The sequence below is a fragment of the Lithobates pipiens genome, unplaced genomic scaffold (genome assembly GCF_037356315.1).
Source record: "Lithobates pipiens isolate NorthernLeopardFrog02 unplaced genomic scaffold, aLitPip1_a1.2 Scaffold_16, whole genome shotgun sequence".
Classification (NCBI taxonomy): Eukaryota; Metazoa; Chordata; class Amphibia; order Anura; family Ranidae; genus Lithobates; species Lithobates pipiens.
This window is the reverse complement of record NW_027507748.1, coordinates 264,989,345-265,102,130: the sequence shown is the minus strand read 5'-3', so window position 1 is coordinate 265,102,130 and position 112,786 is coordinate 264,989,345. Positions and strand designations below refer to the sequence as shown.

At 43.8% G+C, this 112,786-nt stretch overlaps 2 protein-coding genes across 2 annotated transcripts; one reads left to right on the top strand and one right to left on the bottom strand.

The window, feature by feature from the left end:
• Positions 1 to 13,476: 13,476 nt before the first annotated feature.
• On the bottom strand, positions 13,477 to 34,434 carry BYSL (bystin like). The gene is made up of 7 exons (XM_077481385.1): positions 34,131 to 34,434; positions 30,234 to 30,396; positions 28,206 to 28,344; positions 26,199 to 26,332; positions 25,933 to 26,093; positions 25,315 to 25,417; positions 13,477 to 14,363 (listed from the first exon to the last, which is right to left on the bottom strand). Exons 1-7 carry the CDS (start codon positions 34,387 to 34,389, stop codon positions 14,015 to 14,017), a joined length of 1,308 nt encoding a protein of 435 aa, XP_077337511.1. The 5' UTR covers positions 34,390 to 34,434; the 3' UTR covers positions 13,477 to 14,014.
• Positions 34,435 to 34,618: 184 nt separating this feature from the next.
• On the top strand, positions 34,619 to 94,818 carry MED20 (mediator complex subunit 20). Its single transcript, XM_077481386.1, has 4 exons — positions 34,619 to 34,707; positions 48,634 to 48,788; positions 88,449 to 88,702; positions 93,583 to 94,818. The coding sequence occupies exons 1-4, from the start codon at positions 34,694 to 34,696 to the stop codon at positions 93,799 to 93,801; spliced, it is 642 nt and encodes a 213-aa protein (XP_077337512.1). The 5' UTR covers positions 34,619 to 34,693; the 3' UTR covers positions 93,802 to 94,818.
• Positions 94,819 to 112,786: the final 17,968 nt, after the last annotated feature.

The following is a 112,786-nucleotide window of genomic DNA, read 5'->3' as shown; positions in this document are numbered from 1 at the left end:
CTTTGCAGTTCATGGTATGCTCTATATTGAGATTTTGAGGGCATCCTCCCTATCAAAAAATATATAGAAATACTAAATGGCCTTACAACATAAAAATATCGTTTACAGATAGAACATTACATCATGCACCATCATCCCAATTGAATGTGAGATAAATCTGGTCCCCAACCAGAACTCTCAAAGAAAGGAGGGAGAGCAAGGGGACTATTGCAGTGCATATCACAGCATATAAAGACAATAGAAAGACAATTATATAAAATAATTATTCATTTAATTATTTAGATATCCATTGGGCCTAGTCTGTCAGAAAGTCCGGGCATGTGTACAAGGCATTAGGCTTTTTTTTCCCCCTAATTCTACAAGAATGGGTCTCATGGCGCCCGCAATGACATCGCTCCAGTCCTCCAAAGCCATAGAGGCCAGATGATCTAGTCTCTTGTTTCCTCTGTGACCAGCCTGCCGCACCATCGGATCGTTTTTTGGCAAGCCAGTGGAATCAGTAAGCCTGAGAAACACCGGCAAGCCACAGGAGGGAAAGACCCCACCCGCCTCTTTGGAAAGCGATCCAGTGGCTAATGAGCCGCTGGGATCAGTTTTAGGAGAAAACAGCCGCAAAATGATACCGGGGTTATGGCTGATAGTTTCAGCCATAATCCTGGTAAACCACTTGCAAACTGATATATATATATATATATATTATATATATATATATATATATATATACACCTTTTTCATGTGACAACACTGAATAATTGCACTTTGCTACAATGAAAAGTAGTGAGTGTACAGCTTGTATAACAGTGTAAATTTTCTGTCCCCTCAAAAATAACACAACACACAGCCATTAATGTCTAAACGGCTGGTAACAAAAGTGAGTACACCCCTAAGTGAAAATATCCAAATTGTGCCCAATTAGCTATTTTTCCTCCCCAGTGGCATGTGACTCGTTAGTGTTACAAGGTCTCAGGTGTGTTAAATTTGTTGCTATCGCTCTCTCATACTGGTCACTGGTCACTGGTTCAACATGACAAAGAGCTCTCTGAGGACCTGAAAAAAAGAAATGTTGTTCTACAGAAAGATGGCCTAGGCTATAAGAAGATTGCCAAGACCCTGAAACAGCTGCAGCATGGTGGCCAAGACCATACAGTGGTTTAATAGGACAGGTTCCACTCAGAACAGGCCTCGCCATGGCTGACCAAAGAAGTTGAGTGCACGTGCTCAGCGTCATATCCAGAGGTTGTCTTTGGGAAATAGATGTATGAGTGCTGCCGCCATTGCTGCAGAGGGCGAGGGGGGGGTCAGACCATATGCCACACAATGCATCAAATTGGTCTGCAAGGCTGTCCTTCCAGAATCGAGCCTCTTCTAAAGATGATGCACAAGAAGCCCATAAACAGTTTGCTGAAGACAAGCAGACTAAGGACATAGATTACAGAAACCATGTCCTGTGGTCTGATGAGAACAAGATAAACTTATTTGATTCAGATGGTGTCAAGCGTGTGTGCCGGCAACCAGGTGAGGCGTACAAAGACAGGTGTGCCTTACCTACAGTCAAGCATGGTGGTGGGAGTGTCATGGTCTGGGGCTGCATGTGTGCTGCTGCCACTGGGGAGCTACAGTTCATTGAGGGAACTATGAATGTACTGTGACATACTGAAGCAGAGCATGATCTCCTCCCTTCAGAGATAGAGCCGCAGGGCAGTATTCCAACATGATAACATGACCCCAAACACACCTCCAAGACAACCACTGCCTTGCTAAAGAAGCTGAGGGTAAAGGTGAGTGACTGGCTAAGCATGTCTCCAGACCTAAACCCTATTGAACATCTGTGGGGCATCCTCAAACGGAAAGTGGGGAGCACAATGTCTCTAACCAGCTCTGTGATGTCGTCATGGAGGAGTGAAAGAGGACTCCAGTGGCAACCTATGAAGTTCTTGTGAACTCCATGCCCAAGAGGGTTAAGGCAGTGCTGGAAAATAATGGTGGCCATACAAAATATTGACACTTTGGGCCTAATTTGTACATTTTCACTTAGGGTTGTAGTCACTTTTGTTGCCAGCAGTTTAGACATTTAATGGCTGTGTGTTGAGTTATTTTGAGAGGACAGCAAATTTACACTGTTATGCAAGCTGTACACTCACTACTTTACATTGTAAAGTGTCAATTCTTCAGTGTTGTCACATGCAGCGGTCAGTGTAAAAAATAAATAAATACAGTGCCCATCTGTCCCCACTGCCACCTGTCATCAGTGCCACCTGTCCTCAGTGCCACCTATCCGTGCCATCTTTCATCAGTGCCACCTGTCATCAGTGCCGTGTCACGTGTCATCAGTGCCACCTGTCAGTGTCACGTGTCATCAATGCCAGGTATCAGTGCCATCTGTCATCAGTGTCAATTGTCATCAGTGCCATGTGTTATCAGTGCCACCTGTCATCAGTGCCACATATTAGTGCCATCTATTATCAGTGCCATGTGTCATCAGTGCCGTGTCAATGTCCTGGTGCCTGGTAGTCAACAAGTTAGGTGTGTAATTTATGCTCCTAGAACACGTGATGGTGTTCCCTGCATGTTGAGCCTCTCTATGTAGCCAGGCTGTGGAAAAGTCCCACACATGTGGTATCGTAATAGGAGTAGCATAATTTATTTTGGGGCATTTGTGGTATACACATGCCACGTGAGAGAAATAACCTATTACAATGACAATTTTGTGGAAAAAATTAAAATAAAAAATCTTCATTTTGCAAAGAATTGTGGGAAAAAAATGACAACATCAAAAAGCTCACTATGCCTCTTACTAAATACCTTGGAATGTCTACTTTCAAAAAAAGGGGTCATTTGGGGGGTATTTGTACTTTCCTGGATTGTTCGGGTCACAAGAAATGAGATAGGCCACCAGTACATCAGATGTGATCAATTTTGTGTGATTCGCACCACAGCTTATAGACTCTCTAACTTTCACAAAGACCAAATAATATCCACTAATTTGGGTTATTTTTTATCAAAGATATGTAGCAGTATAAATTGTGGCCAAAATTTCTGAAGAAAAATTAATAATTTGCAAAATTTTATCACAGAAACAGGAAAAATTTGTTTTTTTTCAAAATTTTCGTTATTTTTTCATTTATAACGCAAAAAATAAAAAACCCAGAGGTGATCAAATACCACCAAAAGAAAGCTCTATTTGTGGGAAAAAAAGGACAAAAAATGAATTTGGGTACAGTGTTGCATGACTGAGTAATTGTCATTCAAAGTGTGTTAAATAAAAACATCCCAAGCTTTGAACATCTCATGGGGTACTGTTCAATCCATTATCTGAAAATGGAAGGAGTATGGCACAACTGCAAACCTACCAAGACATGGCCATCCACCTAAACTGACATGTTGGACAAGGAGAGCATTAGGCCCCTTTCACACTACCGCAACTTCAAAATCGTGATTTTTGCTGCAATTTCAGGTAATGCCTGTGTAACTCACATCAAAGTTGGACCAAAGTAATGCAGGGACTGCTTTGTAGTCAGCATGACTTGAAGTCATACTAATATGAATGGTAGTCATTGGAAATCATGGGGAATGACTTGTCATACAACTTTGCAGTCCCAAGTTGTAGGAAAAGTCGTACAACTGTGAAAGGGGCCTTCATCAGAGAAGTAGCCAAATGGCCCATGGTAACTCTGGAGGAGCTGCAGAGATCCAAAGCTCAGGTGGGAGAATCTGTCCACAGGACAACTATCAGTCGTGCACTCAACAAATCTGGCCTTTATTGAAGACTGGCAAGAAGAAAGCCACCATTGAAAGAAAGCCATAAGAAGTCCTGTTTGCAGTTTGTGAGACACAGTAAACATGTGAAAGAAGGTGCTCTGGTCAAATGAGACCAAAATTGAACTTCTTGGCCTAAAAGAAAAACAGTATGTGGTGGAAAACTAACACTGTACGTCACCCCGAATACACCATCCCCACCAGGAAACATGGCGGCATCATATCGTGGGGATGCTTTTCTTCAGCAGGGACAGGGAAGCTGCTCAGAGTTGATGGAGCCAAATACAGGGCAATCTTAGAAGAAAACCTGTTAGAGCCTGCAAAACACTTGAGACTGGGGCGGAAGTTTACCTTCCAGCAGGACAACAACCATAAATACAGCCAGAGCTACAATGGAATGGTTTAGATCAAAGCATATTGATGTGTTATAATGGCCCAGTCAAAGTCTAGAGCTAAATCCAATTGAGAATCTGTGGCAAGACTTGAAAATTGCTGTTCACAGAGGCTCTCCATCAAATCTGACAGAACTTGAGCTATTTTGCAAAGAATGGGCAAAAATGTCAGTATATCGAGATGTGCAAAGCTGGTAGAGACATCCCCAAAAGACTTGCAGCGAAAGGCGGTTTTACAAAGTATTGACTTAGACCCCTTTCACACTCAGGCGCTATAGTTCTAAAAATAGCACCTGCAAAGTGCCTCTCCTGTAACTCTAATGTGAAAGCCCAAGGGCTTTCACACTGGAGCGGTGCGCTGGCTGGATGCTCAAAAAAAGTCCTGCAAGCAGCATCTTTGAGGCGTTGTAGGAGCAGTGTGTACACTTCTCCTAAAGCACACCCGCCCATTGAAATCAGTGCAGAGCGGGGGTTAAAAGTGCCCCGCTAGTGCCAGATAAAACAACTGTAAATCGCACCAGTAAAGAGATAGCTGCGCTTTACCACCGATGTGTGCAAGTGCCCTTGGGGGGCTGAATACAAATGCATGCCGCACTTTTCACATATTTAGTTTATAAATGGTTTTCAAAATGTTTTACATTTTCTTTCCACTTCACAATTATGTGCCACTTTGTAGATATGTGTAACAATCAGCGCTACCAATTTCTATAAATAATGTGCTAATAAATAAATATTCTATTGCAAAATTATATGATTAACTAATTATCCACAGCTGCTGTAACTTCTCAGTGAATCACAACACCAAACAATTATTCTAATAATGCAGTGCTGCTTCAAAAAAACATATCACTTGTGTAATTATCTATATTATTAACCAGTCTTATGTGAACTAATAAATATGTGCTCTAACGAATTTCCAACGTATATAGTGCATATATGTATATTTTAAATCTTGATTGTTGTGAATTTCAGTCCTCATATACAAAAGTACCACTGTGCTCCTCTACTCTCCAATAGGGATGGGCAAGCGGTTTGGCCCGAGGATAAGTTTGGGCGAACTTTCACTGTTTGGACGTTCAAATAGCCAAACAAAAGGGTCGTTCAACTGTTTGTTCGCCCCCCCAACTAACCACAATGCATTGCGGCACTGAACAGTGCATTGCAAGCCCTGATTGGCTGAAGCAGTGAAAGCTTCAGCCAATCAGGGCACAGAGCACTGTCAGAGTCAAGATTGGACACTCATCATGCCTTTATCCAATCATGGCTCATTCCTGCCCCACAGTATAAAAGTATTCTTTCAATGGCAGGCATTTTCAGTGTGATTTCGGCATGGAGAGAGATAGAACAGTCTGTTCAGTACTATTAGTTAGTGTGCTATTTTGCTTCAGTTGTCAGTGTAGAATATTAGTTTTGTGTCGGTCTAGGGCAGGCATGTCCAAAGTCCGGCCCGCGGGCCAATCGCGGCCCGCATTCCGGTTTCGGGCGGCCCGTCTGGTCATGTTCCCATATATATCTTTTGTGGCCCCCAACGAGTCCCCGATCGCCGGGGGCCACAAAAGATAGATGTGCTGGCTGCCATGGAGGGGGCGGAACGAGTGCCTTGGATACAGGACAGCGTCCTGTGTAAAAGGAAGTCCCGTCCTGCGCTGCCATTGGACAACCGTTTTGTCCATCACAGGAGGCGGGACTTTCAATTAAAGAGGCCGTCGATAGAAACAGGAGTTTCTCCTGTATGTCTGTCGGCGCTCATCCTGCCCCCCTCCCTGTCTCCTCCAAGGCTGCAGAGGACATGAATCAGGCTGCACTGATGGTAATGGTGAGTCTGCATTCATGAAAATGTGTGGGCTGCATTCATGGCAATATGGGGGCTGCATTCATGGCAATAGGGGGGCTGCATTCATGGCAATGTGTGGCAATATGGGGGCTGCATTCATGGCAATATGGGGGCTGCATTCATGGCAATGTGGGGACTGGCAATGTGGGGGCTGCATTCCTGGCAATGTGGGGGTTGCATTCCTGGCAATGTGGGGGCTGCATTCCTGGCAATGTGGGGGCTGCATTCATGGCAATGTGGGGGCTGCATTCCTGGCAATGTGGGGGCTGCATTCCTGGCAATGTGGGGGCTGCATTCATGGCAATGTGGGGGCTGCATTCCTGGCAATGTGGGGGCTGCATTCCTGGCAATGTGGGGGCTGCATTCGTGGCAATACGCTGAGGGCTGCATTCGTGGCAATACGCTGGGGGCTGCATTCGTGGCAATACGCTGGGGGCTGCATTCGTGGCAATACGCTGGGGGCTGCATTCGTGGCAATACGCTGGGGGCTGCAGATGGGCACTGACCCTTATTTTGCTTCACATGTCTTTAAAATGTAAGATTTTTTTATTTTTATTTTTTTCCTGAGACTTCCTTTTTAAAGTTAAGGTGCGTGGTATAAGCCGATTAAATACAGTATATCCAAATAACACACCCGAGCTCATCTGTTCACCACACACAGCACAAAGGCAAGATAATTCTTGTTGGGCCGTGTATTAGTGCTCGGATGAACACACTTAGATCGAATTTTAATGGTTTAAAGAATGTCAGACAAAATGGTCGGCCCTCAAGCATGTTCACTTCATCAAATCTGGCCCTCTTTGAAAAAAGTTTGGACACCCCTGGTCTAGGGATAGTGCGAGTGTAGCGAGGAGGACCATCATTCAGCTTTGCATAGCGTGCAGCTAGAGTAGAGACAGCTAACATAGTTTCACTGTAGTGTAGCGAGACCATGTTATTCATACATACATTAGTATAGAGTAGGGGTGCAACGGATCAAAAAACTCACGGATCGGATCGTTCCTCGGATCAGAGTCATGGATCGGATCATCAAATAATAATTGAATTTGCAAAAACCTTTAAAAATTCCACCACCATATAGTCCCCATTGTAATATTCACAATCTCCCCCACTGTAATATTGGCTGAGCATGGATGAGTATGGCTGGGTATTACCGAGTTTGGCAGGGTATGGCAGAGTATTGAGGGATGGCTGTGACTGCACTTGTCACAGAGCAGCGCAGGGGGCTCTACAGATGTAGCACACAGCGCTGCTGCCATCCGATTTCCCCCCTTCACTGTACAGAGAGGGGAGAGAGGAACCAGCATCATCATAACGCCGTTTGTTTACAGGTGATCTCTCCGAAATGACAGAGCAATCACATTGTAAATGCCGATGGGTGCACCAAGATGGCCACCACTCCGAAACTAGGTTGAAGCTGCGGCCTTTCCTAAGGCCGAGACCGCGGATCGTGGCGTGTGCCTATCCGAGCAGTGTGACCCGTTCGGATCACAGATTGGTACCGATCCGTTGCACCCCTAGTATAGGGTAGGGACAGCTTAGATAGTTTCAGTGTAGTGTAGTGAGACCGTGTCAGTAATCTTTACATTAGTGTATAGCTAGAGTAGAGACAGTTCAGATAGCATCAGTGTATTGACGGTTGAACACTGTATTTGCTTGCGTTACTGCTAGTTTAATGCCATATAGTTCTGTGTGCGTTACTGCCAGTTTAACTCCATAAGGTTTTGTGCATTACTGCCAGTTTAGCACCATAACGTTTTTTGCATTACTGCCAGATTAACTCCATATATTTTTGTGCGTTACTGCCAGTTTAACACCATTTACTTTTGTTTACGTTACTGCCAGTTTAAAGCCATATAGTTCATGTTCCCCCAAGCCACAGAGCGTATTGCCAAGTTGCCTCCAATGGTAATGATGAAGATGAGGTTACTGATGCGACTTGGGTGCTAGATAGAGCAGAGAAGGAAACTGAAGGTGAGGCGGCACAACCCCAAGGAGGCCAACATCAAGAAAGAGTAGAGATTAGCCACCTTGTTCCATTATATCTTGCAGCTGTTATCTCCCAGCCCACTCCCCAAAGCTCAACTGTCTGGGCCATTTTAAGCACTGCTGCAGCAGATCACACTGTTACTATCTGCAAACTGTGTCTCAGGCACACCAAACATGGCAAAAACACCAACCATATGCATATCATTGCAATTTTTTTGGTCTTCATCAAGAGCAACTCTATAGGGTTACAGTGGGAACTGGGAAGGCACCCCCCAACACCCAAAGAGTAATTTTTCTGCACCTATTTGAGAGGTGCATATCATTGCAATTTTTTTACAGCAAGGCCAATTCTTGCTTTCATCAAGAGTACCTCTATAGGGTTACGGTGGGAAGGCGCCACCGACACCCAAAGATCAATTTTTACACACCCCCTTACTTCTATCCAAAGTGACACCATCAAGTATTCAAAAAATCTCTAATATTGTTCCCAGTGCTCTACATTGTGGTCTTATCATATACACTGGCTCTCCAGCTTTTGCTGAGCAAAATAAAGGCAGCTTGCAGGGACAATGTAATTTTTTTTGGCTTTATAAATGCAATTATTGCTGCAGCAGATTCTAGACATGGTACAGATGTGCCACTTTACATGTAGACTAAGGGAACCCCTAAGCACTATATTGGAAGGAATTTTTCATTTTTATGCCATCACATATATATATATATATATATATATATATATATATATATACACATATACACCGTATTTGCCGGCGTATAAGGCGACTGGGCGTATAAGATGACCCCCTATTTTTCAAGTGAAAACATAAGTTTTGGGCAATACTCGCGGTATAAGACTACCCCCCTTCTGAGGCAACACCATTTAAAAAAAAACAGTAGAACCATTAAAAAACACAAAGCAAGAATGCCAACTACTCATCCGCCATGCTGTGATATGTCATAAAGTAAATCAAACAATAATAAACACAGAGATCTATTGAATGCCTCAACTATGGAAAGTAGAATTTTTCACTAACCAAACCTATACCACTTTTGGGTTACATTCTATGGGAATTGTCCACCAAAATGCATTTAATAACCCCCCCTGTCATATGTCCCAGATTTACCTGTCCCTCCTGGGTGCCTGGGACCTCAAATGCAAACAGCAGGATGTATAGTAGTAGATCAGTGAATGGATTTACCCAGGGAAGTATGGTGAGCGGTGTATTATTTTAATGAATACAACACCTGCTTGGATTGGCAGAGGCTGTAGCATCATCAGCCCTTGTCTCTCTCTCTCTCTCTGCCAATCCGAGAAGGCTACTCTATGTAGCCTGCTCGGATTGGCAGAGGTTGTTACTCCAATCCAAGCAGGCTCTGTATTCATTAATAGAATACATCGGTCGCCGGGATTGGCTCAACGGCGTATACTGTTTGTAGCTGAAGCCACATACATACATATATATATATATATATATATATATATATATATATATATATATATATATATATATATATATATATATATATATCTCACTGCTCATTTAAAAATGACATTTTTCACAAACTTTTTTTTTGATACATGTCCCCCAGGGTAGGACCCCTATAAACATTGCATGCCCAATTACTTGCATATAAGCCTTCAAAATGGGCACTTTTGATTTTTGACGTTAGAGCTGCATTGACTTGAATAGGGTTTGTTATTCGGGTCCAAACTTTTGCAGTGTTTGGAAGTTCTGGTGCAAACCGAACAGGGGTCCGTTAAGCCCATCCCTACTCTCCAACAGATCACCCTTAATTGTGCACACCATCACTAGCTGAAATGCCTGCTCACCTCAAAATTGAGTTAATTTAGCTCGAAATGGTCTTTCTTTCAACTCCTCTGTGGTGTCTCTCTCCTCCACACCAGAACCACTGCTCTCTTGATTCAACAACCTCACAGGTGATTTCATATGGACAGTGGCGTAACTTGAACCTTCAGAGCTCCAATGCAAGAAACCACGAAGTGCCCCCCTGACCAGGCCCTTTCCTACGAGCCTGGTGATGGAACAACAGGGCCCAGTCGCAAGTGGGTGGCTGCATATAGAGGAACTGATCTCTCCATTTCCCCCCTGCTTCTCCTCCTCTCCCTCCCACAGCCATTTAGCAGCTGCAGGAGGAAATGGAGAGATTGGAAAAAGATTGAGAAACATAGAGGAATCAGTCAGGGCACCCTTGAAGTATACCCCTAGGTGAATGGGGCTCCACTGCAACCACTCTGCAACTGTGTGCACTGCATGCAGTTGCAGCCTAGTGATGATGCATTTAAGGGGGTTAAACCAGGCGGTCAGGAGGCAACATATTGCCTCTTTACTGGCTGTCAAATGACTCTGAACAGTGAACTGAGCATGCATCGCTTTTCAGAGGAAAGGCATTTTTTTGCAGGCACTATGAACAAGCAAGGAAAAATCAATTCTGATTTTACACATATAGGGGGTCAGGATTAAACAGCTATTGTGCCTGAAAAAAAAACTCCTCAGTGTGAAAGGGGTCTTAAGGTTTCAGTCATTGAGCTTTCTGCACTACTGCGATTAGACCTAGTACCATGTGATTGGTATGACCAATCACAGAGCTCACACAGTAGTAAACAATGACATAAGAGATTACTGCTGTCCATATGCTATGTTACATCTGTACCAGGGTCAATCCCACTGGCACCTTTACTGTAGTGGAAGAAATGGAACTTCCTCCCATCACCCCTCCCCCCCCTACTGTGACTTCAGAACCCACAAGCGATGACACGTTTTTGGCTTGTTTATTAACAAAACGTTAACGGTTTGTACAGCATTTGACCAAACTGATCAGATACATCGGAGGGCAGAGGAGAGATATGGAGTCTAATAGACCCTGATTTCTGCAAAAAGAGGACATGTCACTGTTCATGCTATTAAAAAAAAATAATAATAATATAAATTATATTATTTTTATTTTATTTTTTTAATAGCATGAACAGTGACATGTCCTCTTTTTCCCAGAACTCCCTTTTGGGTATCTTTTGTGACTCGTGATCCCTCATGCCAAAAGACTGCTTTGCATCCTATACTTCTGTGAGAAAGCCCCTTCTCCTATCCTGGAAAGGACCGAGGTCACCAACACGATCCCAGTAGCTGAAACTGGTTAATGACCCTCTTTCCCTAGTACAGACTAACCTTTAAATTCTGAAAAAAGTTAAGACAGTTAATAAAATCTGGGGCAAGTGGATAGCGAGTCCCTTGACCCTGACTCCTGTGTCATTATACTGAACTATAACCGTCTGTATGGTCATCTGTTATCTACTACCCTTTGGCGGTTATTAAATGGATCTTCTGGTATTATATGCAGTGTTGGTCATCTTATTTTAAAAAAGTAATTAGTTAAGTTACTTCTCCCAAAAAGTAATTGGGTTAGTAACTCAGTTACTACATTGGAAAAGTAATTAGTTACTCAGCAAAGTAACTGACTTTTTTTTTTATATTCTAAGGGGCGGGTCTAGTATTACTGTAAGCAAGGGGCGCTTTCCCCCTGCACGTCTGTTCCCCCTGCCCCCACTACACATCTATCATTCCCCCCACAAACATATCTGTTTCCCCTCTGTACATCTGTCCCCCCCCAAACTCACAGATTGGATCATTTTTCGGATCAGCAGATAATTGAATTTGCAAAAACCTGTGAAAATTCCACCACCATATAGTCCCCACTCTAATATCCACAATCTCCCCACTGTAATATTAGCCGAGTATGGCTGGGTATTACCGGGTATGGCAGAGCATTGGCTGGGTATGGAGGCCATCTGATTTCTCCCCTCCACTGTTAAGATCTGTACACAGAGGGGAGAGAGAGGAACCGGCTTCATCATGACGCCGGTTTGTTTACAAGTGATCGCTCAGTCATTTGATAGAGCAATCACATTGTAAACGGCCGACGGGTGCACCAAGATGTCCGCCGCTCCGGAGCTAGGCCGAAGCCTTTCCCAAGGCCGCGGAGTGCTCTGTATCGCGGCGCTTGACGATCCTTTGCACCATAGTGGCAGTAGATGTAATTACGGCAATTACATCTACAGCCCCCCGTGGCGGTGGATGCAATTGCGGCAACGCCGCCCAATTAATGGAAACGGCGTTACCATGAGGGGGAGAAGAGTAATCAGTTAGATTACTCGTTAGCCCCTAAAGTAACGTCATTAATTAATGCCGTTTACTTTAACTCCGTTACTTACAGCACTGATTATATGTGAAACTGCATATTCCTCACAATAAAATAAAAATAAAGTAAAAATACTAAGACATGTGAAATAGGGGAATGTAAACGGTTTGATTTTGTACTTTTTTTGGAGCGGGCATTGTGTTGCCATTGTGGCTCTAATGTTTTTTTTTGTGTTTGTACCGTATATACTCGAGTATAGGCCGACCCGAATATAAGCAGAGGCCCCCAATTTACCCCCAAAAAAACTGGCAAACTTATTGACTCGTGTATAAGCCGAGGGTGAGACATGCCTGTCCATCCCTGTGTGTGTGTCCGTCCATCCCTGTGTGTCCGTCCATCCCTGTGTGTCCGTCCATCCCTGTGTGTCCGTCCATCCATCCCTGTGTGTGTGTGTGTGTGTCCATCCATCCATCCATCCCTGTGTGTGTGTGTGTCTCCATCCATCCATCCATCCATCCCTGTGTGTGTGTGTCTCCATCCATCCCTGTGTGTGTGTGTCTCCATCCATCCATCCATCCATCCCTGTGTGTGTGTGTCTCCATCCATCCATCCATCCATCCCTGTGTGTGTCTCCATCCATCCGTGTGTGTGTGTGTGTGTGTGTGTGTGTGTGTGTGTGTGTGTGTCCAGCCTACCTTTGTCCCGAGCCTCCGTCCCGTGCCTTGCCTCCTTGCCTCCGTCCCGTGCCGTGCCTTGCCTTGCATCCGTCCCGTGTCGTGCCTTGCCCCCGTCCCGTCCCGTGCCGTGCCTTGCCTCCGTCCCGTGCCCTCTTCGTCGGCGGCCATTGTAAAATTCAAAAGCTGCGCCGCCGCCTTCGCCTGTGATAGGCGGAACACTGAATTTCCCAGCAGCCTGTGTTCCGCCTATCACAGACGTCGTATCATCCTCGTCCGTAGTACGAGGATGATACGATGTCCGTGATAGGCGGAACACAGGCTGCTGGGAAATTCAGTGTTTCGCCTATCACAGGCGAAGGCGGAGCCGGAGGCACGGCTTTTGAATAGAATGGCCGCTGTCTGTCTGCTCGACACGCTGATCGAGCGGGCAGACAGCGATGACTCGAGTATAAGCCGAGGGGGGCACTTTCAGCCTCAAAAAAGAGGCTGAAAATCTCGGCTTATACTCGAGTATATACGGTATGTCTTTAAAACTAAATAAATATCTTTAAAAAAAAAAAAAAAAAAAAAAAAAAAAAGAAGATGATCTTACAATTTTAGCCACAGCTAATCATTTTAAAAATGTGTATCAAGCATATTAAAATAGGTGAACAGAAAAAAAAAAAAAAAACACTTTTAGCTTATTGCCATGATCTTTAATCTGAACTGCAGACCTGTACAATACTACTGTTCTCTATAATGAATTTACAACACAGGCTTGCATGCCTACAGATGGTTCTAAAAAGCAAAAAACTGCCAAAAAAATAAAAAACGCACAACATATTTTGCCATTTTTATCCTTTACTCAGTCACGAATAAGTATTAATACTTCCAAAGTAATTTCTGCAGCTTCATTTGGTTTGCAATCCAACTTTCTAATTGCTTGGTCTCTTCACAAAACTAGAGGATTAAAAATAAAATGAATGCCGTTTTCTCATCTGCTTCCTACTATCTTAACTATGAAGGACAGAAGCCAGCAGAAACAGAACTTCAAAGTTTTGGATTTCTAAAGCAGGAAAGTAGTAAAACAAAAAGGAAAACGTGGTGCTAACCAGTTACATGGTTAACAGGCAAAACGTAGGAAGATTAAATGCATGTCAAAGACTGAAATAAAAGACTTGTGAGCATATACTCTAACAGCTCATACAGGCACACTTGCTCCACACTGAGGTTCAGTCCATACCCATAGGTGTTGTAACCTCTACATCTCTGGATTTAGAGTTCATCAGCTCACGACGAATCTCATTACATATTTGAGGGTGGTTGTGGATTCTCAATAGTTCATGTAAAGCCTCCTTTTGTTCTGATGACATATCTTCCTTGTACCTCTGACAAAGTGTGAGTAGACTTTGATGCCACAAGACAGGGAGCTCTCTCCGGTCTGAGCGGAAAGCCAGGAAGTGGAAGACAAGTGCATCCAGCACTCGAAAGGGAAGAGCATACTTTTTATCAATCAACAGTCTCAGGAAAATACTATTAGCTCCATTATATTCCATCTCTGCTATCTTCAGCATTGCAGCACTAGAAAGTAGAGGTAAAAGAATTTGAAATTAAACTTTGCAAACTGATTAAACAGAGTATAATACAATGACATTTTGTAAAAAAGATTGAATAGATGCAGAAGAATCTGTCACGCTTATTTGATAAATCTATGTGGGAAAATTCTTTCAATGCTCAGGAGCCCCACAAATATATCAGCTGCCATACGGATCAAATTAAAATTATAGACAATTCCATTGCAAACAAAAAGAAACAACTCCTCCAAAATGTCACCTATGGACAATGTTGGCCATTGTAGTTTTTCAGTTTCATGGGCATGTGCAAATTTTGAGGCATATACTACTAGGCACAACATAATCTACATTTTGGCCCTTGAGACCTAGGGCTCCTCCTACCAGGACAGGAAACGCATTAACCCCCACCGGACAAAAGTGCGGTCCTCCAGGCCCCATGTCAGTATTTCTAAGAACCGTAGGATGTACCTACAAAACATCCAAAAAGTCCAAAAATTTGGTTAAAAAAAATGAATTTTTCTTCGTTTCGGTTACCGTATATACTCGAGTATAGGCCGACCCGAATATAAGCCGAGGCCCCCAATTTACCCCCAAAAAAACTGGCAAACTTATTGACTCGTGTATAAGCCGAGGGTGAGACATGCCTGTCCATCCCTGTGTGTGTGTCCGTCCATCCCTGTGTGTCCGTCCATCCCTGTGTGTCCATCCATCCATCCATCCCTGTGTGTGTGTGTGTCTCCATCCATCCATCCCTGTGTGTGTGTGTCTCCATCCATCCATCCCTGTGTGTGTCTCCATCCATCCATCCATCCCTGTGTGTGTGTGTATCCATCCATCCCTGTGTGTGTGTGTGTGTGTGTGTGTGTGTGTGTGTGTGTGTGTGTGTGTGTGTGTGTGTGTGTGTGTGTGTGTGTGTGTGTGTGTGTGTGTCCAGCCTACCTGTGTCCCGAGCCTTTGTCCCGAGCCTCCGTCCCGTGCCTTGCCTCCGTGCCTTGCCTCCGTCCCGTCCCGTGCCGTGCCTTGCCTTGCCTTGCCTCCGTCCCGTGCCCTCTTCGTCGGCGCCTCGGCGGCCATTGTAAAATTCAAAAGCTGCGCCGCCGCCTTCGCCTGTGATAGGCGGAACACTGAATTTCCCAGCAGCCTGTGTTCCGCCTATCACGGACATCGTATCATCCTCGTCCGTAGTACGAGGATGATACGATGTCCGTGATAGGCGGAACACAGGCTGCTGGGAAATTCAGTGTTCCGCCTATCACAGGCGAAGGCGGAGCCGGAGGCGCGGCTTTTGAATTATAGAATGGCCGCTGTCTGTCTGCTCGACACGCTGATCGAGCGGGCAGACAGCGATGACTCGAGTATAAGCCGAGGGGGGCACTTTCAGCCTCAAAAAAGAGGCTGAAAATCTCGGCTTATACTCGAGTATATACGGTATAAAATTTAGCAGATTAGTAATTTTTTCTTCATAAATTTTGGCCAAAATGTATACTACTACATATCTTTGGTAAAAATAAGTACAAATTGGTGGATATTATTTGGTCTTTGTGAAAGTTATAGAGTCCACAAGCTATAGTGCCAATATCTGAAAATTGATCACACACGAAGTACTGACGGCCTATTTCAATTCTTGAGACCCCAACATGCCAGAAAAGTACAAATACCCCCCAAATGACCCCTTTTTGGAAAGAAGACATTCCAAGGTATTTAGTAAGAGGCATGATGAGTTTTTTAAAGTTGTAATTTTTTCCCACAATTCTTTGCAAAATCAAGATTTTTTTTTACTTTTTCTTTTTTTTTTTTTTTAACAAAATTGCCATATTATCAGTTTATTTCTCACACAGCATATGCATACCACAAATTACACCCCAAAACACATTCTGCTATTACTCCCGAGTACGGCGATACCACATGTGAGACTTTTACACAGTGTGGCCACATACAGAGGCCCAACATACAGGGAGCGCCATCAGGCGTTCTGGAGCACCCAGGAAAATTCTGACATTTCTCTCCTACATGTAAAAATAATCATTTATTTGCTAGAAAATTACATAGAACCCCAAAACATTATATATATGTTTTTTTACCAAACACCCTGGAGAATACAAAGGTGGTTGTTGCAACTTTTTATCTCGCACGGTATTTGCGCAGCAATTTTGGAAATGCTTTTTTTTGGAAAAAAAAAAAAAAAAAAAAACCCCAGTAAAGTTAGCCCAATTTTTGCATAATGTGAAAGATGAAGTTACGCTGAGTAAATAGATGCCCAACATGTCACTCTTCAAAATTGCACACGCTCGTGGAATGGCGCCAAACGTCGCTACTTAAAAATCCCCATAGGCGACGCTTTAATTTTTTTTTTACTGGTTATATGTTTTAAATTACAGAGGGAGGTCTAGGGCTATAATTATTGCTCTCGCTCCAACATTCGCAGCGATACCTCACATGTATGGTTTGAACACCGTTTTCATATGTGGGTGGGACTTACGTATGCGTTCGCTTCTGCATGCGAGCACATGGGGACAGGGGCGCTTTAAAAAAAAAAAAAAATGTTATTGTTCATTTTACTTTATTTTAGTTTGACTAAGGGGGAAGAGAGATCGGTGTCAGCAGCGATGTGGGCTGCATCTGCAGTGCCCACATCGCTGCTCACCGAAAATTAACCCCTCAATTCCCTGCCAATACCGTGCAACACCCGCCAATACCGTGCAACACCCGCCAATATCCTGCAACGCCATACTCTGAGATACCCAGCCATAGTCGGTGATACCCTGCAATACCCAGCTATAGACACCCCCCCCCCCCTCCCGCCGCCCTCCGGTGCTTCTACCGACTCGCCAATATGATCAAATCCAGAATCTTTTTTTTTTTACAGGCTTCCCAGCTTAGAGATGAGATGCGGGGTCTTATTGACCCCATATCTCACTGTAAAGAGGACCCGTCATGCCATATTCCTATTACAAGGAATGTTTACATTCCTTGTAATAGGAATAAAAGTGATCAAAAAATTTATTTTTGGGGAAAAAAATGTCAAACTAAAATAAAGTAAAATGAACAATAACATAACTTTTTTTTTTTTTTTTAAAGCGCCCCTGTCCCCATGTGCTCGCATGCAGAAGCGAACGCATACGTAAGTCCCGCCCACATATGAAAACGGTGTTCAAACCACACATGTGAGGTATCGCTGCGAACGTTAGAGCGAGAGCAATAATTCTACCCCTAGACCTCCTCTGTAACTCAAAACATATAACCAGTAAAAAAAATAAAAATATTTAATCGTCGCCTATGGGGATTTTTAAGTAGCGACGTTTGGCGCCATTCCACGAGCCTGTGCAATTTTGAAGAGTAACATGTTAGGTATCAATTTACGCGGTGTAACTTCATCTTTCACATTATGCAAAAATTGGGCTAACTTTATTGTGGTTTTTTTTTTTTTTTTTTTTTTTTTAAGCACAAAACTTTTTTTTCCAAAAAAAAAAAAAAGCATTCGAAAAATTGCTGCGCAAATACAGTGCGAGATAAAAAGTTGCAACGACCACCATTGTATTCTCCAGGGTGTTTGCTAAAAAAAACATATATAATGTTTTGGGATTCAATGTAATTTTCTAGCAAATAAATGGTGATTTTTACATGTAGGAGAGAAATGTCAGAATTGTCCTGGGTGCTCCAGAACGCCTGATGGCGCTCCCTGCATGTTGGGCCTCTCTATGTGGCCACACTATGTAAAAGTCTCACACATGTGGTATCGCCGTACTCGGGAGTAATAGCAGAATGTGTTTTGGGGTGTAATTTGTGGTATGCATATGCTGTGTGAGAAATAAACTGATATGACAATTTTGTGAAAAAAAATAAAAAAAAAATCTTGATTTTGCAAAGAATTGTGGGAAAAAAAATGACAACTTCAAAAAATTCATCATGCCTCTTACTAAATACATTGGCATGTCTTCTTTCCAAAAAGGGGTCATTTGGGGGGTATTTGTACTTTTCTGGCATGTTAGGGTCTCAAGAATTGAAATAGGCCGTCAGTACTTCAGGTGTGATCAATTTTCAGATATTGGCACCATAGCTTGTGGACTCTATAACTTTCACAAAGACCAAATAATATCCACCAATTTGTACTTATTTTTACCAAAGATATGTAGTAGTATAAATTTTGGCCAAAATTTATGAAAAAAAAAAAATTACTAATCTGCTAAATTTTATAACAGAAACGAAGAAAAATTCATTTTTTTTTTTACAGAATTTTCTGTATTTTTTCTCTTTTATAGCACAAAAAATAAAAAACCCAGCGGTGATTAAATACCACCAAAAGCAAGCTCTATTTGTGTGAAAAAAAGGACAAAAATTTCATATAGGTCCAGTGTTGCATGACTGAGTAATTGTCATTCAAAATGTGAGAGCACCGAAAGCTGAAAATTGGTCTGGTTATTAAGGGTGTTTAAGTGCCCAGTGGTCAAGTGGTTAAAAAGTGGATGTAAACATTTTTTAACCACTTGAGACCCGCGCTATAGCCGAATGACGGCTACAGCGCGGACCTCCTTTGCCGGGACTACGTCTATTGACGTCGTCCCGTGCACGAGCAGCCTTCGCTCCCCCTGAGGGGCGCGCGCGGCGCACTCTGATCGGCAAGTCTATGAGACTCGCCTGATCACCGATCCGAGCAAGGGGTCGATCCCGACCCCTTATCACGTGATCAGCTGTCAGCCAATGACAGCTGATCATGTGATACAACGGAGCCGGTAATCGGCTATTATTCCTATAAAAGAGAAAATAAAAGAGCCAATCACTGGCGGTCGTGATCGGGACATCAGTCCCGATCACGGCCAGCCCTGCCAGTGCCCACCTGCCCCCTGCCAGTGCCACCTCAAAAAATAAGTGCCCCCGTCAGTGCCCACAGTGCCACCCAGCAGTGCCAACAATCTGCCTCAACAAAGGTGCTACACCCCAGTGCCACATATCCGTGCCCATCAGTGTCATCTACCAGTGCCCATCAGAGCCACCTATCAGTGGTACCTATCAGTGCCCCTTAGTGCCACCCATCCGTGCCATCTTATCTGTGCCCATCTTTGCCCACCAGTGCAGCCTATCAGTGCACTTCAATGAAGGAGACAAATGACCTGTTTGCAAAATTTTATAACAAACTATTACACATGATTTTTTATTTTTTTTGCATCTTTTGTTTGTTTAGCAAAAAATAAAACTCCCAGCTGTAATTAAATACCACCAAAAGAAAGCTCCATTTGTGGGGGAAAAAAAAAAAATGATAAAAATTTCATTTGGGTACAGTGTTGTATGCCCGCGCAATTGTCATTCAAAGTGCATCAGCGCTGAAAGCTGAAAATTGGTCTGGGCATGAGGGGGGTTTAAGTGCCCAGTAAGCAAGTGGTTAATTTAGGCTTGAAACTTGTACAGTATGGGATTTCATATCATCTGTGCCCAGTCTTGCCATGAAGAGTTAATCCAACTCTGAGCAATCCTCTTATTCTTTTTTCAGTGAGATCAAAAGAAACAAATACCAGTCAGTTTGCCCCCCCCTGTTGTGAGTGACAGGCGAAAGAAAGGATGAGAGTGGGTTTACATCCACTTTAAGCTAAGGAATTTAATTGAAAATATCCTCCAGGGGCTCAAAAGGGAATTCTACCAGATTTTGAAGCACCAAGGACAGGTCTCAGGTTGGACAACTTCTAACTACCACCAGCCTGGACCTAGATATTGATTTAAAGAATCTAGCTATAGTGGGATTTTCCAAGAGAGCAAAACGGGAGAAAGACACTGACAGCTGCCGCCTCTACTTTTTAAGTACTAACTGAAATACCCTTGTCGACCTCCTCCTGAAAAAATTCAAAATTGATGGATCATGAGTTAATCTTTTCAGATAACGAGTTAAATTTCTTCCAGACTTTGGAATATATAGCTCTATTAACCAGCTTTTCACAATTTACCAGGGTCTTGACAACCTTGTCTGAAGAAAAGATACTAAGCCCCCAGGGGTTTTCAGATTTCAAGACGTCAAGCTCAAGGAACCCACCTGTGGATGCGAGTTGAGGCTCTGAGACTAGAGTGTGCAACAGGGAAAACCGTGGCCCCTTGGGCCAAAAAGGGGCTATTAGAATGAGATCTGTCTCTTCTAAAAGAAAGTTTTGTGCTCATCCCCTTCAGTCCCCCATTCCCCCCTGCTACACCCCAACCTTCCAATTCCTTCCCCACTCTCTTTCTTCTTCCCCAGATTCTACCTTACAATGACAAAGATCTGGAGGTTCTCATCCTCATTCATAAGATGATTTGTAATACACGGCAGGCTAAGCCGACACCTACTAGCAAAAGGCTGCACCTGTATATTTTACTGGTTTATCACCAAGCATACACCAAATATGAAGCCTGTATTGTATTACTCCCTACACCAAACATCCAGTAATAAATGTATATTATGTTGTTTCACTCTGCTAAACACAATAAAATATATATTTGACTCCAAGACCCTTTTCACACTGCCAGAGTTTTTCAGGCGATACAGCGCCTGAAAAAAGCAGCTCCATTCAGTCCAGTGTGAAAAGCCAGCGGTGCGCTGCCAGGGAGACACAAAAAGTCCTGCCAGCAGCTTCTTTGGAGCAGTGAACTCACCGCTCCTCCGCCATTCAATGGGCCAGCGATGCAATACTGGTCGCGTTTTGCGGGCGGATTCAACCCCTTTTGGGTCGCTAGCGGGGGGGGGGGGGGGGGTTTAAAACCTCCCCGCTAGCGGCCGAATAGCGCCGCTAAAACGTCAGTAAGGCGGCGCTAAAAATTGTGCAGTTTCAGCGCCGACGCCACCCGCAACTTAGTGTGAAAGCCGTCTAAGAGAAACTTTTAGAGGACTTCCAGAATTAGCCTGATCGGCATAACAGAGGCTGAATCTTCACGGATTTGATAGAGCATCGAACCCCAATGATTGATCTGCTGGATTAAGGGAAAAGAACTTCTCTGTCTTGCAACTGCTCTGATTTGCAAAAAGATCCGCGTCGAGACATCCCATAGAGTTCCAGACGAAGGGACCAATTACATAGTTGGTGAGCTGAAAAGAGAGACACAAGTCCATCGAGTCCAACCTGTAAAATTTGCCCCCACATAACAGGTAGCGTCCGAGATAATCTGCCAGACCTTTCAGGTGCACTGCTGTGATCGAGGCTAGATTTGCTTCTGCCCGTGATAAGATTTCCTGGGCGATAGATTGAAGTATCCGACTCCTTGTTCCTCGTTTGTTGAGGTATGCAACAGTAGCAATCTGGAGAGTGTGACCCCTGATTTCCATATGAAATGCCTGCAAGGCTCTCTGAATCGAAGAAGTTCCTGCTTCCCTGGGGGGACTGCACAAAGCAAGAGGTCATCAGACCTACTGCTCCTGAGATTACTCTCAGCAAGACCAGTTGATTGGTCTGTAAGGCTGACATTGCCTGAAACATTTTTAAGACTTTCTCCTGTGGGAGGAAAATTTTATGGTTTACTGAACAAGATTTGTATCTCAGATATGTCACCCTCTGGGACGGGGTCAAGGAAGACTTGTCTTTATCAACTAGCCCAGTGACTGTAGGAAGTAGTGTATGGTCTAGAGATCTGCTAACAATTTTTGGTATGAATTTGCCACTAAGAGGTCGTCCAGATAAGGGACAACAGTTATGGCCTTCAATCTAAATGGAGCCAGCGCCTCTCCCAACACCTTTGTACAAAAGGCTTGGGGCTGAGGACAGCCCAAAGGGGAGGGCTTGAAATTGAAAGTGTCGGATCTCTGTCCCCGTCTTGACGGCTAATCCCAAGAACCTTTGGAAAGCTGGATATATAGGGATGTGCAGACAGGCATGCCTCAAATCATCGTTTCCATATAAAAAGGCTTGTACCTGATCAAGCTGTTTAGAGACCGGAGGTTCAGGATAAGCTGATATATTTTCCCAGACAGCTTTCTGATGACAAAAATATGGGAATAAAATCCCTTGCCATGCTCCGACCGGAGAACTGGGATAAGGACACTTTGATCAAGCAAGTCTCCAATCTGGAGACCCAGGGACTTCGCTTTTACCCGATCTTGGGGAAGGAAAGTGACCGATAATCTCTGTGGTGGCTGGGAAGAGAATTCTAGCCTGCACCCATTGGTCACTAGGTCCAGGATAAATGGTCTTGAGGTGACTGCTCCCCACTGTGGGAGAAAAGCCCTCAATCTTCCACCCACTGGGAGACACGAGTCACTGTGGCTTGGCAGGCTGTTGAGGGTTAAACAAACCCCCCCTTTGCCTCTGCCATTGAGCCCTGTCCAGTGTTTTTTTTGGGCCCATTGTCATTTTCTCTTGGACCCTGCCTACTTTGGCCACTAAATGTTTTCTGGCTGTCGGCTTTTTCTTATTCTCACGGAAGGCCTTTTTTCTGTCGGCCGTGCACTCCAGTTCCTCTTGCAGACCGGGGCCAAAAAAGATGATCGCCTGTTAAGGGAAGACCACATAGGCAACATGTAGAAGCAGTGTTGCCTGACCAGGTTTTAAGCATAGGCGTCTTCTGACTGAATTCACCAAGGCTGAGATCCTAGCTGTCATTCTAACCCACCAGTGTCCGAAAAAGGAGAGGGAAGGACTTCAGAATCTGCTCCCTAGAGGTTCCTGCCAACAGATGAGTTTGTATTTTTGTCAACCAAACTTCTAGGTTTCTGGCTACATAAGTGGATGCTAGGGCCGAATTAAGATTAAAAATGAGTCCCACACCCTGCATAGAAGCATATCTCCTCTTTTATCCATCAGATCCCTAAGCGTACCCAGATCGTCAAAAGCTAGGTCTGTTTTTTGAAACTTTCGAAAGAGGTGCGTCTAACCTGGGACTTTTGTTCCATGGCTGCGCTGTGTCCTCCTCAAATGGAAACCTTTTTTTATGTTACCGGGAAAAAATGTTTTTCTGTCTGAAATTCCCCACTCCAGCTTGATCGTATCAAGCAGGCAATGATGCACAGGGAAAAACTCTAGCCTTTTTCTTATGCAAACCTTTGTACATAAGATCATATTTACACAATTGTACCTTCTCTTTTTCAAGTGTCGTATAGATGGCCTTCAATAAGTCACCAACGTCTTCCAATGTCAACTTCTAACTCAATCCCTTTAGGTATTCTCTACCCCTGGGCTCTGTATCTGACCCCGATTCTTCCTGAGAAGAATGGGTAGATCTGGCTTCTTTCTCAGTCTTCACTCTGCTGTGTAGCGCTAGGACAGGCTGGAGTCCTGGAGTTGGACCCTGTGAGGGGACCTAGATTTTAGCAACCAGTGTTTTGAATGAGCTGATGTTGACATTCATCTCTAACATCAGCATTTTCTGACAGGAAACTACTGGGTTATCCTTGACTAGACTGTCTGTACAAGTGCAGCAAACTGATTTGCTCAATGGAGGAGCTCAATTTGTTTCCGCAGACCACACATTTCCTTTTAAAGGTGACTGCACTTGGGTCTTGTCCTGAGTCTTGGTCTGTAACAAACAAAATCTTTTGAGTCTCTTAACTGTTCAGGTGGAGCTTATGTTTTTACCTCTGTGCCATGTTGCTATTTTCTCATGGTAATAAATATTACTCATGTTACCCTGATATGCATTTATTATTGTTTTCTGCTGCCTAAAAACCACGATTGTGGGGGAACTTGTTCCATTTTTTTCTGTAACATACAAAATGACCCATAGTGTAATTTAAGCCACCAACACTCCATAACAACTCATGCAGGAGGGAGGAAAACGTGTCCCCTTCACAAAGTCCCCTCACTGGATATGCAAGGAGGAGGTGTAAACACTCCTCCAAGCTTACTTGTGAGGTGTTGGTGCTTCAGAGGACTCCATCCTGCCCCTCTGGTGGTCCGCAGCCTCTGCTGTGTCTTCGCCTTTTCAAAACACCAGCCTCCCAGGGTCCCTGTTTGTGCCATTCTAAGACAGGAACCAGCATCTCTGGCAACCGATGATGACTTCTGCCGCCCTGGAGGCATTTCCTGTGGGCCAGCTTGGAAAGCATAACTCTGTTTCAGCCCCCCCCAAGCATCTGCAGCTTCCTCTTTCCTCTGCAAATACAGCCAGGCTGTCAGTAGTGAGAAGCAAGGACAGCAGCCACCAACCTACTCCCTCGGTGGAGGTGCCGCTCTAGGTAGAAAAGGTAAGAATACTCCCCAACAGCCACATGAGCCATTAAGGAAACATGTTACACCACCACCCCCGTAGTCTTACAGACTCTGCAAATGATGTAACTACATTCACAGCTCTGATGGTGGATGGGAGGGAACATATTTCAATTAGTATTGGATCCCCCCCAGTCATACCTACAGTGCCACCCCTCTGATCCTGCCCTCCCAGAGCCCTGCTCTTTGTGAAGTGATTAATTTACATATGAATGAAATGCCTTCATAAAAACCTCCTGTAGCCCTGCCTCTGTAGTTATGCAGTAAGCCTTTATTCTTTGGCATGCTGCAAGACAGGAATGACACATTTACACCTGCTTTGCAGACTGAAGAGCGATTTGCATTTGACAGGCAGGTGAGGAGTTGTATCACCTCCTCATCAATCAAATATTTTGACGAGAGATCGAGGGCAGGGCCAAGTCACCCAGTTTGTGTCAATAGGGGGAAACCGTCGAAGAGGGGCCTGGAGCGCCGGTGGGTACCAGAAAAGGAGGATCAGGCTACTCTGTACAAAACCATTATACAGAGCAGGCAAGTATAACATTTTATTTTGTTTAAATAATAATCAAAGGTTTAAAATCGCTTTAACAAATGCTTTGCTAAAGCTCTCTCTACATTGTAGTTCTATTCAAGCTCAAGTCCATATGAACAATGCCTAAAAAAACATCTTTGACTACTTACATTGTGCGTTTGGTATTGAAAATGGTAACTATGCACATACTATTACATTTTTAGGTAGGATAAGTACTGATTTATTTTTTACTTTATTCTGTCTCTAGTAATCAGTATATGAATTCAGGCAGGTACCTGGAGTGAAGTACAGGGATGGAGCATTTTGTTAGAATACTTCCAATAATCACAGCTTCTCTCAAGGTGCATGATCCAGACTCACAAAGTGGTATGAGGATTCCTAGAAAAAAAAAAAGGGAATAGCTTATTTGGTCATTTTCTCACATGGTATGATACACAAGCAACCTATTGAAAAAAAATGGATTTTGCAGAATGTACATAAATATGATAGAGATCGGATCAAAGTCCATGACATCTAGGTCACATGACTGCAGACATTTTTTAGACACTCCTTATAAAAGACCAGAGTACAGAAAAGACCAGAAACATACCTGGTATATGCTTTTAGAGAATGGTCAGCAAAGAGCACAGCATCAGCATTTACTCCCTTTAGTTTTTATAAAAAAATAAAAATTAAATAAAAAAGGAAAAACACCACACACACAGAAGCCCATCACTTAGTTACTAAGCATTTTGGTACAGATGTATGCAAAAAGTGCCAAAAACCCCATCTTAAAGCAACCAATCAGGTTTGAAAATGAAAGATTAATTCTGATTAGCTGCTATAGAAAATGTGAAATATTTCTACTACTAAAAAAAAAAAACTTTCATACATAAGCTTCTTTGTGAACATACCTTTAAACCAGGCACCAGGCTTGAATAATGCTTTTTTCAGAGCCATGTAAAGATGGAAATTAAGGCGCTTGTATTCAGCAATGTCATCACGTACACGTGGAAGCAGAACAAGGTTGTAGAAGCGTTGTGCCATACGTTCTGTCAAGTTAGATGAGAAGATGCTGGTAGGATCATAAGGAAAAGTACATTAGATCAAAACATAACAATACAAAAAAAAAAAAAATATATATAAAATCTGGTTTAAATGTTTATACAAAAACACATACCGCGTGGCCTGATACATGGCTGCAGCAGTCCAGGTCTCTGGCTCTGTAATGTACAGGATCTGTTCCCAATTTGCTAGGGCTGGAACTATTTTGAAGGCTTTGGGGAGCTTGCCACTACGATAGGTTGAAAGAACCTAAAAATAGACAATGTTAATGACATGAATGCAAATCTTTAATTTTTTTTTTTTTTTTTTTTTTAAAGTGCGTTTTTCCTATAAAACTTGTGCCATTTTCATTAACCTCTTCCAACTCGCCCCTGGGTCCATTTAACTCTTTCGCTACCTGGTCCTGACAGTGGGGGAGGTTTCACACACAATCCGGTGGCTGCAGCCACTGAGAGGGTGTGTACAACTGACAGGCAGACTCCAGACGGTCAGGTGAAAGCATTTGTGCTGCCGCCCACAACCCCCCCCCCCCCCCCCCCCGTCAACTGGCTGAACCATTTTTTCCTGGCTCCGCTTGCTCATCTGCAGGGAGGGAGGAGGAGAGAATACACATGTCTGCTCTCTCCTCCGCCTCATGATGTGATCTTGAAAGCGGCATCTATGATGCCACTTCTGGGTCAGCCTGTGTCCCAGGCAAGCTTAGCTGGAAAGCAATGTTTGTTTGTTTTTTGGAAAAAAAAATTAAAAAAAAAAGTTACACCCAAGCACATAAAATCCCAAACAAAAATATTCAGCCCCCCCAAATGGGGGCGCCTACTCATGAAAACATTGATTGTGGTACACATTGCATATCACCGCGCACGCCAGAGTGAGAGCAATAAGTCTACCTCCTCCGTAACACTAAACTGATGACCTACAGGGGCCTTTAAAGCATCCTCTACAGAAAATATAGGGTACAGAAGTTTGTCACCATTTTACAGGCGCACACAAATTTAAGGTTTGACAAGTTAAGGTTGGATATTTACAATCTCATCTTTTATATTTTACCAAGAATTTGCCTTAAAAATTCACTTTAGTGTGTTTTGTACTGATATTTTGTATTTCCTAGACTTTTGTGGTAACAACGGGTGACAAAAAATTGGAACTACCACAATTTTATTCTCTAGGATGTCTGCTTTCAGAAAATATCAGTTTGGGGTGTAATCGTCAGGCCTAAAAATGTTTATTTATTTTTTTTAAATGTGTGAAGGAAAAAAAACAAAAAGGTAAAAATGGCACTGGCAGCAAAAGGGTTAAAAAGGTTCTGAACGCCAATGGGGCGGGAAGGATCGGCTGTCACAGTGATGCATATGTGTAGCGTGTGGGCATGTTACACAGGTTAAAGTGTTACTAAATCCACAACAGTAAAATCAGCCTGTATATGCAGCATAGCATGCTTGTTACACTCACTGTGGAACTTAAGGGGTTAATACTCTGCATTGTGTAAAAAGGCAGTTTTTTTATTCTGTATGCACAGATCCTCCCCCTCCTGCACTGTATCTGGGGAAGGCCAGCTAACACAGGCAGGATAGGCGACCTGCACATGTGCAGTTGTGTCTTTTATGCTCGAGAGAACATTTACTTGTTCTCAGAGATAGCCACATGTGTATACAGGCTGTAGTGGAAATCTTCTACCCCTTAACTCTCAGCACTGGAGAAACTGTGCAGTTTATCATGTAACATTCAAAAAGGTATATAGTGGTAGTACTTTGAAAAGAAAATGTATAATCTGTGGGGGGGGGTGTGGCGGGCTGATTAACTATTTTCATATTACGGGTTTTAATAACACTTTAAAATGCAACTTTTCCCTGAATAGAAAAATGTCAAGCAGGAAGGATTATTGCCTTGCACCTTGTGAAGTGCATTAGACTGTACACTGAGTGTACGTTCTCTGCATATATCAGTGCTGGTATGGATGAACTCCTGTGCAAGTTATATCATCCTCATCCTGGCCCAGCCAATTAAAATGAGCAAAGACAGAGAGAAGATGTCAGTGCCTGTGAGAAAGCTCATGGGCATTACATTATTGGAGGGGAGCATTAGCAGGTTTGGTTTTGCTTTAAACATTTTTTAGAATTCCCACCTCCTTTACTCCCTTATACACTTCTAACACTCGAGGGTCCAACTGTGGCATTGGTCTTCCAGAAACCTCCGACATCACCGTTTCCACTTCTGTTTGCTTCTCTGTTATTTTATCCATGATTATGTCAGCAAGAGTCCGTCTACAAAACAGCAAAAGAGAATACCCATTATGAGATCATATGCTACAAAAACGTTAATAGACTGTCATTAAAATGCTTTGTTGTTGCCATTATGGCAATACTGAAACACTTAAGTGTAGCTGCAGCTGTATGCCACAGCCACAAAACTACATCAAAGAAATGGGGCTTGGTGCAAGCTGAACTAGAAAACAATTGTGAATGTCAGGCAATGTTGCATTCGTGTTTTGAAGTCTGTGCCATTGTCTGTAATGCTGATCCAGTAGTTTCAAGGCTTTCTAAAATGCGCACCTTCAACACCCAGAAGTACTGATAAATGTACCTGTTCTGCAATAATGTCTCAAAGTCTCCAAAAACAAGTGAGCAACGGTAGATTATAGCATTGCTTTAACTGAGTAATGTCTCACAAAGATTAGGTGCTATGAGCTAGTTCAAACCAAGTGCGGTCCAGTGCATTTTTAACCACTTAAGGACTGAGCCTCTTTTGGACACTTGTTGTTTACAAGTTAAAATATGTATTTATTTATTTATTGCTAGAAAATCACTTAGAACCCCCAAAGAGAATAAAATGGCGGTCACTGCAATACTTTGTCACACTGTATTTGTGCAGCGCTCTTACAAGCGCAAATTTTTTTCCGTAAAAAACTTGGACTTAAAAAATAAGACATGAGTAAAGTTAGCCCAATTTTTTTTTATATTGTGAAAGATAATGTTACGCCGAGTAAATTGATACCCAACATGTCATGCTTCAAAAATTGCGCCCACTTGTGGAATGGTGACAAACTTTGACCCTTAAACATCTCCATATGCTGTTTGAAAATCTCTACAGGTTACCAGTTTTATGGTAGAGGAAGTAAAGAATTATTGCTTTCGCTGCAACGATCGTGGCAAAACCTGACGTGTGATTTGAACAGTTTTCCTATGTGGGCGCGACTTACATATGCGTTCGCTTCTTCACGTGAGCTCGGCAGAACGGGGCACTTTAACTTAAATTAGTTTATTTTATTTCTTAATTTTTACACTGTCCTTTTTAAAAAAAAAAAGTCACTTTTATTCCTATTACAAGGAATGTAAACAGTAAAAAGAATGACAGGACCACTTAAATGTGAGATCTGGGGTCAAAAAGATCTCACATTACACTTAAACGCAATAAAAATAATAAAAATTCCTCTTTAAGACCATTGGGTCTGTCATACAGTGTTATGGAGCCGAGTGGGGGCCATCTTTCCCTCACTCGGCTCCAAGCCTGTCAGGGGAGAGGACGCGATTCTCTTCATCACAACCAACGGCTCCGGTAAGCGGTGGAGATGGCGGGAGGGAGGGCCCTCTCCCACCCCCGTTAATAGCGATCTCGCAGTGAATCCACTGCAGAGACCACTTTTATCGTAAAGAGGACCACCCACCATTTCTAAAAATACCAGGGTTATGGCAGCTAGCTGCTGCATAACATCGGTATTTAGTGCCAATGTACCGACGTACAGCTACGGTGGTTTGAAGCAATTGGTTAATCTGCATCAAAAAAGCATGCACAGGGTTTTTCATGTATTCCAGTGCAGTGTGTTCCAGTACAGTCAATAGTAGAACATGCTGCATTTTTTCCCCTCTATGGAATGTAGCAAAAAACAAAAATTGGAAAAAACACAGCAAAAACTAATTGGAACGCATTAAAAACATGCATGTAGAACTGAAGGAATTGTGGTGTGAACCACCCTTGGGTTTCTGAGAGACATGTCCTCATATGGTTAAAATATACAAATGAAAGGAATGCTGACCAAATGTCTCCAGTTTGGCATAAATGTGATCAAACAGGTGAATATAAATCTTATCCAGGATGATCAACAGTATATATAATTGAACAACTGGCAGATTTTTTTTTTTTTAATGGTTCTCACCTCACTGGAGGGTTTTTATTCATGAACATTGCAATTGCCTTCTCATCTTCAGGGTTCACCTCCACATGTTCACTATAAGCTGCTGCATCCATAGACGCGGCCTTCTCTAAGGTGGGCCATTCCTCATCCTCCGAGTCAGAGTTTTCAGCTTTACTCTTATAATCTACATGCAAGGAAAAACAAGTTCAAATCATAGAGAGCAAATTTTTTTTTTTCCACAAAAATAGAGTAATGGCTTTAAAATACCAACAAATGCATAACTTAAAAAGAGGCAAAACTTTTTTTTTTCCTTTTCGCCATCTGTGTCCTATTGGGGAGATTTATGTTCACTTCCTGTCTCAGTCAAAACAAGAAGTGAGGAAATTCCTGCAAATTGGGGGAATCACCAGAACTAGTATCCCATTGGGGGACAAGCCAAAATGTGGGATTTTCTTTTACTTTCAATGAGAATAGTAAACAGGACAAATAGAGCGGGTGAATCTTCCTAATGGGAGCACAGGCATCAAAAACCTAATAGGTGTTCTAATACTTCTCTACCCTATCCTAAAAATAATAAAATAAAATAAATGTTGTTTAGTTTAACTCAAACTCCTTTCCCTGAAGGAGTCTCAACTATTCTCCATTTTATCTAAAACAATTGTATTCTATGTATATGTCGACATGGGTCCCCCCTGCTGCCACTCCTGGCCCCTCAAACCTCCCACCACAGCAAGCACTTTTCTATGGAATAACTTGTGTGGGCTCACTCCTGAGCTAGCTCTGTGTCCATTGACACACAGAATGCAGCTTGACCCTGTCCCCTCCTTACTGGCTGACAGTGCATCTGAGCCTACGAGGAGGGAGAGAGCCGCTGCTCTCGTGCACATCACTATATCGAGACCTGGCTCAGGTAAGTAGGGCTAAAATTGACAAACATGGTTATAATAATAGCTGTCCTGCATACAGAATGCATTATTTGTTTACATATCAGGAAATACAGTGCAGCAGGCATACAGCCCAGTACACCCTCCATGCATGTCAGTAAGTGCCTGAGAACTTGTGAATGTGTGAGGAGTAATGCCTCATGGGACATGTAGTCCTGGGCAGGAGGATAACTTTTTTTTTTTTACCTTAATGCATTAAGGTAGAAAACTTCCTGTGACCAACTCTCCACCTAGCCCCTCCTGTATACTTTACTAATCATGATCTGGCACTGTACCTGCTGACAGCAGCAGCACATAACGAAAATTCCCAAAATGACAAACTCCAAAAACGTTCTCGTATGGGAACAGAAAGAGCGATTTCCGTTAATTAATGTTTATCGATTTTGTACGTTCTTCGTCAAGAAAAATCAGAAAAGAAAGACTGCGCATAATCATAAAAAAAATGTTCATCGGTTTCGATTCGCTGTGAAACAGTGAGAAAAATAAATTAAAAAATTGGATGAACGTTGGCCTGATTTTCTTATAGTGTGTACCCCACTTTAGAGTTGTGGAGACTTCCGTGGGGGGGCGGGGGTGTCAGCACAAGTCTTGGCCATTGGAGGAAAGACAGACTGTGTTCCCAGCAGACCAGAAAACTGATCACACTGGGAAGGATGTGCTCTCATGCCTAGTGTGGTCAGTTTTTAATAGGAAAGCAGAGGGACTGGCAGGAACACCAGGGATCTCACACAAAGGAAACAGTGCAAGGAGAACAAGAGACTTGTTCATACAAGTACATGGTTCAAAAGACACATATCAGGAAGATGAAATGTTGGTGGTAACACATTAAACTCTAATGTGGCTTGTCTATTAGTTGCATATGCTACATTATTTTTTCGCTATTTTTTTCCTTCATCAAAAGTGGTGCTCACCTTTAACTTTTCCAGAGTGAGCGGCCACCCCTATCACCTCACACATTTCACTCAACAGGTATTTCCTTTAATCAAGGGTTAGTTCACCGTTCCACATAAAATGAAAAGCTGAACTCACCACTCCCCTGAATCCCTGCTGTACTTACCTCCTTCAATGATTGTCTGCTACCCATGGCAGCTGATGTAGCGGTTTGGGCATTAGATAAATGCCATAATGCTGGCCCCCTAAGGCTTGCAATAGGCAAGCACTTGCCAGCACTAGAAGGTCACTGCACTGACCAATGGGAAAGTCCCTGAGGTCTCGCTTTAGGGCTGGTTTACACCAAAAAAAATGCAGTCCGGCTGCGTTTCTACATGCACTTTTTTTCTCCTCTTTTTTTCATATTAAATAGGCACATGTATATTCCGGTCTATTTTTTATGCATTTTCCCATGTTCCAGTACAGTTCTACTATTCCATTTTCTGCACTTGACTGCACTGGTGTGTGAACTATGCCATTGGAACCCATATAACCTAAAAAAGCTGTACTGGACTGCTTCTGGTGTAAACGGGCATTGGGATAGCATCCCAAAAGAAAGGAGGACACGGTTTTCAGATGCATAGACCACTGCATCAGCTAGTGTGGGCTGTGAAAGCCCACGCTAGCTGATGCAGTGGTCTAGGCATCAGCTAGCTGATGTGGGTAAGGGCTTTGTGGGTTAGTTTTCCTTTTCATATTTTGACATAAGGTGAAATTACCCTTTAAAACGCATCTATAGCCAAAGTATTCAAGAACGCAAAAACACAGTTTGAACTTGTTAAAGTGGAGTTCCACCCACCAAAAAAATTCTAAGTCAGTCGCTACAAAGACCGTAGCTGCTGACTTTACATATTAGGACACTTACCTGTCCAGGGATCCTTGGCTGTCGGCACCGCAGATGATTTTTCAATCGGCTCTCAGGTGCTGCCACTGCCATTCTCTATAAGGGAAAGCAAGCAGTGCTTCCCCTTTTGGGTGGAGCTCCGCTTTCAAGGGGTTGTAAAGGATCGCGTTTTTTCACCTTAATGCATCCTATGTATTAAGGTGAAAAAACATCCGATAATACTGCCCCCCCCCCCAGTTTTACTTACCTGAGCCGGTTCACCTGCTCCGCTCGCCCCCGATGCCCTCTTCGCCGCTCAGCCTGGCGGTTGATTGGCTAGAGTGGATGGATTGGAAGCAGTGCAGCCATTGGCGCTGCTGTCAATCACAACCAATGACGCGGTGCATCTGGGGGCGGGCCGAGTAATACAGTGAGGGGCTATAGCCGGCGGCCCTATCACGGAAGCGCGCCCGCAAGAACCACCATGCGAGAGAGCTTGCATGAAGGTGGTTAGTTCTTGCGGGGAGGAGCTGAGACAGCCGCCAAGGGACCCCAGAAGACCAGGTTCAGGGCCACTCTGTGCAAAACTAGTTGCACAGTGGAGGTAAGTATAACATGTTTGTTATTCAAAAACAAATTGTCTTTACAACCCCTTTAAAGAGAAAGTAAACTCATCAGGGTTTACTTCCTCTTTGATTCCCTGCAAAGGTAAAGCATAATGGACTACTATGCATCGCATAGTAGTTCATTATGTGTCACTTACCTGACACAGGAGCCAACGAAGTCACCGCTGCCCCCTGTAGTCCAGGGCATCCATCTTCTCGGTGGGTCCCGGTGCTCCGCCGCTGTCCTTCGGCGAAGCCATCACTCCCGCGCATGCACACAGGAGCTGCCACTCGTGGCATATCGCTGTTGACAGTGCCGCGCTCAGAGCCTGTATTTCAGCAAATATCTCCTAAACTGTGTAGGTTCAGGAGATATTTCTTGGACCTACAGGTAAGCCTTAATCTAGGCTTACATGTAGGTCAAAGTGGTTTGTAAGGGTTTACAACCACTTTAAGTCTCTGACAAGTAATGGTGGCAAGTCTCTGGAGAGTACAGACACTTTAAACTTCTAGCCACCCCCTACTCCAAAATTAGAACTAAAAGTATTTTTCTGAATAGATGGGTGTGATGGGGGAATAACTAGAGGCGATCAGTAGCACATAGACTAGGCCATACCGAGGACTGTTGTCTTCTGCTTAGCGACTTGTCTCCCCGGTCCATGCTCGGCCTCCAGTTCTTCCTGCTGTAGCCGGGCCTGCTCCAGGATCTTACGTGACAGCTTCTCATCCACATAGCTCTCGTCCTGTGAGTCCTCGTCCCCCTGCCCTCTTTTCTTGCTTCTATTCGTGGCTCTGACCGCCCCATCTTGTATGATCTGGTCAGCCAGCGCCACATGACGGGGAGCCGAACCCCGCGAGCTGCGCTGCTTGGGCATAGCTCCACACGTGCTGACAAGCTGTTAGTGCGCATGCGCCGTGTCTCTCGTCAGTTCCAACGAAGTTGGTGGAACGCAAATACTGACGATGGATGTGTCAAAGCGGAAGCGTCTCTGTTTGCCGCCATGTTGGGATAGACAACGGTGGGTATTCCTAATTGTATAAGACTTCAAAAAAATGGCCATCTCACCAACATTAACATCAAGCTGCAAAGACAATTTTTCTAGTGGTTCTTGTTTATGTTCATTACGTTAGTGCATATGCGACGTACGACGTTGCTAGGCGCCTGCTAGAGAGATTAACATGGGGGTAACATGGTGAGTGAATTATAAGGTATTTGTGCTTCGGGTTATCTGCTATGGATGCTTCTTCATTTACATAATCTACTTGTAATCAATGATAACTGGAACGCTTTTGTTGACCATAAAATCTCATTTGACTCTGTAGTGCAATTGGAGAGACACTGATTCAATTGTATAGGCGTGTTTTTAGATAATTTTTGTCAGATGTTATGGTATACTGAAATATAATTACAAGCATTTCAGAAGTGTCAAAGGCTTTTTTTCACAATAACATTAAAGCGGAGGTCCACCCTAAAGTGGACCTTCCGCTCATTGGAATCCTCCCCCCCTCCGGCGCCACAATTGGCACCTTTCAGGGGGGAGGGGGGTGCAGGTACCTGTACAGTACAGGTATCTGCACCCACTTCCGGCGTAGATTCTGCAGAAGGTACGGCCCTTTCCACAGAATCTACGCCCCTTTCCGAAAGTCCCCCGCTGCCTGCTGGGAAACACACGGATCCCAGAGGCAGTGGGGACCATCCTTATTGCGCAGCACGACTCACGCATGCGCAGTAGGGAACCGGGAAATGAAGCCGAAAGGCTCCACTTCCTGATTCCCATACCCAAGATGGTGGCGGCAGCACCCGAGAGACGATCGAGAGATCGGCTTCGGGTGCCGACATCGCTGGCGCGCTGGGCGGGTAAGTGTCACTATTTTAAAAGTCAGCAGCTGCAGTATTTGTAGCTGCTGGCTTTAAAAAAAAAAAAAAACGGCGGACTCCCACTTTAAGTTTATGCAAAGAGTCAATATTTGCAGCGTTAGCCCTTCTTTTTCAAGACCTCTGCAATTCACCCTGGCATGCTGTCAACTTCTGGGCCACATCCTGACTGCAGCCCATTCTTGCTTAATCAATGCTTGGAGTTCATCAGAATTTGTGGGGTTTTCTTTCACCCGCCTCTTGATTGACCACAAGTTCTCAATGGGATTAAGGTCTGGGAAGTTTCCTGGCCATGGCCCCAAAATTTCGATGTTTTGTTCCCCAAGCCACTTATCACTTTTGCCTTATGACAAGGTGCTCCATCATGCTGGAAAAGGCATCGTTCATCACTAAACTGTTCTTGGATGGTTGGGAGAAGTTGCTCTCAGAGGATGTTTTTGTACCATTCTTTATTCATGGCTGTGTTCTTAAAAATTGTGAATGAGCCCACTCCCTTGGCTGAGAAGCAACCCCAAATAATGTTGGCATGGCACAGGACTGATGGTAGTGCTCACCTTTTCTTCTCTGAACAAGGTTTTTTTCTGGATACCCCAAACAATCGGAAAGGGAATTCATCAGCGAAAATGACTTTACCCCAGTCCTCAGCAGTCCAATCCCTGTACCTTTTACAGAATATCAGTTTGTCCTTGATGTTTTTTTCTGGGGAGAAGTGGCTTCTTTGCTGCCCTTCTTGACACCAGGCCGGCCTCCAAAAGGTTTTCACCTCACTGTGCATGCAGATACCCTCACACTTGCTTACTGCCATTCCTGAGCAAGCTCTGCACTGGTGGTGCCTCCATCCCGCATCTGAATCAACTGTAGGAGATGGTCCTGGCGCTAACTGGACATTCTTGGGCACCCTGAAGCCTTCTTCACAACAATTAAACCTCTCTCCTTGAATTTCTTGATGATCCGAAAAATGGTTGATTTAGGTGCAATCTTAGTAGCAGCAATATCCTTGCCTGCGAATCCCTTTTTGTGCAAAGCAACAATGACTGCATGTGTTTCCTTGCAGGTTACCATGGTTACATGATTTTAAGCAACACCTTCCTTTTTAATGCTTCCAGTCTGTTATTCTAACTTAATCACCATTTACAGAGTGATTTCCAGCCTTGTCCTTGTGAACACTGACACCAGTGTTAACGAGAGAATCACTGACATGATGTCAGCTGGTCCTCTTTTGTGGCAGGGCTGAAATGCAGTGGAAATTTTTTTGGGATTAAGTTCATTTTCTTGGCAAAGAGGGACTTTGCAATTCATCTAATCACTTTTCATAACATTCTGGAGTATATGCAAATTGGCATCATAAAAACGGAGGCAGCAGACTTTGTGAAAATTAATATTTGTGTCATTCTCAAAACTTTTGGCCACTTGGATTTCCCGACCCATTCAAATATGACAAAGCCTCACATTTAGCAAGAGTAGTCGACTGGTGTGTGCTCCAAAACAAGAAGCCATGGGTCCACACAGAGAAGGTGGCGTTTGCCCTGCCCTTGAAATGACTTCCATGGCTATCAGATGCGGATATACGTCAAATTGCACCCAACTGTTGGCACGCCACTTTACGAATACTGAAAACAGTATTCAAAACCACCACTATCTCGCTCCACCCGAGTCCTTTAGCCCCAGTCTTGGGAACACCAGCTTTTCAGCCGGATGTCACGGATCCTCACTTTGATGCCTTGATACAGCAGGGCTGTCTCAGGCTCTTGCATATTTTGATTGATAACCATTTGATGATCAGAGAGATCGAAAGCAATTTCTCGCCAGACTTTGACTTTTTTAGCAGTGCACAGGTTTATGCATATCTTTGGCGGCGGCTTATGCGGTAATACGCTCACTATCTTCGTTTAAACATATCTGCTTAACAGACGAACCACTGCGACACTCTTTATCACAATTTTATACTTCACTTATTAGGCTCCATGCACACTGAAGCTCAAAAAAGCTTTTTCTGGACGCCAGATTGCTGACAGAAAACACTGGTTGAAAAACCTGCTTTTAACAGCGTTTTGTACTAGCGTTTATGAGCGTTAGCGTGTATGGGCGTTTTTAATAAAAATACACAGAGGAAACTCCAAAAATCCCACAGTGCATTGCAAACTCCCACAATGCATTGAAAAAATAGAACGCCGAACACTAATTAGCACGTGTTAATGAGCGTTTATGCGCATTTATCGGCGTTTGTCGTTTTTTGGCGGTGAAAAACTGCACTTTGAGCGCAAATTTCTAGCGTTCAGAAGAAAGCCCATAAAATCCACTGCTCATTAAAGCTAAAAACATCCATGTGTGTATGGACACATGGGCTAACATAGAGTGGAGTTTATGGGCTTTTAAAAAAAACGCCCAAACTCCAATAAACTGCAGTTTATGAGCTCCAGTGTGCATGGAGCCTCAGACTGGAAGCGCCACAAGAACTCTTTCTTACAATTATGGGAAAAATATCTCGGTCACTTTTTCTCAAGCTCAGGAGCACAGCATTTTACTTTTTGTTCAAAGGGCATCTCTGGTGAATAGGTATCAAGAAGGGGGGTTTAAACTCCTTACTAGATGGTACAGAACACCAGCAGTACTGCATCGGGTGTTCCCGTAAGTATCAAATGCTTGCTGATGCTGTCCCCAATCTGAGGGCACCCTTTTTCATATATTCTGGGAGTGCAAAAAAGTTGAAAGAATTTTGGACAATGGTAGCCGAATCAGTCAAAACAATCACTGGTGTGTCTCTTGGAGAAAATCTGTCAGCTTTCTTATTACATGATACCCCTCTATCCATTAAAAAATACAAACCCTCACTCTGAAAACATCTCTTAACTGCTGCGAAGGCATGTATCCCGGCAATGTGGAAGAGTACCACCCCCCCAACCAGAACACACTGGCTAATCAGGATAACAATTCAACAAACGGAGAACCTTACCATGGTGCTGAAAGGGCAAGATGAGAAATATTGGAAAGTATGGACCCCTTATTTAATTTCCAAAGAACAGTCCCCCCTAGTCTCTCAGCAGTAGTTTCTCCCCTGACCTGCCCCAGAGAGCTCTTCCAACATGCCATAAGGGGCAGCCCTAAACCCCCTCCCATCCTTCTTCTTGTGTGTGTGTGTTTTTTTTTCTCTTCCTGTCTTCCCATCTTCTATTGCTACCTTCTTTTTGCTTTCTACCTCCTGGACTTAACCAGGGCTCTACTTGGTTTTAAGAAATGATAGAAAACTGAAAAGGGGCATTGCTCGCTGATGTTCACAGTATAACATCATATTATTTTTTAAGTTAAACAGGTGTTGTTTATTGAACAGTATTGCAGAGATTACAACCACAGTAGAAAGCACCGAACATTCAAAAAGTGCTGCATCATAGCCATAACAGTTCATAAAAAAATATTTCTTCAACGCAATAGACAATAGGTATCGTAGCTGAGCAAAGTTACATCACAGACATGTCATCCATTTCAACAGTACTCCAAAGTTCCTAATTACACGTGCCAGCCTCTTGCAACCACTTATCCTAGATTTTATTGTATTTAGCTGGGCATCCCCTATTTTTATATATACATTTTTTTATATGGGAGTGTTAGATTAACTTCCCGTTTACAATCTTCTACCTTGGGTGGAAGGGGTCTCATCCATTGTCTAGCTATCACTTTTCTAGCAGAAAACAAGGTTTCCTGTAGGAAAGTTTTGGTAAATTTATCCAGTACTTCGGGAAATATCCCTAGGAGACAGGGTTTGGGGTCGAGAGCCAAGGGTGAACCCATGACATCGTGTAGAAAGGATACTATTTGTTTCCAAAGTTCCTGGAGTTTGGGGCAAGACCAGATAAGGTGGAAAAAAGTCCCCGTCTCAAGGGTACATACCGGGCATAGCACAGACTGATTTGTATTATATTTGGCGGTCCTGAGGGGGGTAAGGTATGCTCTATGAACTATGTAAATTTGAGAAAGCCTATCCTGGAGCCTGGGGGACACCATCTTGCACGTTTCCAGAGCCTCCTCCCATTCCTCATCTGTCAGCTCACCTACATTGCCCTCCCAACGAGACTTTAAAGCATACGCTAGTCTCGCCAAGACAGGGGCCGTGAGCATACCATAGAAGCATGAAATAAGCTTTTTGGAGTCTGTATCCTTCACTATTGCAATAATAGGGTTGGGAGCAGGCTGTGGCGGTGACTGCGGAAACTGTGCCCTAAGTGTGTGCTGAACCTGAAGGTACTGAAATAGCATATTGCCTGGAACACCAAATTCCTCCTGCAGTGTTTGGAACATTTTAACAGTTCCACCGTGAAACAGGTGATGCATGTAGTATATTCCCCTTGAGATCCATAACTTAACACCCTGGATTTTTTGAAGTTCTGGTAATTGTTTGTTATGCCAAAGTGGGGTATAGTCATTTGGTGACATTACATTCAATTTAGTTAACGCTAGTTCCCAAATTCTCCTGTAGTGAAAAAGCATGGAGTGTTCACCTGGTCCTAGTGTCGAGCCCCCGACTCCTATCGAAATAGCAGCTATCGGATCATCAGCAATTTGCGCCCAAGGGGGGCAGAGAAGGGTAAGAAAGCGTTGTTTATCAGTCTTGTCCACATGAAAGAGTTGGGACAATTGTGAGGCAACATAACAGTGATTTTAGATCGGGAAGGGCTGTACCACCCATATCTGTCGGGCTTTTCAGAGCCTGCCATGCAAGCTTGTGCCTATTATTCCCCCATACAAAGGGCCTAAGAAGACTTTCAAGGGATTTAAAATATTTTAGCGGTAAGTATACCAGGGTGTGCCACAGCATATATAGTAGTTTAGGTAATAAAACCATTTTAATCAAATTAATGCGCCCCCCCAAACCCCAAGGGGGAGACGAGACCAGGCTTGAATTTTAGTGCGAACTAGGGAGAATAAAGGTTCTATATTTAACGCTATATAATCTGCCGGATTCCTAGAGACATATACACCCAGATACTTAATAGTTCCAACCTGCTGAAGAGGCAGGCCGGCCTGAGATTCTGACGGTGGAAAACTGTCAATGGGTAAGATTTGGGATTTTCCCCAGTTTATGCGAAGACCGGAAAAGCTACCAAACCACTCAATCATGCGTAAGGCTTTTGCGAGGGAGGGGCCAGAGTCCGCTAGGTATAGCAGCGTGTCATCTGCATATAGACTGATTTTTTTCCATCAGATGACCCACCGTCAGTCCCCTGATCTCAGGGTCTGCACGGATCGACACCGCCAAGGGTTCTGCAGCCAAAGCATAAAGTAGTGGGGATAGTGGGCACCCCTGCCTGGTACCCCTACGGAGGCCAAACGCCTAGGAGGACCATCCATTTGCCACCACCTTGGCTGTTGGGTGTTGGTACAGCAGCTTCACCCACCTAAAAAATTTGGGTCCAAAGCCATAACCCTCCAGGCACCTCCAAAGGTACCCCCACTCCACTGAGTCGAATGCCTTGGCTGTGTCGAGCGACACCACCACCCGCTCACCCACTTCCTCATGTGTAACCTGTAGATTAATATATAGCCTGTGTAGATTGAACGACGTATTCCGACCCGGCATGAATCCCGCTTGATCAGCCTGAATCAGGGTAAGGATCACGCCATTCAATCGAGCAGCAAGTACCTTGGCTAAAATCTTAATGTCTACCTGCAATATAACATCATATTATTGAATGATACTACCACACATGTATTTCTACAGACAAGTCTTGTTAACCATGTGATTCACTTGGCTCATATTGAATGTTATGTCATGGTTGTGTACTGTTGTTCTGTGGAATTGTAATGCTGTTGCTTTAATACAGTAGGAATCAGAGGGCCCTGCTCCTTTAGAGCTTACAATCTAAGAGGGAAGGTCAAGAGATAACTGGAGGGATGTGCTGATGGAGAAAATAAATGTGCAGTTGTTAGGTGGGGGCCAGATAGGCTTCTCTGAAGAGATGAGTTTTCAGGGATCGTCGGAAAGTGAACAAAGTAGGAGAAATTTGGAGAGATTGGCGTAGAGAATTCCAGAGGATGGGAGAGACTCTAGAGAAGTCCCGACGGTGAGTATGGGACGAGCTGACAAGGGAGTTAGAGAGCAGGAGGTCTTGGGAGGAGCGAAGAGAACGATTAGGTTGGTATTTTGATACTAGTTAGAGATGTAGCTGGGGGCCAGGTTGTGGATGGCTTTGTAAGTTATTGTGAGTATCTTGAATTGAGTTAGTTGGTTGAGTCGCAGCCAATGGAGCGATTGGCAGAGGGTCATAGCAGGCGCTGAGCAGTTTGTAAGGTGGATGAGCCTGGCAGCAGCGTTCATGATGGATAGCCTATTTAGAGCTAAGCCAATGAGGAGTGAGTTGCAATAGTCGAGGTGAGAGATGACCAGGGAGTGGATTAGAAGCTTTGTGGTGGCAATGTTTAGGAAGGGGTATATCTTGGAGATGTTGCAGGGGTTGAGGCAGACATCTCACATCATGATCCTTTATGATACCAATACCACTGCTGAGAATACCTAGCGATATTGCCAGCAGCTAATCATTAAAAAAGTGCAAGTGCCAAATATCAAAAAATAAATAAATAGAAATATATCTATCTATATATATATATATATATATATATATATATATATATATATATATATATATATATATATATATATCAGTGCCTTGCGAAAGTATTCGGCCCCCTTGAACTTTTCAACCTTTTGCCACATTTCAGGCTTCAAACATAAAGATATAAAATTTATATTTTTTGTGAATAATCACCAACAAGTGGGACACAATTGTGAATTGGAACGAAATCTATTGGATTTTTGAAACTTTTTTAACTAATAAAAAAATGAAAAGTGGGGCGTGAAAAATTATTCGGCCCCCTTGCGTTAATACTTTGTAGAGCCACCTTTTGCTTCGATTACAGCTGCAAGTCGCTTGGGGTATGTCTCTATCAGTTTTGCACATCGAGAGACTGAAATTCTTGCCCATTCTTCCTTGCAAAACAGCTCGAGCTCAGTGAGGTTGGATGGAGAGCGTTTGTGAACAGCAGTTTTCAGCTCTTTCCACAGATTCTCGATTGGATTCAGGTCTGGACTTGGCCATTGTAACACCTGGATAGGTTTATTTGTGAACCATTCCTTTGTAGATTTTGCTGTATGTTTGGGATCATTGTCTTGTTGGAAGATAAATCTCCGTCCCAGTTTCAGGTCTTTTGCAGACTCCAACAGCTGCATCCATCTTCCCCTCAATTTTAACCATCTTCCCTGTCCCTGCTGAAGAAAAGCAGGCCCAAACCATGATGCTGCCACCACCATGTTTGACAGTGGGGATGGTGTGTTGAGGGTGATGAGCTGTGTTGCTTTTACGCCAAACATATCGTTTTGCATTGTGGGCAACAAGTTCGATTTTGGTTTCATCTGACCAGAGCACCTTCTTCCACATGTTTGGTGTGTCTCCCAGATGGCTTGTGGCAAACTTTAGACAAGACTTTTTATGGATATCTTTGAGAAATGGCTTTCTTCTTGCCACTCTTCCATAAAGGCCAGATTTGTGCAGTGTACGACTGATTGTTGTCCTATGGACAGACTCTCCCACCTCAGCTGTAGTTCTCTGCAGTTCATCCAGAGTGATCATGGGCCTCTTGGCTGCATCTCTGATCAGTCTTCTCCTTGTCTGAGCTGAAAGTTTAGAGGGACGGCCAGGTCTTGGTAGATTTGCAGTGGTCTGATACTCCTTCCATTTCAAAATGATCGCTTGCACAGTGCTCCTTGGGATGTTTAAAGCTTGGGAAATCTTTTTGTATCCAAATCCGGCTTTAAACTTCTCCACAACAGTATTACGGACCTGCCTGGTGTGTTCCTTGGTCTTCATGATGCACTCTGCGCTTTCAACAGAACCCTGAGACTATCACAGAGCAGGTGCATTTATACAGAGACTTGATTACACACAGGTGGATTCTATTTATCACCATCAGTCATTTAGGACAACATTGGATCATTCAGAGATCCTCGCTGAACTTCTGGAGTGAGTTTGCTGCACTGAAAAGTTTAAATTATCCAATAGATTTCGTTCCACTTCACAATTGTGTCCCACTTGTTGGTGATTCTTCACAAAAAATTAAAATTTTATATCTTTATGTTTGAAGCCTGAAATGTGGCAAAAGGTTGAAAAGTTCAAGGGGGCCGAATACTTTCGCAAGGCACTGTATAATTATAAACCAAAAGAAATGATGTGCCAATATTACTCTCTATCCATTAAATCTCAAATTATCAACATATATGTGTGCAACACAGTACAACAAATATCCTAAACATATATGTGTACACCACAGTACAATGAATGTCCTCAGTGGGTGATCACTCCTATGCAATAATGTTGTTCCGTCTCAATAATTAGTGCTTCTACTTCCACCACTTAGCGTGACTTCACCACCACCTAGTGCAATGGGCATTCCCCAGATATATCAAAATATGCACCTTTGGTTCATTTATTTAGGATAACCACTCTGTTTTTGATGGGTCCAGCAGGCGCTTTCCCAAGCAATATACCAATGCCTCTTGCCCTATTAGTTCTCATAAGGATAAATGGATAGCCATCATAGTGTAGTATATAACTATTTTATTTTAAGTTAAAAAACACACAGTTAAACTCGCATGTTATAGTGCTGCTAAGCCGACACCAAGCTGATCCAGCCGTGTATATGGGGAGGGGGTTCTCGATCTACCACTCTATCCCTGTGTCTCCTCACAGCGGCATGCGTTCCAAGCCTCACTTTCGTTACACTGGAAGTGACAAGAACATACATTTCCCACCAGCCTCTACGCATTTCGCAATACGGTTTGAGTCATCGGGAAAACAAGTGTTTGTCTTTAGTTCTACTTTAACTTTTCTGCTTCTCAGCCTTTTGGCCAAGATCAAGTGTCAAGTATCTGTTCTTATCAGTGTCCAGTAGGGGTGCTCCACCATCAGTCTGAACTTCAGGCTGGCATGGCTGACTATATAGTATGCCCGTTGGTATGATAGGGGTCCTTTAGAGATCTCGCTTGTGGGAAGGAATCTGAATCAAGCGCTGACCACGTTAGGTAGATTTAGTAGTACTTTCCTACTGTGGGGGATTCTGAGGGGCCCAGTGCCTCTTGGTTTGAACAGTTCTGTCTTTAGGGAGGCGGAAAGCCTGTGGTGTTAAATGCTCCTTGAGAGGGGTTACCCAGGAATGTTCTTACTATCACTGTGGGTATGGGACCCCACGGTGAAAATGAGCACTTAGCTACAGCACCTCGTTTTTTTTTTTTTCTGTACATCACCTCATGGGCTACTCCTTTTTAGCAGGTTTATCTCAAGTTCCAGGGATCCTCTATCTATAGCAGTGGATGCTCTGGTGACTTTGTGGGGTGCTTTTCATCCTCTGAACCTCCTTCCTCGTTTGCTCCGCTGAAGTTGTACTGAGACCATATTGTGCTCCTTGCAGACTCCCAGCGGGCTTTTTCAAGTCACCCAGATTTTTTGTCCCAATAATACCACCCTGCTTCAGACACCCGTTTGGGGCTTCTCTGTTCTTACACTCTTCAAATCCAGGAAATCCACTGCTCGCAACGTCCACTATGGCATCTGCAAAGAATATATAGCTTTTTGAGAGGAAAGGACGTTTCATTCCAGAAATGACTCTGTGAGACAAATTCTGACTTTTCTCCAATTCAGTTTGGATCAACATTTGGCCTTGAGTACTAACAAAGATGAGATCTCATTGTTTGGTAAAGGCTTTTGTATAGGGTGTAGCTTCTATATTTCCACCCCTATGTCTACCTGTGGGATCTCAGTTTGGTTCTGTTGGCTCTTCAAAGATATTCCCTTGTCAACATTTGCCTACAAGGTTGCCTTATTGCTTTCTATGAGGTGAATTTCTGCATTAGTGGCCCTCTTGTAGACAACCTTTACTTGTTCTACATAGCGATAAGGTTGTCTTGAGGACTAGTGTCCTTTCTCCATAAGGTGATTTCTTTCTTTTTCCTTAACCAGGACATTGTGCTTCTATCTTTCTGTCCTGTGTCAGTTCATCCCAAAGAGATTTCCTTACATTGTTTGCATGTGGTACAAGCTGTTTGAATCTATCACTGAGCTACCTCTTCTTTTCCTTATTCCTGGTGGTACCCCTAATGGACAACCTGCCTCTTGCCTCTTTTTCCAACATTTTCTAGGTGGCTTAGGCTTGAATGATGGGCTGTCTATCGTCTAAAGGAGAAGGTTTCACCTTTTCCTGTCAGGGCAGACTCCACTAGATCAATAACCTGAGCTTTTGAAATCCTCCTGGCTTTCTCTCCTCTCCTCACAGTGCTGACAGTACTGGCTAGACTGATTCTGATTTGTCAGCGCCCTACATGTGATGGCGCTGACCTATTAGAATACCTCTTGTCCATACAGGTACCAATAGGTGATTAAGTCACAGGATTTCAAACCCCCAGACCGGTGGAGTGGCATCTTGGTGCCTGGCAGTGGCAGATTGTGGAACACTGGTACAGCGGGTATGGGGTGGATAGAGAGGGAGTCCAGTGTAAGTTCACCTTTTACAGATTTTCTGTAAAGGTGAATTTATACTTTAAAGTGGCTGTAAAGGCTCAAGGATTTTTACCTTTGTGCATTTTATGCATGAATGTAAAAAACCTGTGTGCAGCAGCTCCCCTAATAATTACCTGAGCCCCATCTTGGTCCTCTCTGAGGTCCCTGCCTCCTCATTGGCTGAAACAGCAGTGGGAACCATCAATTACAGCCAGTGAGCAAATGAAGAGAGCGAGGGGTGGGGCCGAGCTGTCTTTTGTGTCTGAATGAACAGACAGAGCAGTGGCTCAGGAGTCCCCATAGCAAGGTGCTTGCTATATGGGGCACTTGGCAGGAGGGAGGGGCCAGGAGCTCTTGTGGGGAACTTGAGAAGAGAAGGATCGGGGCTGCTGTGTGCAAATCCACTGCACAGAGCAGGCAAGTACAACATGTTTGTTATTTAAAAAAAAAAAAAACTGTATGTCCGTACACACTGAGCGGTGGTGATAGGAGATTAAGCCACAGGGATTTCAAATCCCCAAACCGGTGAATCGATGTCCTGGTGCCAGCAGGGGTACAGCTGGAACAGGAGGGATGGGGAGTTGGTCCAGTGTAAGTTCACCTCATAGAATTTCTATAAAGGTGAACATTACGCTTTAAAGTGGTTGTAAAGGCTCAAGGTTTTTTACCTTTTGTGCATTCTATGCATGAAGGTAAAATCCTTCTGTGTGCAGCACCCCCCCTAATAATTAACCTGAGCCCCATCTCGATCCAGCGATGTGCACGAGAGTAGAGGCTCTCTGAAATCTCTGCCTCCTCATTGGTAGTGGGAACCATTGGCTCCTGCTACTGTCAATCACAGCCAGTGAGCCAATGAAGAGAGAGCGAGGGTGGGGCCGAGCTGCGTTTTGTGTCTGACTAGACAGACGGAGCAGTAGCTTGGCTGCTTGCTATGGGGGGGGCACTCGGCTGGAGGGATGGGCCAGAGAATAGAAGGACCGGGGGTGCTCTATGCAAATCCACTGCACAGAGCAGGCAAGTACAACATGTTTGTTATTTAAAAAAACAGCCTTTACTATCACTTTAATGAACGATGAAGAAAACCTGTTTAACCTTTTGGCCATAAAATCCTTTTCTTGAATTTCTATATAGGAAACAAGTCCCACCCCCAATCTTATGATCACTTCTACTACTGCAAAACGCAATCATGATGGGAGTGGTTATACCTGATGGTCTAGCAGCTTTTTCTCAAATTTAGCAAAAATTCCACATTCTCTTTATTCATGTTTAATATTTTTGTGATTTGTGCAGGCAAAATAAATTGTGCATTTTTCTTGTACTAAAGCAGTTTTTAACCACTTGCCGCCCGCCCTATTACAAATTGACGGCGGCAAAGTGGTTTCATTATCCTAACCCGACGTCATATGACGTGATTAGGATAATAAGCCGCTGCGCGCCCCCGGGGGCGCGCATCGCGGCGATCGTTGTTGCGGGGTGTCAGTCTGACACCCGGCAACTACGATCTCGGTAAAGAGTCTCCGACGGAGACTCTTTACCATGTGATCAGCCGTGTCCAATCACGGCTGATCACAGTGTAAATGGGAAGAGCCGGTGATCGGCTTTCCCTCACTCGCGTCTGTCAGACGCGAGTAGAGGAGAGCCGATCGGCTGCTCCTCTGACAGGGGGGGTCTGTGCTGATCGATTATCAGCACAGCCCCCCCGAGGATGCCCACACTGGACCACCAGGGACACCACTAGACCACCAGGGAAAAGGTAATAAAAATCCATAATCCTCCCTAGACCACCAGGGTGCCAGTCAGCACAATGGGTGCCAATCAGTGCCCATAATGGATGCCAATCAGTGGCCACAATGGGCATCACTGATTGGCATGCATTATTGTTTGGCACTGATTGGCATCCATTACTATAACACCGATGCCGCCTATGAGTGCCCACCTGTGCCGCCTATGAGTGCCCACCTGTGCCGCCTGAGTGCCCACCTGTGCCGCCTGAGTGCCCACCTGTGCCGCCTACCCATGCCCACCTGTGCCGCCTATCTATGCCCACCTGTGCCGCCTATCTATGCCCACCTGTGCCACCTATCTATGCCCACCTGTGCCGCCTATCCATGCCCACCTGTGCCGCCTATCCATGCCCATCCGTGCCGCCCATCCGTGCCAGCTATCAGTGCCAATTTGTGCCACCTATCAGTGTCCGTCCGTGTCGCCCATCCGTGTCGCCCATCCGTGTCGCCCATCCGTGTCGCCCATCAGTGCCGCCTATCAGTGCCGCCTATCAGTGCCACTTCATTGGTGCCACATTGGTGCCCATCAGTGCCACCTTATCAGTGCCCATCAGTGTAGCCCCATCAGTGCCCATCAGTGAAGGAGAAAACATACTTATTTACAAAGTTTTGAAACTGAAACAAAAAAAAACATTTTTTTTTTCAAAATTTTCGGTATTTTTTTATTTGTAGCGCAAAAAATAAAAACCGTAGAGGTGATCAAATACCACCAAAAGAAATCTCTATTTGTGGGAAAAAAATGATAAAAATTTCATTTGGGTACAGTGTAGCATGACCGCGCAATTGTCATTCAAAGTGCGACAGCGCTGAAAGCTCAAAATTGGTCTGGGCAGGAAGGTGTTTAAGTGCCCTGTATTGAAGTGGTTAATGCTTCTAAACGATAACATTCCAAAAAACAGATACTGTTTTGTTTTCTTGCAGTGTAACTCAAGTTCCTTTAGCAGAAGGGAAGAGTGTTCAGCAGACTGTGGAACTTCTTACTCGCAGGTTGGAGCAGATGGGAGCAGAGAAGCAAGGAACCTTCTATGTGGACTGTGAGACATATCACACTGCAGGGGCCAATGTCGGAACAACAGGTACAGAAAGGTGCTCAGTAATGCTATCTGTACTTTAGATTAACTTGCCTTTACTTGATAACAGATGTGGGTAAATATGTACTGTGTTTCGAGAAGCGGAAGATTTAGGACACAGTATATCTGTTTCCATTTATTTATTTTTTTTGTGGCTGCTGCTCATCTGCAAATTGAAGCGAAGTACTATGCATATAATTTAAGCTGAACTTCAGGATTTAAGCCGTTTTCTAAAATGTGCCAGATTAGAATTAGTTGCATGCCACCCTGTGGATTTATCTCTTTAATTTACAATTTACATTTTTACTGAGCCGGGAACATTGCTATCATTATACTTCTAACATTCTGATGCTGGACATTCTGGTCTCAGCTCCTGCTGCATGCAGCCACTCTGTCCGAGCCTCTCTGGTGCTCCCCTTCCTCTGCCCAGTCTCAGAGTTTCACAAAATACAAATGCTTCTATAAATGGACAGCAGAGGGGATGGGCAGTCAGAGATGCTGTTCCAATGAGAAAGCAGCATTGCTTCTGGCAAAGCTCTGGGATTATAGTGAAAGCTTTACTACCAGTGCTCAGTAAAATATCAAATAAATTGTAAATAAACAAGATAAGTCCCTGAGATGATTTGCACGTCACTGGAAGTAACCCATACTAATTTGGCACATTTAAAGTGATTGTAAAGTCTCATGTATTAATTTATTTTTTTCCTGTTGTACTTCCCTGCTCTGTGTAGTTGTTTTTCGCAGAACAGCCCAGATCCTTGTCTTCTCAGGTCCCTCTTCAGTGCTCCTGGCCCCTCCCTCCTGTTGAGTGCCTGCACAGGAAGCAGCTTGCTATGGGGGGCACCAGAGTCACAGCTCCTTATGTCTATTCAGACACAGAGCCGCAAACCCGGCCCCGCCCCCTTTCTCTCCTGATTGGCTGGCTGTCTGACTTTGACAGCAGCAGGAGCCAATGACTCCGCACTGCTATCTCAGCCAATGAGGAAGGCAGCCCCGGCCAGCCGAATGTCTTGTGCAACATCGCTGGAACTAGAGGGGGCTCAGGTAAGTATGAGGGGGGCTACTGCACACAGAAGGCGTTTTATCCTAATGCATGGAATGCATTAACCACTTCAGCCCCAAAAGATTTTACCCCCTTCCTGACCAGAGCACTTTTTACAATCTGGCACTGTGTCGCTTTAACTGACAATTACACGGTCCTGCAATGCTGTACCCAAACAAAATAGAGATTTCTTTTGGTGGTGATTTCTTTTTGAGGAGGTAAGTAAAACCTTGGACAGAGGGGTGGTGGTGGACGTGGTATACTTGGATTTTGCAAAAGCGTTTGACACAGTTCCCCACACACGGCTCATGTGTAAGATAAAGTCTACAGGCTTGGAAATATCAGTTTGTAAATAGATAAAAAACTGGCTAAAATACTGAAGTCAGAGAATAGTGGTTAATGATTCTTACTCTGAATGGTCTAAGGTTATCAGTGGTGTACCCCAAGTTTCAGTGCTGGTACCCTTACTTTTTAATACCTTTATAAATGATATTGGGTCTGGGATTAAAAGTAACATGCAGATGACACTAAGCTGTGCAGTGGAATAACGTCCTTACAGAATGTCTTCAATATACAAGCCAACCTCAATGCTCTGTCTAATTGGTTTAATTTTGATGAATGTAAAGTTATGCACTTGGGGGCTAAGAATATGCATGCATCATACATACTAGGGGGGGGTACAACTGGGGGAATCAATGGTGAAGGATCTGGGTGTTTTGGTAAATCATAAGCTCAATAATAGCATGCAATGCCAAGCTGCGGTTTCCAAAGCGAGCAAAGTCCTTTCTTATATTAAGAGAGGTATGGACTCCAGAGAGAGAGATATCATTTTCTTGTTCAAATCATTAGAAAGACCTCACCTGGAATATGCATTTCAGTTTTGGACACCAGTTCTCAAAAAGGATATCGGGGAACAATAGATTGCAGAGAAGGGCAACCAAACTGATAAGAGGCATGGAGGAGCTCAGGTATGAGGAAAGATTAGAGGAACTGAATTTATTCTTGAGAAGAGGGGATTAAGGGGATATGATCACCATGTATAAATATATAAGGGGTCCATATAGTGAACTTGGTATTGAGTTATTCTCTGTACGGTCAACCCAGAGGACAAGGGGGCACTCTTTACGTCTAGAGCAAAAGAGATTTCATCTCCAAATACAGAAAGGTTATTTCACAGTAAGAGCTGTGGAATAGACTCCCTCCAGAGGTTGTTCTGGCCAGCTCAGTAGATTGCTTTAACCACTTGCTTACTGGGCACTTAATCACCCTTCCTGACCAGACCAATTTTCAGCTTTTGGTGCTCTCACACTTTGAATGACAATTACTCAGTCATGCAACACTGTACCCAAATGAATTTTGTGTCCTTTTTTTCCCACAAATAGAGCTTTCTTTTGGTGGTATTTGATCACCTCTGGGGTTTTTATTTTTTGCGCTATAAATGAAAAAATACCGAAAATGTTGAAAAAAAACGCATATTTCTTTGTTTCTGTGATAAAATTTTGCAAATTATAATTTTTTTTTCATAAATTTTGGCCACAATTTATACTGCTACATATCTTTGGTAAAAATAACCCAAATTAGTGGATATTATTTGGTCTTTGTGAAAGTTAGAGAGTCTACAAGCTGTGGTGCGAATCGCACAAAATTGATCACACCTGATGTACTGGTGGCCTATCTCATTTCTTGCGACCCGAACAAGTCAGGAAAGTACAAATACCCCCCAAATGACCCCTTTTTTGAAAGTAGACATTCCAAGGTATTTAGTAAGATGCATGGTGAGGTTTTTGATGTTGTCATCTTTTTCCCACAATTCTTTGCAAAATGAAGATTTTTTTATTTTTATTTTTTTCTCACAAAATTTTCAATGTAATAGGTTATTTCTCTCACATGGCATGTGTATACCACAAATGACACCCCAAAATACGTTCTGCTACTCCTTCTGAGTATTACGAAACCAAATGTGTGAGACTTTTACACAGCCTGACCACACACACAGCCTGACCACATACAGAGGCCCAATATTGGCCCAATATTGAAACGTTTTAAATTCAAACTGTAACACTGACGTAATTAATTATTTTTTTCCACAGTAGCATGACAATCCCTCCACCTCCGGTCTAACGAATCACTCTCACCTTATGGCATGGATCCCTGTGCAAACAGGTGGTCATGCATGCGGGCATCAAAAGGGTTAACACGGACCATAAACTTCTCTCACAATCTCAGGTCGTGGGTAGAAAGAAAAGATCAAAGTGCTCACTGCTTAAGAATAAGATTAAATTTTTGTGCTCAAACACAAACTACTCACATAAAGATGATAAAAACACAGCATGTAAAGCCGACAATCGTGTTAGTTCCGTAGGGCAGCAGCGGGGGGCATCATGCGTAGCTCCTCCCCCATACACGTTACATTCAATCAGAAACTTCAACGTCACCGGACTCCTCCCCCCTTCCCTTCGTTAGCAGACGGAGGCACTTGGGGAAGGGGGGAGGAGTCCGGTGATGTCACCGGATCTCCGGCGGAACTCCCGGCGGAACTCCCTGAAGACCGGTCAAAAGAATTTTTATTGATCAAAAAAAATTTGATCGATTAATCGAGGAATTAAACTTTAATTTTCACAGCCATAAAAAAAACAATATTTTTTATTTTTTTGCTATAATAAATATCCCCCAAATATCCACCCCCCCCCCCCCCCCCCCACCAGCACAGAGGCAGGTGGAGACAAAGAGGTGCAGGCACTAGCAAAGAGTAAATGGGTGACAGTCAGGAAGGGTAAAGGGGGAAGTGCCAGGGAGGCTCTCCTAGTTGCCGGGGGAAGAATTCCTCCACTGAGAGTGGGGGGGGGAAGCGAAAGGAAAGACAGATTCTGGTGGTAGGGGACTCAATTCTTAGAAGGACAGAGAAGCCAATCTGTAACAAAGACCTGAAGCGCCGAACAGTATGTTGTTTACCGGGCGCTCAGGTTCGGCACATCACGGATCTGGTGGACGGATTACTGGGAGGGGCTGGGGAAGACCCAAATGTCATGGTGCACGTTGGCACCAATGACAAAGTCAGAGGCAGATGGCGTGTCCTAAAGAACTATTTTAGGGACTTAGGAGCTAAATTGAGGAAAAGGACCTCCAAGGTAGTATTCTCAGGAATACTACCGGTACATCGAGCCACACCAGAAAGGCAGAGGGAGATTAGGGAAGTAAACAAGTGACTAAAGAGATGGTGTAGTAAGGAGGGGTTTGGGTTCCTGGAGGACTGGCGTGACTTCTCAGTCGATAACTGGTACTATAGAAGGGACAGACTGCACCTAAATGAGGAGGGTGCAGATCATCTGGGAATGAAGATGGCTGAAAAGTTAGAGGGGTTTTTAAACAAGGCGATGGGGGGGCAGAGGTAGAGATAGTCAGCGTGGAACATATTCTAGAGGGTAGTTTTGGGGGCATTAGTGGTAGGTTGACCAAAGCACATAAACCCAAGGTAAGTATAGTAGCAAGTCCTAGTTGCAATATCAAAATACCCAATAAAAGGATATTATGCGACCGGTCTAAACTACATGGCATGTTCACCAATGCCAGGAGCCTGGCGGACAAGATGGGTTAACTAGAAATACTATTGTACAAGGAGAATTTGGATTTTGTGGGAATTTCAGAGACCTGGTTCAACAGCTCTCATGATTGGCTGGCAAACATTCAGAGGTATAACCTTTATCGCAAGGATAGAGAGGGTAAAAAAGGGGGAGGGGTATGCCTATATATCAAGAATAATGTACAAGTGAATGTGAGAGATGACATCACTAAAGGAGCTAGGGAGGAGGTGGAATCCTTATGGGTAGAGCTCCGAAGGGATGAAGCTAAGGGGAAAATAATACTGGGAGTATGCTATAGACCCCCTAACCTGAGGGAGAAAGATCTCCTATTACAATTTGGATTGGCAGCAATGATGGGAAGTGTTATTATAATGGGGGATTTTAATTATCCAGACATAGACTGGGCGGAGGGAACCGCGCATTCATCTAAGGCTCGCCAGTTCCTAAATGTCTTGCATGCAAGACAATTTTATGGCTCAGATGGTAGACGCACCTACTAGAAATAAAGCATTACTGGATCTACTGATTACCAATAATACAGACCTGAACAGATGTGGAAATACGGGGCAATTTAGGGAACAGCGATCACCGGTCGATTGGCTTCCGTATAAATCACACAAATCGGAAACATAAAGAGAATACGAAGACACTGAATTTCAAAAGAGCCAACTTCCCTAAACTACGAACCTTACTAGAAGGCATAAATTGGGATAAAATCTTAGGAACAAAGAACGCGGAGGAGAGATGGGTTTGCTTTAAGAGCATATTAAATAAGGGCATTAGCCAATGCATCCCATTGGGTAATAAATTTAAAAGAGCAAACAAAAGTCATTTATGGCTTAACTCCAATGTAAAAATGCATATAAAAGCAAAGGAGAAGGCCTTCATAAAATACAAGGTTGAGGGATCATCATCAGCATTCAGACTTTATAAAGAATGCAAGAAGAAATGTTGGGTGCAATAGGGACGGCTAAGATAGAACATGAAAGACATATAGCGGAGGAGAGCAAAAAAAAAAATCCCAAGAAATTCTTTAACGACTTTCAGACCGGACCATTTTGCTGGTAAATGACCAGAGGTCTTTTTACACTTTGGCACTGCGCTGCTTTAACTGGTAATAGCGTGGTCATGCAATGTTGTACCCAAACGAAATTTGCGTCCTTTTCTTCCCACAAATAGAGCTTTCTTTTAAAGGTATTTGACTGACTCTGCGATTTTTATTTTTTGCTATATAAACGTAAAAAGACCGCAAATTTTGAAAAAAAATGATATTTTCTACTTTTTGTTATTAGAAAAATCCGATAAACTCAATTTTAGTCATACATTTAGGCCAAAATGCATTCAGCCACATGTCTTTGGTAAAAAAAAAGTCATTAACTGTATATTTATTGGTTTGCGCAAAAGTTGTCACATCTACAAACTAAGGTACGTTTTCTGGAATTTACGCAGCTTTTAGTTTACGACTGCCTATCTCATTTCTTGAGGTGCTAAAATGGCAGGGCAGTACAAACCCCCCCCAAATGACCCCATTTTGGAAAGTAGACCCCCTAAGGAAATTGATAAGTGGCATGTTGAGCCCATTGAATATTTTATTTTTTTGCCTCAAGCGATTGAATAATGACAAAAAAAAAGTTTTTTTTTTTTACACAAAGTTGTCATTAAATGATATATTGCTCACACATGCTATGGGCATATGTGAAATGACACCCCAAAATAAATTCTGCTGCTTCTCCTGAGTACAGGGATACCACATATGTGGTACTTTTTGGGAGCCTAGCCGCGTACGGGGCCCCGAAAACCAAGCACCGCCTTCAGGCTTTCTAAGGGCGTAAATTTTTGATTTCACTTCTCACTACCTATTACAGTTTTGAAGGCCATAAAATGCCAAGATGGCACAAAACCCCCTCAAATGACCCCATTTTAGAAAGTAGACACCCCAAGCTATTTGCTGAGAGGCATGTTGAGTCCATGGAATATTTTATATTTTGCCACAAGTTGCGGGAATATTACAAACTTTTTTTTTTTTCACAAAGCTGTCACTAAAAGATATATTGCTCACGCATGCCATGGGCATATGTGAAATGACACCCCAAAATAAATTCTGCTGCTTCTCCTGAGTATGGGGATACCACATATGTGGGACTTTTTGGGAGCCTAGCTGCGTACGGGGCCCCGAAAACCAAGACCCCATTTTGGAAAGTAGACACCCCTAAATTTACGGGTACACTAGTGAGACTAAGTAATAAATGGCGGGTGCCCTGAAACTATAAAAAAATAACGAACCAACCAGCGTCACCTGTAACAGTTATATGGTGATCACTGGTGAAAGGGTTAACTAGGGGGCAATCAGGGGGCTTTATGCGGTAGTATATGGGGGTCCCTGGCACTAAAAAAAGCTGCGGCGAACCTAAATACCTACCTGCCTAACTAGTGTCACCTGTGACACTAATACAGCGATCAGAAAAATGATTGCTTATTAGGCTGGGTTCACACTGGAGCGATGCGGGAATGCCACAAATCCGCGGGGGGTTCCCGCATCGCATGCCTCCCGGCGGCAGTTCACACTGCCCTATGCGAACTGCTGGGAGTGTCAGTGAAATGTCACTGACACCCCCAGATCAGTTCGCATATCGCAGTGCGATCTGCAAACTCGGATCGCATGGTGTGAACACCCATGCGATCCGATTCTGCTGCGGACCAAAAAAAGGGTCACGTGCGAATTTGCGGCGGGTGCGGCGAATGGCTGAACTCGAATCGCAGAGATCGGATGTGATTTGCACTGCAGTGCGGTGCGAATCACATCCGTTCTCATAAACCGCTGCAATGTGAACCCAGCCTTAGTGACACTGGCGACGGGGGGTGATCACGGGGTTAAATCTTTATTGGGGGGTTAGGGGGGTACATTAGAACTAAAGGGGGCTAACCCTAACTGCCCTAACAGTTATTACAGTCACAAATGACACCAATGCAAAAAAAAAAATGCATTGGTGTCACTGTGACTGGGGGGGGCAGGGGTAATTGGGGGGGGGGTGATCGGGGGGTAAAGGGGGGGTGTGAGTGTGCCTGGCATGTTCTACTGTGAAGTGTCGTGTTGGTGCAACTCACCGATCCTCTCTCCTCGGTGCCGGAACGAAAAATACCGACACGGAGGAGAGATTACATCACTTCCTCTCCTGTGTTTACATTACAGGAGAGGAAGTGATGTCACGAAGGATTTCCATTTGTCGGGAGCGATCGCGAGGGGGTGGCCATGAATGAATGGCCGCCCCCTCATCCCGGATCGCTCCCGAACGAATACCGACCACCGCAGGCACCGGGGGGGGGGCCCGATCGGGCCCCCCACCCGCGGGAAGGCAGGGACGTACAGGTACGCCCATATGCCTGCCCGTGCCATTCTGTCGACGTACATCGTCGTGCGGCGGTCAGCAAGTGGTTAAGTATATAAACAGTAAAAAAGGGAGGACAGACCATATTGGCCCCATAAAGAATGAGGAAGGACATCTGGTTACAAAGGATGGAGAGATGGCGAAGGTATTGAATTTATTCTTCTTCTCAGTCTTCACAAGGGAATCGGGGGGGGGGGGGCCTTCAGTAACCAAAATTGCAGGGTTTATCCTCATGACGCATCACAGGAAGCACCTCCATGATTAACAGAGGACAGAATTAAAATTAGACTTGAGAAACTTAACATTAATAAATCACCAGGACCTAACATCAAAAGCATTTGACACAGTTCCTCATAAACGTTTACTGTACAAAATAAGGTCCGTTGGCATGGACCATAGGGTGAGTACATGGATTGAAAACTGGCTACAAGGAGGAGTTCAGAGGGTTGTGATAAATGGGGAGTTCTCATAATGGTCAGGGGTGGGTAGTAACCCCCAGGGTTCTGTGCTGGGACCAATCCTATTTAATTTGTTCATAAACGACCTGGAGGATGGGGTAAACAGTTCAATCTCTGTATTTGCGGACGATACTAAGCTAAGCAAGGCAATAACTTCCCTGCAGGATGTGGAAACCTTGCAAAAAGATCTGAACAAATTAATGGGGTTGGGTAACTACATGGCAAATGAGGTTCAACGTAGAAAAATGTAAAATAATGCATTTGGGTGGCAAAAATATGAATGTAATCTATACACTGGGGGGAGAACCTCTGGGGGAATCTAGGATGGAAAAGGACCTTGGGGTCCTAGTAGATGACAAGCTCAGTAATGGCATGCAATGCCAAGCTGCTGCTAACAAGGCAAACAGAATATTGGCATGCATTAAAAAGGGTATCGACTCCAGAGATAAAACGATAACTCTCCCGCTCTACAAGACTCTGGTCCGGTCGCACCTGGAGTATGCTGTCCAGTTCTGGGCACCAGTCCTCAGGAAGGATGTACTGGAAATGGAGCGAGTACAAAGAAGGGCAACAAAGCTAATAAAGGGTCTGGAGGATATTACCGTATTTATCGGCGTATAACACGCGTCGGCGTATAACACGCACCCCAAGTTTAGGAGGAAATTTTGTGGAAAAAACTTTTAGGAGGGAAATTTAAGGAAAAAAAACTTACATTTAAATGCCCATCAATGCAGCCTTATCAGTGTCCATCTGAAGCCTCGTCAGCGTCATTTGCAGCCTTGTCATGCAGCCTGTCCGCATTGCAGCGTTGTCATACAGCCTGTCCGCATTGCAGCCTTGTCATGCAGCCTGTCCTCATTGCAGCCTTGTCATGCAGCTTGTCCGTCTTAGTGCATTGTCCGCTTATGTTTTTAAAAATGGAAGGTCCGAGTCCGAGAAAATTGTGCTGAAATCGCGGAGTATCGGCGTATAACACGCACCCGCGATTTTCCCCTGATTTTAAGGGGAAAAAAGTGCGTGTTATACGCCGATAAAATACGGTAGTTATGAGGAAAGGTTGCGAGCACTGAACTTATTCTCTTTGGAGAAGATTTCAATATACAAATACCATACTGGTGACCCCACAATAGGGGTAAAACTTTTTTTCGCAAAAGGGAGTTTAACAAGACTCGTGGCCACTCATTAAAACTAGAAGAAAAGAGGTTTAACCTTGGACTGCGTAGAGGGTTCTTTACTGTAAGAGCGGCAAAGATGTGGAATTTCCTTTCACAGGGGGTGGTCTCGGGGGGGGGGGGGGGCATTGAAAGTTTCAAGAGACTATATGTAAAATGTAATACTGATATATAATCGCACACATATGTTGGACTTGATGGACTTTCTCTCTTTCTCTTTTTTCAACCTCACCTACTATGTAACTATGTAACATGAGGTGAAATTGAAGGCTTGGTTGGTCGAATTTCAAAATCAATGGTGGCACCATCGGACCACAAACCACACAAAATTTCTGATTTTCAAAAGAAAATTCTTTTGAAATTCGACCACGCATGGCCAGAAGAAAAAAAAATATCAGAAAAGTGTGACTTGCGTTTTGTTTTCAGCCCCCTTTTCTCTGTTACCCCTAACCAAAATCTAATGGAACCAATTGCCTTCAGAAGTCACCTAATTAGTAAATATGTAATTTTAATCTCAGTATAAATACAGCTGTTCTGTGAAGCCCTCATAGGTTTGTTAAAGAACCTTAATGAACAAACAGCACCATGAAGGCCAAGGAACACACCAGGCAGGTCAAGGATAAAGTTGTGGAGAATTTTAAAGCAGGGTTAGGTTATAAATCCATCCATCCATTCCGGATGGAAAGAGTATAGCACAACTGCAAACCTACCAAGACACGGCCGTCCACCTAAACTGACAGGCCGGGCAAGGAGAGCATTAATTTGAGATGCAGCCAAGGGGCCCATGGTAACTGTGGAGGAGCTGAAGAGGCCACCAACACAAGGAGCATTGTTCCTACTGACTGCAAATTAATTGCAGGGGTTCCCCAAGAACTGAAAACAGTTTTAAAAGTTCCTTTGGGGGGAAAAAGCTTGATAATGGTTGTTATAAATGAAGCCTTGCTATTAGGTTTTTGCATTGCATCACCACTTTGTTATTTCTAGTTCACTTTCACACAAATTCAAATATCTAGGAGGCATCACTAGAGGGATCGCCAGCAGGAGGAAGGAGGTTCTGATTCCCCTATCTAGGTCTTTAGTGAGACCTTATTTAAAATAATGTGTCCAGTTCTGGAGGCCTCATTTACAAAAAGATATTGATAAGATAGAACGAGTCCAGAGACTGGTAACAAAAATGGTGAAAGGTCTGAGGAATAAAACATATTGAGAGCGACAATTGAAACCTTTTAAATACACCATGAGGGTGAAAAGTTACAGGAGGGCAGTTTTTTTCAATATGAAGCCAAAGTCAAGAAAATGGGGACATGACCTCAAATTATTTGGAGGAAAGTTCAAAACGAATCTTAGAAAGTATTGTTTTACTGAAAGTGAATGCATTCTGTATTTGGTGCTTGGAATAAACTTCCAGCAGAGGTAGTGAGACAGTCAACAATAAATGGCTCCAAACATAGATCTATAACGAGACAAAAAAGTTAATGAAAATATAAAACAAAAAATCAAACAAACAAAAAAAGGGCAGACTTGATGGGACTACTGCCTTTTTTCTGCCGTCACTTTTCTATGGCTTTAATTGGCTGAAAATTTACAACAAAAAAGTTTGTTGGCCTTACAACAATACTAATTTCCCAAATATTCTTTGCGGCAGAGTCTCTGCAAGGTAATCATAATTACTTTGACAGTTATGTTTACAAAGAAATCCTTTAGTGACCTTCAAGTTGCTGGCAGTGTGAGATAATAATTGGCAAAGCTGCACCCCTACCTCCTTATTTGGACCATGGATTGCTAATACTCCAAAAGAAAATGTTGTTGGCCTTGATACTCTGTAGCAGATATTCATTGTGGTTGCTGGTTAGTGTATAAGTCCTAACTGTTTATTGGGAGAGTTTTTTTTAACACTAATATAGCAAGATAACTTGATGTAGGAGGGAACTGACATTGTTTGTGCTTTTTTCTTTCCCCTAATTGTCTTTCATGACAGCCACCCGAGAGACCTTGGTTCTTCCCCTCCCTTGCCAGCCTTCTTTAAATTTCCTCCTCCCCTGCTGGCTCCTCAGTTATTTGTGTTTACTCCAGAGGAGAGACACCACCTGGAATCAAGCCAGGAGAGCCAGTGAGGCTCAGACAGAAAGTCCTGAAAGGGGGCAGAGGCTCTTTGGACAGGCCAGTTAAAATGTAAACTGGTGAAGATCGCCACCCCCGCATCCCTGAGAGCAGATGCAGGTTGGGGTCTCCAGTTTTCACTAGCAAGTGCCGTAGATGGAAGTGCAGGCCCAGTCAGCGGTTCCATGCCAGCAGCAGCAAAGGTGAAGCACAGCCGTGCAGAGACCATGCTGGGCTCTGGGACCACATGGAAGCCAGGTGGCAGGTGATGTCGCGTCTGGCGGAAGGGGTGGGCACTTTTGGTTGACCCACAGCTTCCGGTTCTGGCTGCGGGATGTTGAAAGAGCCAGGCATGGGCTGGAGAGGGACTGCAATTGCTGTGGAGACAGCGCAAGCTCCGTTTGGCAGCACCAGTATGTCGGAAGCAGAAGGAAGGGACCAGACTGCTCCAGCTGAGGCCAGCTCCAGCCACACTAAGGTAAGGGGAACCTAGGGTGGATCTCCCCTTGCCAGAACCCACCCCCCCTCCATGGGACTAGGGGGGGTAGGGAAAGAGTCCCTCCGGTGTCAGAGGGAAGTTCATGGGGCCCCTGGTGAGGCAAGCCCACGTGAAAAAGGCTGCGCACCTGCAGTTTACAGCAGAGGGGGGATGTAAAGTAATACTTTAATGCCTGTGTTTTTTTTTTTTTTATGTCTTTCAGAACAAAACAGACAAACCCAGACCCTCTCATAATTTTAAGAGGAGGTGCCCCCCATGCAAGCCTACACTTAGGAACTCCTGGGGAAAAACACTCTGTAGAGAATGTATTAACAAATTAGTACAGGAACATACGACTGAGCAGGGCAGTGAACTAGCAGCATCAGTAAAATAACTTTCTAGTAAGTTTGAATAGGGCTCGATAAACCCCGGTGCCAGGTCACCATGGCGACCAGAAACCACACCCTGGCAGCTAGGCTGCCACTAGCCCACTCACTGCAACTCCTGATGCCCCAGACATGCAGTGCTATATTTAACACTGACCACCGTTCCTCCTCCCTTCTCCACACTCAGCGCGGCGCTTGATGCTTTGATACTCAGCTCAGTGTGAAACCTGCCAGTGCCAACCAATGCCATCTGCCAGTGACAACCAGTGCCACCTGCCACCGCCAACCAGTGCCACCACCAATAGTGCCATCTGCCAGTGCCACCACCAATAGTGCCACCTGCCAGTTTCAAACTAGTGCCACCTGCCAGTGCCAGCCAGCGCCACCTGCCAGTGTCATCTGTCAGTTCCAAACCAGTGCCACCAACCAGTGCCATGTGCCAACCAGTGCCACCTGCTAGTGCCAACCAGTGCCACCTGCCAGTGCCATCTGTCATTTCCAAACCAGTGCCACCTGCCAGAGCCAACCAGTGCTATCTGTTGCCAGCCTTACTCTTTCTGGCCAGCCCATAACCCTGATGTAACAGCGTTGCATTGGAGTTATTGACTGGGTGCTCCTTTGTGAGTTAGGAGCCCTACCCCGGGAGCTGACAATCCATGGCACTCTAAAAAAAAAAAACTGGCTCCTAGATTCAAAGCAAATTTGTCAAGCCCTGCGTTTGAATATTTTAAAACTTTTTTTGAATGGTTTCAAATCCCACAGCCTCAGACTGCTCCTCCTTCAAAAAAGCAGGTATTACCATCCACTAGTGTGGGCCCTCCAGTCATCTCCAGGGAAGAAGCTGAGGAGGAGCCAGACATCGCAGCCTCTGGCTCCCAAAAATCAGAGGGAGAAGCTCTGGAAGGGGATTCCAGCAAGCCACCCCGGTACAAACTGTAGCTGGAAGAGGTGGAAATCACTTGGGGGGGCCATTTATACAACGTTAGGTATGCAAACAGAAAATAAACCCCTATATCTACATGACCAAATGTATGAGAGCCTAGGGGAACAGGAAAACAAGAATTTTCTAGTACATGAGGTTTTTGTACAGGCAATAAAGGAGAAGTGCTGGATCGCACAGTGGACAAGAAAAAAGCATTTCCGCTGAAGTGTAAACCAGCCTGGGGACAGCCACAGCAAAATAAAAAGAGGCAGAGAGGGGTCACAAGATCCCGCTTCAGAGCACTCAAGGCTGAAAACCAAAAAAGACCTTGGGTACAGAGAGTAAAGGGCAATGGAGGGGCAATTTTTCATCCTCCTGAACAAGCCCGCAACAAACAATGACAAACCAGTCTGGGTGTGGGGGGGGGGGAGGGGGGGGCTTCCTCTCACAATGCAAAAAGATATCCTCCAATCAGTTCATATTGAGAACAATAGGAAACGGGTATCACTAGGGGTCCTCACCCCCAAACAGGTTTTACATCACCAAACTCCCGAAAAACAAAAGGCCAGAGAGTTAATGAAAGCCATAAACGAACTACCAAATTATCAATAAAAGAAAGCGGTCAGGGCTTCTACTCCCATATATTTGGGGTACAAAAACCCTTGGGAAAGGTCAGGCTCTGGTGACACTTTGATTTAAGGGCATATCCATCATCGCCTAACTAGACGATCTTCTCCTCTTTGCAAACTCTCCCGTGAAATTACTGGAGAACCTGAAGTACACACAGGCATTCCTAGAAAATCTAGGTTGGTTGGTAAACAGAGAAAAATCCAACCCAAACCCCACTCCGCAAATAATATACTTGGGGTACATACTAGGCTCAGCTCAACAACAAAAAGTGTTTCTACACAGGGAGAAGATACAAAATATCCAAGAGGCCATGAAAGCATTACAGGCTAATCAACCATGCTCAATAAGGCGAATAATGTCAACATTAGGATTACTAACCTCTGCAATCACGGTAGTACATTGGGCAAGTTTATATGCTCGGTCCCTTCAGATGCCCATCTTAAAAGTATGGGGACCGCAAACAAAAGTCCTGAGACACACAGGTTCTGATACCAACACAGGTACAGTGGAACCTTGAAAAAATTGTAATTATGAATCCGCGCTGTGAAGATAAATGGTGCAAAAAACTAATAATTAAAATATATATGAAAGAGAAATATGTAAAGGAAAAATTATATATATATATATATATATATATATATATATATATATATATATATATATACATAGACACATATATATATACTTGGGCTGCTGCTGTGAAAAGGGTAAATACTCCTATAAATTGAAAAAGTTTAGTGCTCAGCGCTGCTCCTGTGTGTGTATGTGTGTATATATGTATATGTGTGTGTGTGTGTGTGTGTGTATATGTGTATATATATATATATATATATATATATATATATCATACTCATACTTGTAATCAGCTGAAGTGCTGTTGCTGTACAACTAAAGTACAAACAATAAGTACAGGACTAGTAAAAAACTTGATACACACCTCAAAAATTGCCACCTAAGTGTATCACCACCGCGCCAACAACCCCTCTCCCAGCTGCTACTTAAATGTATGAATAAATAAACAAGAAGGTGAATATAGCTAAACCCATCCAAATAACCATAAAATATCACCTTGTAGCGCTAAATTAGTGTAAAAGTAATCAAATTGAAGTTACCCCTCAAACAACAAATTGTGTGAATCACAACAAAATATCTCTAAAGAAATGGAAAATATATATATTTGTGAAAAGACTCAATGTGATAGTCTTAAAATAATAATACATAGATGAAATCAATAGTCCATAAAAAAAGTTTAAATCCTTTTCATGTGCAAATCTTATCAGTGTCCATATAATACTGGTATAGCCTTCACCATACACCCTCAGTGACCGTGCCCCCCTCGTTGGAGAACTCACCAGCTGCGGCGCCCAGCACTCTCGTGCCAGGCTAGATGTACGTTTAGATCACTCAAACGATGACAGCAGGTATCCAGCAATCAATGTATATTCTCCTTTAAGGCTTTAATGGAGCAACCCCTCAAAGCATCAGCTGCAACGCCCAGCACTCTCGTGTCAGGCTAGATGTGCGTTTAGATCACTCAAACGATGACAGCAGGTATCCAGCACTCAATGTATATTCTCCTTTAAGGCTTTTAATGGAGCAACCCCTCAAAGCACCTCAGAAAGAAGAAAAAAAATCTCCCATAGTGCAACACTGTAAAAACTCTTTAATTCCAAAATTAAAATCCACTCATTAATGCACTCACATGTAAACAGCTTGAACGAAAGCACTTCAAAATCACTCCACTCCTTAGTAACAACGCACTTTACTCCAAGGCATTGGTGGTCACAGTGGATACTGGTTAGATAAGTAGCATAAATACTGTCTCTCACCCTTCCTTCTGCTGTTTGGTACCTCACAGCAGAGCTCACAGTTCAAACACAGCGCGCCACTCTCCCAGTTCTGTTCCTCGTATTAGACACTTCCTTCCGCCCTGGTTGCAGTGCTCAGTGTATCAAAGATAGTTGCCATGGATAGTTATTCATGGATGAATAAGTCCTATGACGAAACATGTCGGGGGCGTGGCTATCTGGCAACTATCTTTGATACACTGAGCACTGCAACCAAGGCGGAGATGGATGAATAAGTCCTATGACGAAACATGTCGGGGGTGTGGCTATCTGGCAACTATCTTTGATACACTGAGCACTGCAACCAAGGCGGAAGGAGGTGTCTAATACGAGGAACAGAACTGGGAGAGTGGCGCGCTGTGTTTGAACTGTGAGCTCTGCTGTGAGGTACCAAACAGCAGAAGGAAGGGTGAGAGACAGTATTTATGCTACTTATCTAACCAGTATCCACTGTGACCACCAATGCCTTGGAGTAAAGTGCGTTGTTACTAAGGAGTGGAGTGATTTTGAAGTGCTTTCGTTCAAGCTGTTTACATGTGAGTGCATTAATGAGTGGATTTTCATTTTGGAATTAAAGAGTTTTTACAGTGTTGCACTATGGGAGATTTTTTTTTCTTCTTTCTGAGGTGCTTTGAGGGGTTGCTCCATTAAAAGCCTTAAAGGAGAATATACATTGAGTGCTGGATACCTGCTGTCATCGTTTGAGTGATCTAAACGCACATCTAGCCTGACACGAGAGTGCTGGGCGTTGCAGCTGATGCTTTGAGGGGTTGCTCCATTAAAGCCTTAAAGGAGAATATACATTGATTGCTGGATACCTGCTGTCATCGTTTGAGTGATCTAAACGCACATCTAGCCTGGCACGAGAGTGCTGGGCGCCGCAGCTGGTGAGTTCTCCAACGAGGGGGGCATAGTCACTGAGGGTGTATGGTGAAGGCTATACCAGTATTATATGAACACTGATAAGATTTGCACATGAAAAGGATTTAAACTTTTTTTCATGGAAGAGTTTTTACAGTGTTGCACTATGGGAGATTTTTGCTCTTCTTCTTTCTGAGGTGCTTTGAGGGGTTGCTCCATTAAAAGCCTTAAAGGAGAATATACATTGAGTGCTGGATACCTGCTGTCATCGTTTGAGTGATCTAAACGCACATCTGGCCTGGCACGAGAGTGCTGGGCGCCGCAGCTGGTGAGTTCTCCAACGAGGGGGGCACGGTCACTGAGGGTGTATGGTGAAGGCTATACCAGTATTATATGGACACTGATGAGATTTGCACATGAAAAGGATTTAAACTTTTTTTATGGACTATTGATTTCATCTATGTATTATTATTTTAAGACTATCACATTGAGTCTTTTCACAAATATATATATTTTCCATTTCTTTAGAGATATTTTGTTGTGATTCACACAATTTGTTGTTTGAGAGGTAACTTCAATTTGATTACTTTTACACTAATTTAGCGCTACAAGGTGATATTTTATGGTTATTTGGATGGGTTTAGCTACATTCACCTTCTTGTTTATTTAAATAAGTACAGGACAGTAAAGTGCATACAATATCAAAATATATCAAATATCAAAATATGAGTGAATGCATATCATGCGTTAAAGGTGACTTAGTGTGGCAATTAAGTGCTGCTAGATAAACGTTCATTTAATGTGCAAATTTGGTGGTTCAATGGTGGTCCATGCTTCCCTCCTGGGTCACCAAACAGAATCAATAAAGAAGCCTATATACGCAATGGTTGCTGTCCTCCGAGTGGCAGAGTATATTCTATTGGCAGGGTTTTCCTTTCCTCCTCCACTGGGTTTGAGGGTCCTCCTCTCTCTCGCAATAAGCGACCATTCAAACAGTTAAAACAATAAATGGAGGAAAGGGACATAGTGGAATACTGCAGGATTTATTAAATAAAATGAAAAAGTATTGCACTTACATCAAAAATGTAAAAACAGATGAATATTGCCATCTTGGCATTCAAACAGCACTCACAGATCTTCACTAGCTTGACGCGTTTTGCCCCTCCCACTGGTCGTCATCAGAAGCTTCTGATTCTCTCATATTTTGATGGACTTTTATAATATTTGATATTGTATGCACTTTACTGTTCTGCACTTATTGTTTGCACTTTAGTTGATTAAAAGTGTGTATGATATTATATATACAGGAGCAGTGCTGAGCACTAAACTTCTTTTTCAACAGTAGAACCTGGTTTATGAGTAACGCGGTTAACCAGCGTTTTGAAAGACAAGCAACTTTAAAAAAAAAAATCCTGACTCTGCTAGTGTTGTCTCGCAAAATGAGCAGGATTCAAGCCAATGGGGTGTGCAGTACCGCATTAAGCCAGAGGTGCGGGGTCGCCGGTGACACTCAGAGCGGTTCGGAGCCATTTGAAAATACTCGGAATCACTCGGAAATATTCAGTTCCTGAGTGTTTCCGAGCTTTTACGAGGGTTTCAGAGTTCAACGAGCTGTCCTCGAGTATTTCATAGAAGTAAATGCGGAACAAATTATCTTTCCATTGCCCTCTATGAGGAAACTTGCTTTGATATGCGAGTGCATTGGATTATAAGTATTCTCCTGGAACAGATTATGCTCGTAATCCAAGGTTCCACTGTAAAAAGATCTCTGTGGTGGTGGAGGAGATCAGAAAACTTAAACAGAGGACGGATATGAGCCCTGCCAATCACCCGAATAATAACTACGGACACAAGCAGCGTAAGGTGGGGAGCACATCTAAGCTCCCAGTAACACAGGGAACTTGGAAAGAGGAAGAGATGATCAGATCATCCAATTGGAAGGAGTTGAAGGCAGTACTTAAAGCACTTTGATCCTTCCAGAAAGAACTGAGCAGTCATCACTTACAGGTCAAGTCCAACAATTCATCAGCAATAGCTTACATCAACAAGCAGGGAGGAACAAGGAGCGGAACCCTGTGGACCTTAGCAGAGGAAATCCTAAATTGGGGAGAGAAAAACGTACTCCCCTTGTCAGCAGTACATTTAAATGGGGAATTAAACAAAGTGGCAGATTTCCTCAGCAGAAAGAAGTTGAGAGAAGGCAACTGGGTATTAAATCAGGAAGTGTTCAAAGGGAATACCTCAGGTGGACTTATTTGCCTCAAAAGAAAGCTGAAAGGTTCAGGCTTTCTTCTCCCTGAAAAGGGAAGATGGTGTGCTCGGAGTAGACGCACTAGCACAGAAGTGGGCATTTAAATGCTATGCTTTTCCCCCACCAGTGCTCCTACCAGCAGTCCTAAGAAAATTGTAGAGAACACGTCACTAATTCTCATTGCACCACACTGGCCCAGGAGACCGTGGTTTTCTATGCTCCAAGAACTTGCTGTAGAACCCCCTTGGTTATTGCCAATCCAGAAGGATCTCCTCTCCCAGGGCCCAGTGTGTTGCCCCCAAGTGGAAAGGTGGAACCTGGCCACTTGGTTTCTGAGGAGCAGCTGCTGAAAGCGAAAGGATTCTCAAACCTCTTATTTGATATACCGCTGAAAAGCAGGAAAATGGAGACTTGCACCATTTACCAGAGGGTATGGGAATATTTTAACAAATGGTGTACAGAGAACTCCTTTAAAACACAAAGTTCAGTGGCGGTTTTAGAGTTCCTGCAGAGTGGAGCAGATAAAGGTCTAATCCTCAGCACATTGAAAAGTCAGGTTTCAGCACTGACCGTATATCGGGAAAGAAAACTAGCATCCAATCCATGGATAATTAGACTCTCTTTAAATCCTTGAGCAGGCAGAGACCGAAACAAAGTCCAGCCTTCCCAAAATGGAACCTATCATTAGCGCTACAAACTATGACGGCGGACCTTTTTGCTAACACTTAAATCAGTCTTCTTGGTAACAATTACTACAGCCAGAAGGGTCTATGAGATAGAAACCCTATCAATCAGACCCCCTTTTTTCATATTTTCCCGAATTGCATAATTTTTAAGATGGATCCAGCTTTTTTTCTTAAAGTGGCCTCAAAATTTCACAGAGGCCAATATATTTTTACCTTTGTTTTGTACAAATCCTTCCAGGGTACAAGAAATTAAGTTCCATATGTTAGACGTCAGGAGATGCTTCCCTACATTATTTAAATGAAACAAAAGCCCTTAGAAAGATTCCTTATTCTAATTTCAGGGGCCAGGAAAGGGCACAAGGCGTCAAAACGCACCATAGCCAGTTGGCTAAGACAGGCTATTGGCCAGGCCAGGCTTATACATTAGGAGGCATGCAGATCCCAGAGGGTATCAGGGCACACTCCACAAGATCAGTGGCAGAGTCGCAGGCAGATAGAGCTGAACAGTGTAAAGCGGCAACATGGTCCAGCTTTGGCAATTTTGTAAGACACTATAGAGTGGATCTTTGGTCTGTAAAGGATCAGACCTTTAGATGCAAGTTCTTACAAGCCGTAGTCCCACCCTAGGGTAAGTGCTTGAATATCCTCTCAGGTGGCTGTCCTGAAAGACGATTAGGGAAAAAACTAAGTTACTTACTGGTAACGTTCTTTCCCGGAGTCTTTCAGGACAGCACAGGTACCCACCCAAATGTATAAAATACTTGATTCCCTTTATTTCCTTACAGGAAATGTGATATAGTTGGTGTATCATATGTTCTTGTGTCTCCCCAGCAGACTGGAGGTGCTCTTTTAAAAATTTAGGAGCCAGCAGGGGAGGAGGAAATATAAAGAAGGCTGGCGTGATGTTTCCTACAGAGGGGAGGAGCCAAGGTCTATCAAGTGACTGTCCTGAAAGACTCCAGGAAAGAACGTTACCAGTAAGTAACTTTTTTATTTTTATATATTTTTTTTTTTTTACACTTTTTAATAAAGCTGTCATGAAATAAAACTGAAAGCAATATTAAACGCAAAAGCAGACATTTATTATATTGCAGCTTACCAATCCTTAGAAGTGATGGCTATGAGTTTTTTTTCTAGGCTTGCTTTCTTATATTTTCATCTGGTAAACCAGCTGTTGTTTTTGATAGACCAAATTCTCCAGTAGAATGTATCAGTTTACAGGGATGAGCCCAGCCACTTAACACTGGCAGGGGGGTAAAATTATCAACTTTTATGTCTTCCTGCAAAACATTTATTCCAAATGGGGAAAAAAATATTTGCTGTAGCTACTAATAAAGTGTGAACTGGAGTTTGGCTAGTCATTCCCCCAGAGTTGTGTCTCAGCAGGTGTGTTACTGGCCAGATCACTAAGTTAAAACAAAAATAAGAAAAGAAAAAGGATGTAACCACCACATCTTATGATTGATAAACATCAAAATATTACATTTTTGGTTTTGGATTTTTTTTTTCTTTCTTTGCCATCTCAGTGAAACCAGTAATAACCAAAGGATGCAAAATCCTCTCATCCGCTTATCGCTCAGGTTACCTCTCATATGTTCACATCATTGTGGCGGTTTATTTTTTTATTTTTTTTATATATATTATGTATTAAAGTAAACTTCCCCATACAATTACCTTTTGCTAACATGTCACATCTGTTCTGGTAACTTAACCTATTCCCACCTCACCCAACCCAACAGCCCCTAACCCAATTATCCCCCACACCCACCTCCCACCATTTAACCCCGCCCCTCCCCCCTCCTACCCAGTAGACCACCTCTTAAAGCTATCAGTTAACCACATTTGTACCCGTTCAGGGTTTATGTCCTTAACCCTTCTGTGACACTCCATCTCCTTTTAAATTCTTGCCAGCTTTTCCATTTCTCGAGCGTGTGTTTATTGCTCCTCCCCTCCAGACTGTCACCTAGACATTCCATCTTGTATATCTCTTCTACAGCGTCCACCCACTCCCATATTGAAGGCGCCTCCGGCTCCTGCCATTTTTTTGGGATTCGTTTTTTCCCCGCATTTAATAGATGTGGGGTTAAGGATTCCTTATACTGTTTTACCCCGCCCCCTATACCATGAAATAGAACTACCCAAGGGTCCACCATCACCACAGATTTTGTTATGACTTTAATGTAAGATAAGATCTGGTTCCAATAGATCTTGATCTTCGGGCACCCCCACCATAGGTGTGCCATAGTGCCTACCTCCCCACATCCACGCCAGCATTCCCCGGACACATCAGGTTGGAATTTACTATTCTTATCTGGGGTATAGTACCATCTCGTCAGACATTTGTAACTCATCTCTGCAGTTTTAGAATCTACGGCTGAGCTATGAACCAATTTAAATATTTTACCTAACGTTACATTATCTTTTTGTGTGCCTAATTCCCTTTCCCATCTTTTTATGAATGGAGGCACTCCCAGCTCCCCCATTGGGAGTATCTCCATTCGTCAATCACCATTATACCTGTTTTTTGTTTTATTTCGTGAAAGGGTGCTATACCTCCATCCCTAATTACATCTTTAAGCTGTGCTTCCTCCTTCACCCAGTTGCCTCCTATCTCTTTACAACCTGGTAAAAAGTATTCATTTTCCTTTAGTGCTATAAGGGGTGAATTATATTTACCATTAACGTGCCTATATACCTTGTCCCAAATTCGAATAGTGTTGCATGTTATATTATTCCCTACCGAAGGCACTAGCCTCTTATGTGGGGGGTTCCATATTTGTTTTCCTAATTGTGCTCCACAACTTTCGTGTTCAAGATTTACCCACCTCTTTTCCTTGTTATCCCTTTTGGTCCATTCGCTCACCCTAGACAGAACCACTGCATTGTAGTAGGTCTGAATGTCTGGAATCGCCAACCCACCCCTATTTTTTGGTTGTTGCAAACTGGCGAGGGCTAGTCTTGGTTTTTTATACTTCCATATGAATTTCATTAGCACCGATTTTAATTTGCCAAAATACACATTAGGCAGTGCTATTGGTAGCATCTGAAATCTATACAGGATTTTTGGAAATATTGTCATCTTCACTGTATTTATACGCCCTAACCATGATAGAGATCTTTTACCGCATCTTTTACACTCCGCCTGGATTTCATCCAGTAGCGGTATGTAGTTAACGCGGTAAAGTCTCTTCTCAGATTTAGCCAGTTTTATTCCCAAGTATTTAAGCTCCTTCCGCCACGGAAAGCTCCATTTCTGCTGGAGTGTCTGCGCCTCGACTTTGTTGATATTGATATTCAGTATTTCAGATTTAAGTCGATTTATTTTAAAATTAGATACTTCACCGTACTGTTCCAGCACCCTTATTAGATTTGGCATAGACATCCTAGGGTTGCTTATGTAAAATAATATGTCGTCCGCAAAGGCAGATAACTTATGTTCTTCTTTCCCAATTTTTACACCCGATATGTCCGGACTATAACGAATCGATGCAAGGAGGGGTTCCAATGACAATACGAACAAGAGGGGCGACAACGGGCATCCCTGTCTTGTACCCCTTTTCAATTCGAATTGAGTCCTGTCCGTTGACTTTTACCCGTGCCATAAGCTGATTGTATAAGATTCTCACCATCTGCATCATTTTCGGGCCTATTCCCATCTCTTCCATTGTCAGGAACATGAACCCCCAGTCTACTCTGTCAAAGGCTTTCTGCGCGTCCGTTGACAAGAGCAGACTGGGGGTCTCCCTCCGTCGCATCTGTTGGATCAGAAGAAGTGTTCTTAAACCATTATCTCTTCCTTCCCGTCCTGGTACAAACCCCACCTGGTCTGGGTGAACCAATGTCCTCATCAGGTCCCTCATCCATTCTGCTAAGACCTTTGCGTATAGTTTTGTGTCCATATTAAGCAACGAGATTGGCCTATAGCTGCTACATTGTGTTGGGTCTTTCCCCTCTTTTTGGATTAACGTGATTGTGGCCAATAAGCCTTCGCTGCTCATATTATACGCCTCTCCCAACCCGTTCAAGTATCAATATTTTTGGCGTAAGGATTTCTCTATATGTTTTATAATAAAGCGTTGTAAATCCGGGGGATTTTCCCGGGGCTGATTTTGTCAGTGCCTTATTTATTTCTTCTACCGAAATAGGTCTCTCGAGTGTCTCCCTGTCTAAAGTGCTAATTTTAGGTAGCCTAGCTTTTTTTAGGAAGGATGCGATGTTCTTGTCTCGCGCCTCACCCTGTGCCCTCTGGTGTCTATCTGAATAGATCTCCTCGTAGTATTTCCTAAAAGTTTCCGCAATTTCTTTCGTTGTAACTACCATCCTACCGTTTTTGTTTAACATTTTTCCAATGAAGTTTTTTATTTTTTTTTTGTAACATCCTGGCAAGGTGTTTGCCCGTCTTATCACCCCATAAATAGCGTTCACGGGCCAAGCCATTAAAAACCCTCTTGGTTTCTTGTTCCAACAGGCCCTTCAGTTCTTCTCTAGTGTTTACTAATTTTTTATATAGTTTATCCTTTTGATTCTGGCCTCTTTTATGCTCTTGTTCCAAATTATGTATCTCCTCCGTTAGTGCTTTAATCTTCTCGGCCCTCATTTTTTATTTTTTTTGATCCTACTGAAATCAGTATTCCTCTGATATAGGCTTTATGTGCCTCCCATAGTGTATGGCCTGCTATTTCCGGCGTATCGTTTATTGCAAAATAATATTCAATTTCTCTACCAATCCGGGCTCTATCCTCTTCATCACATAGCAGATCTTCATTGATCCGCCATGTCTGAGATCTTGTCTCATTCCTTGAAATATTCATTCTTAACTTTACTGGGGCATGATCTGATAGAGTGATTGTTTCTATGCTGGCTTCGGCCACATGGTCTAACAGACCATGGTCTATGAATATATAATCGATGCGGGAATATGTCGCATGTACCGGAGAGTAAAACGAGTAGTCTCGGCACTTTGGATTCATGACTCTCCATACATCCACCAATTGACTAGAATATAATTTTTGCTGAATATTTTTTAGCTGATCATTTCTCGTCCTCTGTGCATTAGACGTACTGTCCACTCCCAGATTTAAGCAAAAATTGATATCTCCTAGCATTATCACATATCCCTTCTTAAATTCAATTAATTTAGTTAATATTGTCTTTAAGAAACCTATGGGATTGCTATTGGGGGCGTAGACGTTAACTAATGTACATTCCATCTCATCTAGTGTACCCTTCAGAAACAGATATCTCCCTTCCGCATCACTCATTCTATACACTAATTGGAACGTTGTTTTTTTCGAGAACCCTATAGCGACCCCTCTGCTTCTTGTAGATATTGTGTCGCTGTAATACCAAGTAGGGAAGTTCTTCTAATATAGTCTAATATTTGATGCCAGGGAAATATGTGTCTCCTGAAGAGCCACCACATCTGCCCCCTAGCGTTTTAACTAGCCAGAATCTTGTACCTCTTTGTCGGGGTATTCAGTCCCTTCACATTATATGACAAGAAATTTGTGCCACTCATTTTACGATTTGCTTCCTATTGACCTGGCACCTCTCTTCCCCTGCCCAGGTACTTTGCTATAATTCTCAGGTGGTCTACTTTTCCTCCCTTCCCCCCCCCCCCCCACCCGCCCTCCTACCCATCCAACCCGCCCTCCTACCCATCCTCCACCCCACCTCTCCCAATTCCCCCATGTTCTACCACCCCCACCTCCCTGCAGCCAAATCTCGGCCCTTGTTTGGTTGATGGTCGGATAAGCCCATACCATCTCCCAAACAGCTTTTTTTGAGGGTCTGGGGCTCCTTAACCTGCGCCTCCTCCCTCCTCCCCTATTTAGAGGGGATGAAAGGGTCATAACCTGCATCCCCAATGATCTTTCCACCTCGCCCCCCCACCGCCTTCCCCCTTCCCCTCCACCACCGTTCCCCCACTACCAGGTTCTAACTAATTGAGGGATCCCCCAGGTTGTGGTAATCCCACCACTTCTCCCGTCCAGCCTGGGAGATCCGGAGTACACAAGTCTAATCTATTACAAAAATCTGTCAGTTCTTCCGGGAATCTCAGTTTCGCTGTTTGACCATCTTTGAACCCCATTAGACATGCCGGGAAACCCCAGCTATATTTCACGTTTCGCGCGCCCATCTCCGCCAACAGCGGTTTCAGGAGCCGTCTTCTCGCTAGAGTCGCAGATGATAAATCTGAAAAAATTTGTAAGTCCCGACCCTTATACTGTAGGGCGGTCCTCCCTCTTAACTTTCTCCAGAGTATTGCTTTTTCTTCAAAAGAGGTAAATCTTACGATAATATCTCGAGGTCTTTCTGTATCTGGGTGTCTTACTTTACCTATCCTGTGAATCCTGTCAATTTTTGGGGGACCTTCCCTCCCATCTCCCCAACAAGGGGAAAATATGCTTTCGAACATTCTCCTCAGATCTTCTCCTTTTTCCTCCAGGACCGATCGGATCCGTATGTTTTTCCTTCTGCTCCAATTCTCCTGGTCTTCCAACTTGTACATGATCTCCCTCTGTACTCGTTGTAATGTTTCTACTTGCTCCTTAACTTTACTTATTTCCTGGGATTGTTGATCCATGCGGTTCTCCGTGGCCTCTGCTCTCTCTAGCAGACTTCCAAGATCCTCCCGGAGCCCCAAGATATCTGCTTTAATTGCATTTTCAAGTTTCAGCAACATCTCCAATATTTCTCCTTTTGTAGGGGGAAGATCTATTACCCTTGACTCCTCAGCTTTGCTGTTGTCCATTTCACTATCTATCGCAATATCATCTCTCGAATGATGGGCAGTACCCTCTTTGTATTTTCCTGGTCCTTTCCTTTGATCTTGGTCAGGCTGCTGTTTCTTGCCTGTTCCTGAGTTTTTAAGGCTTCCTCCTTGCGTTAAATATTGTTGAATAGTAGTATCTAGACCTTTCTCCTTTGAGGTCCGCGAAGCCCCGCTTTTAGCGGCTTTATTAGCCGACTTACTCATGGTGTCCTGCTCGGGTCGTTTCCTTCTTTCCCTCTTTCTTCTCCCCTCCTTCTTCTTCCTTCCCCTCCTCTGCCTTCCCTTCCTATTCTTGCTCCCCTCTTTTAGTCAGACTTGTATATCCATGCAGTGGTGTTCTCCCAATTTATTTTTCAATATAGTACACACATACATTCCCAACTTCCCAAGCGTAGATCGTATGATTGAAAGCTTTAGATATTGAAGTCTATATATGTATATATGGATATGAGGCTGATATATTGATATATGTCCAACCACTGCACCATCCATTTGCGCTTTCCTCGTTGCAATCACACTCACTGCCGCACTGGGTTCCTATACATAGAGGCACCTTCCTACCATGCTTTCCCCATTTTCTCCATGAGTAGCAGTCTGGGGTAGCTTATATATAACCACTGTCGTCCTTATAGGGGGGTCCGTATACCTCTATGTAAAGTACTTCTGATTGGATTAACCCTTTATGTGTTTCGATCGATATTCGCTTTTGTTTTTACAGGTTATGCTTGTCAAAAAAAAAGAAAAGAAAAAAGGGTCCATGTGCGTTTTTGTTAGAACCTGTCCGAGTAGTATCCAGTATGACCTGTCGGTATCTTTGCTAGGCTCCTCGTTCTATGTAGGGAGATCGCTATATACATATATATAGAGGTATAACAGATAAGCCCTTATAGCCCATATAGCTTATCCTATCCGCGGTGTTCACCACTAGCACTTATGCAGGATTATCGCAGGGTTGTCGCAGGGTTAACACACTAGATCACTTCATACATGTGTACATGAAAAACAAACCTATAGATCACGACCATTATCAGAGAGAGAATTTCACCACATGATGCCTCTAGAACCCTGAAGATATTAACCAATATTACATCTCTAGCAGTGTGAGGCTTATCTCATATGGAAGTAGCTTTTCATCGATGCATTACACCTGCAAGGTCAGCTATCTCCACACCCAGTTGTAGGACCATCAGGTAATTACATTCTACCACTCTAACAGGTGACTATACCGTCCTTTTGTCCTCTCAGGCGTCCAGTTGCTCTCGGGACTCGTGTAGGCTCGCAGGGGTTCCCGTCCGTCTCTTTACCGATGGAGGGGGAAAGCATAGGTGGAGGGTTGGGGATCAGCCGGCCGATGACACTCTCCTCTCTGTCCATTACCGGGGGGTAACGCGGGGATGCAGATCCGTTTAGCGGCGTGCTGTAGCAGGGGGGAGCCCACGTCCGCTCTGGTTGGAGCCTCTCACTTCCCCCGGCCAGGCCATGTCCTCCATCCCCTGCCTCTCACACGCCGCTGTTAGCGCTGGTTAGCCTCTCCCCTCAGGCGGACGATACGTCCTCGCGTCCTGCACCCGCCCATCTCCCATGCAGCCTTCTTTATGTTTCTGGTTTTGGGTTTAATACCGCTAGAAGTTTTCTGTAAAATATCTTCTCCATAAAAATTAATTGCCTGGCTGTCATTCTGACCCTTCTTCACTCTTTCCTAAACTAAAATAAACATTTTGGCTTGAATTATATTTTTATATGTATTTTTAAAAGTACCTCGGTCTGTCTTTGCTCAATCTGTCTATATTCGATCATCTCCTGTATCATGTCCGCAGTCTCTGACCATCTCCTGTATCATGTCTGCAGTCTCTGACCATCTCCTGTATCATGTCTGCAGTCTCTGACCATCTCCTGTATCATGTCTGCGGTCTCTGACCATCTCCTGTATCATGTCTGCGGTCTCTGACCATCTCCTGTATCATGTCTGCAGTCTCTGACCGTCTCCAGTAGTATGTCTGCAGTCTTTGATCATCTCCTGTAGTATGTCTAGGAACTAAATAATATGCACAACCCTTTGGTGTGTCAGAGGATGCAGTTGAGGCCCCCAAAATCCCAGAAGTTAGACATACTGGGATGCAGTCTCCAAAACAAGCTATACTGTATGTTCGAGTCAGATCAAGAAAATGTTTTCCCACGGTCCAATCGATATTAACCACTTCAGTACAGGGTACTTCCCCCCCCCCCCCCCCTTCCTGCCCAGGCCAATTTTCAGCTTTCAGCGTTGTTGCTATTTAAATGACAACTGAGCAGTCATGCAAAGCTGTAACCAAACAAAATTCCCACAAATAGAGCTTTCTTTTGGTGGTATTTGATAACCTCTGTAACCTCTGAGGGTTTTATTTTTTTCTAAACAAAAAACAAAAACAAAAAAACAAAGATTTTGAAAAAAAAAGTTTGTCTTTGTTTCTGTTGGGCACTGATAGGCTGCACTGATGGGTACTTATGGGTGGACTGGACACTGATGGGTGGCACTGATGGGCATTACTGATAAGAAGGCACTGGCAGGCATTACCAATGGGCACTGATTGGCATCATTTTGTGGGCAAAGATTGGCATCATTTTGTGGACAATGGCATCCCTGTTGGCCATGGGTGGCATCCCTGGTGGTCCCTCGCTTTTAGCAGATGCGATAGAGGAAAAGCCGATACATAGCTCTTATTGTTTACACTGTGATTGGACACGGCTTATCACATGGTAAAGTGCCTCCGTGAGAGACTCTTTACCAAGATCGGTGTTGCAGTGTGTCAGAGTGACACACGGCACCACCGATTGCTATGCTGCGTGCCCCCCATGTTATCCTGAAAGATGTCCTATAACATCCAGTCAGGATAACGGAACCTACGCCCGGCTGTCATTTGGCTATAGGCTGAGAGGGAAGTGGTTAAAGACGGCCCAGTGCCCTGTAAACATACCCAGGGCTGGCATCAGCATAAGGCAGCCACCTTAGGGTGCCAGGGTAGTGGAGGTGGTAAAATCCAAATCCCCAGAACTCTCCATCGTTCCCACAGTGCTCCGTTCTTGTAAGCCCTGGCATTCCAGCACTGCCTCAATCTCCCCAAGCACTTTCCAAAATTCCCTCCTTCTCCCCCATTGCGCTACAGTGTTGGCTGAATAAGATAGAAAAAAAAAACAGGTAGAAGAGGACCATCTATACTGCCGGGGGCCGGCTGCTGCTTACAGAAAGGGAGAGCATTGCCAGGCTTCAGAGATCCCATTGGAAGGGATGCAGGTTACAGGAGGGGAGATAATTTGGGAGGTTTGTCATGAGGGATTGTGTGCAGGGACTCAAGAAAGCGTAACAAAGTGGCAGGAAGGTTAAAAATGTGGGAGGAAAGGGGGGCTTGTGGTCAGAGCCAGCTTGGTCTGCAGCTTGTTTCAGTTGTTTTATGCATGCCGCTGCGCAGCGTCCTCTGCAGTGACAGAGCAATCACTTTTAGACGGAGCAATTTTTTTCTGACATGTTGGTGTTAGATCTTTCAATTTGATGTTATAGTAGGATACAACGAAAACTGTGTCTGTCTTCATTTCAGGCTGAAAAGCAACAAAATGTGATTATTTTAAAGAGCGTGATTCTTTTCTATGTCCACTGTATGCAATTTATACAGTTCATTTTAATTGCTTTAATTATTTTTCTCATTAGAAAGATTGCGAGCACTGAACTTATTTTCTCTGGAGAAGAGATGCTTGAGAGGGGATTTGATTTCAATATACAAATGCCATACTGGTGACCCCACAATAGGGATAAAACTTTTTTGCGGAAGGGAGTTTAACCACTTGCCGACCAGCCGCCGTCATTATACTGCTGCAGGTCGGCACAATCCTGTGAACCGTTTTAGCTGTATGTTCACTCCTTTAAGCAGGATACGAGCATGGGCACCCGCTGCATTGCGGGGTGCCCATGCTCGTGGCCGGCGGTCGCGGGCAAACAGGGCAGAACAGAGACATGTGTGTCTGTGTAAACATACAAATCCCTGTTCTATGAGGAGAGGAGAGGCAGATCGTGAGTTCCTAATAGCTAGGAACCACAATCTGTCATCTTCTATATTCAGTCCTCTCCCCCCACAGTTAGAACACACAGTCAGGGAAACACAGTTAACCCTTCGATCGCCCCTTAGTGTTAACCCCTTCCCTGCCAGTGATATTTACACGGTAATCAGTATATTTTTATAGTACTGATCACTGTATAATTGTCAATGGTTTCAAAAATGTGTCCGATGTGTCCGCCGTAATGTTGCAGTCCTGATAAAAATCGCAGATCGCCGCCATTACTAGTAAAAAAAAAATAATAATAATACAATTGCCATAAATCTATCCCCTATTTTGTAAACGCTATAACTTTTGCACATACCAATCAATATACGCTTATTGGGATTTTTTTTATTACCAAAAATATGTAGAAGAATACATATCGGCCTAAACTGATAAAAAAAAAAAAAAGCTTTTTTTTTTTTTTTTTTTTAATTGGCGATATTTATTATAGCAAAAAGTACAAAATTATTGTGGGGTTTTTTCAAATTGTTTCACTTTTTATTTAATTTTTTTGTTTATAGCGCAAAAAATATAAACCACAGAGATCAAATGCCACCAAAAGAAAGCTCTATTTGTGGAAAAAAAAGGACATCCATTTTGTTTGGGTACAGCGTCACACGACCGCCCAATTGACAGTTAAAGTGACACAGTGCTGAATTGCAAAATATGGTCTGGTTATTGAGCAGCCAAATCTTTCGGGCCTGAAGTGGTTAATAAGACACGTGGCCACTCATCAGGAGAGCTTCTGGGAAGGAAAGGGTTTTTTGGGGTGTATGGCCCAAGTCCGGCGGATCAAAAGCATCTCCAAGAGTGTTTCTGGCATCGCCATTGGAGTCGTCTCACTGTATTATTCTTAGGAGTCCAGTATATCAGGATATTCAAGTGAACAGGTAAACTCAGTCCGGAAGAACCATGGAAATGCTCTTCCCTATGATTGGTTAATGCCGTGAGTTCCTCTATCAGTTTAATTTTATTCATCTTAGAAAACCTCAGGCTAATGGAGGAATGTTTTTTTTTTCCAGAATAGTGGAATACATGCTTTCACTGCGTTCAGTAATTGTATCAATAGAGAAGGCTTATAGTGCTTTAAAAACATAGAAATGAATGGAAGGAAGTAAGCTGAGGTGTCATCAGGTATTTGGATGTTAATTATAAAGATCCAATATTTAACTTGCATCCAAACCTGTAGCATAGAACCCTCCTTTTTTGGACATCTCCAGCACAGTGGCAAACTTTGTAGCAATAGTTTATGCAAGGTAGTGGGAACTCTGTACCACCTTGTCGGGATTTTGTATCCTGTCTTGGGTCTTACATGAGATTGATGCATTAGGAATAATACAATTGGCTCAGTCTTGTTTGTCAGTAAAGGTGGTGTAAAGGTCCTGTTTCCATTTGGCCAGGTACTTCATGGGTGTTGAATTTATTGGATAGGCCAGTATGCATTATGACTGCGAAAGGGCGCATGGAATCACCTCCCTGGTTAGGCAAAGATCCAGACCAAATGTGCCACTCTATGATATGTTTAGCAAACCTAAGCCACCCAGTGATTTAGGTCTGGTCAGAAGGTGTTGGTTAATCCTGTGCGATTTACCAGCCCATAGGAAGTTCTCAAACTCACTCTTAATCTGTTTGAGAAAAAATCCCAAGATTTCAATCTGAAGGGTTTGGAAGAGGCATATGGGAAGCACATTCATCTTAAGCAGTTGTTTCTGCCAAACCACAAAAGTAAGCAGGAAGACCATATGGTTAGGTCTTATCTAATTTGCGCTGGAAATGGGGGAAAGTTGGCAGCAAAAATGTCTCCAACCGCAAGTATGAGAGACCCCTAAGTATTTAAGACGCTTCAGGGTCTATTTAACTGTGTGCCTGTAAGGTGTGCAGGGTCATCTGCGATATGTTAACATTCATGGCTTCTTTAACCACTTCAAGGCACCACCCCCTTGTGATGTCACTGACCCACCATGCCCTTGGTCGATGATGTCATAAGGGGGCAGTGCCACGCTGTCACACGGTGGAGCAGGCAGACGGCATGCATGTTCAGATAAGGGTCTGCTATGGATTTTGGGGGGACCACATCATGTTACACCCATATTCAGGGTGTGACTTGTTACTAACAGACTGGCCTTCGCACCTCCCTGATCCGTGCTGTGACAGCTAGGGAGGTTCTTCTCCCTCCCCGCTAGCTCCCTGCTGCGTCATTGGTTGACAGGGCTCTCTTTATGGAAAACTACAAGGTCCAGCAGCCTTTGCGACTGTCTGCTTGTAGCTTTCAATGCATTACCACAGCGACCTGGATGTTCATTCATGCTTCCTGTCAGATTGTATCTGCCTAACCGTACATGATGTACGGGCAAGCAGATACACTAGCAAATCTGCTCGAGACCTGCATGGCACCAGTGATCTGCTGATCGCTGGTGCAATGCTTTACAGACTCCAAAAAACAAATAAATGCTCGGTTTTTTACCTGCAAAATAAACATTTATTTATTTATTTTTTCCAAAAAGTGAACTTATCCTTTAATTTTGGCTTAAAGCAGAGTTCCAGGCTTTTTTTTTTTCATTTATTTAAAGTCAGCAGCTACAAAAAGTGTAGCTCCTGACTTTTAATAAACAGACACTCACCAGTCCTACGGTCCAGCGATGCGGCCGCACGGAATCTCGCTCCTCTCCCCCTCCTCTCCGTGGCGCCTCCATTGAAACTGTGGGCACACGGCCGGGCATGCACTGCGAATATGCAAGTCCCGCCGCCCTCTCCGAGTGCACAGGCAATCTTTTAGGACCTGTGAAGTGTCCCAGAAGATTGCCGAGAGGGAGGAGCCGCCTAGGGGGAGAGAAAGAGTCGCCTAGCTGGCCCGTAGTCGGAAGTAGGACAGGAAGTCCCACTTAAAACTAGTCACCCAGTCCCCTTGAAAAAAATTACATGCCAAATGTGGCTTGTAACGGGGCGAGGGGTGCTTAAACCGGAAGTTCCACTTTTGGGTGGGACTCCTCTTTAACAACCAGCTATTCTTCACACAGAATTCAAATCGGTTGATAAATTTTTGACCGATTTGAATTCAAATCGTTTTGAAAATGTATAATTCGTTAGTTCAATAGTAAATAAAAAAAAAAAAAAACAAACAAAACTAAACAAATTTTTCTGTTATGCACATGTCATGACGACTTTGTGGAGCAGAAACAAAACAATCACATTGGTCAAAACCAAACTCGTAAGAAAGCTGCGCTCATCCAAAGTCGCATCAAAGCGCTGTCAAGTTGCAAGGTAAAGTCGCAATGGCAATTGCATGATTTTTAAGTTGCACAAGTGTGAATGGACTCTTTATTTGACCTGTTATCTGTACAATTCGATTAAACAAAGTACCGTATATACTCGAGTATAGGTCGATCCAAATATAAGCCGAGGCCCCTAATTTACCACAAAAAAAATGGGAAAACTTATTGACTCGTGTATAAGCCGAGGGTGAGACATGCAGCAGCTACTGTTACAGCTTAAAAGAGTGGAAAAGAGGGTCAACAATGCCCATCTGCAGCTGTATACCTCCCTGTGTCCATCCCTCTGTCCATCCCTGTGTCCATTGCAGCCTACCTGTGTCCTGTGCATGCCTCCGTGTGCCAATCTGCAGCCTCTTTGTCCTTCTGCAGCCTCTTTGTCCTTCTGCAGCCTCTTTGTCCTTCTGCAGCCTCTGTGTCCTTCTGCAGCCTCTGTGTCCTTCTGCAGCCTCTGTGTCCTTCTGCAGCCTCTGTGTGCCAAAAAACATACGGCGGCCATGCCAGGATCGCCGCACCTCTCCTCCTCGTCTGTGACAGACGGCGGCCATTCCACTGTTCAAAAGCCGTGCCTCCGTCTGTGATAGGCGGAACACTCAATTTCCCAGCAGTCAGTGTTCCGCTTATCACGGACATCCTCTCATCCTCGTCCGTAGTATGAGGATGAGCGGATGTCCGTGATAGGCGGACCACTGACTGCTGGGAAATTGAGTGTTCCGCCTATCACAGACAGGGAGGCGCGGCTTTTGAATACTGCAATGGCCGCCGTCTGTCTGCACCCCACACTGATCGGGTAGGCAGACGGCGGTGACTCGAGTATAAGCCGAGGGGGGCACTTTCAGCCTAAAAAAAGGGGCTGAAAATCTCGGCTTATACTCGAGTATATACGGTAACTGGAATTAATTGGTGGGGGGGGGATAAACTTAAAAAAAAAAAAAATTTTGGCTGCATAAGTGTACATACTCCCTTATAATTAGAAATGCTGCTATGTTCAGAGAAAAACAATCGCATTCAAACTGATGTTAAATAGTAGTCAGTACACACCTGCCAGTCAATGAAAGTTACTTTGATTAATTCCATAGGTCATAAAGTTCAGCTGTTCTAGTGGGATTTTTCTGACATTTAAGCCCCCCATACACACTATCTGATTTTCTGCGGATTTTTTTTTTATCCTTCAGATTTACCAAAACCATATAATATGAGGTCAAACCTTAGTTTCTGTTTCCGTTTGTACAGTGGGGATCGAAAGTTTGGGCACCCCAGGTAAAAATGTGTAATAATGTGCATAACGAAGCCAAGGAAAGATGGAAAAATCTCCAAATGGCATCAAATTACAGATTAGACATTCTTATAATATGTCAAAAAAGTTAGATTTTATTTCCATAATTTACACTTTAAAAATTACAGAAAACTAAAAAATGGCAAAAGTTTGGGCACCCTGCAGAATTTATAGCATGCACTGCCCCCTTTGCAAAGCTGAGACCTGCCAGTGTCATGGATTGTTCTCAATCATCGTCTGGGAAGACCAGGTGATGTCAATCTCAAAGGTTTTAAATGGCCAGACTCATCTGACCTTGCCCCAACAATCAGCACCATGGGTTCTTCTAAGCAGTTGTCTAGAACACTGAAACTGAAAATAGTTGACGCTCACAAAGCTGGAGAAGGCTATAAGAAGATAGCAAAGCGTTTTCAGATGTCAATATCCTCTGTTCGGAATGTAATTAAGAAATGGCAGTCATCAGGAACATAATTACATAGTTACATAGTTACATAGTTAGTCAGGTTGAAAAAAGACACAAGTCCATCCAGTTCAACCAAAAAAAAAAAAATATATATATATATATATACACATACATACATATATACATATACCAGCCCATATACCCAATTCTATACCCACAGTTGATCCAGAGGAAGGCAAAAAACCCCAGCAGAGCATGATCCAATTTGCTAAAGCAGGGGAAAAAATTCCTTCCTGATCCCCCGAGAGGCAATTAGATTTTCCCCGGATCAACTTTACCTATAAATTTTAGTACCCAGTTATATTACGTACACTTAGGAAATAATCCAGGCCTTTCTTAAAGCAATCCACTGAGCTGGCCATAACCACCTCTGCAGGGAGTCTATTCCACATTTTCACAGCTCTTACTGTGAAGAAACCTTTCTGTATTTGGAGATGAAATCTCTTTTCCTCTAGACGTAAAGAGTGCCCCCTTGTCCTCTTTGTTGACTTTAAAGTGAATAACTCGACACCAAGTTCCCTATATAGACCCCTTATATATTTGTACATGTTGATCAAATCCCCCCTTAATCTCCTCTTATCAAGAGTGAATAAATTCTGTTCCTCTAATCTTTCCTCATAGCTGAGTTGCTCCATGCCTCTTATCAGTTTGGTTGCCCTTCTCTGCACTTTCTCCAGTTCCCCGATATCCTTTTTGAGAACTGGTGCCCAAAACTGAACGGCATATTCCAGATGAGGTCTTACTAATGATTTGAACAGGGGCAAAATGATATCTCTCTCTCTGGAGTACATACCTCTCTTAATACAGGAAAGGACTTTGCTCGCTTTGGAAACCGCAGCTTGGCATTGCATGCTATTATTGAGCTTATGATCTACCAAAACCCCCAGATCCTTCTCCACTATGGATTCCCCCAGTTGTACTCCCCCTAGCGTGTATGATGCATGCATATTCTTAGCCCCCAAGTGCATAACCTTACATTTCTCAACATTAAACCTCATCTGCCACATAGTCGCCCAATTAGACAGAGCATTGAGGTCTGCTTGTAAATTGGTGACATCCTGTAAGGACGTTATTGCACCGCATAGCTTGGTGTCATCTGCAAAGGCGGAAAGACGGAAATTGAACAGTAGAAGTTAAAGCAAGATCTGGAAGACCAAGAAAAATATCAGACAGAACAGCTCGCAGGATTGTGAGAAAAGCAATTCAAAACCCACGTTTGACTGCACGATCCCTCCAGAAAGATCTGGCAGACACTGGAGTTGTGGTACACTATTCCACTATAAAGAGATACTTGTACAAATATGGTCTTCATGAAAGAGTCATCAGAAGAAAACCTCTTCTACGTCCTCACCACAAAAATCAGCATTTGAACTTTGCAAATGAACATATAGACAAGCCTGAGGCATTTTGGGAACAAGTTCTGTGGACCGATGAGGTTAAAATAGAACTTTTTGGCCGGAATGAGCAAAGGTATGTTTGGTGAAGAAAGGGCACAGAATTTAATGAAAAGAACCTCTGTCCAACTGTTAAGCATGGGGATGGATCAATCATGCTTTGGGGTTGTATTGCAGCCAGTGGCACAGGGAACATTTCACGAGTAGAAGGAAAAATGGATTCAATAAAATTTCAGCAAATTTTTGATGGTAACTTGATGCCATCTGTGAAAAAGCTGAAGTTAAAGAGAGGATGGCTTCTACAAATGGATAATGATCCTAAACACACCTCAAAATCCACGGAGGATTACATCAAGAGGCGTAAACTGAAGGTTTTGCCATGGCCTTCACAATCTCCTGACCTCAACATTATTGAAAATCTATGGATAGACCTTAAAAGAGTAGTGCGTGACAGACAGCCCAGAAATTTCAAAAAACTGGAACACTTTTGTAAGGAAGAATGGGCAAAGATACCTCAAACAAGAATTGAAAGACTCTTGGCTGGCTACAAAAAGTGTTTACAAGCTGTGATACTTGCCAAAGGGGGCAGTTCAAGATATTAACTCTGCAGGGTGCCCAAACTTTTGCAGACGCCATTTTTTTGTTTCCTGTAATTTTGAAAGTGTAAATGATGGAAATAAAATCTAACTTTTTTTGACATAATATAAGAATATCTAATCTGTAATTTGATGCCATTCGGAGATTTTTCCATCTTTTCTTGGCTTCGTTATGCACATTAATACACATTTTTACCTGGGGTGCCCAAACTTTCGATCCCCACTGTATAGGGTTTTGGTAAATCTGAAGACAAAAATCTGATAGTGTGTATGGGGCTTTACTAAGTTGTCTCTTATACCAAAAGCCATTATCCACAAACCGCTTACAAAGCACCAAAGGGATTTTATTGTTGGAAGGTATCAGTCAGGAGAAAATCTAAAAAAGTAAAGATAATTATAAATGAGTGGAGAAAGTATGGCAATGAGTGGCAGTCTCAGCCTGGACCTCAGCCAGGCCATGCTCCCAATGCATTTCACCCCGCCCACCAGAGCTTACTTATGGGTAAGCTCAGGTGGGCAGAATGAAACACATTAGGGGCGTGTCCTCAAGGGGGTCCAGGCTGAGACTGACACTCACTACCATACAGCAGATCTAATATTCGGCTCCTGGGATACCTAGTCACTCTCTACCATTGCCTGGAGCATATTCTAGCTCCCTTCCCAGCCAACACTCACAATGGTGGGCACAGGACTTAATTTCCATACAGCCTGAGCGGCTCCCACACACACATCCTTACTCCAGTTTCCTCCCACAGTCCAAAGACATACTAGTAGGTTAATTGGCCCCTGTCTAAATCAGCCCTAGTATTTGTACGTATGAATGTGAGTTGGGGACATTAGATTGTAAGCTCCTTGAGGGCAGAGACTGATGTGAATGTACAATATGTATGTAAATGGCTGTATAAATTGATGGCACTATATAGTACCTGTAATAAATGATAAATGCTACATGTGAAAACAATCTCTGTATTCTTCATATGTCTGGGCTGTGGGGTAGGGTGGCGCAACAGAAGGCTTTTCTAACTAAGAAAAACATCCAAGCCCAGCTACATTTTGCAAAACCCTACATCAAGTCAAAGACTGAACTTTTTGGCCATAATTCCAAAGGGCATGTTTGCTGCAAAACCAACACCATGCATCACCAAAAAACACCATACCCACAGGAAGCATGGTGGCGGCAGCATTATGCTTTGAGGCTGCTTTTTTCTCAGCTGGTACTGGGGCTTTAGTCAAGGTGGCAGGATTTATAAATAGTTCCAAATATCAGTTAATTTTTGGAACAATACCTTCAGGCCTCTGCTAAAAAGATGAAATGGAATTTCACCTTTCAGCATGACCCAAAGCATATCTCTAAATCAACAAAAAATAGCTTCCCCCGGAAGACCAAAGTTTTGGAATGGCCCAGCCATAGCCCGGACCTGAATACTTTTGAAAATCTGTGGGGTGACCTGAAAAGTGCTACAGGAGATGCCCTCACAATCTGACAGAATTGGTGCACTTTTACAAGGAAGAGTGAACAGAGATTCCCAAGGCAAAACGTGACATGCTTGTAGACTCCTACCCTAAAAGACTGAATGCTGTCATCAAATCAAAAGGTACTTCACATAGCATCAAGAAGTTCTTTTTCCCCCCTTTTAAAGATTGCAGTTTGCTTTTATTTGAATTGCATAGATTATAGCCACATTATAATTATAAGAGGGTGTGTATACATTTATGCATATACATTTTATTTATTTTATTTTCCCCCCAGTAAACCATTTTTTTTGTTGTTGAATTGCACAGATTACAGGTCACATTAATTATCGAATAAGTGAAAGGGGGGGGGGGGGGGTGATTTAATTGGTCTAATTTTTTTAAATTTAAAAAATCTGGCATTTTAACAGGAGTGTGTAGGATTTTTATATCTACTGTACTTTTCTAACATATTAAACTTATATGACATCAGGCTATTGCATAGTACTAGTACATCAGGCACAGGGTATTGGATTTTATCTCACATGGATTTTTTTTAATCGCTTTTAGGTCAACCTGGGAAGCTCCTCTACATTATGCATGGTTCAGAACACCCTCTCAGTACATTTGCTTTGTTTGAGAATGGACCCTGCTTGGTTGCGGACCAAAACTTTGACGTACTTATGATTAAATTAAAAGGATTCTTTCAAAACGCAAAGGCTAACAAGATGGAGACAAGGGGGACACGCTACCAATATTGTGATTTTCTTGTCAAGATAGGTACAGTCACTATGGGACAAAGTGGCCGAGGAATATCTGTGGAGGTAAGGACATCTGCATTTCTTCTACTGAAAGACTTTGTTTTCTGCGACAAAGTCGCTAAATGTATTTAGATACTATAATGTCAAACATGTTTCTAGTTTAGCTTCAGTCTTGTTTTGTAGTAGCAGATAGGGGTACACACATAAGATCACTGAATACAGATGTGCATTCAGAATTTGTAAACCCCATCATGCAATGTGTCAACTTACATCTGCTGGTATTCTGGAGGTGGACGAGAAGATGAAAGCTGAAGCATTGATACACCCTTACGCTGAAGTACATGGTATTTGAATGTAAAGCAGATGCTTAGCTGAACATTTGTCTGATGTAGTAAGCCAGTCATCTACATAAAACAATGTATGCTGAACGCCTTGTGTACATGATCTTAAATTAAGCAATTTCTGTAGAAGCATAAAACTACAGAAGTGGTTAATTTAATCGTGTAAACTAATTTAAGCAATGCTTGCATAATATGTTATTTCAGAGACTAGAACAGCAGTTAATCTCCAGAGGAACACTAGAAATTGAAATTTATTTTAATTGTCTTCTGCTCATTGCCCCTTTCTGTGCTGGCCTTGACAAGGAGCAAAACATTTTGTCCTGAAAAAAACTCACTCTGGGACTATTGAAAATATTAGATTTACTTAAAAAAATAAATTATAGAATCCTGATCTAACGCTCAAGCATTCCTGGACTCAACTGATCAACTTCCTGTTCCACAAAGGTTTATGGCACCAGTGCTACAAACTGCCCATGATATTCCTTTGGCTAGTAACCAAGGCAAAAAATCTAATATAGAAAAGACCTTATACTGACTGTCTACTGACCCTTTTAGGCCTTTAACCATCTCATGGTATTGTCAATTTTTGCTACGCGTGTAGTGTTTATAAGGGAGAGAGGACCTAGCCATCACACTAAGGTACCCCTTATACACAATGCTAATAATTAGTAATACATTTAAAAGCATGGTACTTGGGAGGTGGAGAACTATCCGGAAAACATGGAAGAGATCAAAGATCACCAGGTGGCATTCCCTTTAAAATTAGACTTCAGTGAGAAATTCAGCATTCACTTTTATTCCCTTTTTTTTTTTTCATGTCTGGGGAGTAATCAGAGCATGTCTGCTCTGATTTCTGACCAGTGTAAGTAGGATGTTGGGCAGTGTACAGAGGTCAGTAGGATGTTGGGCAGTGTACAGAGGTCAGTAATGCATAGGGCAGTGTACAGAGGTCAGTAATGCATAGGGCACTGTACAGAGGTCAGTAATGCATAGGGCAGTGTGCAGAGGTCAGTAATGCAGAGGTCAGTAATGCATAGGGCAGTGTGCAGAGGTCAGTAATACATAGCGCAGTGTGCAGAGGTCAGTAATACATAGGGCAGTGTGCAGAGGCCAGTAGTAGGGAGGGCAGTGTACAAAGGTCAGTAGAAAAGTGGGGGGGTTAGGAGGACATGGTACTGGGGGATCAGGAGTGCAGAGTATAGGGTTGTCAGGTGGTTATGGTGTAGGGGCTCAGGATGGCAGAGTGCAGGGGGGGGGTCAGGAGGGCATGGTGAAGGGGGGGTATTGGGGGTCAGGAAGGCACAAAAGTTCTTTACTTATGCAGAGTGGCGCAGGGAAGCGGTCATGGCATAGCTGCATGTTCTGATCCCCATTGGCTCTCCTCTCGCATATCGCCTGCAAGTGCATTGGATGGATCAGAGGGGGAGTGCCAGGGCAGAGGCACACACTGCAGTCAGTGGAAGAGCTCAGGCATGTTCGGTCACGAGCCTGAATCCTCCCAAGCTATTTCTGAGGTTCTCCCCACCCCCCAGATCCACGTATACAAGGAGTGTAGCTGTCGTGGGGGGGGGGGGGGGGGGAGTGTCGGCAGCCTAGGGATCTGTCTGTGATCCACATGTCACTTGCACGCAATACACAGGTGGATCTCGGTTGACGGGTTGCCGACCCCAGCTTTAAATGGTGGAACAGGCAGATTCTATAGAAAGTTAGAAAATCTCCCTGTGCAATAAGAAGATGTGATGCCCTTGTATGTAAAAATATTCTCCCAACTCTATGATTCTATACCTTTGGCCAATTCAAATGGGTTTGACAACATAATTCAGAAAATGAAAAACCAAAAACGGACTCATACATTGTTTCCCAAAGGTTGTTGATACAGTTTATTAGATTTCCTTTTAGGATATGGGAGATATTTTTGTTGCATTCAGAAATGTAGTGTGTAGAGGTAATTATCCATATTTAGGATATCCACACAATTCTGGTTAGAACATAACACTTTCCTTTTTAGACCAAAAGAAAGAAAATAGTATTTTTGCACTCACTGTAAAATAATTTTCTCAGAGTTTACTATAGGACACAGATCAAACCCTTCTGTGTTTATGTGATGCTCTTGGCACTGCTTTCTTACAAAATCAAGGTATGCTGGAAGTTGGAGAGGCTATACCAGGCTGAACATTGTTTTTTGTTTGCCAGTGTGCATATCCTCCTGTAGGCAGCACTATAACCCAAATTTCTCTGAATCATGTATCCCTAAATTAAAATGGTTGTTAAGCCACTTAGTGTTGTTGCTTCAATTCTATCTGTTATAATAAATGATGTGCCCTACTACGTGTTTTGTAAAAAATCCACCGATAAATACCTTATTTTATAGCGCCGCTCGGCGCTTGTATGAACGGCTGCCTCTCTTCTCTCCAGTTCTGACAGTAAAGCATGCGAAGCCGAGAAGGAGGAGAGGACAGGGGGAGAGAGACGGCCAGTCATGTGAGCGTCGAGCGGCACTATAAAATAAGATATTAGCAGTTTTTTTACAAAACGCATACAGTGGGGCACATCATTTATTATAACGGAGAGGATTGTAGTACCAAACACTAACTTATGATACCAGCGGGGGGTGGTACGAGCTGACAGGCAGGGAGGAGAGGGGGGAGGATAACACAGGAGAGCATAGTTACATCATAGTTAGGTTGAAAAAATACAAAAGTCCATCAAGTACAACCAAGCAGGACTACAGATGATGGAGGCACGTAAACTGACCATGGTGTCAGGGCTCAGCAGCCATGGAAAACTGTGGTCAGTTTACAGGGGGAGGGGGCAGAAACTGTCAGGATCAGCCAGGTATTGGGCAGCACATGGGTGTAGTGGGTAGCACTCTCACCTAGCAGTAAAAAGGGTCGCTGGTTCGAATCCCAACCATGACACTACCTGCCTGGAGTTTGCATGTTCTCCCTGTGCCTGCGAGGGTTTCCTCCAGGTACTCTGGTTTCCTCCTACACTCCAAAGACATGCTGGTAGGTTAATTGCCTTCTGTTCACAATTGGCCCTAGTATATGTATGGGGACCTTGGATTGTAGACTACTTGAGGGTAGGGACAAATGTGAGTGTGCAATGTACAGGGATGGGGACAATTGTAGATACTCACTCAGGTTGAACTGGATGGACTGGTGTCTTTATTCAACCTTACTATGTAACTATGTATTTCAGGTGATACAGGGGGCCAAATTACATAGCACAAGCACTGTGCTGTATAAGATGCTTTAAGGAAACAGGATCCTTTTTTATTTATTTATTTATTTTATTTTAGGGTAACAATCACTTTAACTCCTATTATGTGCTGCATATTTAACCACTTGCCGCCCGCCCTATTACAAATTGACGGCGGCAAAGTGGTTTCATAATCCTGACCGGACGTCATATGATGTCCTCAGGATTATGAGCCGCTGCGCGCCCCCGGGGGCGCGCATCGCGGCGATTGTTGTTGCGGGGTGTCAGTCTGACACCCGGCAACTACGATCTCGGTAAAGAGTCTCCGACGGAGACTCTTTACCACGTGATCAGCCGTGTCCAATCACGGCTGATCACAGTGTAAATGGGAAGAGCCGGTGATCGGCTTTTCCTCACTCGCGTCTGTCAGACGCCAGTAGAGGAGAGACGATCGGCTGCTCCTCTGACAGGGGGGGTCTGTGCTGATCAATTATCAGCACAGCCCCCCCAAGGATGCCCACACTGGACCACCAGGGATGCACGTCAGCACAATGGATGCCAATCAGTGCCCATAATGGATGCCAATCAGTGCCCACAATGGGCATCACTGATTGGCATGCATTCTTTTTTGGCACTGATTGGCATCCATTAGTACAGTACAACACCTGTGCCGCCTATGAGTGCCCACCTGTGCCGCCTATGAGTGCCCACCTGTGCCGCCTATGAGTGCCCACCTGTGCCGCCTATGAGTGCCCACCTGTGCCGCCTATGAGTGCCCACCCATGCCCATCTGTGCTGCCTATCCATGCCCATCTGTGCCGCCTATCCATGCCCATCTGTGCCGCCTATCCATGCCCATCTCTGCCGCCCATCCATGCCAATCCGTGCCAGCTATCAGTGCCAATTTGTGCCACCTATCAGTGTCCATCCGTGTCGCCTATCAGTGCCGCCTATCAGTGCCGCCTATCAGTGTCCATCAATGCCACCTCATCAGTGCAACTTCATTGGTGCCCATCAGTGCCGCCTTATCAGTGCCCATCAGTGTAGCCCCATCAGTGAACGAGAAAACGTACTTATTTACAAAGTTTTGAAACTGAAACAAAAAAAAACATTTTTTTCTCAAAATTTTCGGTATTTTTTTATTTGTAGCGCAAAAAATAAAAACCGTAGAGGTGATCAAATACCACCAAAAGAAAGCTCTATTTGTGGGAAAAAAATTATAAAATTTTCATTTGGGTACAGTGTAGCATGACCGCGCAATTGTCATTCAAAGTGCGACCGCGCTGAAAGCTCAAAATTGGTCTGGGCAGGAAGGTGTTTAAGTGCCCTGTATTGAAGTGGTTAAGTAGACCTAGTGCAAGATCATAATTATAAACCATCTATTTATTTATTTTTCCCCAGGTGGATTACTGTCCATGTGCTGTGCCAGGTGACTGCTGGAATCTCATGATGGAATTTATGCAGATGTTTATGGGCAGTCATGCTCCATCTGGTCCCCCGGTTTTTAGTGCCAAACATGATGCACTTTACACACCTGGAGACACTATGATGCAGTACATGGAGCTTCTAAATAAGATCCGCAAGCAACAACAGGGTACAGTGGCTGGCATGAGACTATGACAGGGTCTCAGCCATCTATCTTCTATGCTGGAATGTGGGCAAATTTGGTGTTACTCCATGCTCTTCTGTATCCTTGGATGTGTGCTAAACAGAAAATTATGTTTTCCTAAAGACTGATGACCTAATATGTGGGACCTCGAAAGACCAGCTAGGACACCTGGTTAAGTTAGCTGAAATAAAGTCTTTTAAAAGATGTTACTGACTCAGAAACTCATTACCACTTAGTTCTCAAATCAATGAACAAGAAATCAAACCAATGAACAAGAAATCCTACCTTTTTTAAAAATAGTCATTTGTCACTGATATGAATTATGAGACTTTGTACTTTATAGACATTTTAAGTTCAGGTTCTGTCTCTGGCTTTTTCTGATACCTATAGTGTTCTCCAGGAATTGGCAAGGATTTCTTAAAATTGAAGGTAAACACCCCTAAACTGTTGTTGTTGTTTTGTTTTTTTTATTGTGGATATTACATGCGTACAGGCCCTAAAATTTTTTCAATGTTTCAACAGTGCCGAAGTGCAGGCACCTTGTGGTAGCTGCAAGTAGCAGCGCAAAGTTTAAAATTGATTCCTGTTGCTGTCTGGAGATCCCTTGTATCCTAGGCTTTTGCCTGTACATGAAGCCTCAGTTTCTGGCCATGTCAAGATTGAATCTCAGCCCTGCTCCTGTAATTGAAATGTTAAATACCAAAGACTCTTGTACCCACTGAAGCTTTGGCATTTGACAGTTGAATGGAAAGTGGCAGGGCTTAATTTTAATCTGAGCTAAAGTCAAGACTCCATGTACAGCCTAGGCCTAGGATTCAAAGGTGCTCCACAAGGACACCAGAAATCAGTTTGAAGACTTAGATGGGTACTCTTTAGCATTATTTTTAGCTCTTAAAATGTTTTTTAGGACAGGCCAAATTTGACCTTTATATACTACTGAAGGCTTTCTTATGACTGTGCCAAATTTGGTTATTGTGTGTTGTAAAAGCCTCATAAAATGTATTAAAACCTTCTGTTATCTCACCTGACTAAGCCAAATCCTCCTTTTTTGTGCCTCATGCAACCTCCTCCCCCCGACACTCAAGCCTACAGTCAAAAGATGTCAATAACAAAGGCAGGGTTGTCCTTTCCGAAAGCAGTGGACAGGACTAGGTGGGGCCTGTTTCTGATTTACAAGTTACAGGCATGTGAATCAGGAGTGACAATGCTGATAGCTGTCAGTACTAGGACCCAGCAAAACTAACATGACACAGCCTTTGCCTGGGAAAAAGCTCACCTTTAAATCACCTTTATCAGTGTACCACCAGTGCTCTGATAGCATTGTTACCTTGTGTGCTCCTGCTTGACCCAGCTGATATCTGCTCTGTATATATCATGTGACCTGGCTAGTTTTGACCCTGCTTTTCTCGCTTCTGATTTGGTACCATTTGGACTCTGACCTACCCGTGTATGACCCAGCTTGTCTAGACTATGCTTTGCCCGATTCTACTGTAGTGCCAGATTCAGCATTACTACTTGGCTGCCAACCTTCTGTTACATCTGTAGCGGTGAACCACAAGCACCAGCCAACCTCTACCTTCATCTTCAGTGGTGAACTACAGCTGACCTGCTCATGGTATGTGCTCTTATTTATTAACCTTTTTCCATAATCAACACACCTGAACTGTTACCTGCTATCTGCTCCTAGCCTGACATTATCACAAGCCATACATTAAAAGGGAAGACTATCGTGGATCTTGTGCAGGCTCAGTTGTTTGCACAGGAACTTTACCGTTTATCCTAGTGGTCATCAGGGCCTACTAACAGGTCAGGTTTGCAAGATAACTGAAATACATCACAGGTGGTATCATTTGCTACTCCGAGATTGCAGTATTCTAGCCTGCATCTCCCCAAGGTAATACATAAAACCTGGCCTGTTAGTGGGCCCTAAGCACAGGGTTGATAACCACTGGTTTATCCCATCAAGTAAAGGAAATGGCCACAGAGCTCACCAAGGTGCAATCTCCTTCTACTACCACCGTTACAAATACTCCATCATCTGAACCGAAAATTCCTCTGCCTGATCGGTTTTCTGGTGACCATAAGGGATTGTGCAACTTTAAAAACAGCTGCAAATTATATTTCAAGTTAAAGCCATCATCGTTTGAAAATCAGAGGATTCAGATCATTATCTCTTTACTAAGGGTTACCCCCAGGCTTGGGCCTTTAACCTGGAACCAAACCATCCAGCCCTGCTAACAGTAGATGCCTTCTTTGAAGCCCTTGGGTTGCTATATGATGATCCAGATCATGCTGCTACTGCAGAATCAACCCTGCATAACTTACAGCAAGGGACTAGCACTGCTGAAATGTATTGTTTATAGTTTCGCAGGTAGGCCCCAGAATCTGGCTGGAATGATGCAGCTCTCCACAGCCAGTTTAGACTAGGCCTTTCAGATGCAATTTAACCACTTCCCGACCGCCGCACGACGATGTACGTCGACAGAATGGCACGGGCAGGCATAAGGGCTTACATGTACGTCCTTGCCTGCCCGCCGGTCGGGGCCCGATCGGGCCCCCGCCCGGTGCCTGCGGCGGTCGGTATTCGTTCGGGAGCGATCCCGGACGAGGGGACGGCCATTCATTCATGGCCACCCCCTCGCGATCGCTCCCGACGAATGAAAATGTCCCGTGACATCATTTCCTCTCCTGTAATGTAAACACAGGAGAGGAAGTGATGTATTCTCTCCTCCGTGTCGGTATTTTTCGTTACGGCACCGAGGAGAGAGGTTCGGTGAGTTGCACCAACACACCACACATACAGTAGAACATGCCAGGCACACTCACACCCCCCCTTTACCCCCCGATCACCCCCCAATTACCCCTGCCCCCCCCAGTCACAGTGACACCAATTGCTTTTTTTTTTTTTTTTTTTTTTGCATTGGTGTCATTTGTGACTGTAATAACTGTTAGGGCAGTTAGGGTTAGCCCCCTTTAGTTCTAATGTGCCCCCCTAACCCCCCCAATAAAGGTTTAACCCCGTGATCACCCCCCGTCGCCAGTGTCACTAAGGCTGGGTTCACATTGCAGCGGTTTATGAGAACGAATGTGATTCGCACTGCAGTGCAAATCACATCCGATCTCTGTGCGATTCGAGTTCAGCCATACAGATAGTATGGCTGAATTCGTGTCGCACCCGCCGCAAATTCGCACGGGACCCTTTTTTTGGCCCGCAGCAGAATCGGATCGCATGGGTGTTCACATCATGCGATCCGAGTTTGCAGATCGCACTGCGATATGCGAACTGATCTGGGGGTGTCATTAACATTTCACTGACACTCCCAGCAGTTCGCATAGGGCAGTGTGAACTGCCGCCGGGAGGCATGCGATGCGGGAACCCGCCGCGGATTCATGGCGTTCCCGCATCGCTCCAGTGTGAACCCAGCCTAATAAGCGATAGTTTTTCTGATCGCTGTATTAGTGTCACAGGTGACGCTAGTTAGGCAGGTAGGTATTTAGGTTCGCCGCAGCTTTTTATAGCGCCAGGGACCCCCATATACTACCGCATAAAGCCCCCTGATTGCCCCCTAGTTAACCCTTTCACCAGTGATCACCATATAACTGTTACAGGTGACGCTGGTTGGTTATTTATTTTTTTATAGTTTCGGGGCACCCGCCATTTATTACCTAATAAAGGTTTAACCCCCTGATCACCCGGCGGGTGTCATTTGTGACTGTAATAACTGTTAGGGCAGTTAGGGTTAGCCCCCTTTAGTTCTAAGGTACCCCCCTAACCCCCCCAATAAAGGTTTAACCCCGTGATCACCCCCCGTCGCCAGTGTCACTAAGGCTGGGTTCACATTGCAGCGGTTTATGAGAACGGATGTGATTCGCACCGCACTGCAGTGCAAATCACATCCGATCTCTGTGCGATTCGAGTTCAGCCATACAGATAGTATGGCTGAATTCGTGTCGCACCCGCCGCAAACTCGCACGGGACCCTTTTTTTGGTCCGCAGCAGAATCGGATCGCATGGGTGTTCACACCATGCGATCCGAGTTTGCAGATCGCACTGCGATATGCGAACTGATCTGGGGGTGTCATTAACATTTCACTGACACTCCCAGCAGTTCGCATAGGGCAGTGTGAACTGCCGCCGGGAGGCATGTGATGCGGGAACCCGCCGCGGATTCGTGGCGTTCCCGCATCGCTCCAGTGTGAACCCAGCCTAATAAGCGATCGTTTTTCTGATCACTGTATTAGTGTCACAGGTGACGCTAGTTAGGCAGGTAGGTATTTAGGTTCGCCGCAGCTTTTTATAGCGCCAGGGACCCCCATATACTACCGCATAAAGCCCCCTGATTGCCCCCTAGTTAACCCTTTCACCAGTGATCACCATATAACTGTTACAGGTGACGCTGGTTGGTTAGTTATTTTTTTTATAGTTTCAGGGCACCCGCCATTTATTACCTAGTCTCACTAGTGTACCCCTAAATTTAGGGGTGTCTACTTTCCAAAATGGGGTCATTTGGGGGGGGTTTGTGCCATCTTGGCATTTTATGGCCTTCAAAACTGTAACGCCCTTAGAAAGCCTGAAGGCGGTGCTTGGTTTTCGGGGCCCCGTACGCGGCTAAGCTCCCAAAAAGTCCCACATATGTGGTATCCCCGTACTCAGGAGAAGCAGCAGAATTTATTTTGGGTTGTCATTTCACATATGCCCATGGCATGCGTGAGCAATATATCATTTAGTGACAACTTTGTGAAAAAAAAAAAAAAAAAAAAAGTTTGTAATTTTCCCGCAACTTGTGGCAAAATATAAAATATTCCATGGACTCAACATGCCTCTCAGCAAATAGCTTGGGGTGTCTACTTTCTAAAATGGGGTCATTTGTGGGGGTTTTGTGCCATCTTGGCATTTTATGGCCTTCAAAACTGTAATAGGTAGTGAGGAGTGAAGTCAAATATTTACGCCCTTAGAAAACCTGAAGGCGGTTCTTGGTTTTCGGGGCCCCGTACGCGGCTAGGCTCCCAAAAAGTCCCACATATGTGGTATCCCCGTACTCAGGAGAAGCAGCAGAATTTATTTTGGGGTGTCATTTCACATATGCCCATAGCATGTGTGAGCAATATATCATTTAGTGACAACTTTGTGAAAAAAAAATAAAAAAAAATTAAAGTTTGTAATTTTCCCGCAACTTGTGGCAAAATATAAAATATTCCATGGACTCAAAATGCCTCTCAGCAAATAGCTTGGGTTGTCTACTTTCTAAAATGGGGTCATTTGTGGGGGTTTTGTGCCATCTTGGCATTTTATGGCCTTCAAAACTGTAATAGGTAGTGAGAAGTGAAATCAAAGATTTACGCCCTTAGAAAGCCTGAAGGCGGTGCTTGGTTTTCGGGGCCCCGTACGCGGCTAGGCTCCCAAAAAGTCCCACATATGTGGTATCCCCGTACTCAGGAGAAGCAGCAGAATTTATTTTGGGGTGTCATTTCACATATGCCCATAGCATGTGTGAGCAATATATCATTTAGTGACAACTTTGTGTAAAAAAAAAAAAAAAAAAAATTTTTTTGTCATTATTCAATCGCTTGAGGCAAAAAAATAAACTATTCAATGGGCTCAACATGCCACTTATCAATTTCCTTAGGGTGTCTACTTTCCAAAATGGGGTCATTTGGGGGGGTTTTGTACTGCCCTGCCATTTTAGCACCTCAAGAAATGAGATAGGCAGTCGTAAACTAAAAGCTGCGTAAATTCCAGAAAACGTACCTTAGTTTGTAGATGTGACAACTTTTGCGCAAACCAATAAATATACAATTATTGACTTTTTTTTTACCAAAGACATGTGGCTGAATACATTTTGGCCTAAATGTATGACTAAAATTGAGTTTATTGGATTTTTCTAATAACAAAAAGTAGAAAATATCATTTTTTTTCAAAATTTGCGGTCTTTTTACGTTTATATCGCAAAAAATAAAAATCGCAGAGGCAATCAAATACCATCAAAAGAAAGCTCTATTTGTGGGAAGAAAAGGACGCAAATTTTGTTTGGGTACAACATTGCATGACCGCGCAATTACCAGTTAAAGCAGCGCAGTGCCAAATTGTAAAAAGACCTCTGGTCATTTACCAGCAAAATGGTCCGGTCTGAAGGTGGTTAAGGATGCTCTGGTCAACTTTTTCTACCCAGCCTCACTGAAGGAGGCTATGTGTCTCGCCATTGGCATTGGCCGCCGCCAGCGGGAGACGACTTAATACAGCAGTGGCAAATCATGTACCTACCCACCTAATTATTTTACCTCCAGTGTCATGTCTGAGGCAGAACCTATGCAGTTACGTTCCACCTGTTTATCTGCCCAGGAACACACACGCCGGCGTAACATGGGACTCTGCTTATGTTGTGGCCTCAAGGGTCATATGCTCCGTTCTGGCCTACAGGTATGGGAAACTCCAGGACCTAGGTGATTGTGGAGAGGTCACCTAAGGTGTGCTTATATCTCCCCAGGAGGACAATCACGTACTATTCCCTGCTGTTATTCACTTTGGGATGGGGGCTCATGAAGCCTTTGTAGATTCTGGAGCAGCTGAGAATTTTATTGATAAGACTCTGATTACCACTTTGTCCTTGGAAACGCCTGCTCAAGATTGCCCAGTCTGTTCCCCTATCGTTTTTTTTTTTATTATTAATAAAATTGTCAGCTTTCAAAAAAAGATTGCCCAGTCTGCCTGATTTCTGTGGATAATGAACCTCCCTCACCAGATCATCCACCAACCCTTTCCAGTTACAATTGGAGGCCTTGCATTGGGAGAAGATTTCATGCCTTGTCATTGATTCTCCATCCACTCCTTTGATCCTAGGCTTTCCTTGGCTTCAGAAGAACAATCCAGTAATTGACTACCAGGAAATATTTTGGCTCGGTCCAATCTCCTTGCAATCTCGGAACACCCAATAAGAGGATAATATGCGACCGGTCTAAACTATGTGGCATGTTCACCAATGCCAGGAGCCTGGCGGACAAGATGGGTGAACTAGAGATACTATTGTACGAGGAGGATTTGTATTTTGTGGGAATTTCAGAGACCTGGTTCAACAGCTCTCACGATTGGCTGGCAAACATTCAAGGGTATACCCTTTATCGCAAGCATAGAGAGGGTAAAAAAGGGGGAGGGGTATGCCTATATATCAAGAATAATATACAAGTGAATTTGAGAAATTACATCACTAAGGGAGCTAGGGAGAAGGTGGAATCCTTATGGGTAGAGCTCCAAAGGGATGAAGCTAAGGGGAAAATAATACTGGGAGTATGCTATAGACCCCCTAACCTGAGGGAGGAAGGGGAGACAGATTTCCTATCACAATTTGGATTAGCAGCAAGGATGGGAAGCGTTATCATAATGGGGGGTTTTAAATATCCAGACATAGACTGGGCGGAGGGAATCGCGCATTCATCTAAGGCTCGCTAGTTCCTAAATGTCTTGAAGGACAATTTTATGGGTTAGATGGTAGACGCACCAACTAGAAATAAAGCGTTACTGGATTTACTGATTACCAACAATACAGACCTGATCACAGATGTGGAAATACGGCGAAATTTAGGGAACAACGACCACAGGTCAATTGGCTTCCGTATAAATCACACAAATAGGAAACATAAGGGGAATACAAAGACACTGAATTTCAAAAGGGCCAACTTCCTTAAACTACGAACCTTGCTAGAAGGGATAAATTGGGATAAAATCTTAGGAACAAAGAACGTGGAGGAGAGATGGGTTTGCCTTAAGAGCATCCCATTGGGTAATACATTTAAAAGAACAAACAAGTCCTGGATGGCTTAACTCCATTGTAAAAATGCATGCAAAGGAGAAGGCCTTCAAAAAATACAAGGTTGAGGGATCATCATCAGCATTCAGACTGTATAAAGAATGCAAGGGTGGCTAAGATAGAACATGAAAGACACATAGCGGAGTAGAGCAAAAAAAAATCCCCAAAAATTCTTTAAGTATGTAAACAGGAAAAAAGGGAGGACAGACCATATTGGCCCCATAAAGAATGAGGAAGGACAGCTGGTTGGAAAGCATGGGGAGATGGTGAAGGTATTGAATTTATTCTTCTCCTCAGTCTTAAGGAGGGAATCGGGGGGGGGGGGGCTTCAGTAACCAAAACTGCAGTGTTTATCCTCCTGACACATCACAGGAAGCACATCCATGGTTAACAGAGGACAGAATAAAAATTAGACTTGGGAAACGTAACATTAATAAATCACCGGAACCAGATGGCTTGCACCCGAGGGTACTTGGGGAACTCGGTCATGTAATTGCTAGACCATTGTTTCTCATTTTTACTGACAGTCTACTGACTGAAATGATACTAACTGATTGGAGAAAAGCCAATGTAGCACCAATATTTAAAAAGGGCCCAAAATACATCCCTGGGAATTACAGACCAGTTAGCCTAACATCAATAGTATGTAAACTTTTGGAGCGGATGACAAGGGACTATATACAAGATTTTAGTAATGAGAACGGTATCATTAGCAGTAATTGGCATGGATTCTTTCTTGCCAAACCAATCTACTAACCTTCAATGAGGAGGTGAGTTGCCAGCAAGAAAAAGGAGGCCCCTAGACGTGGTGTATCTGGATTTTGCAAAACTATTTGACACAGTTTCCCATAAACGTTTACTGTACAAAATAAGGTCTCTTGGCATGGACCATAGGGTGAGTACATGGATTGAAAAGTGGCTACAAGGGTGAGTTCAGAGGGTGGTGATAAATGGGGAGTACTCGGAATGGTCAGGGGTGGGTAGTGGGGACCCCCAGGGTTCTGTTCATAAACAACCTGGAGGATGGGTTAAACAGTTCGATCTCTGTATTTACGGACGATACTAAGCTAAGCAGGGCAATAACTTCTACGCAGGATGGGTAAACCTTGCAAAAAGATCTGAACAAATTAATGGGATGGGCAACTACATGGCAAATGAGGTTCAACGTAGAAAAATGTAAAATAATGCATTTGGGTGGCAAAAATATGAATGCAATCTATACACTAGGGGGAGAACCTCTGGGGGAATCTAGGATGGAAAAGGACCTGTGGGTCCTAGTAGATGATAGGCTCAGTAATGGCATGCAATGCCAAGCTGCTGCTAACAAAGCAAACAGAATATTGGCATGCATTGAAAAGGGAATTAACTCTAGAGATAAAACGATAATTCTACAAGACTCTGGTCTGGCTGCACCTGGAGTATGCTGTCCAGTTCTGGGCACCAGTCCTCAGGAAGGATGTACTGGAAATGGAGCGAGAACAAAGCTAATAAAGGGTCTGGATGATATTAGTTATGAGGAAAGGTTGCAAGCACTGAACTTATTCTCTCTGGAGAAGAGACTCTTGAGAGGGGATAAGATTTCAATATACAAATATCATACTGGTGACCCCACAATAGGGATAAACCTTTTTCGCAAAAGGTAGTTTAACAAGACTCGTGGCCACTCATTAAAATGAGAAGAAAAGCGGTTTAACCTTAAACTACGTAGAGGGTTCTTTACTGTAAGAGCGGCAAGGATGTGGAATTCCCTTCCACAGGCAGTGGTCTCAGCGGGGGGCATTGATAGTTTCAAGAAACTATTAGATAAGCACCTGAATGACCGCAACATACAGGGATTTACAATGTAATACTGACATATAATCACACGCATAGGTTGGACTTTTGTCTTTTTTCAATCTCGCCTACTATGTAACAATCAGTGTGTAAAAAAACTGCATCCAGCACCCTGTTCGATTTGCTGCCTGTCAAGTGGGAGTGGAACAGATTCTGCTTTGTTATAAGGACTTTTGGAACGTATTTTCTAAAGGGATTGCTGATGCTTTACCTCCTCATAGCAGTTATGGTTGTTCCATTGACCTCTTGCCTGACACTACACCTCCTTGAGGGAGAGTTTTTCCGCTGTCTGAGCCAGAGATTTTTGCTTTGCAAGAGTATATCCAGGAGAACCTAGCTAAGGGATTCATCTGTCCCTCTACTTCTCCCACAGGTGCAGAATGCTTCTTTGTCCCAAAGAAGGATGGTGAACTGAGGCTTTGTGCTGACTGCAGAGGCCTAAATAAGATAATTGTTCCCAATCGGTATCCTCTTCCTCTCATCACAGAGTTATTCTTCCAGATTCTTTGCCCCCATTGCACATCCCATCACCTCTCTCACCAGGAAGGCTCTGACTAAGTTTCAATGGACTACTGAAGCCCAGACGGCCTTTACTCAGCTGAAGAAAGCCTTTACCTCTGTACAGATTCTATGTCATCCTGTTCCTGAGCTGCCTTTTATTGTGGAGGTAGATGTATCTGAAGTAGGGGTGGGGGAGCTTTTGTCACAAAAGGATCCTGTAAATGCTGCCATCCACCCCTGTGTCTTCTTGTCCTGTAAATATTCTGCAGCAGAGCAAAATTATGATATAGGCAACAGAACTTCTAGCCATAAAGCTAGCTTTGGAGGAATGGAGACATTGGCTGGAGCTCGCTCGTTCACTATCCATTCATAGTTCTGACTGACCACAATGAATACATCTGTTCTGCTAAAAGACTGAACTCGCATTACACCAGATCAAAAAGAAGAGAAAAATAAATATTGCGCTAAATCTACACTACTACAACTAAAAATCGCTGCAGCTCAGTTTTACAAGATACACGTAAACACAATAAGATACCAAAAGGAAAAATCTGCGCACATACATAAATACTGTAAATAAAATTAATTATAAACACCTATGAGTGACTTATTGCAATAATAGTGAAAAAGCTGCTCAATCCCTCTAATAAATCAAACATACCATAATTTATAAAAAGAATTATAAATAACAAGTGTTAATAATGAACTTCAAAAAATCCCAGTGAAGTGATAAAAAAGTCCAATAAATGTTTTCACTGGACTATGTATGTATGTATGTGCGCAGATTTTTCCTTTTTTTTATAAATTATGGTATGTTTGATTTATTAGAGGGATAGATCATCTTTTTCACTATTATTGCAATCATTCACTCATAGGTGTTTATATTTAATTTTATTTACAGTATTTATGTATGTGCGTGGCTTTTTCCTTTTGTTATCGCATCACACCAGGTGGTAATTTTTCTTCTCCAGATTTCACAATCTCTGATCCACCACATCTGAAAAACATTAAAGGTGACGCCTTGTCTCAAAGCTTTTTATCAGTCTCCTTCTCTGCTTCCTCCACAACCCATTATCCCTGAGGAACGGATTTTGGCTTTCAACCAGACTGACATCTGAGGCCTTGTTACCTGCACAGGCCGAGGCCCCTCCTTCCACTCCCTCTGGTATGCTTTTTGAGCCCCTGGCTCTACATTTGCAGGTATTGCAGCAGGTACATTTGACATTTAGACTTTTGAGATTATCTCTCGCAATTTGTTAGCCTTCGTCCAAGTCTGTGAAGTTTGTGCCAGAAGCAAGAGCAGTACCTCTTAAGTCCTCCAGTCTCCTGCGTCCTCTTCCGATACCTACCTGTCCCTGGATCCATTTATGTATGGACTTTATCACTGATTTGACTCCATCCCAGGGATGTTCTATGATCTGGGTGGTGGTAGACAGGCTCAGTAAGATGGCCTACTTTTTTCCGCTTCCTAAACTTCCATCGGCTAAAGAACTGGCGTCTTTATTCGTTAAACATGTCTTCAGGCTCCATGGGGCACCAATTAACATTGTGTCAGACCATGGCTCTCCGTTTATAGCCCAGTTTTGGAAAGCCCTTTGCTCTCAGTTGGGGATTAAAGCGGGATTCCGCTGCGGTTTATTTTTTTTTATTACCTGTGTCACTGGTGGGCGATTCCTACCGTCTCTTAGCAGTCACGATCGGTGTGTTTTTGACCCCCGGCGTGGCAATTTTATTGCAATGGGAAACTTTAAAAAAAGCAGTCCGGCGGTTTCCATTTTTACTGTGGGCGTCTGAAGCCCACAGGCATTTACTTCCTGTATGCGATGACGCTGGGCTCCCAGCATCCACCGCTCCATCTCGCGCATGCTCACTGATAGCAGTGAGCAGCGCTGTAAAAGTTTCTGGTTGCCATCAACCAAAATGGCAATTTCGGACACGCCCTCATCACGTGTCCGGCGTCGTCCTTCCGAAATCTCACGAGATTTCGGCATTACTATGTCCCCCATGGATTCTTGGGAAATAGCTAAGAAATTTCCCAGGGACCATTGCGAGGCCAATAACCACGCCTACTCCCACGGGAGGACAGCCCGGAAGTCGGCACAAACATCACAAATATAAGGTAAGTACTGAATAATATTTTATTTCAATGTTCATTACTGTAACTATGTTAACATGCGATTTAGATAAGAAGATAACATTTTAGGTACAAAACCGCTTTAAGTTATCATATTCTTCAGCAAATCATCCTGAGACAAATGGCCAAACAGAAAGGACTAATCAGACTCTAGAGAAGATGGTACATTGTCTAATGGCCAATGATGATGAGGAGTGGGTCAACATCTTTCCGTGGGCAGAGTTTGCCTTTAATAATTGTGACAGCACGTCTACAGGGACCTCTCCTTTCTTCTGTGTTTACGGGTTGCAGCCCCGTGTGTGCTCCTGTGATTTTCCACCCTCCGATGTTCCAGAAACCAACACTACAATTGGAACAATTGGAAATTTCTTCAAAATCTGGTCCGATGTTAATCATGCTATTTCTCACTCTGTGTAGGCTTTTATTTTTTTAATTGTTTATAAGTTTTTGCAAGTCATACAAAAGAAAATACATGTGAGATATTAACATTTAGAAGTAATGCAGGTATAAACTGACTTGGAGTCAAAGCACAAATAACCTGTACAAGTAGAGAAATAGCGATGTGATTAGACTGTTAACTTAAAGAGGAAGTAAAAGAAAAAAAAAAAAACACACCCTGCAAGGCAAAGGCATAATGAGCTAGTATGCATAGCATACTAGCTCATTATGAATAACTTACCTGAGAACGAAGTCCCCGAATCGGTCCTCCATCTTCCTCTTCGCCGCTGCCATGGATCCCGGAGTGACTTCCAGGTCTTGCTGCTCCGGCGCTGTGATTCGCCGGAGCCGCGATGACGTCCCTCCCGCGCATGCGCACGGGAGCCAAAACTCACGGCATATCGCCGCGATCTGCGGCCTGCCGCCGCTGTCTATGGCGCATGCGCCGTAGACAGCGGTGGCTGTCTTCGGGTAAATATCTCCTAAACCATATAGGTTTAGGAGATATTTCTTGGACCTACAGGTAAGCCTTAATCTAGGCTTACCTGTAGGTCAAAGTGGTTTGTAAAGGTTTACAACCACTTTAAGTGGGAGAGCGATAGTCAAGCCCAAGAAGTAAGAAGAGAAAAAAAAAAGGAGTTGAGACAACCTCCCACTCTATCTGTAAATGTGTTATAGAGGTAATATAAACATACTATTTAACCTCATAAAGAGATCTGTACAAAAAGAAAAATAGCATACGATCAAACAAAAAATATGTAACCAGCTGCAGTCAACTAACTAGGTCAATTTCCTGCAAAATCATATACAGATTCATCCCATGTTGACCATGTTGCAGAAAATTTCTGCTCTGTGCCCTCCACTACAGCCGTCAGATGTTCCATTCTACGTATGTCCGCCACAGTGGTGATCAGTTGTGGAAGTGTTGGGGGTGAGGTTGACAACCATAACCTAGGAATGACCCGTTTGGCAGCCAATAAAATAAAAGACATCAATCGGCGCATAGCCTTAGAAACACCAGGGAAAGGGAGACCTACCAGGTAGTGCATGGGTGTCAGAGGGACAGGGTTGCCAACCAGTGTTTCTAACAATTTCTGGACTCTGAGCCAGAAGTGGTGGACGGGGGAACAGTCCCAAAAAATATGGCAGTGAGAGCCTACAGCATTATTACATCTCCAACATTGTTTTGAGAATGATAGATTACGGGCGTGTAGAATGTCAGGGGTCCTGTACCAATGCATCAGGACTTTGTATGCAGTTTCCTTATGGGTCACACATCGAGAGATTCTGCAAGTGTGCTCCCATATGCTGCCCCAGTCCAACAAGGAGATGTCATGCTGCATACTTTCTCATGTAATGGTGGTTATTTACCGTCATAGGGAAAGCCTCATGCAATATTTTGTATATGGTAGAGATCATTTGGGGCTCATAAGGACCATTGGCGCATAGGGTTTCAAAGTCTGTTGGCTTCTCCAGAGTCAAAGAAGGGGATCTGGTGGAGAAAAAATGTCTAATCTGTAAATGTAAAAGCTTTTTGTGGAATCTGATGTTGTCTTTGCAAGTCAGGAAAAGTCAGTATATGTCGTGTCACTGGATTAACAAAGTGGCGTAGTTGGAAAAGTCCTGCCTGGGTCCATGGCAGCATACGATTATAAGAAAGGCTATCTGGGATGTCTGGATTGAATAGGATATTCAAGAGTGGTGGGCACGGTGAGGACAGGGAATAGCGCTCGGAGCATCTTTTCCCAATAGACAAGGTGAACAGCCAAACAGATTTTCCGTATGTCAGGTCACCTGAGACCAGGTGACAGATGCACTCCGTAGGAGTCGGAAGTGCACCGCTAGGTAGTGGACCTTAGGACTGACTGCTGCGGATTGTACCCAGGGAGATTCAGGACCCAGGTCTACAGGATCACTAACACAGATCCCAGTGGGAGCTGGAGCATAGATTCCCCAGGGCACGGAGTCTAAGAGCCAGCGGGTGTTCGCCAGAGCCTCCAGTGGTGAGGATGGACTTCGCTGCAGTCTGGCTCCAGGTCACGGCCCCTAGGGTCTCACAGCTCACGCTCACAGTAGACTACAGGAGAAGGGAGCAGCAGACTGGAACGACAAGGATAGTAAGGGGATACGGTAGAGGTCAGGGCAACCAGCAGACAGGAACAACAGAGTACACGCCAAAGGTTCAGGGTCACAGGCAGACAGGGATGGTCAGGGACATGCAAAAGGTCAAGGTCACAAGCAGACAGGAATCGTTGAGAACACGCCAAGATTGGTAACAGAGTCAAACATAGAGCACACGGCAAGCAGGAACCAGGAACCCAAACACACAATGAATACACAATGGTTGATCAGCACTGTTGGCTTGCAGTGCACAGGGTAATATAGGGTTCCCTGATGGGGCCTGGGGTGGAGCCATGCTTAGAGGAAAGGTTATAAAAACCACCAGGTGGAAGTGGCTGGCCTCTTAGTCAGAACACATGAGGGGAGGTAAGCAACCAGAGGAAGATCACTGCATAACCATGACACCGTAATTGGGGCACATGAAGGGAAGTAGAAGGCCAGAGCATATAGCAAGATGGACCGGAGTTGTGACACTCATTTCTATTTCCGCCAACCTATTTGGGGCCTTTCAGGAGGTCCAGGAGGTAAGAACTCTCAGTTGTGAGGCATAATAGTATTTGATGAAGTCTGGGCCTCCTAACCCCCCCCCCCCTATTCTTCTGGGCCAGGACCACCGTCCCTACCAACCTATGGGAGGCGTTATTCCATATAAAGCGGAGGCTTCTCCTTTGAAGGGATTTCAGCTGAGTCAGTGGGACCGCCACCGGCAGTGTTTCAAACAAATATAATAATTTCGGAAGGATGGACATTTTAAGGATATTAATTCGCTCCCAACAGGGATGGGGGAAGGGTGGTCCACTGAGTCGGCATACAGTTAATGTCCGTAAACAGGGGAGGGAAGTTAGCCCTGAATAGAGTGTCATAAGAGGCAGTGAGTTGAACCCCCAAATATTTAAGTGATTGAGAACACCAATGATAATTATACTCGCTTTGGAGGGAAGATAGTAGAGAAGGAGGGATGTTTATAGGTAATGTTTACATTTTAGTATTATTAATTTCAAAACCTGAGAGGCCACTAAAGGTAGATAATATGTAATGTAGGTGTGGTGGGGAGGTGTGTGGGTGAGTGAGAATTAAAAGGACATCGTCCGCGAATAGGGATAATTTATATTCCGTGTGTTGAAGATGTACACCTTTAATATCCGAACATTCCCGGATAGCCACAGCTAAGGGTTCCAGACTAAGAATAAAGAGCAGTGGCGATAAAGGGCACCCCTGTCTCGTACCATTGCTAAGGGGAAAAGGACGTGATAGGTGGAAGGAGAGTTGTACTTGTGATGTGGGCTTTGAATATAAGGCCCGAAGAGCATGAATAAAGGAGCCTGAGAATCCATAACAGGTAAGTATTACAAACATAAATGGCCAGCTAAGGCGGTCAAATGCTTTTTGAGCATCTAAACTGAGTATCAAAGCGGAATTTTTGGTTTTTGTGAGTAGGTCTATAAGGTCAATTGCGTGACGTGTATTGTCACCCGCATGTCTCGTGGGAACGAATCCCACCTGGTCTCTGTGAATTAATGCTGGTAGTAGTAGAGAGAGTCTGTTCCCTAAGATCTTGGTGAAAATTTTGTAGTCCGAATTTAATAGGGCAATGAGACGGTAATTATCAGGAAGGGATGGATCTTTGCCCGGTTTAGGGATAGCGGTTACAAACGCGTGTAAAAACGAAGAGTGCGGTAGTGTGCCCTGCAATAACGAGGAGAACACGGTTAACATATGAGGGGTTATGGTTGGTAAAAACTTCTTATAATAGGAGTATGGAAAGCCATCTGGACCTGGGGCTTTATGTGAGGGGAGATGTTTAATTACTTCAGTTAATTCTTCTGTGGAAATAGATTGGTTCAAGGAGGCGCGTTGGTCTAGCGTAAGTTTTGGGAGATGACAAGAAGGAATCTAGTCTATCTTGCGAAAATTGGGTCTGTGGATCTGTGCTTAAACAATTGTAAAGTTTATTATAATATTCTCCAAATACTCGGGACATTGTCTGGGGTCAGTGTGTAGGTGTGCCGTCTGATTGTACTGTATGATCAGGAAAGGAAAGAAAAGGGCGGGGCTTAAGTCTGTGGACAAGCGGTTTGTCAGCGTACTCATAGAATTTTTGCTTAGACCATAACATTGACTTTGAAATTTTATTTGTATCCACAGATCGAATACGATTGTGTATAGCACTCACCATTCGCATGCGACCTATCGTGGGGGAGCGGAGTAGTCATGCCTCCGCCGTCTGCAGCTGGGTCACAAGCTCTGACCTCAGCCTAACAATCGCGTTTCAGGTGTGAGCCGGCTGAGATGCACTCACCCCTAAAAACTGCCTTAAGGGCTTCCCACATAGTAGATGCGTCAGAGCCTATATTTAAATGAAAAAAACTCCAATTTCCTGAGAAGTCTGTCCTTAGTTTCAGCATGTCACAATAGGGATTCGTTGAGTCTCCAATGGCAGGTTTTGGGTGATGCGGCTTGGAGCGCCAAGCTCAGAGTAATGGGGGCATGATCAGACCATGTGATAGGATTTATTTCCGATGAGACTATGTTGGGTAGCAAGGGAGCTGATATTAGAAAGTGGTCTAATCGAGAGTATAGTTTGTGTGGAGGAGAGAAAAGGGTATATTGGCGATGGGTGGGATGTTTCACTCTCCACGCATCAAAAAGATTGTGGGAGCAAATTAATTTGCGAAAGGAGGTAGACAGCCTAAGAATTTGGAGAGGTGGGGTTTGTTGAAATAAAACAAATCTATCTCTGCTAGGAGACATACATATATTACACATATAATCCTCACCTACGATTGTGAAAGGCTGAGAGAAAGAACGCAGCCTCTCAAGAACTCCAGTGAGAAAACCAATCTGTCCCGTATTAGGTGCATAAACGTTAGCTAAAGTGAAGGATGTATTCAGGTGGGCACAGCTCAGGAGCACAAACCGACCCTGGGGATTCAGAGTCGAAGCTAGGATTCGTATAGGGCATGAACGTTTAATCAATATGGCCACTCCAGCCTTGCCAGACGGTTCTGAGGCCATAAAGACTGTGGGGAATAATTTGGAAGCAAATTTGAAGGAGCCCCCTGGGCGGAAATGCATCTCAAGGAACCATTAACACATCAGCTCCAGAGGACTTGAAAAACGTAAGGAATTCAAGCCCTTAACATTACAAGAAAATATCTTTAAAACCATAATACAATCATGAAGTGATAAGCAGATGGCATTTTAACATAACTAATGGGTAAGAAATATTCCAACCTAAGGAGGTCTGGGAGAACCATATACACATCAGCATTTCTAAGCAACAAGACAGTGTGTGGTGGATTTATAACCTGCAGAAAACTAAAAGAACAAAAACAGGTCAAAAAAGGACCTGGTAGAAAATTTAGAGGTTTGACAAGAGCAGAGCACAAAATAAGAGTATAAAACAAAAAAAAATAAAACAAGTGTTTTGAAAGCCTGAAGGAAAAATTACCTATTTCAGAAAATATTTGGCCTCGGACAGTTACTAGTTAACAATGTTCAGAATATAACACCACTGACTGGAACTACAATGGGGAAAAAAAAATAGAAATTGAGACAAGGCTCACTGAGCACATCGGAAAAGGGAAGAGGCATAGGGGAGAGTACTCCCTGCAGATACCTGAAGAAATCGGCCGAGATCCTGGGTGTCTGGGAACCAAAAATAAAGAGATGCAAATCAGGGAAGCCTTGGGGTCTCAGGTGGGGGGTCTAGGCCGATTGGATCGTTGCGGTGTAGGGAAAGCCTTCTGTTGTCTCCGACGTACTGGGGTCCAAATTGCTGCAGGAGCCTGGAGAGGCTTGGGGGCCAGAGCAGGTGGAGGGAGCTGGAGATCTTCTTCTGGGACAGATGGGAGTCCCAAATTGCGAGTAAAGGCCTTGCATTCATGTACAGTAGTTCTCTGATGGAGTATTGTGTGCTATCTTTGGATGCTGAGAGCCGAAATGGGAAACTCCATCTGTAGGGGACCTGATGGAGTAGGAGGTGAGCTGTGATTGGGCGAAGATTGCGTCTTTTGGCCAGTGTGATGGGGGAGAGATCGCTGAAAATCTGGATTTTGGAGCCCTTGAAGTCCATGCGATTTTTGTTGCCTGTAGTTGCTGTTAGAGCTTCCTTACTGTTATAATAAACTGACTATTATGTCCCTTGGGTTGGAGCCGGGGGGGGGT

Coding starts and splice junctions, on each gene's coding strand:
- BYSL (XM_077481385.1), bottom strand. CDS start 34,389: ATGCCCAAGCAGCGCAGCTCGCGGGGTTCGGCTCCCCGTCATGTGGCG. Junction 30,397..34,130: donor GCAGAAGACAACAGTCCTCG/GTATGGCCTAGT, acceptor CCTTGCATGTAG/ATTATAAGAGTAAAGCTGAA. Junction 26,333..28,205: donor TGTATAAGGGAGTAAAGGAG/GTGGGAATTCTA, acceptor GTCTATTTTTAG/GTTCTTTCAACCTATCGTAG.
- MED20 (XM_077481386.1), top strand. Junction 48,789..88,448: donor GGCCAATGTCGGAACAACAG/GTACAGAAAGGT, acceptor AATCGCTTTTAG/GTCAACCTGGGAAGCTCCTC. Junction 88,703..93,582: donor GCCGAGGAATATCTGTGGAG/GTAAGGACATCT, acceptor ATTTTTCCCCAG/GTGGATTACTGTCCATGTGC.